The sequence below is a fragment of the Schistocerca piceifrons genome, chromosome 6 (genome assembly GCF_021461385.2).
Source record: "Schistocerca piceifrons isolate TAMUIC-IGC-003096 chromosome 6, iqSchPice1.1, whole genome shotgun sequence".
NCBI classification, from domain to species: domain Eukaryota; kingdom Metazoa; phylum Arthropoda; class Insecta; order Orthoptera; family Acrididae; genus Schistocerca; species Schistocerca piceifrons.
Window position 1 is genome coordinate 363,660,800 of NC_060143.1, and position 135,616 is coordinate 363,796,415.

Consider the following 135,616-nt stretch of genomic DNA (forward strand, 5'->3'; position numbering starts at 1 on the left):
GAGCAGAGGAGTAGACTATGCTTCCATAATCCAATTGCGAGCGCACTAAGGCGCGATAGAGGCGGAGAAGGACCACTCGGTCCGCTCCCCAGGAGGTACCATTGAGGACACGGAGGGCGTTAAGGGATCGCAGACAGCGAGCTGAAAGATAAGAAACGTGGGAGGACCAGCACAGTTTTCTGTCAAACGTAAGACCCAGGAATTTAGCGACGTCTGAAAACGGAAGGTTGACAGGACCTAGATGTAAGGAGGGCGGAAGAAACTCCTTATGTCGCCAAAAATTAACACAAACGGTCTTACTGGGTGAGAAACGGAAGCCGGTTTCGATGCTACACGAGTGGAGGCGATCGAGACATCCTTGAAGACGTCTTTCAAGAAGGCTGGTCCGTTGAGAGCTGTAGTAGATCGCAAAATCGTCCACAAAGAGGGAGCCCGAGCCATCAGGAAGGAGACAATCCACAATTGGATTTATGGCGATGGCAAACAGTACAACACTCAGCACGGAGCCCTGGGGTACCCCGTTTTCTTGGGAGAAAGTACGGGAAAGAGTAGTGTTCACCCGCACTCTAAATGTGCGCTCTGCCATAAATTCGTGAAGAAAAAGGGGCAGCCGGCCTCGAAAGCCCCAAGAGAACAGTGTGCGGAGGATGCCTGTCCTCCAACAGGTATCGTATGCTCTCTCCAGATCAAAAAATATTGCTACCGTTTGGCGTTTCCGGAGAAAATTGTTCATGATATAAGTGGAGAGAGCAACAAGATGGTCAACGGCAGAACGATGTTGTCGGAATCCGCATTGGGCTGGTGTTAGAAGACTGCGGGATTCCAGCCACCAAGCTAAACGGTAATTCACCATACGCTCCAAAACCTTACAGACACTACTCGTGAGAGAAATGGGGCGATAGCTAGAGGGGAGATGTTTGTCCTTTCCAGGTTTCGGAACGGGAACGACAATAGCTTCCCGCCATCGTCGGGGAAAGGTACTGTCGGTCCAAATTCGATTATAAAGGCGAAGGAGGTAACGCAGACTATGGGTTGATAAATGCAGCAACATTTGGACATGGATACCATCCGGTCCTGGGGCGGAGGAGCGAGAAGAAGAGAGGGCATGTTGGAGTTCCCGCATGGAGGAAACAGTATTGTAGCTTTCGCGATTTTGAGAGGAGAAAGCAAGATGTCGCACTTCCGCTGCACGTTTCTTCGGGAGAAACGCTGGCGGGTAATTTGAAGAGCTCGAAATCTCAGCAAAGTGCTGACCCACTGAGTTAGAAATTGCGACGGGGTCCACTAAGGTATCATGCGCGACAGTGAGCCCAGAGACCGGGGAGAAACTAGGCGCGCCTGAGAACCGTCGAAGCCGACTCCAAACTTCTGAGGAGGGAGTGAAGGTGTTAAATGAGCTAATAAAGAATTTCCAGCTTGCCTTCTTGCTATCGCGGATGACTCGACGGCATCGCGCACGGAGCTGCTTATATCGGATACAGTTGGCCAAAGTTGGATGGTGACGGAAAATGCGAAGAGCACGTTGCCGCTCACGTATTGCGTCACGGCATGCCTCGTTCCACCAAGGAACTGGGGGGCGCCGGGGCAATTCGGAGGTGCGTGGTATTGAACGTTTCGCAGCTGTAAGAATAACGTCGTTAATGTGTGTGACCTCATCGTCGACGCTGGGAAAGCGACGGTCATCGAATGTCGCTAAAGACGAAAAAAGTGTCCAATCGGCTTGGGCAAACTTCCAGCGTCGCGAGCGCATATATGGCAGTGGAGGCTGCAGTCTAAGGACACATGGAAAGTGGTCACTCGAGTGTGTATCATCAAGGGCGAACCATTCGAAGCGCCGAGCTAGCGGAACAGTACCGACCGCAAGGTCCAAATGAGATAAATTTGTCGTGGAGGCAGACAAAAATGTGGGGACCCCAGTGTTGAGTCAAACTAGATCCGCTTGGTGGAAGACGTCTAGCAATAGTGAGCCACGTGGACAAGGATGTGGAGATCCCCAAAGCGGGTGGTGGGCATTTAAGTCCCCAACCAGCAAATAGGGGGGTGGAAGCTGACCAAGAAGATGAAGGAGATCAGCTCGTGCCATTGGTGTGGACGATGGAATGTATACCGTACAAAGAGAGAACGTGTATCCAGAAAGGGAAAGACGGACGGCAACAGCTTGGAAGGAACTGTTTAAGGGGATTGGGTGATAATGGAGAGTATCATAGAGAAGAATCATGAGTCCTCCATGGGCTGGAGTGCCTTCAACAGAGGGGAGGTCACATCGGACGGACTGAAAATGAGGGAGAACAAAGCTGTCATGGGGACGAAGCTTTGTTTCCTGAAGACAGAAGATGACCGGCGAGTAGGATCGTAAGAGGATCGACAATTCATCCCGATTGGCTCGAATGCCGCGGATATTCCAGTGGATAATGGACATAGGGTGAACAGAAAATGGAGGAATGTGTCCAAGGGTGCTGTCAACTCAACGACTGCTCAGAGCTTGCGACCGACAGCATGGAATGGCATTCAGCCGAAGGCAGAAGATCCTGATCCATAGTTTGGTCAGGAGCAGCTCCTGCCACCAGCGATCGGCCGGTTGACCGGCCACCAGCAGTGCGCCTCGGCGACACAGAAGACGGCCGAGGGCGATTTCCGCCAGGTGGTGCTGTAGATGGGACACGCCTTGGCGGAGAAGGAGAGGAACTGTGTTTCTTTGTAGCCTTCTTGGAAGTATGATGTTTAGATGAAGGAGGAACCGATGCTTGTGAAGTTGCGGTATGTAAAAACTCTTCACGAGTATGTTCTTTTTTCGAAGACTTGGCGTCTGACTTTTGGGCTCGAGATTTAGCAGAACCCGACGAAGGGCGAGCCATAGAGTGGGAAGGCGAAAGTGGTGAGGTTGAACGGGCGATCTTTGCGCTGGCCGATCTGACGACCATGGTACTAAAGGTGAGGTCGCAAGTCTGCGTGGCCGCCTCCTTTGTTGGCCGAGGAGAAGCAAGGACAGTGCTGTAGTTTCCTGTCTGAGGCACGGTGGGCTGTCGACTGGCGAATAATTTTCGAGAAGCACTCTTATTTCCTGGATGAGCTTTTCGTCCTTAAAAACAGGGCAATCTCGAGAGGAAGCAGCGTGGTCACCCATACAGTTGATGCAGCGAGGGGATGGAGGTGGACAAGCACCCTCATGGGCATCCTTGCCACACGCAACACATTTGGCCAGATTGGAACAGGACTGGCTGGTGTGATTGAACCGTTGACATCGACAGCAACGCGTAGGGTTTGGGACGTAAGGGCTGACGGAAATTATCTCATAGCCTGCTTTGATTTTCGATGGGAGTTGAACTTTGTCAAATGTCAAGAAGACAGTGCGGGTTGGAATGATGTTCGTGTCAACCCTTTTCATAACTATGAACAGCCGTTACGCCCTGGTCAGACAAGTAGTGCTGAATTTCTTCGTCAGACAATCCATCGAGGGAGCGTGTATCAACGACTCCACGCGAGGAATTTAAGGTACGGTGCGGTTCCACCCGGACAGGGAAGGTGTGGAGCAGAGAAGTACGCAGCAATTTTTGTGCCTGGAGGGCACTGTGTGTTTCTAACAACAGGGTGCCATTCCGTAATCTGGTTGGTTGGTTGGTTTGGGGAAGGAGACCAGACAGCGAGGTCATCGGTCTCATCGGATTAGGGAAGGATGGGGAAGGAAGTCGGCCGTGCCCTTTGAAAGGAACCATCCCGGTATTTGCCTGGAGCGATTTAGGGAAATCACAGAAAACCTAAATCGGGATGGCCGGACGCGGGATTGAACCGTCGTCCTCCCGATTGCGAGTCCAGTGTCTAACCACTGCGCCACCTCGCTCGGTTTCCGTAATCTGGAACAACACTTTACAGGACCTGCAATTGCGTCGACACCTTTCTGAATAATGAAGGTGTTGACTGTGGAGAAGTCGTGACCTTCGTCAGACCGAGAAACAACAAGGAACTGTGGCAACGATGGAAGAACCGTCTGTGGCTGAGACTCAGTGAACTTACGTTTGTGAGCAGACATAGTGGAAGGTGAGGAAACCATTGCGGAAGAATCCCCCATGATTACCGGCGTCTCCGATGGCGCGCTCCTCCTTTGTGGGGGCCCTCACTGAGGGCACACCCGCCTTAGGTGATTGTTCACACCTCAGGTCACACCTCCCGACAAACGGATGGAGGGACCAATCGGCACTTTCGGAAGGTATCAGCTCGGGTAATCACCCCTCCCTGGGCCTGGCCGTTACCAGGGGGTACATACGTGTCCTACCTGTCTACCCGGGGCGGGGAATTACGCGTTACCCCGTCACCGGCTACGCATGGAAGTGCGTGGGTCGGCCTTCAGACACGCACAGGGAGGAAAAAAGAGAAAGGGAAAGGAAAGAAGAGGGGGTCTCAAACGCCGCAGCGGAGAAAAGGGCCAAGAGAAGAGGGAAGGAAAAGAGAAGGACAGAGGAAGGACGAGGACTTGCAAGTGTAGAAAGCAAGGAATTTGGAAGAGTTTCGAGCGTCCGTCTCTGGACGTAGGCACAAACCATACTCCCAGAGGGGGAGAAAGGGAAGGAAAGAGCCAGAGGTGAGGGGGGGGGCGAAGATGGGGGATGGGGAAGGATGCGGAAAGGGAAGGGAAGGTATGCAGCCCGGAAAGGAAGGAGGGCCACATTAGCTTGGGGTCCCGTGCTCGCTACGCACGTGTCCACAAAAGAGTTGTGGACCCCCCTGGGGGGGTCCCTTTTGGAGTGGAAGGGATTACGTTAGCGCATCCATCAGCGCATTGGACTGCTGCCTACAAGGGGTGCTCATTATATCTGTGGCCCAAATGCCAACTGTAGGGCTGGGGGCCCTGTAGAAATAGTCGTGAGGCGTTGCAGCATGTCCTCCAGAGGTGCCCACTGACGCATTTTTCACTTGTGGAGCGTCACGATGGCGCCAATATGTCCATCAAAAATGTGCTGGTTGATAAGGGTCATAGGGTTGTGGATGGGCCTACCTTGACCCTGGCCAATTCAGAGAGAAATGTCCCAGGTATTCTTGTCATCCACGACGCCGATGGGGCACCAGGAGTCGGCAGCTGCTCCCTGATAGAAACTACAGTCGCCTACGAATACCAGGGTAGTCTTCATAGAGCCCATGAGCTGAAGTTGGCCAAATACAACAGAGAGGATCTGTTCCTGGCTGTTAGGAGGAAATACCAGCTTAATAGTTCACCAGAGGTTCTTCCTCTTGTGGTAGGTGCACGTGGAACCTGGAGTGGGGACAACCAGAGAATATGGGAGAAATTTCATCTCCGAGAATTCCTTCAGCGGGAAATGATCTGCAACACCATCCTAGCACGTATAAAGATTCACCGTCAATTTATGAGAATCATTTGGAGGAAGACTAAATTCACCCGCAGATAAGGAACAATCCATCTGGTCCGCCGAGGACTGCCAGCTACTCCTTGGATGTGCTAGCCTTACTGGTGGCATCATAACCCGGTCAAAATAGCCGAGAGGCTGTTCATTTACCTAGCCAAATACACATGAACAACTGGTGGCAGTAACTAAGACTCTCTTAAGTCGCACTTGTTTATTGCCTAAAAAGCGCGACTGAAGATATCTCTCTAACTGGAGACCAATTACAATATAATCTATGTTGGAGTGGCTATTGAATAAAATTTTGGCCTTTAGTATTTAGAATTCTGTAGTCATCCACCAAGCTCAAAGAGGTTTTCGTGCTGTTGACGGCAGCATGGCGAATACTCCTTGTCTGGATACTATCGTAAGAGAGCATAGAAGACAAGGCAAACCCATGCATGTGGTAGCTGGTTGGTTTGTGGTATTGAAGGGACCAGACTACTAGGGCCATTGGTTCCTTTTCCCATGAAAGTGAAACACCGACAAAGAATAAAAACCAACAATGGAGATGACAAGAGACGACACAGGACAAGAAAGAGACAGAGACCAGACAAAAGGAATTAACATCACTCCCAGTGTGACAGTGGTTGGCTGACCATAGAAACAAAAACGGAAAAGCCAACCACCAAGAAACGCACTAGAACTCCAGTCTAAAATAGTGGGTCAAAGGTCAGACTCAATACAAAAAAGGACAAACACTTAGATCAAGCGATAAAAACCCCCTGCACGAATAAAACTCAAAACTAAGTCTGCCATTGCAACGTCATCTGATAAAAGTGCAGGAAGCATATCAGGCAGCGCAAACATCTGACTGAGCGGAGTTAAAAGTGGTCAGTCCAACAAGATGTGGACCACCATCAAAGCTGACCCACAGCGACAAAGGTGGGTCCTCGTGGCCCAAGTGTCAGCCAGGTGTGGCCAATGCGTAGCCAACAAAGTACAAAGGAGACCTTGTGAGAGGCTTGCAAGGACGAGCGCCACACACTGGTGGTCCCCTTGACGATCCAACGTTTGTTGGGTGAAGGCAGGGTGCACCATTCATCATTCCAGGTACCAAGGACCTTCTGGCAAAAAACTGACTGGAGATCACACTGCAAAAGGCCAATCTCCAGGGCCAGTGCACGGACAGACTGTTTGGTCAGAGTGTCAAGTTCATTTCCCGGGATGCCGACATGACCCAGAGTCCACACAAAGACCATGGAGCGACTTCAATGGGCAAGAGTATGGATGGACTCCTGGATAGGCATCATCAGATGAGAGTGAGGAAAACACTGGTCGATAGCTCAGAAACAGCTCAGGGAGTCATTACAGATGACAAAGAACTCACCTGAGTGGGAGCGGATACATTCTAGGGTGCGAGAGATGGCTACCATCATTGTAGTGAAAACACTGGCCAGCCGTCAATGAGCATTGTTTGTAATGATTCCCAAGAGTAGCAGCTTAACCAGCTCGACCAGATTCCATCGAACCGTCGGTATAGACCACGTCAGAGTCGTGAAACGCGGCAAGAAAGGAAAGAAAGCAGCTTACAAAGGGCCTCAGAGTCCTTGAGACCCTGCACCAAATCCAGCCAAAGGCATAGGCGGGCACTCATCACGGGGTATACGTAAAATAGGCCCAGAAAAAGAGGTGAGAGACAGAAAAACTAAAGCCCAGAAAGAATAGCCAGGACGCGAACCAAGGTCATACACCCTGACCAGGACTGCCTTTTCGTGAAGATGGACGATCGAGTTGGGGAACAGGAGGCGGTAATTTTAATGCCTGGGCAACCTACAAACATGTGCAGCATAAGAGGCCAGTAGTCGTTGGTGCTGGATCCGCAATGGAGGGAAACCAGCCTCCACAAGTATGCTGTTTACAGGGCTTGTACGGAAAGCTCCAGTTGCGAGTCAGATATTGCAGTGAAGTATGGGGTGAAACAACAGCAATGCGAAAGGCGATGCTGAACCGTAAGTCGGACTCCCATAATCGAGATGGGACTGAATCAACTTCTGATACAGTCGGAGAAGGGTAGACCGATCGGCACCCCAGCTGACATGACTCAAAAAACTAAGAGCGTTAAGATAGCGCCAGCACGTTTGTTTAAGCTGCCAGTCATCAAAAAGCCAGCCCAAAAACCGATGTGTCTCCACCACAGCAAGAGGTTCACCATCAAGAGAAAGCCATGGCTCAGAGTGAACAGTGTGATGCCGGCAGAAATGCATGACGCATATCTTGGCAGCCGAGAACTGGAAGCCATGCGTGACGGCCCAAGACTGCGACCTGTGGATAGCGCCCAGTAGCTGCCGTTCAGCAACTGCAATACCAGGGAAGCTGTAGTACAGGCAAAACTCATCAGCATACAAAGACGCCCATGGACGTTCCCACAGCTGCAGCTAGCCCATTGATAGCAACTAAAAACAGGCAGACACACAAGAGAGAGACTTGCAGGACCCCATTCTCCTGGACTCGGGAGTAACTATGGGAGGAACCAATTTGCACGTGGAAGGAATGAAGCGACAGAAAATTTTGAATAAAAATCGGGAGTGGGCCTCTAAGTCTCCATCCATGAAGTGTGGTGAGGATGTGATGCCACCATGTTGTATCGTACATCTTCCACATGTCAAAAAAGATGGCAACCAGATGCTGATGGCAGGCAAAAGCTTTTTTTTTTTTTTTTTTTGTGGTTTTAGGGCGCAAAACTTCTATGGTCATTAGCGCCCAGCCCGTGACGTAGAAAACAGGAAAAAAACGAAATTTAAAATCAGCAGCAATGGAAACATAGTCAGAAAATTGGAGAAACTAAAGGCAGAAGGAATGCTTAAAAGTCCACTATAGAAAGGGGTTGGTTGTCCACAAAAAAAAGCTTCAAATGACTGACGTCATTTCACTGTCACTAATAAACTGTAGAACGCGGTCAGCTGAGCGCGTGTCATCTGCTAAAATCGACGATAGATCAGGCGATAGCTGTAGACGGGAGCGTAACGGATTAAAATAGGGGCATTCAATTAAAAGGTGTCTGACCGTCCACAGCTGAGAGCAGTGGGGACAGAGTGGGGGAGGATCACCGCTTAAAAGATGTCGATGACTAAAAAGACAGTGCCCTATCCGGAGTCGAGCTAAAATTACCTCCTCCCGACGACGCGTTCGGGAGGAAGAGGTCCAAGCGCAAGGAACGGCTTTCAGTTCCCGCAATTTATTGTGGGGAAGTGTTGACCAATGCGCATGCCATAAATGAGTAACTTGGCGACATAAACCGCTCCGTAGATCGGTAAACGGAAGAGACTGAAGAGCTGGCCGAGGAAGAGAGACTGCAGCCTTGGCCGCTATATCGGCCGCCTCATTTCCACAGATACCAGCGTGTCCCGGGAGCCAGAGGAACGCCACTGAGACGCCCCCCAGGTGGAGCAAGCGCAGACAGTCCTGAATCCGGTGGACCAGAGGGTGCACAGGGTAAAGAGCTTGGAGACTTAGGAGAGAGCTGAGAGAATCTGAGCAGATTACGTACTGTATCCGCTGATGGCGGCGGATGTAGTGGACAGCCTGGAGAACAGCGTAAAGCTCTGCAGTATAAACCGAACACTGGTCGGGAAGCCGAAAGTGATTTGGGGTGTCGCCAACAATATAGGAACTCCCTACACCTAACGATGTTTTCGAGCCATCGGTGTAAATAAATGTGGCTTCCGTCATTTGTGCACATAGAGCAGCAAATGCCCGACGGTAAACAAGTGTAGGGGTACCATCTTTGGGAAATTGACATAGGTCTCTGAGCAAGTCGATCCGGGGACGGTGCCAAGGCGGTGCTGTACCCCAAGTTGTCAAGAAGGTTTTAGGAAAGCGGAAGGAAAGAGAATGGAGCAGTTGACGGAAGCGGACTCCCGGGGGTAGTAGGGAGGAGGAGCGGCCTGCATACCCGACATCAAAGGAGGCGTCGAAAAAAAGGTTATGGGCTGGATTAGCAGGCATGGAAGACAGATGGCTAGCATAACGACTCAGAAGGACTGCCCGCCGATTGGACAGCGGAGGTTCAGCAGTCTCAGCATAAAGGCTTTCCACAGGGCTGGTGTAAAAAGCTCCAGACACTAAACGTAATCCACGGTGGTGGATAGAGTCGAGACGCCGAAGAATAGACGGCCGAGCAGAGGAGTAGACTATGCTTCCATAATCCAATTTCGAGCGCACTAAGGCGCGATAGAGGCGGAGAAGGACCACCCGGTCCGCTCCCCAAGAGGTACCATTCAGGACACGGAGGGTGTTAAGGGAACGCAGACAGCGAGCCGAAAGATAGGAAACGTGGGAGGACCAGCACAGTTTTCTGTCAAACATAAGACCCAAGAATTTAGCGACGTCGGAAAACGGAAGGTTGACAGGACCTAGATGTAAGGAGGGCGGAAGAAACTCCTTACGTCGCCAAAAATTAACACAAACGGTCTTACTGGGTGAGAAACGGAAGCCGGTTTCGATGCTCCACGAGTAGAGGCGATCGAGACATCCTTGAAGACGTCTTTCAAGAAGGCTGGTCCTTTGAGAACTGTAGTAGATCGCAAAATCGTCCACAAAGAGGGAGCCCGAGACATCAGGAAGGAGACAATCCATAATTGGATTAATGGCGATGGCAAACAGTACAACACTCAGCACGGAGCCCTGGGGTACCCCGTTTTCTTGGGAGAAAGTACGGGAGAGAGTAGTGTTCACCCGCACCCTAAATGTGCGCTCTGCCATAAATTCGCGAAGAAAAAGGGGCAGCCGGCCTCGAAAGCCCCAAGAGAACAGTGTGCGGAGGATGCCTGTCCTCCAACAGGTATCGTACGCTCTCTCCAGATCAAAAAATATTGCTACCGTTTGGCGTTTCCGGAGAAAATTGTTCATGATATAAGTGGAGAGAGCAACAAGATGGTCAACAGCAGAACGATGCTTTCGGAATCCGCATTGGGCTGGTGTTAAAAGACTGCGGGACTCCAGCCACCAAGCTAAACGGTAATTCACCATACGCTCCAAAACCTTACAGACACTACTCGTGAGAGAAATGGGGCGATAGCTAGAGGGGAAATGTTTGTCCTTTCCAGGTTTCGGAACGGGAACGACAATAGCTTCCCGCCATCGCCTGGGAAAGGTACTGTCGGTCCAAATTCGATTATAAAGGCGAAGGAGGTGACGCAGGCTATGGGTTGATAAATGCAGCAACATTTGGACATGGATACCATCCGGTCCTGGGGCGGAGGAGCGAGAAGTAGAGAGTGCATGTTGGAGTTCGCGCAGGGAGAAAACAGTATTGTAGCTTTCGCGATTTTGAGAGGAGAAAGCAAGATGCCGCACTTCTGCTGCACGTTTCTTCGGGAGAAACGCTGGGGGGTAATTTGAAGAGCTCGAAATCTCAGCAAAGTGCTGACCCACTGAGTTAGAAATTGCGACGGGGTCCACTAAGGTATCATGCGCGACAGTGAGCCCAGAGACCGGGGAGAAACTAGGCGCGCCTGAGAACCGTCGAAGCCGACTCCAAACTTCTGAGGACGGAGTGAAGTTGTTAAATGAGCTAGTAAAGAATTTCCAGCTTGCCTTCTTGCTATCGCGGATGACGCGACGGCATCGCGCACGGAGCTGCTTATATCGGATACAGTTGGCCAAGGTTGGATGGTGACGGAAAATGCGAAGAGCACGTCGCCGCTCACGTATTGCGTCACGGCAGGCCTCGTTCCACCAAGGAACTGGAGGGCGCCGGGGCAATTCGGAGGTGCGTGGTATTGAACGTTCCGCAGCTGTGAGAATAACGTCGGTAAAATTTGTGACCTCATCGTCGACGCTGGGAAAGCGACGGTCATCGAATGTCGCTAGAGACGAAAAAAGTGTCCAATCGGCTTGGGCAAACTTCCAGCGTCGCGAGCGCATATATGGCAGTTGAGGCTGCAGTCGAAGAACACATGGAAAGTGGTCACTCGAGTGTGTATCATCAAGGGCGAACCATTCGAAGCGCCGAGCTAGCGGAACAGTACCGACCGCAAGGTCCAAATGGGATAAATTTGCCGTGGAGGCAGACAAAAATGTAGGGACCCCAGTGTTGAGGCAGACTAGATCCGCTTGGTGGAAGACGTCTAGCAATAGTGAGCCACGTGGACAAGGATGTGGAGATCCCCAAAGCGGGTGGTGGGCATTGAAGTCCCCAACCAGCAAATAGGGGGGTGGAAGCTGATCAAGAAGATGAAGGAGATCAGCTCGTGCCATTGGTGTAGACGATGGAATGTATACCGTACAAAGAGAGAACGTGTATCCAGAAAGGGAAAGACGGACGGCGACAGCTTGGAAGGAAGTGTTTAAGGGGATTGGGTGATAATGGAGAGTATCATGGAGCAGAATCATGAGTCCTCCATGGGCTGGAGTGCCTTCAACTGAGGGGAGGTCATATCGGACGGACTGAAAATGAGGGAGAACAAAGCGGTCATGGGGACGCAGCTTTGTTTCCTGAAGACAGAAGATGACCGGCGAGTAGGATCGTAAGAGGATCGACAATTCCTCCCGATTGGCGCGAATGCCGCGGATATTCCAGTGGATAATGGACATAGGGTGAACAGAAAATGGAGGAACGGCACCAAGGGTGCTGTCAACTCAACGACTGCTCAGAGCTTGCGACCGACAGCATGGAATGGCATTCAGTCGAAGGCAGAAGATCCTGATCCATAGGTTGGTCAGGAGCAGCTCCTGCCACCAACGATCGGCCAGTTGACCGGCCACCAACAGTGCGCCTCGGCGACACAGAAGATGGCCGAGGGCGATTTCCGCCAGGTGGTGCTGTGGATGGGACACGCCTTGGCGGAGAAGGAGAGGAACTGTGTTTCTTCGTAGCCTTCTTGGAGGTATGTTTAGATGAAGGAGGAACCGATGGTTGTGAAGTTGCAGTACGTAAAAACTCTTCACGAGAATGCTCTTTTTTTGTAGACTTGGCGTCTGACTTTTGGGCTCGAGATTTAGCAGAACCCGACGAAGGGTGAGCCATAGAGTGGGCAGGCGAAAGAGGTGAGGTTGAACGGGCGATCTTTGCGCTGGCCGATCTGACGACCGTGGTACTAAATGTGAGGTCGCAAGTCTGCGTGGCCGCCTCCTTTGTTGGCCGAGAAGAAGCAAGGACAGCGCTGTATTTTCCTTTCTGAGGCACGGTGGGCTGTCGACTGGCGAGTAACTTTCGAGCAGCAAAGGTCGACACCTTTTCCTTCACTCTTATTTCCTGGATCAGCTTTTCGTCCTTAAAAACAGGGCAATCTCGAGAGGAAGCAGCGTGGTCACCCATACAGTTGATGCAGCGAGGGGATGGAGGTGGACAAGCACCCTCATGGGCATCCCTGCCACACGTAACACATTTGGCCGGATTGGAACAGGACTGGCTGGTGTGATTAAACCGCTGACATCGATAGCAACGCGTAGGGTTTGGGACATAAGGGCGAACGGAAATTATCTCATAGCCTGCTTTGATTTTTGATGGGAGTTGAACTTTGTCAAAAGTCAAGAAGACAGTGCGGGTTGGAATGATGTTCGAGTCAACCCTTTTCATAACCCGATGAACAGCGGTGACGCCCTGGTCAGACAGGTAGTGCTGAATTTCTTCGTCAGACAATCCATCGAGGGAGCGTGTATAAACGACTCCACGCGAGGAATTTAAGGTACGGTGCGGTTCCACCCGGACAGGGAAGGTGTGGAGCAGAGAAGTACGCAGCAATTTTTGAGCCTGGAGGGCACTGTGTGTTTCTAACAACAGGGTACCATTCCGTAATCTGGAACAAGACTTTACAGGACCCGCAATTGCGTCGACACCTTTCTGAATAATGAAAGGGTTGATCGTGGAAAAGTCGTGACCTTCGTCAGACCGAGAAACAACAAGGAACTGTGGCAACGATGGAAGAACCGTCTGTGGCTGAGACTCAGTGAACTTACGTTTGTGAGCAGACATAGTGGAAGGTGAGGAAACCATTGCGGAAGAATCCCCCATGATTACCGGCGTCTCCGATGGCGCGCTCCTCCCTTGTGGGGGCCCTCACCGAGGGCACACCCGCCTTAGGTGATTGTTCACACCTCAGGTCACACCTCCCGACATACGGACGGAGGGACCAATCGGCACTTTCGGAAGGTATCAGCTCGGGTAATCACCCCTCCCTGGGCCTGGCCTTTACCAGGGGGTACGTACGTGTCCTACCTGTCTACCCGGGGCGGGGAATTACGCGTTACCCCGTCACCGGCTACGCATGGAAGTGCGTGGGTCGGCCTTCAGACACGCACAGGGAGGAAGAAAGAGAAAGGGAAAGGAAAGAAGAGGGGGTCTCAAACGCCGCAGCGGAGAAAAGGGTAAAGAGAAGAGGTAAGGAAAGGAGATGGACAAAGGAAGGAAGAAGAAGAATGCGGTACATTTACAAGCGTCCGTCTCCGGACGTAGGCGCAAACCATACTCCCAGAGGGGGAGAAAGTGAAGGAAAGAGCAAGAGGTGAGGGGGGGGGGGGGGTGAAGACGGGGGATGGGGAAGGATGCGGAAAGGGAAGGTATGCAGCCCGGAAAGGAAGGAAGGCCACATTAGCTCGGGGCCCCGTGCTCGCTACGCACGTATCCACAAAAGAGTTGTGGATCCCCTGGGGGGCAGGCAAAAGCTGTGTGGCCGGCAGACTCCAGGCACACCAGATTGTCGGTAGCAGAGCGTCCCTTACAGAACCCACCCTGTGATGGAGCCAGAGGCCCCAAGACTCAAGTTACCAACTCAACCTCTGGCTCACCATGCATACAAGCAACTTGCATGGAACGCTGGTGAGACGAATGGGGTAGAAGCTGACCACCTCCAGTGGCTTCTTGCCCGGTTTCAACACAGGGGATGAAGATGCTTTCCCGCCATTGAGACGGGAACTCACCCTCAACACAGATACGGTTGAAAAGGTCGTGGAGGTGACCCTGGCAGTCCACCAAGAGGTGTTTGAACATCTGATAGTGGATGCAATCTGGCCCTGGAGCCTTATCAGGACAAGCAGATAGGGCACTTTGTAATTCCCACTCACTGAATGGAGCATTGTACGATTCGGGTTGGAGCATATGGAATGGAAGTCTCCCGTGTTCCAATCGCATTTTCAGGGAGAGGAAGGCCAGCAGTTAATTCGTAGAAGCAGAACTCTGAGCATAATGCTCTGCTAAGAGGTCCGCAATCGATTCGGAGTCAGTACAGACTGCTCTATTCAGGGATAGCCCAGGAACGCTGATAGGGCTCTGATAGCCATATAGTCGCTTAATCTTGGTCCATACCTGCGATGGAAAGGTACAGATGCCAAAGGTGGAGACCTACCATTCCTAGCGCTACTGCTTCCGTCGACGAATAAAGCATGGGCTCGGGCACAAAGCCACTAAAAGGTAATAAGGTGTTCCAGTGACGGGTGCCAATTATGACGTTGGCGGGTCCTCCTGTGATCTCTGATCCCCTCAGCGATCTCCAGTGACCACTAAGGCACAGTCCTCCACTGAGGGGACCCAGAGGAACAGGGAATTGCAGATTCCACTGCAGAAACGATGCTGGTGGTGATAGTGTGAACCACCACATCAATGGTGTCAGGAGAAAGAGGCTCAATAGTGACAATGGAGGCGAACGAGTTCCAGTCAGCCTTATTCAAAGACCATCTGGGATAGGCGTCCAGGAGAGTGACACTGTGGCAGTGACAGATCGGAAAGTGGTCACTACTGCACAAGTCGTCAATTACACTCCATTGGACAAATGGTAGAAGGCCATGGCTGCAGACAGAGAGGTCTGCAGCCACACTGAATTGTGTGGAGGCAACATTATTTAAGATAGAAAGGTCGAGCTGTGCCACACTTGCACAATGATAGTGCCACAGGCCGTTGCGCCCAATCCAACCCCATGGGTTTTGGGTGTTGAAATTGCCCATTAACAGAAAAGGCGATGGCAGTTGGGCTATCAGCGTAGCCAGTACATGCTGTGGGACATCACCATCTGGTGGAAGAGATGTGTGGTTTGGGATCTTATGGGCCCCCAACGGTGAGGTTATCAGCACCCTGACATTGATTAAAGCAAACGAATGTGGATAAGAACGAAAATTGTCGTACACACATGCACACGAAACGACCACACAATGACTATCACACAGGCACTCTCACATGCACTAAAACCAATGAGGAGCAAGATAGCTAATCAAGAAATTAAAACAGAGGGGAAAACAAAACACATCAGAGCTGAAGGAAATGTGACAGGCTGACCACTTACCTTAAAAAATTGGGTGAGCCAGCCACCCTGTTGACACATTAAAAACATCTTCCCAAAATCTTGTTAAAAACGTGGGACAATTCACAAAACTTTAAAACGCGAACCACAGTCATTTGATCATTGCATAAAATAGACTTCAGATCCGCTGGCAAATCCGCTGCAGTCTGCTGGTCACCAAATCAAATGCAGCCCAATAAAATGTGGTGCACCGTGATCTGCACGCCAGAAGCACCACACATCGGAGGATCCTCTCGCCAGAGTAAAAAGCCATGCGTCATAGGGCTGTGGCCGATGCGAAGACGAGTGAGGAGGACCTCGTCCGGTCGACGTGGCTAGAAGGAAGTACGCAACGGCCGAGTTGTGGGCTTGACGACATGGAGCTTGTTGTCGGTCCCTGCTAGCCACTCATGTTCCCAGCGACACAGGACTTTATACCTCAACAGCGAGGTGAGGGCATGCAGGGGGATAGCACACTGAAAGATCTGACGGTCACGACCCGCCTCCTTGGCTGCTCAATCAGCCCTTTCATTCCCCAGAATTCCCGCGTGCCCTGGTACCCAGCAGAAAGACATCTCTTTCCCCAGTTTCTGTAATTGGAGGAGGGCATCGTGGATTGTCTGGGTTCTTTTATCTGATGTGAACTAACGCTGGAGAGAGTACAGGGTGCTCAAAGAATCTGAACAGACGAGAAATCTAACACTGGGAGAAAGTCTCATCTGCTCCAGTGCCCGCAAGATTGCATATAATTCTGCGTCAAAGATGGTAAATTCGGGAGGCAGTCTGACCTTGAAGGCACGATCCGGGAAGACAACAGAGCAACCAACGGAGTCCCCCTGCTTAGACCCATCCGTAAAAACAGCTACATGGTCGTGGTGCTCAGATAAAACGGCAGAGACCGCATTAAAAACGGAAACAGGAGTGCTCTCTCTCCTGTACCGCACCAAATCTAAAATCATTCGGGGCCGCTCGAGTAACCAGGGTGGCAGACGGTTCAAACCCTGGTCGCACTGGCGCTACACCGAGTGACTCCAGCACATGTTGTACACGGATCCCAAATGGCATCGTGGCTTGTGGACGGTTAGAAAAAAGGCTCCATATGTGGTTGGTTGGATGTTCTAAAGGCAGGAGAAGGGACCCTTGTCCCTAATAAAACAATGCCACAAGTGAGAGAACAAAACGCCAGCTTGTGTGGCCGAGCGGCTCTACGCGCTTCAGTCTGTAAATGAGCGACCGCTACGGTCGCAGGTTCGAATCCTGCCTCGGGCATGGATGTGTTTGATGTCCTTAGGTTAGTTAGGTTTAAGAAGTTCTAAGTTCTAGGGGACTGATAACCTCAGAAGTTAAGTCCCATAGTGCTCACAGCCATTTGAACCATTTTAGGGAGAAATACGCTGGGGAAAGGATATTTACTCCTAAATAACTGATTTCAATAAAAATTCCTTTACGTGCCTTAGTTTATAACTAATCCTACAAATATCTAATAGAGGTGTTAAACTCTCCGGTCGGATACGGTCATGAAGGCGGGCTGTTAGTGACTGGGGGGGGGGGGGGGGGGGGGGGGCGGAGACGTGTTAAAACGGTGCGACGGATAAATAAGGCAGAAGCCTTAACTCGAATGTCAGGGAGGCCCATACCTCCCAGCAGACAGGGGTGCGCCATTACCCCATAACGCACGCGAAATATAGAGTTGGTCAAGTTAAACTTTGCAACTTGCGGTACATCATCGCAGGAAGTAGAAAGATGTGTGCAATAAAAGAAGCCTTACTGAACACATAAGTTTCCATTGCCCGGACCTTATGAAGAAGTGAGAGAGAGCAACGTTCGTGTTCAATGATTGCTCGTTGAATCTTATCCGCGACAGACTTCCAGTTTATCGTATCCATCTTCAGCGGACGACTGTCAATTAGAACACCTAATGATCGGTATCAGGTGACCTTTAAAGCCCATGGAATTTCAACAGCGTCAAATCCTCGAAAACTGAGTGTTTTATCTGCGACCAGGACGGTCGCGGGGTTGAAATGACGGAAAGCGCGGTGGGACCCGCGGAGAGGCCCACGAACAACAACACAACGAGAGAGGACGGACAAGACTTCGAAGGAGAAGACGGACAACAACAAGATCGAACAACCGAGTCACAAGGAAACCTAACAATCACGAACACTCGTACACAGGACAAGAAAGAAAGTAAGCTGTCTCACGCGAGACAATGTGTCCAGAGACATACGCGAGATTAGACTGGCTGGCTGAGCGAGAGGCAGGCGTTTAAGTACTCTATCAGGGGTGCCGCTATTGGCCGCTGGGACCACGTGTTCCGCTGTGGCGCCCTCACACTAAAAGCGGGCCAGGAGGCGCGCGCCGGCACAGCTTACGGCGTGATGGTGCAGAGTCCTCTAGGGGTCTTCGACGTCCATGACGTCTGGCGCGGATTCAAACTCTGCCGCGCGCGGTACCAGACTGGCCAGGGGAACCTCCCCATCGCACCCCCCTCAGATTTAGTTATAGGTTGGCACAGTGGATATGCCTTGAAAAACTGAACACAGATCAATCGAGAAAACAGGAAGAAGTTGTGTGGAACTATGAAAAAAATAAGCAAAATATACAAACTGAGTAGTCCATGCCCAAGATAGGCAACATCAGGGATAGCGTGAGCTCAAGAGCGCCGTGGTCCCGTGGTTAGCGTGAGCAGCTGCGGAACGAGAGGTCCTTGGTTCAAGTCTTCTCTCAAGTGAAAAGTTTACTTATTTTATTTTCGCAAAGTTATGATCTCTCCATTCGTTCATTGACGTCTCGGTTCACTGTAATAAGTTTAGTGTCTGTTTTGCGACCGCACCGCAAAACCGTGCGATTAGTATACGAAAGGACGTGCCTCTCCAATGGGAACCGAAAACATTTGATCTCAAGGTCGTAGGTCAACCTATTCCTCCACAGGAAAACACGTCTGATATATTCCATACGACGCTGGTGGCGTCATGTGCGTCACGTGACAGGGATATGTTGTCTACCCACCTAACTTGTACACTTGGCGAATGGGTAAAAAGATTCTTGTACCTTGCCCGATTTAGGTTTTCTTGTGGATGTGATAATCACTCCCAAAAATGTGATGAAAACATAAGAGTTTGTCACATTAACTGCAACAAATGAATGCAACAGTTTTTCACAGTCGCACAGTTTTTCCTGTGCTCTGTCAAAACATGTTTTTAACGTTGTCAAATTTTTCCGTTTAGGTGTAGCGTCCCCATACTACGGCGCAGTTACTTCGCATCGGACGGACGGACGGACGGACGGACGGATAATAATTATCTGAAAATAAAAAAGTAAACTTTTCACTCGAGGGAAGACTTGAACCAAGGACCTCTCGTTCCGCAGCTGCTCACGCTAACCACGGGACCACGGCGCTCCTGAGGTCACGTAGTCCTTGATGTTGCCTATCTTGCGCATGGACTACTCAGTTTGTATATTTTGCTTATTATTTTCATAGTTCCACACAACTTCTTCCTGTTTTCTCGATTGATCTGTGTTCAGTTTTTCAAGGCCTATCCACTGTGCCAACTTATAACTAAATAAGAGGGGGGTGCGATGGGGATGTTCGCTTGTGAGTAAGCGACATTTCTGGTCATTAACCCGCGCTCCCATAAGACGACCAAAAGTATCCAAAACTTCCTACAGCAGTGGTATAGCATCAGGGGTACGGAGAAGAGCCATAACGTCATCAGCATATGCCCGAACGGTAAACCTCTCTCCCAACAGCGACCAGCCACCCAAACGAACAGCTATAGATCGCAATAAGGGTTCCAGAAACAGAACGTAGAGTGACATAGATAATGGACTCCCTTGAAGGACACCCTGACATACCGCGATGGGGAAAGTAAGATAGACATTTACATCAATGGACGACCAAATACCAGTAATTAGAGAGCTAAACAGCCGTCGTGCAGCATTGTTAAAACCAACAGTCGTCAATAATCGCATGAGAAATCCGTGATTAACGCGGTCGAACACTTGAAGAAAATCAATGAAAAGCAAAGCACATGGCATAGGAATGGTGGAAGCAATCGAAATTAAATCACGACATTCAGCAATGAGAGTCAGGAGAATACGACCCAGAAGACAACTTCGATGGATCGCGATGATGGTAGCCAACAACACGGATAGTCTGCTATTCATAGCTCGCACCACTATTTTATAATCATAGTTGAAGAGGGTTATCGGGCGGACCTGTTCCAAGGGCAAACGTCCCAGCTTCTTGGGGATCAGGAAAAATTTAGCAACCTTGAAGTTGGGCGTGATAAGGCCTCCGTGGAATTCTTCATTCACCATAGAAGTTATCGTATCTCCTATCAGGGGGCAAAATCGAATATGAAATTCTTTGGAAAGGCCATCGAAGCGAGGCGACTTGTGGGAGGGAGAACGAGCCACAGTATCATGTCTATCATCGCTATGGAATACAGATAAAAACTCTTCCTGCAGAGCTGGTGTAACAACACTATCAAGGAGGGAGGTAAAATCAACAGACGGTAAACCGTTTGAATCCACTTCAGAATAAAGTTCGGAAAAGTACTGGTAAAGTACACGCCTGATATTAGATTGGGAGGACCACTCACGCCTATCTAGAGAACGAATGGTAGTAAGACACGTAATTTGAGATCGTTTGTGAAGCCGAAGAAGATGATGGAGAGAGGCCAACTCATCCTCTACGATTGAACGAGGCTGGGAACGCAATTGGACACCATCCATTTGCCTACGTTTGAGTTGAAGTTTTGCCTTCACACGGCGGACGTCTACGACTCTCAAGGGGGCATTACGAGCATTATCGTAAAGGTCGCGAAGAACAGCATAATAAAATTCCCTAGTTCGCCTTATTTCGGCCGCTTTTTGAGCGCTAAAATGCTTGAGTGTATTTCGAATCCGAGGTTTAGCAAAGGTAACCCACCATTCTAGAATTGAGGGAAAATGCGCCTGGGACTGGATTGTCCACCGCCACACGTCGGCGATGATGCCTTCCAGAGAGAGGTCCGTGAGATGTAGAGTGTTTAGCTTCCATAAAGGGCGCGAAAGATGGACCTGCTGTGGGATGTTGTTAAAAGTCATTGAAATAGCACAGTGATCAGAGAAACTGGCAGGAATTACATCAATCGATAGTAGCTAACTACAGATGGGGGCAGATAAATAAAAGCGGTCCAATCGCCTGCTTGAAGTAGCTGGTTGGTTGGTTTGTGGTATTGAAGGGGCCAGACTGCTAGGGCCTTCGGTCCCTTTTTCCAAGATCTTCAAACACCCACAAAGAATAAAAACGAACAATGGAGATTACAAGAGAAGACAGGACAAGAAAGACTCAGACAGAGACCAGACAAAAGGAATTAAAATCACAGAGTGTGGCAGTGGTTGGCCGACCAGAGATGCAAAAAAGGAAAAGCCAACCACCAAGAAACACACTAAAAAACCCAGTCTAAAATCGTAGGCTAAAGGCCAGACTCAACACAAAAAAATGACAAACACTTAGATCAAGTGATAAAAGCCCCCTGCCCGAATAAAACGCAAAACTAAGCCTGCCATGGCAGTGTCATCTGTTGAAAGGGCAGGTACGTATCAGGCAGCGCAAACGTATGCCTGAGCGCAGTTAAAAGGAGACAGGCCAACAAAATGTGTTGAAGTAGCTGTAAAAAACTTAAACCGCACCAAAAATGTAGGATATCTGCAAACCCAAGCATCTTGGAGATGCAAAGACGTCACCATATCATTAAGTTCACGACGATATGTATAATTGGAGGTCTGATCTACAGAACGTAAGACGCAGTTAAAATCGCCCCCAGCAAAACCTTGCGCGGGTTCCGTCGGAGTAAATAAACAACTTCTTTCTTATAAAAGCGCGCGCGTTCGGATGAACGACCGGATCCAGACGGAGTGTAAAGAAAAATTAAGGTGAGGTCATAAAAACTACAGCCTATACCGCGATCTAGGTTATCGAAGTCAGTCAGGGGGATTCCATCTCAAAGCAAAGCCATACTGGTAGAATTCTCAAGCCCAACATTGAAAAACAGTATCCAGGAAGACAAAACACATCAAACAACACCTCTTGCAAACACACGATATCAGCTTGGGAATCGTAAATAAACTGCCGTAACGCAGCAAGCCGTAATTGGGAACATATCTAGAAATGTATATGCCTGCATCCGTTAGCAGATGTAAGGTCAAAGAAACAAAACTAAGGAAAATGCAGTCATCACGCCCCTCTCTCCTCAACGTCCGGAGGCGGTGGAAGGAAGATATAATTCTAATCCTCCCCAGCGGAAGCCGAGGAATCTTCGTTTTTCTTTTTACGATGCGCCGCTACACGTGCAGGTTTAAAACGCTGTTTCACACCATTCCGTGAAAACACTTTTGATGTCGAAGGGTTGGAGGCACATCAAGCTCTGATTTGATAGAGGAGCCGTCTCCACTGCACTCTTCGGAAATCGGGGAGCACAACTCAAGAGGACTTACAGCAACATCAGGTACAGAAGAGACAGGTAATGCAGTGCCGGTGTCGGATTGCATCACCTGATCATCAGAATGAGAACCCGTAGAATCCTATTGTCCCACCGTCTCTGCGTGGAGGAGGGATGGTTTTCACTGGAACACTGTAAAGACTGGCTAACAAGCAACCTCTCTGCGGGAACATCTGAACTCACGGAAACAGTCGTGTCTACAGGTGAAGTGGGGAACACAGATACAACACATTTCAACATCAACAGAAGCAGCTACCTCATCTCTGGTAATACTGGAATCACAATTAACGTCATTATCGCCAGAAGGTGCACACTCTGTCAACGCCGTATCAGAAGAACGAGACTGGAGAGGGACGCTCTCGAAATCTGTACCGTCCTCAGTCCGCCGGCGTTTGACTTGCGCTGCAGGAACCGTCGGCCCCTCATGGACAAGGGCCGCACTGGAACGCGCCGGTAACTGTGGAAATTCGCGAGGAGAAGGGAGTAATGTTGCTCCAACATCGCTTAAGGCTGGAGAAAGACACTATGTCTGCTAATGTTAAAGGAAGACGTTTTTGATAAGACGACGTCAAAACAGTAGTACGGTGCGGGTAATCGGATCTGAGATGACCGTTTTACATCTACAAACATACTCCGCAATCCACCATACGGTGCGTGGCGGAGGGTACCTCGTACCACAACTAGCATCTTCTCTCCCTGTTCCACTCCCAAACAGAACAAGGGAAAAAATGACTGCCTATATGCCTCTGTACGAGCCCTAATCTCTCTTATCTTCGTGGTCTTTCCTGGAAATGTAAGTTGGCGGCAGTAAAATTGTACTGCAGTCAGCATCAAATGCTGGTTCTCTAAATTTCCTCGTAGCGATTCACGAAAAGAACGCTTCCTTTCCTCCAGAGACTCCCACCCGAGTTCCTGAAGCATTTCCGTAACACTCGCGTGATGACCAAACCTACCAGTAACAAATCTAGCAGCTCGCCTCTGGATTGCTTCTATGTCCTCCCTTAATCCGACCTGCTAGGGATCCCAAACGCTCGAGCAGTACTCAAGGATAGGTCGTATTAGCGTTTTATAAGCGGTCCCCTTTACAGATGAACCACATCTTCCCAAAATTCTACCACTGAACCGAAGACGACTATCCGCCTTCCCCACAACTGCCATTACATGCTTCTCCCACTTCATATCGCTCTGCAATGTTACGCCCAAATATTTAATCGACGTGACTGTGTCAAGCACTACACTACTAATGGAGTATTCAAACATTACTGAATTCTTTTTCCTATTCATCTGCATTTACATTTATCTATATTTAGAGTTAGCTGCCATTCTTTACACCAAACACAAATCCTGTCCAAGTCATCTTCAGGTTCCTTCTTGCCCTGCATACGTAACATGGATCTGGTAACCACAAATAGTTAAGTGGAAAGGAATATTCTTTTTAACACACATGTCCACAGTTCGGATAACATTATAACACTGGAAGCGATGTCGTGCTGACCAGCGTTCCCATCAGATATGCTGTATTACTCCAAACAGAAGCAACGCCATTTTAAGAAATGAATCGTCCACTTTAGGAAGAAGGTTATAAACTCTAACCGAAGTATACTCGAGTGCCGCATTTTCAAGGAGGACTTGACTAACGGAACCATCTCGATGTGTAAACTTCACAAAGAATGCATACAAGTCAGAATCAAAGTAAGCAGTATCTACCTGATCAGGTGTGTGTAACACGGATAAAATCAGCCAACCAATCGTGAATTTCTAAAGAGCCGGGCTGAACACGACGCGTACTCCTGTCAAAACTGAAACGAACAGTAGCTTGACGAGGAACAGACTTAGGAGACTCGATACACACCATGGTGCGGCCAGGAAACACTGCCGCCGAGAGAAAAACGACAACAAACTCCGCTACGCAACTACGGTGTGACTCCGGCCGGTACACCAACAAGACTGAGTAGCTTCGACACAAGTGGCGCTGCGGCATAGGCGGAAGTTAACTACGATCTGCTCGCTCCACGCGCAAGACGACACTGCATTAGACCGCACGGCTAAGCGGCCGGGCAGACGTTATATCTTTATCATTGGAGCATATGATTTCTTATTGCTGATTGATGAAGTACTTGTTGACATCATCTTACCTTCCATTGCGTTTTAATGCATCATGGCTTTCTGGCGTCGGGTTTTATTTTGCAGAGTTTTCCCCCCGCAGGTTTCTTTCTTGATATCATCGTCAATCTTGACGCAAGCAGCGTTATACGACCACCTGATTATTAGGTGATAGTTGTTCCAGTCTTCTTAAAGTCTTGGTTTCTAACTGCTTGTGATTTCGCTCAACAAGATACTGGTACAGCATCTTGAATCTCGTTTCGTATAGAAGTTCTCTGCTGCGTCATAACGTGCTCTCGTCCAATCAGAGATTTCAGGTAGCGACAACACGTCATCTCGATCACCAGATAGTTATGGTAGCCTCAGCATGTTATCTCGCCCCGTAAGATGCAGGCAGCGTCGGTGTGTATTCTCGCCCCATCAGTAGGTTGTGCAGCGTCTTCACATTCCACAGAGCTGACTCTCGAAGGTAGTGGTTCAGCACAACTCATTCTCGTGGATAATGTGGATACGGAACATAAAATTTGTGCATATATATGGTAGCAACAATTGCATCGCTTCAAGACAAAACAATGATAATTAGTCATACTTAAAGTACTTATCTCCTTAAGTGTTCGTGAGCCTCACGAAATGGACTTAATCATAGTCATTTTTCACCAAATCACTCACGACACTGCCTTTAACACAGATTCTACATCGTCACGTATTAAATACATAACAACATCGGGTTCCTTTTATAGTAACATTCACATCAATTACATTTAATAATTGTGCAACTAGTTACGTGAACAGATTCCGTCCTTTTAGTTCTACCCACGTACAGTCACAATACATGATCATTCAACTTTCCCCATCACGAGCTCAGATTCTGTCCTTTCAGTTCCAAACACAAAATGACACGACGTTTAATTAACCACTTCGCGCGCGTCACGAGCCCAGATTCTGTCTTTTATTCAGTTCCGAACAAGTAACCCGCATGATACGACTGACCAAGTTTCTGTCTCATACGTTATTATTCAGTTACGGTACGTTTATCTTCAAACACGCAGTCACACATCATCAAATCGGTACGTATAGTACCAAGACTCAAACCTCAAGCCAGTGCTTGATACCAGGTCAGTCACAGCCGATGGTCATATATTGCAAAAACTCACACAGTGTGTTCCATTGAATTAGGATCAAACCCCATTAAATAGGAAATAATTGACTGTTAACCTTTAGGACAATTGTCCTCGCGCTACGTACTGTATTACTGCCTCAGTACTCATCGCGCTTTTACATACATGGGCCTCATGAAACTGACTTTGCATCCGATGCAATTGTTCAACATAATAATAGAAAGTAAATTCATAAACAATGCAAGTAACTATACGTAAAACATACACAAAGATACAGTAGTTCCCTTACATTTACATGAAATCACACAAAGAATATAAGTTATCCCAAAGACAATAACTAAACTCTTCTTCTCCGTTCTCTTCTCATTAACAATATTTCTTCAGGTCCTTATGAGGGGACAACCCTTTGGCGAGCCGCCCCATTATGGATATCTCCCAATACCTAACTAGCCCAGATGTCGAATCTTGATTCTCTTATACGGTCCGATATATCGAAGTTGCCATTTCTTATTCGTCTTCTTCACCGCAGACGACTTGGCGTGTTTCCGTAATAGTACTTTATCATTCAAATTATATGTATTAACTTTAATTACTTTCCTATCATACTTTCGTTTCTTTGACATCGTAGCCTTGTGCAAGACTAGCTGAACTTTACTAATAAGTACATTTCTGTATATAATGGGATCAGCTATTCTCGGTAAGTTCTTAATCCATTCCTAGGATGCTTCCTTGTGGCAGATCGTTTCTACAGGACTACACTGGGTGTTCAGACATTTCGTTACAGACCTTTTCAAAGATACCTACGTATTCTATCTATCTATAATGGTTTCTGTCTATATATGTTCTAACAAAAATATTGAAGTCCCGGAATGCGCACTCCACAAGCGATGCCTCGACCTGGTAACGAGATACAAAGATATGTCATATTTAAATTATCCATACATTCATGCCAGGCTTTACTAGCATAATACGAAGCATTATCAGTCAATATAGCCGTGGGTTTGCCTACATTTGGATTTTAGTCATTTACCAGTTTGGTTTGGCTTTAGTAGATCGTAACGGATACATTAGCAGAAACTTCGAAAAACATCATAAAATGCTATTACATTTTTCAATCTTCCTTTCGCCGTTCGTAATGGTCCTATGATGTCACGTGACACAAGATCAAGAGTTTTTGACGGTACTACGGGCTGTAACCATAGTCCATTACAATAGTTTATAGGTTTAACCTTTTGACATAGTTTACACTTACGTAAGATTTCAAATACTTTCTTCTTCATGTTGAGAACAAAACAGCATTATTCCAGTTTCTCCGAACACTTATTAGCATTAAAGTGCCCGACGAATACCGGAGAACTGTGGAAACATTTCCGTTGGAATACACATTCTCCATCTTTCTTCCCCACCCATAATCTTGGGAAATAGTACAGGGTGATCACAAAGTCTTGCCCTGATTATAAAAATTTATTACAGAATAGCCGTTTGACACATTTGATGCAGTTACATAGGTTAGTGTTCCTAGTTTTTTTTTTTTTTTTTTAAGATCACTCTCCTTAGTAAAGCTCAACGTGTGCTTCCTCGGTAGCTCGGAGACGTCGAAGCGATATTCCAATTCCCGCCAGGTGTTTCGTAACATGTGTTCTTTCACAGTACCCACAGCAGCTTTTATCCTGACATAGCCTCAGAAAAAAAGTCAAGGGGCTTAATGTCTGGAGAGCGGGGTGGCCAGGGTGTTGGACCGTTCCTTCTAATCCACCGATCCGGACATTACTCCCCTGGTGGGAACTGGAATACCGCCTCAACCTTCACCTAGCACACGTTGAGCTTTACTAACGTAAGTGGTCTTAAAGAAACTAATAACACTAACCTATGTAACGGCATCAAATGTAAATTATTATGTTAAACGGTTAGTCTGTAATAGATTGTTATAATCAGAGCAAGACTTTGTGCACACCCTGTATATTTAGATGTAACTTATACTTCAGCATATGTGCATTACTAATGTTATTCTGTAGATTACAGATAATCTTATTCCAGTATGGGTCCCGTTTCTGTAACTTGGACGTATTTTTACATAAATATTCTACCTCGTTCTTAAAAGGTACGTTTTGTATAACCATTATTTTAAAATTCTGATTCGGTTCGGTTAACTGACTCTCATCACCACTGCCTTGAGGTAATCGAGATAAAGCGTCAGCTACAATATTGTCTTTACATTTAATATATTTTATTTCTATTTGGTATTCTAGTAATAGTAAAGTCCATCTCATTAACCTTGAGTGAAGAACTTTACACGTCAGAAGAAAGGTCAAAGCCTTGTGATCACAACATACTGCTACCTTTTTTGCGTATATAATATATTTAAACTTCCTGAGAGCCCACGCCACAGCTAATATCTCCCACTCGGTCGTAATGATGCTCTCTCGCAGTTAGAAAGTGTGTTTCTTACAAATTATCAGGCTCCTTGACTTGGAATAACATGGCACGTATTCCCGTTGCTGACGCGTCCGTCATAGTACAAAATTCTTTATTCTGATGACACAAGAAATTTGCCTTTAACAAAGCTTCGCGTATATCGTCTAAAGCTATGCTACACTCGTCATTTCATTTCCAAGGCGCATTCTTTCGTTATTTCATTTCCAAGGCGCATTCTTTTGTAATAGTCCCAAAAGGACATCATTGTTTAGTAATCGATTGGGTGCAAACTTTCTGAAAGAAGACGCCATACCTAGAAAAGATTTTAATTGTCTCTTTGTTTGAGGATATGGACGATTTCTAATCGCACCCAGTTTCTTCGGATTAGGTACTATCTCATCCGGCGAAATAATAAGCCCGAGAAATTTGATTTTATCTCGGCAGAATTTAGATTTTTCTAGGTTCACTGTTACACCGTATTCACTGAACTTATCTAGCACCCTATTCACCATATCAACGTGCTCTTCCCAAGCAGCAGTGGATAGTACCTAATCATCGACGTAAGTGTTACTTTCTCTCGTAAATCGTAACCCAACACCGTGCCGAGCGCGATGATAAAAACGCATACACTTACGTTTAAACCGAAGACCATCACTCTAAATTGATAGCTCCTACCGGCAAATATAAAGTAGTGTATTTTCTAGAATTTTGCCGGCCGCGGTGGTCTAGCGGTTCTAGGCGCTCAGTCCGGAGCCGCGCGACTGATACGGTCGCAGGTTCGAATCCTGCCTCGGGCATGGATGTGTGTCATGTCCTTAGGTTAGTTAGGTTTAAGTAGTTCTAAGTTCTAGGGGACTGATGACCATAGATGTTAAGTCCCATAGTGCTCAGAGCCATTTGAACCATTTTTTTTCTAGAATTTTTAGCTTGTTTAGTTTGCCAGTGAGATGATCGGAGGTCAAGAGAAGTTAAATAGTTTACCCCGTGAAAACTCTGCACTAATTCTTCTAAGTTTTCCGGTCTGGTACGTACAGGTTTGATGATTTTGTTAATATCTCTGGCGTCCAGAACCAAAGGCAAACTACCGTCCGATTTCCCCACAGCTGCCAGGGGATTGCTGTACGGAGAAGTGGAAGGCTCAATAATGCCCCATTCAAACCTACTTCTAATATACTTCTCCACCTTTTCCTTTTTTGCCTTAGGTACTGAGTATGATGCTTTACGGAACGTCTGATGAGGGTATACATCCATCTCGTACTCATAATCCTTTGTAACACAAAGTTTTTATGTCAAATGATTCCGATACACATCAGCTAGTTCGTACCTTTGCTCATTAGTTAGATATTCGGATTCCAGCATTTTAACTTTTATAAGTTCATTGACGTTTGACACTCCTTGATCAGTTAACGAATATATGAGATCCTTATTGTTGAAGTAGACTATTTTAGCTTTATTACTTCTTATTCTAATTTGATTACATATTTTGTTTTGAAATTCCAGTTTCCGTACTAAGGGTAGCTCAACAACCCATACCACATTGGTTAAGGAACGCACTGCCTTCGCAGTGTCGAGCATTACTTCTTGTTCCCCATAAAATCCTATCCCCAAATACATGGATAAATTAAATTAGGAGCCAACAAGAAGATGCTAGTAAGTCGTTACCCTTGCACTAGTATTTCTACCTGTACTTAGGCCCTTATGGGCACAGAATGTGTTCCTAATGCTCCAGACAAAGTACAGTTGGCTACCGGTACTACTGGCAACTTCTGTTTGCCACTCAAATATTTCTAACGTCCCATATTCGTCACACTAGAAGTTGCGCCAGTGTCCAACAAGATGCTAATATCTTCATCTAAGATTTTAACTTTAACCATGGCTTGCACCACTTCGATAGGGCTATTATCTAATTTTCCTGGATTATCTAAGAGTTCTTCTCTAATATCCGTACCATCATCATACCTCAATACAAACGCCTTTAAGATTTTATTGACTCCCGTCTCTTTGCCAGCTACAAAAAATGGTTCAAATGGCTCTGAGCACTATGGGACTCAACTGCTGAGGTCATTAGTCCCCTAGAACTTAGAACTAGTTAAACCTAACTAACCTAAGGACATCACAAACATCCATGCCCGAGGCAGGATTCGAACCTGCGACCGTAGCGGTCTTGCGGTTCCAGACTGCAGCGCCTTTAACCGCACGGCCACTTCGGCCGGCTGCCAGCTACACTGCAAAGGCTCGGGGCAGCTGGTTTTACACTACTGGCCATTAAAATTGCTACACCACGAAGATGACGTGCTACAGACGCGAAATTTAACCGTTAGGAAGAAAATGCTGTGATATTCAAATGATTAGCTTTTCAGAGCATTCACACAAGGTTGGAGCCGGTGGCGACACCTACAACGTGCTGACATAAGGAAAGTTTCCAACCGATTTCTCATACACAAAACAGCAGTTGACCGGCGTTGCCGGGTGAAACATTGTTGTGATGCCTCGGGTGAGGAGGAGAAATGCATACCATCACGTTTCTGACTTTGATAAAGGTCGGGTTGTAGCCTATCGCGATTGCGGGTTATCGTATCGGGACATTGCTGCTCGCGTTGGTCGAGATCCAATGACTGTTACCAGAATATGGAATCGGTGGGTTCAGGAGGGTAATACGGAACGCCGTGCTGGATCCCAACGGCCTCGCATCACTAGCAAGTCGAGATGACAGGCATCTTATCCGCGTGGCTGTAACGGATCGTGCAGCCACGTCTCGATCCCTGAGTCAACAGATGGGAACGTTTGCAATACAACAACCATCTGCACGAACAGTTCGACGACGTTTGCAGCAGCATGGACTATCAGCTCGGAGACCACGGCTGGCTGCGGTTACCCTTGACGCTGCATCACAGACAGAAGTGCCTGCGATGGTGTACTCAACGACGAACCTGGGTGGATGAGTGGCAAAACGTCATTTTTTCAGATGAATCCAAGTTCTGTTTACAGCATCATGATGGTCGCATTCGTGTTTGGCGACATCGCGGTGAACGCACATTGGAAGCGTGTATTCGTCATCGCCATACTGGCGTATCACCTGGCGTGATGGTATGGGGTGCCATTGGTTACACGTCTCGGTCACCTCTTGTTCGCATTGACGGCACTTTTAACAGTGGACGTTACATTTCAGATGTGTTACGACCCGTGGCTCTGCCCTACATTCGATGCCTGCGAAACCCTACATTTCAGCAGGATAATGCACGACCGCTTGTTGCAGGTCCTGTACGGGCCTTTCTGGATACAGAAAAGGTTCGACTGCTGCCCTGGCCAGCACGTTCTCCAGATCTCTCACCAATTGAAAACGTCTGGTCAATGGTGGCCAAGCAACTGGCTCGTCACAATACGTCAGTCACTACTCTTGATGAACTGTGGTATCGTGTTGAAGCTGCATGGGCAGCTGTACCTGTACACGCCATCCAAGGTCTGTTTGACTCAATGCCCAAGCGTATCAAGGCCGTTATTACGGCCAGAGGTGGTTGTTCTGGGTACTGATTTCTCAGGATCTATGCACCCAAATTGCGTGAAAATGTAATCACATGTCAGTTCTACTATAATATATTTGTCCAATGAATACCCGTTTATCATCTGCATTTCTTCTTGGTGTAGCAATTTTAATGGCCTGAAGTGTAGTTTGTTGCATCTGCCTTGTGGTTCCCACTGTAAGGTGGCAGAATAAACGGAGGCCAATTTCGCACCTTACATATACATCGTTTTATACATCATAATGGGAAAGTGAATATGACACCTAACTTACTTTGGCGGTAATGGTCAGATTTGCCTATAAGTATGTAATGCAAAAGAGATGACAGTCAATCGACAGTATTAACACACCACTCCTATATAATTCATGCCAGTGAGCAGAAGGTGAAAGAAGCAGCGAGAGGAAACGTTTTGTGTGGAAGCCTGCACAGGCAGACGCAGAGGCCGCACCACGGGAGGCACTACAGAACGCTCTAAAGGGGGAGGGGGGGGGGGGGGGTAGGACGTCAAACGGGCCGACTTGGAGCAGGAGAGGCACCACAGGATATTTTACTTTCCACTGTCTATACTTTTACAAGTAAATTCATAAAACTTTGTCAGCATGACCAGGAAGGATTCAGCATTCACACTCTTAGCAGCGGAAGTTCAAAAACACGACAAAATAATTTTTTTTACATGTGAAATTTCATCATTTTTTCACTTACTATTGGCTGCATTTGTTGCTGTAGGTACACTTTTCTTCATAAGTAAGAGAGACTGCTCGATGAATTTTGCACAGGATACAAACCATACTTACGGGTGTCTGAAACTCTAGAACCTATTTAATTTACGAAAAAATGAATGAGCTGTTACGTTTTAAACTTCATGTTTAGAAAAAAAAATCAAATTTTGTAGTTAATTATCTCAATTTTTATAACAGTCATTAATATATTTGGAAAATTCTAGAGTTTCATACACCTGTAAGTATGTTTTGTATGCTGTGCAAAATTCATCAAAGAATCTCTCTTACTTGTGAAGAAAAATGTACCTATAGCAACAAATGCAGCCAACAGTAAGTGAAAAAATGATGAAATTTCATATCTAAAAAAAATTTATTTTTTTATGTTTTTGCTCTTCCACTGCTATGAGTGTGAATCCTGAATCCTTCCTGGTCATGCTGACAAAGTTATATGAATTTATTTGTAAAAGTATAGACAGTAGAAAATAAAATGTCCTATGGTGCCTCTCCTGCTCCAAGTCGGCCCGTTTGACGACCCACCCCCCTTAAGGGGCTCCGGAAAGGCTCAAAATCATGAAAAGTTCAATTTTTACTTTTTTGCGTTTTCTGAATCTGCAGACTATTACCTTTTAATAGATATATAATTTATTCAATTCCGAAGACTACAACTATTTTTAAATTTTTTTTGAAATGTGTTCTACATGGGCGTGACCCACTGTGGCGCTGTTAAACTGCTGTCAAATGGTGTTATTATTAACGTCCATGTTCATCAGGTACATTTTAGTGATGTGAGATAAAGTATGTGTTGTGGCTAACCTGTGATGGTTTAATATATATCGCTGGTGTGATTGTCGATTGTTTCATGTTTATTTACTCCGTCGTTATCTCGAAAATATTCGTAATTAATTCTGTTTCTTGAGTCTCTGTTTTGTTGAAGTATAATAATGAGTAAAAGTAAAGTTATTAGAAATCCTCTGAAGGCTTTTAAGAAAAGGAGAAATGTTGGAAAGCCAAAGGTATGTGTTATTACTGTAAACAATAAAGACGATAACAAAGTGAGTGAACCTAACCTCTCAAGTACACCTGCCAATAGCAGTCAAAGTGGGAAAGAAAATACTTCACAGAAGAAGCTTGGTTCAATGAGTGAAAACTATGAATGTTTTATGGGCGAATCGGATGTGAATGAAATATTTGATATGTCGGTTCTCAAAGGAATTTTTTGAAACTGTGTAAGATGTATTCATTGTAGTAAAGTTGGTCTGGAACTCTCCATAATAAAGCACGTAGGACTTGCTAGTGAAATACAACTGAAATGTGATAAGTGTTCATACATGACCACCTTTTGGAACAGTGTTGCAGTAACTGCAACTGAAGAAAATGGTAGCAAAATCTACGAACACAACAACGAGCGATGCTTGCTTTAGACAAGGAACGCCTTCGGGCTGCAGACAGGGCTGTAAAGAGTCTAGAAATACAAGCAAGAGTAAACAGGAGTAGGAACAAGAGGAAGCTGGAGGAGGAGTTTGCAGAGGATGAAGATAATCCATCCTATGGACCTGGAATACACTAAAAAGTTAATCCAATCTTTTTCGCTCGATTCCCAAAACTTTTATTTTCTCATACTAATTACATGTTTTCTAAGGATCTTCCAAACATATTTGTTTCAAACTTTCAGTAAATGTTACACAGTACCTTCTGCATAATTTAACACAGCCTTTTTCCAAAAAACTGTATATTTTTGAATATATAAATAAAAAATTGCAAAAAAATGTTGTGAATTTTCATTACAATTGAAAAAAAATCATCTTTAATAACTGAACTAAAATTTTGTAAAATCCCTGTGTTAAGTTGTAGCCCATATTCCAATAAATAATCTGTAAAAAGTTCAACTTCCTACCTCAAATACTTTGTGAGGAAAGATGTAATTTATAAGCGTTATTTTAACATTGCAAGTATACAGGTAGGGCGTTCCGGAGCCCCTTAAGGGGGCGCGTCCCGCAGCGAGAGCCAGCGACCGGACAGGTGACGCATACAGCAGGGAGAGTAACGGGGCCACCAGAAGTAGGACAGAAAGAAGCTTTAGTTTCAGAATGCCAAAGGCATACGAACAAAACCATTGATGCATTCGAACACGTGAACTGCAAGTGGTACACGCGTGATAAAAACATGTAGCTTTTTAGGCATCTGGAGCAGGCATAAAACGTCCGATTGGCGGAAACGCACCAGGAAGGAGTAAAGTGCCGAGATATCGACGCAGTTCAATGGTAGGACCCTTGCAATTGGTAGAGAGTGTTTCCACAATATAAGAGGAAAGCTCCTATTGGTCGAAAAAAGCCGTGACGTGGAGAACGAAAGGACCCAGGTGGGGAGAGAGTTCGGTAACGAGATAGACGAGAGGGAAATTTTCGGGGACTCTTCTCTAAGCTGACGTCAAGTGCAGAATGGAGCGCATAATGCTCTGTACGACGCAGAGGAGGAATTTGTGTGAACACTGTGTTCACAGTGGCTGACCTCCAGTTGTAGCATCGTTGAGCTCCAACTGTGGAGAGACGAACCAGCCAATTAGTTAATTGTTCTTGCGAGAACTGAGAGGGCATTATAATATGCATGCTGCTCCAGCCATGCGCGTGTATATCGCCATAGTCTGAGACTGGGGATGAGTTCATCTTTTCTCGCATATCGAGAAACATAGGGAGAGTTTCTTCTGGAAAATTCAGCAAAGGTTTAATTGGATTTTATAGGAATTTCAGAAGGCGAGAGCAGCCAGGCAGACGACAACTCATCGCAGCTAAGGTAAATACCGCGTGCAGAGGCGTAAACTTATCGGTTGACTGTTACTCGAGCGCCCTTGGGTAATCTTTTGCTCGACTTGTCACAAAACTCACATCCTCCATAGACTTGATTGTCATCCTAAAAACAGTACCGAACTTTGAACCGGAGTCGGATGATTTATCGTAGTACTGGCCAAAATCATGATGTAATTGCAAGAATAATTTTGTAAAGAAACTTCTAGTTAAAATTTAATATTGTTGTGTTTAGAATTACTTAACTTTCTGAGAGTTAAAATTTAACATTGCTGTGCTTAGGATTAGTTCACTTTGAGAGGCCGAGATGCGTCATTCTGCCAACTGTCTTAACATTGTCACATTTTAAACTGTGTAAAAGCGTGTATTTCCGTGACAAAATTGCAGTATTAAATGATGTCATTTCAGCTTACACAGTTGTGTTCAGTCATAGAATAAGAAATCACCTAACCATAACCTTACACCGTTTCATAGAGCACCACCATCCGAACCCACAGAATTCTGACCATTCCGTCCATTGTTACTGTTAGTAGAGATATTTTCAGGCCTAGACATTACGGGCGATGGTACAAATTATCTGTTAGCTGTAATAACATTTGTGGGAGCCCCCCACTGAATATTCGGTCCATTACGCCACTGAACACGCCTGTCTTCCATCTGAATTGTGTCCATTCTGTTTCTGCTTAATTCTATTGCTATAATCAGCATTATTACTACGATTTTGTCCACTACTCCCGTAATTGTTATTAGAATTATTTTGTTTATAAGTTTTATCTACAGACTGTTAATCATTATCCTGATTGTTATACTCACTATTCTGATTTCGCTTAACCTGGCGACTCTTCCCGTTGTCTTTCGTTTTACTATTACTGTTATTGTCACTACAACAATTATTTTGGTTCAAATGCCTCTGCGCACTACGGGACTTAACTTCTGAGGTTATCAGTCCCCTAGAACTTAGAAATACTTAAACCTAACTAACCTAAGGACATCACACACATCTATGCCCGAGACAGGATTCGAACCTGCGACCGTAGCGGTCGCGCGGTTCCAGGCTGTAGCGCCTAGAACCGCTCGGCCAAACCGGCCGGCAACAATTATTTTGTTGAGAGTGATTACAATTAGTACAATGAAATTGATTCCCAATGTTCTTAGCTCCTTCCTGAGCTATGTCCAGGGAATCAATATCTGACGAAAATTGGTCAACATCGTCATCTGGTACGTTTATTAATTTCTCACGTAAAGAAATAGGTAATTTTCCCTTGAGAATTCCAATAACCTCTTTGTGACTAATGGGATTTTCATAAAACTTCCTGACAGATTAAAAACTGTGTGCCGGACCGAGACTCGAACTCGGGACCTTTGCCTTTCGCGGGCAAGTGCTCTAGCAACTGGCCAACCCAAGCACGACTCACGACCCGTCCTCACAGGTTCAATTCTGCCAATACCTCGTCTCCTACCTTCCAAACTTCACAGAAGCTCTTCTGCGAATCTTGCAGGACTAGCACTTCTGGAAGAAAGGATATTGCGGAGACATGGCTTAGCCACAGCCTAGGGGATGTTTCCAGAATGAGATTTTCAGTCTGCAGCGGAGTGTGCGCTGATGTGAAACTTCCTGACAGATTTAAACTGTGTGCCAGACCGAGACTCGAACTCGGGACCTTTGCCTTTCGCGGGCAAGTGCTCTAGCAACTGGGCAACCCAAGCACGACTCACGACCCGTCCTCACAGGTTCAATTCCGCCAATACCTCGTCTCCTACCTTCCAAACTTCACAGAAGCTCTTCTGCGAACCTTGCAGGACTAGCACTTCTGGAAGAAAGGATATTGCGGAGACATGGCTTAGCCACAGCCTAGGGGATGTTTCCAGAATGAGATTTTCAGTCTGCAGCGGAGTGTGCGCTGATGTGAAACTTCCTGACAGATTAAAACTGTGTGCCAGACCGAGACTCGAACTCGGAACCTTTGCCTTTCGCGGGCAAGTGCTCTATTTTCGCAAAGTCACTTTTTTTAGGATTATAAAATTCCGGACTATATCATCATCATCAGTTTCTGCTATATTAGCAGGTCCTTTGCCTCTCCATTTTCTGCGATCCGGTCTATAAATTTCATTCTTAAATCGATTTTGCTTGCTTTGCGACCAATATTTCGCGAAGAATAATTTTTCAAAATCTCTACAGATTCTGCAGCTTTAAGCTGCTTTTGATACCCACAATGAAACTTCTCCACTGGTCTTTGATGCTATAAACTGTATTTTATCTTGCTGCTTCCAAGATAGGGGAAATACATTTCTGAAACTTTTTATAAACACCATTGGGTGTCTGAATTTTTGTTGTTCGAAAATATTTGAAACTGTCTAGCTTTGAAAATACTGTGTTCATCCTGCGTGTTAACTTCTCTCGCCTTTGCTTCTAACCATTCTGATAAATCCTCCTCCATCTTAGTCGTCTGTTTACTATGATAGTCGTCTATAAACTCCAGCACTGTTATTTTTTAAATCTTCTACTTGTTTAGTTATTTTATCGATCTGTTCAGCTATTTCAGTCTGTTCTTCATTTATTTCCTCTGCATTTCCCTCTAATTTGGAGACCAAAGTCTGCAACGTTTCATTCATTTCAGTAGGAAGATTTTACACTTAATGTTAATTTATCTATCTCGGCAGATAGCTATTCATCCCTTTTCTTACTACGTGATTCTAGGTCATAAACAATCTTTAATACCTCTTTCTTTAATTCTTGGTCTTGATAATCTCGCTGTTTCGGTAATTCCAACATCTCCTCCCGAAAAGCTTTTTCCACAAGTTCGCGTCGTTTCTCTTGTTCCCTTTTTCTAAGTTCGCGTTGTTTGTTTCGCTCTAAAATTTCCTTTCTAAGGGTTTGCTCTCTGAGATGACGTTGTTTATTTAGCTCTATTTGTTCCGATTTGATTTCACTAGAAATGCAAACAGCTTATTGATACTGATATCTCCAGATGGAATATTGACCACACTGGTAGGATTACTACAGTTTCAAACTAGTCACTTACGTATGGTCATTACTACTTACCAAAACAGTTCTATTCATATTTGACATTTCAGGTTCCAACAGATCCTCTATTCTATTAACATCTAAATTTTCCACACGATTTTCGTCCTCGCTCGTATCTTCTCTCCGGAAAGTCACTAGACTTGTATCTATATTGGAACTTAAATGGTGTCCCTGTTTCATTGTTATCAATATATAATCTCAGAATAACACCAAAAGAATAATACATAATAAATAAAATATAACTCTAACCACTTATACAGTTTCTTAATCACAGGCTTGCCTCATTTATCCACGCAGTTACAATTAGAAGGAAGCACAGTGCGGTACAATGAGGTACTGTTTAGGCAGTAATAAAATGTCTTTACACATGCAAGTCCGAGCCGCAGTAACACACGTCAATTATTTGTCGTCGTTGTCGGCCGCACTCGCATATGCGCTCTTACGTCCGCAATCAGCTCGTGTCGTTGCGTGTGCATCGTGGGTTGTCGTAGTGGAGAACATGAAACATACAGAGAAGGTTCACATGACAAGCGCTTAAGTATAATGTTCACTTGCTGCTCATTTGCCAGGCGTTGAACGCGCGTTGCCGCCCTGGTTCAGTTTGGGTTCTATATTTGTCGAAGACGGACGTAGAAACAGTTTTAACGGTGATTTTATAACGACGACAAAAACGACGCGACAGAAGACGGAGATATTGGGTCAACCCAATTTTTCATACATGCTGACTGAAAGCCAGTACATAACTTGTATTCTAAAGTAAGGCAATACTGACCCAAATATTTTAACTATTTCAGAATGTGCATCAAAGCATTTGATGATTTACTGGCTCTCATGAACGATGAACTCGTAGCAGATAAAAACGCTGTGTGATATTGTATTTCACCAGAAGAAAAACTTGCAATTACATTGAGGATTTGTGGGGGAAGGTCACTAACTTAGGCTAAAAAAATATTTAATAACCGTTTGACATTAGCACGCCGTTATGTCGAATGTGCTTTTGGCATAATGTGCAATAAATGGCGTATTTTACATAGGCCATTAGATGTTAACACCGGTTTTGCAGAAAAGATCGTAAAATCGATATGTACATTACACAGTTATGTCACAATGATGGATGGCTACAATTATGAAGATACTCTTCATACTCCACCACTGAAAAATCTAATCTCACATTATACCGGGAGTGCTGTGCGACAGGCAGACAACGTTCGAGTACATTTAACAAATTATTTCATCAACGAAGGAAAAGTTGGTTGGCTAGATCGCAATATTTTATTTGTAACACAGACTTATTGAAAATACACACATCAAAAAAGTTTTGCATCACCCCAGTTCCCGGAACTCCTGTAGATAGGCGTTGACTGTGGATATTATATCACAGACACAGTCTCTTTGACTGTTCAGAGATGTCACTAAACCCGCCCAAAGATGTAAACAATTATGCATGAGCAGCGCGTAGACTAAAGGGGTCAGACAGACGATCAGTTCCAGTCATTCCACCAGGAAGGAGGTACACGGCTCGTGTTGTCTGTAGTTCAGCCATGCCTAGACGGTCAATACCGCGGTTCGATCACGTCCGCATTGTTACTTTGTGCCAGGAAGGGATCTCAACAAGGAAAGTATCCAGGCGACAAGGAATGAACAAAAGCGATGTTGTTCGGACATGGAGGAGATACAGAGAGACACGAATTGTCGATGACACGCCTAGCTCAGGCCGCCCAAGGTCTACTACTGCAGAGGATGGCCGCTACCTATAGATTACGGCTCTGAGAAAACCTGACAGCAGCGCCACCATGTTGAATAATGCTTTTCGTGCAGCCACAGAACGTCGTGTTACGACTCAAACTGCGCGCAATAGTCTGCATGATGCGCAACTTCACTCCCGACAACCATGGCGAGGTCCATCTTTGCAACCACGACACCATGCAGCACGGTACAGATGGGCCCAACAACACGCCGAATGGACCGCTCAGAATTGGCATCACGTTCTCTTCACAGATGAGCGTCGCATATGCCTTCAACCAGACAATTGTCGAAAACGTGTTTGGAGGTAACCCGGTCAAGCTCAACGCCTTAGACACACTGTCAAGTGAGTGCAGCAAGGTGGAGATTCCCTGTTGTTTTGAGGTGGCATTATATGGGGCCGACGTACAACGCTGGTGGTCATGGAAGGCGCCGTAACGGCTGTACGATACGTGAATGCCATCCTCCGGCTGATACTGCAACCATATCGGCTGCATACTGGCGAGGCATTCGTCTTCATGGACGACAATTCGCGCCACATCGTGCACATCTTGTGAATGACTTCCTTCAGGATAACGACTTCGCTCAATTAAAGTGGCCTGCATGTTCTCCAGACATGAACCCGATCGAACATGCCTGGGGTAGATTGAAAAGAGCTGTTTATGGACGACGTGACCCATCAACCACTCTGAGGGATTTACGCCGAATCACCGTTGAGTAGTGGGATAATCTGTACCAACAGTAACTCGATGAACTTGTGGATACTATGCCACGACGAATACAGGCATGTAACAATGCAAGAGAACGTGCTACTGGGTATTAGAGGTACCAGTGTATACAGCAATCTGGAGCACCGCTTCTGAAGGTCTCGCTGTATGGTGGTGCAATGTGCAATGTATGGTTTTCATGAACAATAAGAAGAGCGGAAATGATATTTATGTTGATCTCTATTCCAATTTTCTGTACGGGATCCGGGACTCTCGGAACCGAGGTGATCCAAAACTTTTTTTATGTGTGTATAAATATATGTATTCACATAGTAATTTCTTCTTTTCTTCATTGTCATATCCTTCACAGAATACGACAACGAGTTCTTCCCAAGCCCTTCTCCTTAAGTTCTTCTGTGAATAAATGCTACTTGTCATGTTCCACATCGCAGGACTTTTGTCTATTTCATCTATAAATATTTCGGTATTCAAAGCTTCCGTTTACATTTCGGACTATTTCTGGATGAGCTGAGCGAACCCAAAAACACGTCTATCTGTGTCAAAAGCGTGCACTCAACTGAATGGTATCATAGAAAGCCAATGATCTCAAAGCGAGCGGTGACAACAGTCGAGCGCTAGCGCAGCGTTCAAAGCAAGCTGTATTAAAACGCCCGTTAGCATGTGTACGGCCTGAATAAAATGTATGTAGTTGTAGACGTGCGTTAAGTGCTTGTCTTGTGAACCAGCTCATAATCGAAAGTTTTCAGTCACTGTTCATTATGCAGTCACAGCAGTTAAATTTCTCCACTGTTTATTACATAATAATTGTTTTCATACCTTTCTTCGTGCCACGCGCTGGGCGCCAGTTGTAACCGCCCTCCATCGATCTGCTGTCGTCGACTTCTCTGACGGAAGATGTAATGTATTATCTACTCTATATGCTCGGCTTTTAGTTAGATTTATATATCAGATGAGCAGCCACAAAATTCTTCACTGTAACGGCGACTAAATTTCGGATTTTCTTGATAATTAATGTTAACTTTTCACTCAGTCAATCATGCTTCATTTGTTGCCTTACCGGAGACACAATAATAATAACGTCTTTGGATGTTACTTACTAGCTACTAATAGCACATAATTATGGAAATCACTTGTTTTTTTACTAACAACATTCATTAATTATTAAATCATCAAGAATGATTGCATTTTGTGTAGAGGGAAAAGCAGGATAGATTCAGTCACAGGAGTATTGGAGCAAAGCCCCTACCAGCACACTCTGCATGTTGCCAGATGTACCCAGATGGCAGCGATGACGTCATCCAAGATGGCATTGTGTAGACTTGGCAACAGCGTATTACATAATCCAACATGGCGGCCATGACGTCAGCTGATGACGCAAGTATCATCATTCAAGATGGTGGCCTTAAGTGGGAAAGTGCCACACCACCCTCCCCCAGAAAAACGGTGGGAATTTCAAATTCCAACACGATAATGCACCACACCACGGTTATCTCTACTAAGCAAAGAAAATCGCAGGAAGATTGGACACTTGGGCTACCTCCACTAATGTAAGTCTCCCGACCGCCACTTCCTCCTATGAACCAGCGCCAAGTTTGAATTTTTTTGGTAAACAAAAGTCACTTGCGGTTTCGCTACCAACCTAAGAAAATTGCGGGAAAGAAAGCACACTTGTACTAACCTGTCACCCGAACGCCACCTCCCCCAGAAAAATGACACGAAGTTCAAATTCCAACAGGATAATGCATCACACCGCAGTTATCTCTACTAACCTAAGAAAATTGCGGGAAGATAGCTCACTTGGCCTACCTCCACTAACCTGTCACCCGACCGCAACTGCATCCTATGAACTGGCACCAAGTTTGAATTATGGCAGTAAACAAAGCTCAGTTCGCGTATCTCTATTAAGCTAAGAAAATGGAGCGAAAGAAAGGACACTTGTACTAACCTCAGTGACCTAACCACTACCTCCTCCTAAGGATTTGTGGAGAAAGGACTTGGACATAAGTCTTTATTTAACCATTTTAATGCAGTACGGCCTTCCAGTGTGTTCGCCACGAGGCCTAGTACACATCGCCACCAACAGAGGCTGCTCTCATCTGTAACGTAATCCATGATGGCGGAAAACAGTGCGTTCATCAAGAGCTTCCAACTCCAACTGACTTAGTACACAGTACCGGCACCAGAGGGCGCTGTTGTATGTGACGTCATCTGATGACGCGACTACCGTTATTCAAGCTGGCAGCATACATTGCGTTCACCACGAGGTCTAGTACATATTGACATGTTTTGACCAGTCGATGGAAATGCGCGCAATGTGATACATCTCCAAACTATATAAGAGTACTACAGATCCTTGTCCATTCAAATCAATCAGCCCAACATGTTATCATCGTTATTCACTACCCTCAAACAGAGAAAAATTAAAAACTATAAAAGCTCAACCGATTTAGAAGTCACCTAGGCACTGATGCTAACGCAATTACGCAAAGCTGCAGTGGGGATCCAGCGCAGGGAAAGAGATTTCGCAATGCCCCCCAGAATACCGCAGCATTCAGCCATCCAAGCATTCCTAACGGTTTACCAAGTCCCTCGCCGAATTTACACCTCAAACTGCTACTGCTACTGCCGCCTATTAAAGATACAGGCCCTACAGAGGCCACTTTAAAGTTTGACCAGCTACACTCTAGGCGAATAATTGTATCCCGCAGAATACTAAATACCTCTGGTCCTGTTTAGTTGTTTCAAACACTGTCTTCTAACACACTTTTCTATAATGCCAAACTTGTTCTTTTTTTCTGCCATGACTTCGAGGCCTGTGCCAGGTCCTAAACTGACATTAGGAAGTTCTGATCCATGGCCTTTCGAAGGAAATTAGACGTTGCACGTTGTAAATCATATTCTTACGGCAGACAGCATACCACTGGATGATTTCAAATAAAAGACAGTTACAACATAAGCAAACTGGAAGAGTTTTATGGCGTTGGCGTAGGTCTCCAAACTACAGTCCGAAGGTCATTCACAAGCTCTACATTTAGACTCGTCTCTCACACTGACGGAATAGCTGACGACTCTTCGTTCCCTTTCGACTGTTTCCTCATATTGCACTCATATACACGATCACTGTTTCGCTGCTAGCAACCCCCAGAAGTTGCTGTCCATCCACCAAAACTATTTCCCCAACTCATACAAGCCATATCAGTCAATCATTATGTGGTAACCAGTGCACGGATGGTATGGAAAAGACACCCTCGGTGAACTCTAATAATAAACATCACAGTTGATAGCGCGAAGAATTTTACAGTAACTTCAAAACCGACCAATGATGTGACAGCATAGTTTTGTATACAAATCAGTATATTCAGAGCATCAAAATTTCATTTTAGCACGTGAGCGACATAAAACCAGTAGATGTTATTGAAATGAAAGCCTTCATAGGTTTCTTAGCTAGTGTTAACAGAAGTAACACACAATGCTCAGAGGATCTGTGGGGAACTGGTGGTGTGGCATTGACAAAATTTCTCCTTATAATTAACATAAGACGTTGCAAAGTCATTATGTGCTGCCTTAGATTTGACAGTCATGTGATTCGCGATGAAAGGAGACACACAACAGCAATTCTGGAAATATTTTTTATGTTCGTGCTGAACTGCTAGAATTCCTACACCATCGGAAAAATGTTAGTAGATGAGGAACTGGAAGGATTCCATGGAAGGTGCGTTTTTCTCCAACACATACCCAGGAAACCAGGAAGATATATGCGCTTGCAGATTTGCAAGTATTTTACCTGCATAGTTTGGAAATATACATTGGGTTCCAGCCAGAAGGATTATGCCATATAAACAATAAATCGCCAGATATTTCTCTGTGACTGTTTGAACTTACTTTCAGTTCGGTCAAAACGTAACAGCAGACAACTGATAGAAGAGTTAGGAAGGAATTTTTTTCCTTTGTTGGAACGATGAAAAATAAGTGTGAAGTTCCTCTGGAGTGTGCTACCATTACAGGAACGGCTGTCCACAGTTCACTTTTTGGCTTCAAGAAAGACTGCACTCTAGTTTTTTATGTCTACATATACATAGATACTCCTCTAGCCACCGTAAGGTACGTGGTGGAGGGTACCATGTACCACTACTTGTCATTTCCTCTCCTGTTATACTCGCAAATAGAGCAATGGAAAAACGACAGTCCCTACGACTCTGTATGAGCCCTAACTTCTAGTATTTATCTTCTTGGTACTTATGCAGGGTGTATTTGGCGGGAGCAGAATCGTTGGACAGTCAGATTCAAATGCTGGTTCTCTAAGTTTTCTCAATAGTGTTTCTCGAAAAGAATGCCGCCTTCCCTCCAGAGATCCCCATTTGAGTTCTCAAAGCATCTCCATAACACTTAAGTTTTGTTTGAACCTACTGGTAACAAATCTAGCAGCCCTCTTCTGAATTACTTCCATGTCTTCCTTAAATCGTACTAGACCAGTATGCACTAGCATCCTATAGGCGGTCTCCTTTACAGGCGAACCACTCTTTCTTAAAATTCTCCCAATAAACCGAAGTCGACCATTTGCCATCCCCCCACAGTTTTCACATGCTCGTTCCACCTCGTAGCACTTTGCAATGTTACGCCCAGATATTTAAATGACTTGACTGTGTCAAGCTGGACACTAGTAATATTGTATCCGGGCGTTGCAGGTTTGTTTTTCCTACTCATCTGCATTAACTTACATCTTTCCACATTTAGGGCTAGCTGCCATTACTACATCAACAGGAAATTTTGTCTAAGTGGTCTTGTCTCTTCCTACACTCACTCAACTTCGACACGTTACCATACACCACAGCATCACGTCAGCAAATAACTGCAGACTACTGCCCACCCTGTTCGCTCAATATTTGTGTACATGGAGAACAACAGTGGTCCTATCACACTTCCCTGGGGCGCTCCTGACGATGTCTTTGTCTCTAATGTTTCTAAAATGGGAAGGATGTGATTTTGGCATCAAGTTTGCATGAAGATAATTCAATAGATTCTGACACTGTAGATAAACGGAATCTGTCCATTGCAACATTTTACAATAGCGCCAAAGGTGGAGTCGACGCTAACACATAAGTTTACTACTTTGTACAATGTTGCAAGAAATGTGCCCTATTCGCCCATGGTTATTCTTTTTGCAGGGATCAGTACGAGTGCAATTAACGCGCAAGTAATTTCTTGTGGCAACAATGAGAATTGAAGCAAAGAAAAGGATTCCTGAAACAATTGGATCATGCATTACTTCTACCTCACTTAAGCTGGGTTTACACTAACAAATCACTTGCAGAAGTTACTGCTGCAAGTTATTGCTAGCCGTTTGCAGCTGTGTTTACACAGCAGCGCAAGAATTAAGCAAGATTCTTCCGCAAGTTCTTTGGCAAGAAACTTGCGTCAACAACTTGCTGATACTGTTTACATATGCTTTCGGTACCACTACGAGTGTCAGCCGAAGTGTAAAATGACAAGTAGGCGGGTGAGATATGCTGCAGCTCTTGTAATTGTAATGCAAAACGTGAAAAAGAAAAAGAGAAGTATTTTGGTTAGAGAGTAGGTAATGAGAAGATTGCAAAATGGTGCCTGTAATAACCTATTGCAAGAACTTAGTATCGAGAGCATGCATACTTTTGCAGAATGTCCTCAAATGATCCTGAGTATTTGTTGATGTTAATAGCGCCTGTCATATCAAAAAGAGACACAAACTTCGGTACTGCAATTTTAGCAAAGGAACGTTTGCTAGTCACTCTATGATTTATAGCCACCGGTGAGCTACGAAAAAAATAAGCATTTCATTTGTTTATGTGAAACATACAACCAAAAAAAGTTTGAATTTTGAAATCTTTTCTTTGTAGGAGTCTCATACAAGTCCCTAATGTACTTGTTTCATATTCCCATCTGCACGATTTCTCTGATCATACCCGACATATGTAGAGCCTTTTTTAACGTCTTGAAAAGGGAAAATTATTTGAAGGTATGTGAAAACACAACAATGAAATTAAATTTTTATTGAAATAAACTGCATGTTACAGAATGATATGCTTATAAAAATTTTTTTTCTAATGCTCATAAAATGGAAAGTGAAAAGCTAAGTAAATAGAACATGTAATAATTACACATCGTCTTTTTCTAGACTCCTAAACAACAAGCGAGTGGATGCAGGTGGCAAAGGGGTTGTGTCTTTAAGTTATGCTACTTTATATGTACTTCTTTTATAGACGTGTCGAATATCGACGAGATTTCATTTAAAGCGCTCATCTTCTTCACTCTATTCTTAAAGTCTCGGTTATGCACGTTCCGTATTTCGAGGTAGCTCTCCACAGATTCAATAAAATGTTCTGTATCCTGCTTCATACATTCCCGTTTCTCCTCTATTTCTGAAATTTGTTTGCATATAATACGTAAGATGGTTGCATAAAATTAAGTCACCACATTAAGTAAAATGTTAAATATGAATGTTATGCAGACGACATACTTACTATAACTTGCGCTTCCTACTTGCAGGAAATAGAAATAAATCCTAAAAGCTGCAAGTTACTTGCAGATACTTCTTGCGTGGTGTTCACACTGGAAGCGGAAAACGTGCAGCAAGTCACTTCCGCAATAAATTGCTACAGTCGCAAGTCGACTTGGCGATATGTTTACACTCGCAAATCGCGCGGCAAGTTCCTCCGCGCAAGTAAATTTCTGCAATAACTTGCTAGTGTAAACCGAGCATTAGCTCGAAAAAGCTTGGACAACTCAGGAATTCACATGGACTTCCATCTGAGGCTACAATGTTATAGGTCAGAGTGCGAAGAAAAAGCAGAAGACAGAAACAGAAATAGAGAAAAGGAACTGGAATCAAGAGGAAAAGGTGAAATACCTGCACAGTAAGGAAAAGACTGACAAAATATTATTGTAAAATGTATCACAAGCCAATCTGCTTGACGCACATTGAAACTTTCTGTTCTGACTTCGTTAAAATTCCTCTTATGTTACCACAGTCCAAAAGTGATGAAACAAATGAATGAGTAATATTATCATTGTTGTTGTGTTTTGATGTCAACTTTTGCCATTCTGTAAAGACATATGTCACTTATACTGAGTTTAATTAGTGAGATTTATTAAGAAGCTAATGAAAAAGTGACTTGATCACTTATTACCACAGCCTGAAATTAACGATAAGCAAATCGAATGATTAACGTTTCTATTGTTGTTGTGCTCTTTTGTCATCTTTGGCTTCCTTTAAGGATATTTTCCATTTATAAAGTGCTGTGTTAAAGAAATTTAATAAATAATTGTATGAACAAGCGATGTGATCAGTTTGATGCACAGCGCCCATCTCGCAGCGGAAAACACTGTGCCCTATGGGCCAATCTATACGTAAAGGCCCGTCCACACGTTACGATCTGTCTGCGCACGTCACATCTGCGCAGACAGATCGTTGCGCGTGGACAGAAGATTTGCACCAACCTGAGGTGTGTGCAAACCTGGAACTTGGAATTGGAGGTTTGAGCGAAACCTCTCAAATCTGTGGGTTCAAACCACATCTGCGCAGACAAGTTGGAGCGTGTGGACAGGAGATCGCCGCAAATCTGGCGCGAAACAGCTGTTTGCTCAGTCTAGTGTTTGTGTGCACAGGGCATTAAATTGGCTGATACTCGTCAGTATTGTCGAGAGTTTGTAAGTGAATTCATTGAAATATGTAGAAACCACCCATGTTTGTGGAAGATTAAAAGTAAAGAATATAGTGACCAAGACAAAAAGACTGCAGCATACAATGCTCTAATTGAGTTATCCAAAGTTCAGAAATCTAGATCTGGTGTAGGAGTAGATCAAGTATACCAGCCAACGTTATGGTATTTTGATCTGCTTGGCTTTCTTAGTGATTAAGAAACGCCAAGACAAAGCAGGAGTACAATTGAAGACGAAATTGGAGTGTCAATGTTACCGCCAGCCGTTCATGAGGAGAAATTGCCCTTCTCATACAAGTATTTTTTCTCATAATATGAAGGGTTACAAGCTTTAAGAGATAATTATAAGTTTCGACATCCATCCGCAAATAATTTCACCAGTCGTTAGGTTCGTCCTGCAACTCACTCAGTAAATTTACGTGAGAAAACTGCTTTCGCTTTAGCAGCCACTGTCTACACCATTTTGCCCGCTTTCTCTGTTTCCTGCGGTTGGTCTGACTGTTTTTTGCAACACAAGTTGCGAACACAGACCGCAACAGAACTTCCTCCATTTCTATATTTCAAAATAACTGAATTAAATATTTGACGTTTACGGGGAGCGTAGTCGCTTGCCACTGATTTTTCTACACCGACAGATGACAGGCGAGTAGTATATTGGGGTTTGTGTCGTGTGAACACACCACTTTTGCAGCGATCTTTTGCATGTACAGACATCTGCACCGATGTCTGCGCATACAGATCGTTGCGTGTGGACCGGGCTTAACCTTGTATGATTAAAGTTGTGTATATAACTTTTTTATAAAATAATCCATGATACAACGACTAAGAGCTTCCGTTAAATATCTCTCTGTTTTTTAAATAATCATTAATCACTGACATGGGGAATTAAATAGTTCAAACTGGAATATAAGTCACCTGCTACCACCTAACGAAATGTATTACCAACCTTGTAGCAGCAGTTTCCTGTGCAGAAAATCGAAAACCTTGCTGTGACCTGAAATTTGCAAACAAAACGTCTCCGGCAAAATGTACCGGTTGATCAAAAAGTCAGTATAAATTTGAAAACTTAATAAACCACGGAATAATGTAGATAGAGAGGTAAAAATTGACACACATGCTTGGAATGACATGGGGTTTTATTAGAACAAAAAAAAAAAGTTCACAAAATGTTCGACAGATCTCTTGCGCGCGTCATTTGGTGATGATCGTGTTCTCAGTTGCCACTTTCGTCATGCTTGGCCTCCCAGGTCCCTAGTCCTCAGTCCGTGCAATTAGTGGCTTTGGGGTTACCTGAAGTCGCAAGTGTATCGTGATCGACCGACATCTCTAGGGATGCTGAAAGACAACATCCGACGCCAATGCCTCACCATAACTCCGGACATGCTTTACAGTGCTGTTAACAACATTATTCCTCGACTACAGCTATTGTTGAGTAGACTTGGCCACTGTTTCTATGTTTCGATACAGTGTATCGATACGTGGAACTGTTTCAGTGTTTCGGAACGGCTACGGGTCACTGTTTCGAAACAGTGGTGTTTCATTCCACCCCTGTCTCGGATAACTGGGCCACATTCGGTCTCGAGCCAGACACAGAAACTGTATCGTTGTTTCAGAATAAGGCTGTTTCAGTCCACCAGTGCTTGGAACGGACTAATTGTATCGAAACAGTGATGTTTCATCCCCCTCTGTGTCGGACGAGATTCGGGCTCGGCACAGGTACTGAAACACATTTAACATACCACTTCATGAAATATTTTCAAGAATGTCAAAATCTTTGTGACAAACAATAGCATGAAGCTTAAGATATCCGAAAATAAAGCTTCGTTTCTAGCTGACTGCCATATTCCGAAATGGCATAATATCTGCTTTATAAACACTAACCAAGCAATAAAACAACACATACTATTCACATTCAAAATAATAAATATGTGAAAATCATTCAGTTAAATTACACTTTTTGATAACATACGCTTCTCTGTTCAAGTACAGTAATCATATTAAGAAACATAAGTAAGCCTACAACATTTTGAATAAAAAAAGGCGTAGAGTGACAGTTATTAGACATATACATAAATCTGATGTGGGTATAATTGCAAGCAATCTGTTTGACATATCACTGATAGTGTAATGGTGAACGGGAAGGACTAGGAAGCATGGTGAATTTATAGTAACGGTTCGAAACACCTTGAAAGACAAAATTTTTTTCTGTTATATTTTGTTATTTATTCAAATAATTTGGCGTTATTTGTGAGTCTATAGTCACTGTGCCTATTATCCTCAATGATTCCCTTTGTGTGCATGGCAATTAGCAGGATGGGTATATTACCCATACTAACGGAATGTGGGAATTCCAGTAGCATATCCGTTGTTTCTGCAGTTTGCTCCCACCTCCAGTTCCGTTCGTGGTGGCTTTTCTGTCTTCAGCTATGGCTGTCCTCAGCCAATTGAAAAGTATGAAAGTCACACGGCACGAAAGCAGCGCATTTTCTGCAGAAATACGAAACTGCCAAGACGCCTAAGTGATAATTTCATACTTTCTGGGATATGATTAGCGCTCTCGCAACTCATTTGTGTTTATGTGGACATACTTATACAGTAGACATTCAAAATGATAAAATGTGTAGGTTTATTAGATTACAAAACACAAACTGTTTCACTGTTTCGAAACAGCGTATCGAAACATTACATTGTACTGTTTCATTTGTTTCGAAACAGTTGAGTGTTTCAGTTTGCCCATCTCTATTGTTGAGGAATGATGGTGGACATATTGAGCATTTCCTGTAAAGAACATCATCTTTGCTTTGTCTTACTTTGTTGTGCTAATTATTGCTATTCTGATCAGATGAAGGGTCATCTGTCGGACATTTTTTGAACTTTTGTATTTTTTTGGTTATAATAAAAACCCATGTCATGTGCGTCAGTTTGTATCTCTCTGTCTACATTATTCCGTGATTTATTCAGTTTTTAAATTTATACTGACTTTTTGGTCACCCGGTATTTCTGTTTTTTTTTTTTTTTTTTTTTTTTCCCCACAGTCGCCTTTATGTTTTCTTCTTCTGTCACCTTTTCATCATAATAAACGCAGCACCAACTGCCAGGCAAATAAGGGATGCGTAACAGTTTGCTTAAACGATGAGGGAACTTATAGGATTTTCTGTTCTTCGCAGTCCAGTCCACAATTAGAGCCTATCGAAGGGAAAGTCGTTTTTTATTATCTGCGTATTTTGAAATAAGTTTCTGAGATGATAATTTTAGGCTACAAATTGACTTGATTTTTCCTTTGATATCGCAGTGTTCAGATTACTATTAGCACTTACCAATTAATTTCACAGTTCACACATTGTAAGAACGGGCTACAATGGTTGTTTTGTTTGGATAGCAGTTACCATTTCTAACATCGCAAAATGGGTGGGACAACATGTGAGTGACATATCTTTTTTTTTTTTTTTTGTTTTGTTTTCAGAAGGTTGTGTATTTCACGCAGTCGTCACTCGTACTGCAGAGGGTTTTGTTGTTCTGTGCTGCCTTGGCGAAATGTAGAAATATCTTGTGTTTAGTGTTTGCATACAGTTTAGTTATGCGTTACTGCCTTCTTTTAATAAAAGAATGCAATTTATGTGGTAGCGTCCCCTTCAGAACTCGCCACCAAGGCACTTTAAATGCCACTTTTGCCAAACCCGTGTTTCAGAAATTTTTCTGAATAGTGACAGACAACTGAGAATTGAGAAATATTCTGATGTTTTGGTGCACGACTTGTATACACCGCGTACTTTATACTTACGAATGCTCCGATTATTTGTAATAATAAATACGGTACCACTCATATTTAATTATTAATGTGTACATTATATAGTAGTGGTCTTAGTAATAAAGTTACATTGTAATAAAATAGAAAGAATTATGCTGTTGAAATCTCCTTTTGTTTACAACTGAATACTTTTAATACTGAAACTCATAACATCTCACAATGAAAGTACTGCGTTGTTGGATTGTGATTATTATAGAGTAGAATGCTTCTAGCATTAGTAAATAATAAATCCATAATAATGCAGCATCAGATAGCTGTACACAAAATTCTCACGGCAAACTCTTCACTTCTTTACAGGTATAAAAATGCATATTACATACTGACAAACAAACATCAAATGCCCATGCGTCCGAGAGAGAAAGATTTGTTGATTTTTATGCAATTTCATTATGTACAATTTGTATGTCTGCGATACAGGTCAGCTTAACCTAAAATCTTAAAAACATTAGCCTACATATTACAATATGAAACAACATGGCCTACTACACGTAAGGTCTATTTACGTACATCATACTACAATATTTTCAATTGATTACAATACATACATACCAGTAATAATAGCATTCCTCACTTCACACTGTTAAATTCTTCCTCCACTAAATAATTCGTTTACATGATGATGCTGAATTGTGTAGAAGTTTTTTAATATCCTTTTGCTTATGCTGTACTGTAGACTTGAGATGATGCTTTACCAGTCTTAGATTAAAAGTAAAGAATATAGTGACCGAGACAAAAATACTGCAGCATACAATGCTCGAAATGAGTTATCCAAAGTTCAGAAATCTAGATCTGGTGTAGGAGTAGATCAAGTATACCAGCCAACGTTATGGTATTTTGATCTGCTTGGCTTTCTTAGTGATCAAGAAACGCCAAGACCAAGCAGGAGTTCTCAGGTGGCGTTTATATCTTGTGAATGACCATCTGCATTTCTTTCTAGTAATGTACTGCCATTCGTGAATGAAATCATTGTTTCGTGTATGTACATAGATGGAAAAGTCATTTTTAGATTAGAGAATGCAGTCCTACATGAATCATAGATTTGTTGTTTTATTGAAAATGTTTCTAATGGCCTTTTGCCTGCAATACAGAAATTCTTTTTGTGTTATTACTGAAGGAGTTTCCCCGAACAGTAATTCCAAACTGTAAGTGTGGTTCAAATAATGCATGGTACTCTGTACGTAGAAGTTTTTTGTTAGCATAATCTGCTAGTTGTTTCATAATAAGTATTAATGGTGTTAAATTTGCAACAGACATTGTCCATAAGTTATCTCCATTGAAGCTTACTGGTGGATGTAATTCCCAAAAATCTTTTATCGAGTTAACTTCTTCCAGTCTTGTTTCATATATGAGTGTACCTATGTGATCTTCCTTTTCTCAGTGTGTGAGCACCATGAACATTGTCTTTTTTAGATTTATAGTTAAATATTTCTGTATGGGCCACTGTGCTGTATTATTTGCTAGCGTGAAAGCAATTCTTTCTCATGTTTCCAGATTTTCTTCAATATTCACTAGTTTCATGTTAGAAGCATTCAATACTTTTTATATCCTTCTTACCTTGAATATTGTTTACAAATAGGTAAAGAGAGTGGGCGAAGTACAGATCCTTGACGTACACCATACTTAATATGCCTGATTTCAGATCTGCATCAAGATTCTGTTGTCATATCCTGCCTTCTGTTACTGCTGAAACATGATTTTATCCTTTTAAAGTATGTCTGCGAATTACAGATGCCTTAGCTTGCAAGTTTTTAAAATACTTTTGACAGTTCCAGAACCATACAAGAGAGGCGAGTGCCGACACACCTGATGTTTTAAATTCCTTAGTATCTCTAGATGACAGAACAATGAAAACCAATTAAACACAGGCCTAGTTTCATTTCTCACAGAGCACTTTATGGCAGTTCTGCACAGAAGAGGAAAATGTTAGCATGTTATGTGGGATATCACTCCTTGTTTTATATACTAATAGTCTGTACATTAATATATCAGAATTGAATAAGTACTTTATTCACCATCATCAGTGATTACTGTGTGCACCAGTGAATACAAGAGAGCATGCCAATGCCTCTCAGAGAAATATGAAATTCCACTTCAATGACACTAGTGTTGCTCTTTCATATAATTTGTATCTAATAATCAAAACCATAACAGATGAGTTGCCATGTAATTCTCAGTACTCAGTGTATGAATACTGTACATACGAGGTTGCCAGTCATGTATACACAACCTTGTCTAGAATCCACAGTGGGATCTTTATACTGATGCAGAACTCTTGGAACAAGTTGCTAACAGACATAAGGTAGGAAATAAAGCAGCCAAGGAGTCACTTAGAAAACATTAATAGTATGTAGTATCACCCACTTTTATAAATTATTGTTTCATATTCATCCTGACATGGAAAAATATTTTAGGATTCTATTATTTTTCTAATAGCAACTTTGAGATGTAATTGATGATTAAAAGGTATATACAATTGATCATTTAGCATAAAGAGAGAAAAGAAAATTCCTATGTTTAATGTCACACTCTGTGGCTCTGCAGATGAGGATGCTGAGACACAATAGTTGACAACTCTTAACTTGAAGGTAACTGGTCTGAGTTTTGGAGGTAGAAGAAATATTCATCATCAGAAACTGGAGGAGAGGTTATGAATTACATATCCATATTATCAGGCATTGGACCATTGTCCGTATTTAACTCCCAAGGACTTCCACAGTGATTAATGGAGCAGCGAAAAGTGATGGTATTCAGACTGTCAGATGGGGATGTTAGGTATGGTGGCTGCATCCTAAAACTACTTGGGAAGAGTGAGGTGTGCAACAGCAGCGAGCTTTCAATTTCTTCATGCCTTACATTCTATACACATTTGAATCAACACTACATGGCACTAACAATTACTGCGCTAATGCACACAGTATGAAATTGCATTTGGAATTTTGTTAACCAGTTGGAGCAAGAGACGGGCAATATATCTCTCTATGTCCTTGGCAGAAAGCAGGAAAGCAATTTGGTTCTGTCATTTAAACTTAACACTGAGTATGGGACCAACTTTAACTTCGGATTCTTCATAACACTTACCATCATTACTATCAGTTAATAGCTAGCGCGATATACAGAAACATTCTATTAAAACTGCTTCACTACACCAATGTATTTCTTAACTTGTTGCACATGCTTGAAAGTTATTTATACTAGGATCTAGAGAAAATGAGACATCATGAGACAAGTGAGCATTATTCTCCGGTTACGCACACAAAATTATTTAAGTCGCCAAGTATTACACTACCTGATGTTCATTATGCACTTTGAATTTGAGTATGTAATAGCTTCCAGCCACTGTTATCACCCACATTTTCGTTGAGTAACATCTAGTGAATTTGACAGTTTATGTAGCGTAGTGGCAATGTGATGTATTGACAGTGTTTATAATGATAACAAAAGATGATCAACAAACATACAGTTAGTGGATTTAGTGAGTTTGGACATAAATATTCTATGGGGATTTCATATTGTCTGTGCATGTAATTGAGTGATGATGGCTGCAGCATTTCTACAAGATCAGGCAACACTGGCAATTCAGTCACTATTTGCGGCACCTGCTGGTTTGGTGATAACTCCATGAAGTTGCCCTCTGGCCTCGGAGATACACTGCACTACATGGAACAGTGCACCTGGTGACAATCTGCTATGTTGTGAAGGAAAGAGCAGACGAGGTAGTCTGCTGTGAACTGTCAAACAATCTGTGTTGATAGATTTAATTGCCGAATTATTACTACAAAGTGATGTTTCAATATTTTATGATCTGAAACAATATATACCCCCCCCCCCCCCCCCTTAGAAGAGTTGTGTAGGTTATGTAGTAGTTTTTTGGAAACAGATAAGCGTGATTAAATTTTCAGCGCAGACCAAACTGCTAAGGAAATGAAGCCTATCAAGAGAAGAAACAAGATATCGAGAGGGGAGATATACTTCAAGAAAAGCAAGTTAATTTCAGATCATTACAGAGGAGCATCTGAATTTATACACATACTCCCCTTCAAACTTTGAAGAAACGTCTCAGTACCTACCAACATGCATGATGCTAACATCTGTTTCCATCATTCCGAAGGCACATATCTAAAATATAACTGATAAGCACCAAGAGTCAATGACCCTAAGTAACTATGAGAAAATGGTTGAGTCAGAAGATTAGTCTCATCATAAAATATTCGATACACACAAAAAAGAATGAATACCGTAAGCATGTAAAGAGCTCATGTTTTCAGCAGTAAGTTTGTTTTCCAATGTGGTTATCAAAATATTAACTGTTAAAATTTATCAATCCCTTCCAGTAAGTAATCTGTAAAAGTCAAACAATGACAGCATTCTTTATATGTACTTGTAGTTATCAGATAATGAATTTAACAGTTTCAGAATTATAGGTAATTAAATTTTAATTTTGTGACACCCATAGACCTGCAATTATCAGCATACAATATGTTAGACGTAAGGAATCTATTGGTTATGAACTGTAGATTAAAACTGAAGAAACTGCAAAAAGGTGGGAATTTAAGGAGATGGGACCTGGATAAACTGACTAAACCAGAGGTTGTACAGAGTTTCAGGGAGAGCATAAGGGAACAATTGACAGGAATGCGGGAAAGAAATACAGTAGAAGAAGAATGGGTAGCTCTGAGGGATGAAGTAGTGAAGGTAGCAGAGGATCAAGTAGGTAAAAAGACGAGGGCTAGTAGAAATCCTTGGGTAACAGAAGAAATATTGAATTTAATTGATGAAAGGAGAAAATATAAAAACGCAGTAAATGAAGCAGGCAAAAGGGAATACAAAGTCTCAGAAATGAGATCGACAGGAAGTGCAAAATGGTTAAGCAGGGATGGCTAGAGGACAAATGTAAGGATGTAGAGGCTTATCTCACTAGGGGTAAGATAGATACTGCCTACAGGAAAATTAAAGAGACCTTTGGAGAAAAGAGAGCCACCTGTATGAATATCAAGAGCTGAGATGGAAACCCAGTTCTAAGCAAAGAAGGGAAAGCAGAAAGGTGGAAGGAGTATATAGGAGGTCTATACAAAGGTGATGTGCTCGAGGACAATATTATGGAAATGGAAGAGGATGTAGAAGAAGATGAAATGGGAGATACAATACTGCGTGAAGAGTTTGACAGAGCACTGAAAGACCTGAGTCGAAACAAGGCCCCGGGATTAGACAACATTCCATTGGAGCTAGTGACGGCCTTGGGAGAGCCAGTCCTGACGAAACTCTACCATCTGGTGAGCAAGATGTATGAGACACGCGAAACACCCTCAGACTTCAAGAAGAATATAATAATTCCAATCCCAAAGAAAGCAGGTGTTGACAGATGTGAAAATTACCGAACTATCAGTTTAATAAGTCACAGCTGCAAAATACTAATGCATATTCTTTACAGACGAATGGAAAAACTGGTAGAAGCCGACCTTGGCGGAGATTAGTTCGGATTCCGCAGAAATGTTGGAACACATGAGGCAATACTGACCCTACGACTAATCTTAGAAAATAGATTAAGGAAAGGCAAACCTACATTTCTAGCATTTGTAGACTTAGAGAAAGCTTTTGACAATGTTGACTGAAATACTCTCTTTCAAATTCTGAAGGTGGCAGGGGTAAAACACAGGGAGCAAAAGGCTATTTACATTTTGTATAGAAACCAGATGGCAGTTATACAAGTCGTGGGGCACCGAAGGGAAGCAGTTGTTGGGAAGGGAGTGAGACAGGATTGTAGACTATCCTTGATGTTATTCAATCTGTACTTTGAGCAAGCAGTAAAGGAAAAAAAAGAAAAATTTGGAGTAGGAATTAAAATCCATGGATAAGAAAAACTTTGAGGTTTGCTGATGACATTGTAATTCTTCCAGAGACAGCAAAGGACCTGGAAGAGCAGCTGAACGGAATGGACAGTGTCTTGAGAGGAGGATATAAGATGAACATCAACAAAAGCAAAACGAGGAGAATGGAATGTAGTCTAATTAAATCTGGTGATGCAGTGGGAAGAGCATATAAGATTAACATCAACGAAAGCAAAACGAGGAGAATGGAATGTAGTCTAATTAAATCTGGTGATGCAGAGGGGAAATAGATTATAGATTCGTAAATAAGACACTTAAAGTAGTAGATGATGTTTTTCTATTTAGAGAGAAAAGTAACTGAGGATTGTCAAAGTAGGAAGGATACAAAATGTAGAGTGGCAATGACAAGAAAAGTGTTTCTGACGAAGAGAAATTTGTTAACATCGAGTATAGATTTAAGTGTCAGGAAGCCTTTTCTTAAAGTATTTGTATGGAGTGTAGGCACGTATGGATGTGAAACGTGGACAATAAATAGTTTAGAAAAGAAGAGAATAGAAGCTTTCGAAATGTGGTGCTACAGAAGAATGCTGAAGATTAGTTGGGTAGTTCAGGTAGCTAATGAGGAGGTACTGAATAGAATTGGGGAGGAGAATAATTTGTGGCAAATCTTGACTAGAAGAAGGGATCGGTTGGTAGGACATGTTCTGAGGCATCAAGGGATCACAAATTTAGCATTGGAGGGCAGCGTGGAGGGTAAAAATCGTAGAGGGAGACCAGGAGATGAATACACTAAGCTGATTCAGAAGGATGTAGGATGCAGTAAGTACTGGGAGATGAAGAAGCTTGCACAGGATAGAGTAGCATGGAGAGCTGCATCAAACCAGTCTCAGGACTGAAGACAACAACAAACAAAACAAGGACGTTTAAACATATGGTTATGGGAAAGGACAATTTCCTATATTCTAGAGTGCAGTGCCTTCATGCCATATGATGATATAGTAGTTCTATTTCTTTGTGCAGTTGGTGAGGTGTAGATGAGGTAAACTGGCAAAGACACATGAATTTTCATTAAGATGTTTTGTTCGAGTGCATTAAGTTGCTGCAGTTGTATCTATGATTACCAGTATTTTACTTGTATCAAGAGCAATGAGATCTGAGGTAATTTTAACATAGGAGGTGTATGACGAGAACACCAAAATCGAAAGTACTTATACTAATGAACTTTAAGATAATGGTGTTTGAACTGAGTCAGCATCTCAAAACATATATTTTTTTTATTATAGTAAATGAGAAGTACACAGAGTGGATTACTGCTGCTGGATACGGACTCCAAGGCTAAGATCACAATAAAGGCCATTCTGTAAAAACTCAGATGCCAGAAAGAAGTTGCAACATGGAACTCTTCTGGTTGGAAAAGAGTAATATGGTCCAATGCCTCATCCTTTGCATTGTTTTCAGCAAGAAGTTGAATGTATGAACAGTGGACACCCAAACACTTCCGTCTATGGTACTTTGCACTATTCATTGTGTCCGCCTTGATAGCTGAGTGGTCAGCACGGCCGAATGCTACGCAAAGAGGCCAGGGTTCGATTCCTGGCTGGCTCGGAGATTTTGTCCACTCATGGACTGAGTGTTACTCAGTGTTACTTACTCATCATATCATCCCCATTGACACGCAACTCGCTGAAGTGGCGTCAGTCCAAAAGACTTGCACCAGATGACCAGTCTGCCCAATAGGAGGCCCTAGCCAGATGAAATTTCATTGTCACTGTTCATTGTGGATATTGCTCTGTTATGGTACAGATTACAGTTTCATAGTATTATCGTGGTCCTGTAGCTACTTAATGTAATGAAGGAGGGGGAACTAGAGGGATTAACATTTTGTTGAGTCCACAGTTATTAGAAGACGAATATATGTTCAGGTTGGAAAAGAATTTATGAGAATATTCGTCACAATCTTAGTGAGGGAAACATCCAGGCTTGCATTAGAAATGTTTTAGAGATAGCAGATAAAAAATCTTTATTGCTGGATGAAGACTTGAATCCTGCTGTTCATGTGTCTTAATAACTATAATAACTCTCCAAATACTCTTTAAGGACCAACAATAGTCAAGGATTTTCTGGATATTCTAGGTGAATAAGTTCCTTCTATTGCAGAGATGCTGTTCACTAACCAGGAATCCACGTTCATAGATGACACCAACCCAGTTCACACAAGTATTATGTTTAGGCATTAAGGGCACTTCAGAACCACTGATGTGCCCCCTCCTTCGAAGGAGAAAAAATACAGAAAACTACAAAAACTGATTTTAGCAATTATGAAAGTCCCTGCTTATTATTAGAGCAAATAATCCGGTGCAGTTGCTCTTCACCATCATTATTGACCTACAGTGACTAGTTAAATCATTATAACCACTGACTAGCACAAAATTGAATGCCACCTGGTGTTGTCGTCGGCATTTGACACTGTAAGGGAAGTATATAAATGGACCAGAGACAAACAGGGAATAATTATATTGATGATAAGGGCTTCAAATGGGAAACACACTGACATTAGTGATTTTAACAAAAGCAGATTATTATAGCCCAGCGCCAGGGAACGAGCTTGTCAGAAATGGTGAAGTTGTTTGCATGCTACTATCCTGAGCATTTGTAGCAAGTGGTTGAAAGGCACTGAATCCACAAGCAAAGAACAAGGAGTCAGATGTCCTTACTTCATCAGAGAATGTGGCAGTCAGAAGCTCGCCCACTCCGCAAAGCAAGAGAAGTGGCGATCTGTGGCAGATCTGATGACAAGCGTACAGTGCTGGTGCAGGCACTAGTGTTTCAGAGCACATCATGCAGCACACATTGTTGAACATGGGGCTCTGCAGTAGATGACCCCTAAATGTGTCTATGCTAATGCAGTGACATTGTCAATTACAATGCAATGGGCCATAGGACCCGTCGTAGTAAGTGAATGCCAATGACAGCTGTGGATTATGTGAATGTTATTGTAGACCACCTGCTCCCCTTCATGCTTGATGTTTTTTGTGATGGTGATGGCATTTCCTGGCATAACTGTCCACATCACAAGGCTAGAATTGTGCTACAGTGGCTTGAGGAGCACGATAGTGAACTGACATTGATGCCATATACACCATATTTGCCAGATCTGAAATGATAGAACACATCAGGGGTGCTACTGGATGCCAGTTCGGTGCCCACAAAACACTGGCTCATAATTTACAGGAATTGTGCAACCTAATCTGGTGTGACATACTACTGGAAATCTATGAAGGACTTATTGAATCAGTGCCATACAAAATTGATGCTGTACTGCGTTCCATAGATGGACCAACATGCCATTAAGCATGCAGTCATAATGTTTTGCTTCATAAGTGTTGCACTTCATGAAAAATGGTACAATCAACTCAAGAGTTGTACACATAAGTTCAATAAAAAACTGCAGCTGTATGATGAGTTGTAGGTGATAAAATGCCATATTAAATATGCTCATTCAACACTCTTCACACATGCAAAGGATTTTAGTTATGACACATAACAAGCTTATATTTCATAATAAAGGACTGAGAAATGTTATTAAATGTTTGACACCAAGTGATGTATCATATCATCCCACTGTCCACAAAAATAATGAAATAATTGTAACTTCAAACATATTTTTTGTGTAAATATGACGTAACTCAACAGCAATGATGAGCATGACATCCTATGGTATTACATTCCCTGAGTACATGATTGATTGACTTTTGGCGTGTTGAACATACATTTGTTTGTACATCTACATCTTTTGAATCATGTTACTCTGTTACGTCACCAGCCTCTTCGTCCTCATCATTCATGCTTATATTATGAAGTTCATAAAATTTTACATTGCTCCATTTGTTATCTTTTCTTGGAAAGGGTTCACAGTAATATAAAACTTTTTGTAGGGCAATATTTTCACCATAAACCATCACTTAAAATTAAGCAAAGCATTTCTTTCATCTGTCCACCAGCCATTCGTGTGGCTACATTTAATGTCATGGCAGTGTAAGTACATTTTCCAACCCAGCCTATTCCATAATCCATTTTTTTCTTTTGTCTGTACTAATTATTCCCAACAGGAATCTTCCTATTCCTCTCTGAACAGTTCTCACATTTTCAATGATTTTCACATTAAAAGTCCATATTTTACTATCAAAAGTTAAAACATCTAATAAAGAATTATTGTAAACTTTCCTTTTCATAGACATTGGAAACCCAGTTTTCAAGTGAAACATTTTGAGCCTACACACATGCCAAAAAATTTGAGCGTCTTCTGTTATACAAAAACATTCATGCCCTAATCCAATACGGCCCAAGCAACAAAACCCAAGACCACAAGCTTCAGGAAACAAGTGTACTGCTGTTTACACATTCAGGTTATACATGGTTCAGTCACATTAATGTAACCACCTGTCAGAAGTCTGAATAACCAACTTTTGCAGCACGGACATGCAGGAAGAGAGTCAGCGACATTCTGGAAGGTACTGAAAACGATGTTGAGCTGTGCCAACCCCAGTGCTATGGCCAGCTGTGCTAGGTTTCTCCGATGATTATACATGACACGGGCGTTTGGTGTCCAGGCGAGTACAGTAAACTCGTCCTAGTTCTCTTCAGATCATGCTTGTACACTTCAAGCTGTATGACATGTTGCCTGCTGGTACATACCATCATGCCGGAAAAAAAAAAAAAGAAAAAAAAAAAGAAAAAAAAAAAAAAAGAGAAAAACTGATTTAGGTTTGGACATGATCCCTAAGGATAGACGAGTCCTTGTGCTCATCCACTGTCCTTTTCAGAATGATGAGCTCACCCTGAGAATGCCATGCAAACGTACCCCAGTCCATAATGTTCCCTCCTCTGGCCTGGACCCTTCTGATTACTGTTGCAGGGCCGTACAGGCAAACGACCATTTGTCCAATGGAGCATAAAATTTGATTCATGTGAGAAAGCCACTTGACACCACTCAGTGCTGCAGTATTGGTGTGCAAATTCCATCCTTCATTGCTGATGAACAGGAGTCAGCATGGGTGCATGAACCAGGTGCCTGCTGTGGAGGCCCAATCACAGCAACATTCACTGAACATGTGTTGAGGAGACACTGTTGGTGGCCCCTTGGTTCATCTGGCCAGTCAGTTGCTCAACATTTGCATGTCTATTCACCCGTACACATCTCCATAGCCATAGTTCACCCCTGTCATCTATGGCCCATGGCGCACCACAGTTGTCTTGGCAAGTGTTTTGGATAGCGCTAGTTTTCCATGCACAGTATACATCAACTACAGTGGGATGTGAAAGGCTACAAATGTAGCCATGTCAGAAATGCTTCCACCCTTGTTGTGAAAGCCAATGATCTTAACCTTTTAAACATCAAATAAATCACTCTGTTTCCACATTACAAAAGCAGCTGCACTGTTTTTCATGCCCCCCCCCCCCCCCCCCCACACACACACACACTCACACTTTATACATCCTCCACTGCTAGTGCTACGACCTGCCCGCAGTGAGTGTTTACTGCATGTTGATGTCAGATGCAGACAGTGGTCACATTAATGTGACTGGACCCTATAATAAAAACAGCTCCCTCTTTTGAAGTAATTTACATGAAAGATTCCTACCAAAAACACTGGAAATCATTGGGATTCTACGAATGTTGATTTAGTGAGACAACTGCTTCAGTCAATAAGTTGTGCATACCAGGAGCATTTTCTAAATGACCACACTAAATGTGATAATACTGAGGGAGAGATGATCCATGAATCATGCCCATGTGTGAATGTCTCCCTCTCTTTAGTGATTGTCGCAGCTCTGCTTAAACATTTGCCCTTTAAAGGTTCATGTACAATTTACTGTACTACTTGAATAATAATCTGCACACCAGTGCAAGGACTCTGCCTGGTAACCAACTCTACAGCCTAATAGAAGTTGCAATGCAAGCTGCTTCCTGCACCCCAAGAGTTGAAAATAATTTTCTTCTCCAAAATATTCCCCTACCTCATAGGTAGCATAGCTGATCTCTTCACTTGTCTTAGAAACACAAGCTACTTAGTAACTGCACCAGGCTTTGTATTCCCCTTCCATAACTACTTTTTAGCATGTAAAACTTTTTATCCATTCTCCAGGCTTTCCCTCCCTAGCCATAGCTTGCAAATTATGTCCTTTGTCAGTCTGAAATTGTATGATTTTTCCCATGGTCTGTATAAGTGTTGAAACTATTGGAGTTGTCAACACTGAAGCTACCAGTGCCACTATGTTTCCAGAATCTCTTTGCTGATTTTGGACATTGTCTATAATCTAGCTTTCTTATGTGTAGCATAAGACTTTTGTCCCTAATCATTAAGAAACACTGTGATAGAAGAGTGGCATTGTGTTAAATGTATGACAAAAGCCAATCTTAATGACTGATAACTAACATGATGTGTACAGTCACTGTATCAATGCTACTTTGATTCATTGATTTATTTCCTTAGTCAATTGCTCACTGCAGAACCATTGGATATAAACAAATGATTGTAATAGCACACAATATTATGCTGTACATCAAACAGACTTGTTACGATATGACCGCTTATGCAATAAAAAGCGTTCACATTGTATCAAATTACAATTTCTGTTTGCAGCATCTGTAATGAGCCTTGTGGTTGCGGCTATTCTATGGGGCTGCACTAATCCATTCATCAAAAAAGGAAGTTCAGGGGTAGAGGACATTAGTGAAAAATCTTCTACCAAAAAGTTTTTTAAAGAAGTTAAATTCCTATTGAGTAATTGGAAGGTTTGTATACTACTATGGATTGTTTTTCTTTGACATTCATAGTCTTCTACATATTCAGCAACTAGTTTTTTTTTTTTTTTAATACAAGCAATTCATGTTATTCTTGCTTCTGATTTATAAGCTGTAATCATCATGTATAGCTGTCTGTAAATTCAATTTACATCTTTTACAGTACATGACACCTTTCCTTTTAAACCAGAGTGGTTCACTGTTTTACTTTTTGGCTCTTCAAAATACAGGTGACTATATTTTTACCTTATTTACCATATTCTGTGAATAATCTGTGAACTTCATATGACTTAAAACACGTATTATAATCCATGATTTTTGTAAAGAAAATATCATTCTGATGGCGTGCTTTTCGTTGTTCAGCCAAGGCATTGATTGCATTAATTTTCCAGCATGATATATTGATCACTGATGCTGTTTTGCCATGTGTACTCATGCCTGAACTCCAGCCATCCATGAAGTATTGTCAGTGTTGCAATGGTGTTTGTAGATTAGTTCAACTCCCAGCCCCTGGTATGTCCTCTATTGCTTTGATGGCTGAGATGACTGTTGAATTCTCAATATCTCCAGTGCTGGATCTAAGGTCTTGCTTAAACTGAAATCTCCATCTTGGTTTATTATGTTTTTGAACATCTTTATTTTGGTAGACGCATTAACTAGGCTGTCTGAGAAACTTGGTGTTTGCATCTTGTTACTGGTTGCATCATATTTTATGTGAACAATAATCGTGAAATGAAATGTAATGAGAGTAGAGTCGGGGTGCAAATTCCAAGCTTCTGAGACATTGTAACTAAAGATTCTCTTGAAAAAAAGATGAAAAACATAATAAACCAGGATGGAATTTTAAATTCAACCAGGACTCTGGATCCTGCATTTAGTTTATCAAAATCTCACTGTGTGTCTCATCCACCAGACCTAGAAAATACTAAGAGAATGTGTGCTTCACTGAATGTCACTGTAAGCTCTTAAAAAACATGAGCATCAAGGGGGGAAGTGGACACTAAGAGTCAAAATGGACTATAAATAGCAGCTCTGATACGCACACGCACATGCACACACAGGTTTTTGGGAGGTTTCCCTTGGTTATGAGGCAAATACATCAACTGGAAATCCCCTCCCAGATATTCTCGACTGGGAACCCATCTACCCCACTCCCAGCCTACTGGGATAACAGCTCTTATGAGTGGGTGAAGAAAGATTTAAAAAGTCTGACTAAAGTCCAGGCAGTTAGTAACCTCTTTAACACAGCTTGCAGCATCTGAAGAAGACAACTTGTTCAGCTGTTGAATGTCTTGCAGAAAAATGGAATCAACAACTTGGCTGAATATTCTAAAGTACCTTATTAATCAGTCACTGCCAGAAAACCAGTGAGGTCAAATTGTGTGTATTTCATCTGCCTTCAACAACTGATGGGCAGTGTACATTGTAACTGCAAATACAGGATTTTAAAATATATGCCCAAAAAGATACACTGGTCAACATTCAGGGAAGTATGCTTTATAGAATTATCACAGTAAAAAAATTGTATGGGAAAAGTTGATAAGTACATGTGCGACATGCTTATTCTGTACTACTGCCAATATAAGATGAAACGTTTTCAGCTGGTCACTTTTTAATATAAGTTTTTGGAAATGGAAACCATGTATTGAGTCAATAAGAATGAAAATTGAATGGTGCAACTTATCTTTCTCAGCTGCCTCAAAACTCTGAGACATTAAGCACATTGCATGAAGGAGATGTCATTAGGAATCATGCAGTTTTTTTATACCATATTACTTCAGAGCACTTAAAAAAGATTATGTATAGTTTTGGAACATTTGTACATATTAACTGGAGTGACCCAACAAGCTACCAAAAAGTTGGAGAGAGTAAACATTAATATTATGAAAAGGGTTGGTTGCTACTCACCATATGGAGATGTTGAGCCGCAGACAGCCACAACAGAAAGCATACAGTTGAGCTGCCAAAAGGCATTCTTCTAAAATAAATAATTAAATAAATAAAAAGTAAAAAAATAAATAAATACATTGACGCAAGCACAACTCTCTCTCTCTCTCTCTCTCTCTCTCTCTCTCTCTCTCTCTCTCTCTCTCTCTCTCTCTCTTTTCCCCCCCCCCCCCCCCCTCTCTCCCTCACACACACACACACACACACACATATATATATATATATATATATATATATATATATAAAATAGAAGGAAACATTCCACATGGGAAAAATTATATATAAAAACAAAGATGAGGTGACTTACCGAACGAAAGCGCTGGCAGGTCGATAGACACACAAACATACACACAAAATTTAAGCTTTCGCAACCAACTGTTGCCTCATCAGGAAAGAGGGAAGGAGAGGGGAAAACGAAAGGAAGTGGGTTTTAAGGGAGAGGGTAAGGAGTCATTCCAATCCCGGGAGCGGAAAGACTTACCTTGGGGGGAAAAAAGGACAGGTATACACTCGCACACACGCACATATCCATCCACACATACAGACACAAGCAGACATATTTAAAGACAAAGAGCATATATATATATATATATGACCACTACCTCTGACCAATGGGTCTGGTCTCAGTGGTCAGAAACAGCAGTCATGAGTGTTTTCTACATTAGGAGAAGGCCTTTTGGCCAAAAGCTTAAACATACAGCAGTCTTTTGGTTGTGCCTTTCTGCTACTTAACTTCTCCTCTATATGAGGAGTAGCAGTCTATCTGTAGCGGTAGTGGCAAATTATCTTGCTGCAAAGAAGTTTATGAGACGTTATGTAGTCATAGTGTTGTTTACTCTTTTTATTTACTTTTGGTCATCATATGTAACCAGAGATGTATTTTATACATTGTCTCTGTAGTTGTGCTTTGTAAATGTTGACACAAATCTTGTCAAATACCAAACATTTAATGGTGACAACCACATTATCACGCTGCTTAGTGAGTTAAATGACTGTGTCGGCAACAGCATACATGTAAACCTTTTGTACCACAATGTACACATGAGACAACCATGCCAGCCATGCTGTGAAGTTCTCATGCAACTTACAGAGGAGCCTAGACTATACTTGTGTCAGAACTAGCAGCCACAAGTGAGATGCCATTGATCTCAGCAGTCAGCCATGTATCCATGAAACCGTCTCCCTTTTGGTAACAAAGCCCAATACTTTGGCTTGCTCAATTGGAGAGCCAGTTTGTGTTGGCACATGTCACTGCCGATGAGAAGAAGTACAACTACGTCATTGCGGCACTAAATGAAAAGATGGCCAGCAAAGCAAAGGATGTCCTAAGCAGCCAGAATATGAATAGTGCCGGAATATGAACAGGTGATTCCCCTGCCGTGGAATGGTACTCAGCGATTAAAATCACACTAATCAATGACTGTAACAGTCAGAGACCAAGAGACTGGAGAAATTGCTGCACACAGAAGAGCTTGGTGATCCAACACCATCGCAGTTATTATGTCGTCTGTGCACTTTGGCAAATAATGCAGTCACTGGTAACATACGGAGATGGATCTGGATGTCACGCCTGCCCAAGGGCGCACAAAAGATACTTACGGTGTGTGCCAGAGCTTTAGACGCACTCGCGCTGACAGCCAACCGTATAGTCGAAAGGTATCTGTGTGCTAGAAAGGCACTGCTACACCACAACCAGAGAGTCCCGCCACAGCAACATTTACATCGCTACAGGCACATCTGGCAGAGCTCACAGCACTGGTTGTGAATGTGCATTCTAGTACCAACTAATGTCGGCACCATAGCTCAACTTGGAGTCGTAGCTGCTCGCCATCAACCTTGAGGATATGTTGGTACTACAGATGATTTGGTACAGAGACCACGAAATGTGACCTGCCATTTAATGACAAGGGCTCATTGCTGATGGCAATTGACTCAACAGATCTCTGAGCGATACACAAAATAGCGGTTCTTGACAGACGCTGGAGCAGATGTGTCAGTTAACCCGACCAAATGCCTACCTCATGTAGTCGTGATGATTGTCACCTGTTTACCGCCATTGGCTCCACCAGTCAGACATATGAACATTAGCTCTCAATCTTGGTCTCCAATGTTGATTCAAATGGCAATTCATAGTCGCTGACATAGAATATCGGATATTAGGAGCAGACTTTTTTCATACTTTGGACTTCTTCAGACCTCAAACACAACAGTCTTCTGGGCACGACAACCAACCTAAGGAGCCAGAATACGAACAGTGCCGGAATATGAACAGTAACGGGTGATTCACCATATGTTGCACTCCTTCAGCAGTATCTGGAGATTACGCAGTAGTCACCCACACTTGCACCAGTCAACACAGTATGATGCACTACGTGTTAACAACTCCTACACAACACCATCCATGCATGACCACTGTGTTTGAAACTGTATAAGTTTAAACCAGCAAATTAGGACTTTGCATTCTTGCTGGCGCAGGGAATCTGTCAACCATCTAGTAGCAACTGGTCTCTGCCTCTCCACAACCTGCCACAGAAAACTAATGGATGGTGCCCCAGTTGCAATTATCATCAGCTCAACAAACAGACTATTCCTGATTGATACCGCATGCCCCACATTGAGGGCTTCACACACAACATACATGGTAAATGCATCTTCTCTGCTATGGATGTATTGCGAGCTTACTATCAAAAACCAGTCATGCCAGAGGACATCCCCAAAGCAGCTGAGTGTACCCCATTCAGACTTTTTGAATTTACTAGGATGCTATTTGGTCTATGCAACAGTGCCCAAACTTTTCAAGGGTTTATGGACAAAGTGATACATGATCTTAATTTCTGTTTTATCTATATTGATAATGTTTTAGTGATGTCCAGATCAGGGGCAGTGTATTTAGAGCATTTATGCACACTTTTCAACTGTCTTTGTGCACACAGTTTGCTTATAAATCCAGTGAAGTGTGTTTTCGGAGCACCAGTGGTGCACACCATCAACACCCATGAAACACAGCCCCCACAAGAGAGAGTCAAGACGATATTGAATCATCCACAACCAATAACAATACATGAGTTCGTCAGTTTCTAGGTGTCACAAACTTATATAGGCATTTCATTTGTAACTATGCCTTATTGGCGGCACCTTTAAATGAGTACCTAGGAAAATGTGTTAAACTGGGATTCGAACCCGGGATCTCCCATATACTAGGCAATTGCATTAAGCACTGCACCACCCAGACACAGTGTTTATCACAATTTTGTGGACTATCTTTGCACACTTCTTGGCCGACCCACACTTGCACCTAGCATCACCTACCCACAGTCCCTGTCCATGTCCTGAAGACTTGTTTGAAAGAACAGACACAGTGCAGAATCCACAACTTAATTGGAGGGGGGGCGGGGAGGGGGGGGGGAGAAAGGAAAGGAAATTGAAGGGATTATTGATATCAGCTGCATTGGGACTTTATGTAGACTCAGCAGCAATGAATATAAATGTGTGCCAGACCAGGATTTGAACCCATGATCTCCTGATTATTAGGCAGTTGCATTAACCATGTCCGAAAGAAGAGACATCAAGCATTCGTATAATTGATATGCCTTGATGGGCAATGAATCCACCTTCTTCAGTGTGGATGCATGATTATGTCTGACCTCCTGCAGGAATCTCTAACTAGTGAGCATGGAGGACATGGCGTCGGCAGGAACTGTGGATAGGTGGCTCTTGGTGGGAGTTTATGTCGGCCGAGAGGCATACCAAGCTGGTCCACACAATTGCTATAAACACTGTGTCTGGGCGTTACAGTGGTTAACACAACTGCCGATCCGGCAGACATTTTCGCTTGTCACTGCTGATTTTACATTAAGCCCCAATGCAGCTGACATCAATAATCCCTTCCCTTTTCTTGTCATTCCTTTCTCCCCCCTCATGGAAAGGGGGGGGGGGGATGAATGTTGGAAGAAGTACACAATCTTACAAAGAAGAAGTGATGTGGACAAAAGAGAGAGGTAGTTGGAAACGGGTTAACAGAGGTGTCATCCAGGAGGATTGTGAGACCATAGGGTATTCTGGAGAGATAATTCCCAAGTGTGTAGTTCAGAGAAATGTGTGCTAGAAGGAAGAATGCAACAGCCTGTGTAATGAAGCCGATCTTGAAAGTCACTCATATAGGGGTGTGCAGTATGTTGGGCAACTGGATGGTCAAGTTTGCGGCTCACCACAGATTGGCGGTGGCCATTCATATGATTAGACTGTTGGTTACCTATCATATCTACAGAAAATGCTTTGCAGTAATTGTGACATAGCTGACATATAACGGCTGTTTTCTCATGTGGCCCTGTCTTTTACTGGGTAGGAAATGCTTGTTGCTGGGCTGCAGGAGGTGGCAGGTGGCTGCATGGGATAGGCCTTGCATCTGGGTTGACAACAACGAGTGCTGGGTTGGAATATGGATGGACAAGGATAGTCTATAGGTGGATCGGTGAAGGGACACTGCTTTGGTTGATGTGAGTAGATTTCTGGGTAAGTATCATAATCAAAGCACTTGTGAGGAGGTTGTTAAGCTTTTCAAGGTCAAGTTGATACTGGGTATTTGTAGGAGTGTTCATCGATGGGTGGTTAATAGATTTACCGGTCTCAGAGGATGATATGGCAGGGAGATCTGTATACAGCTGAGCTGGTAAGATATTGTCTGTCAATAAAGGTTCTGGTAAGGTTGTCAGTATATTTTGTCAAATCAGGCTTTCCAAGGCAGATGGCTGTCAAAGCTGTAAAGAAGAGGCTTTTCAACATGGAGTGGATGATAGCAGTCAAAGTGGAGGTACTGTATGTGGTTGGTGCACTTGATGTAAAAGGATGTACTCATGGAGCTGTTGTCTAAGAGTGCAGATTGGCATTTAGAAAGATGGCTTATGCAGCTGAGAAGGATCAGGTGGAGCAGGTTTTGGAGTTGGTGCTGAGGATATGAATAAATGTTGTCCTCATCATGAGTCCAAATCATGAAAATGTCATCAGTGCATCTGAACCTGTCAAGGGTTTTAGGTGTTGACTTGATAGGAAGGATTTCTCCAGATGGTCTATAAATAAGTTGACACAGGATGGTGCCATGTGAGTACCCATGACAGTATCACTGATTTGGTTATAGGTTTGGAATTCAAAAGTGAAATAATTGTGGGTCAGGATGTGGTTGGCTATGAGGATTAGGAAAAAAGGGACGGGTTTGGTCTCAGGCAGGCTGTCACTGGAAAATGTAGTGTTCCATGGCTGCAAAGCCATGGGCATGAGGGTTGTTGGTGTATTAGGATGTTGCACCCACAGTAACCTACAAGGAGTTAGGAGTAACGGGACAGAAACTGTGAAAAGGCATGAAGGAAGTGAGCAGTTTCTTGAATGTAGGGTGTGAGGTTACAGACAATAGTTTGGAAGTATTGGTCAACAAAGGTAGAGGTTTGCTGTGGGCAGATTGTACCCAGCCACAATGGGATGACCAGTAGGGAGAACTGAGGATTTGGGTTTGGGGAGTATGTAAAAGGCAGGGGTGCTGAGAGTAAAAGAGGGGGGGGGGGGGGGGGATTGCTGGTGTGAGGAAGGAAATGCATTCACGTGTCAAGTTTTGGGATAGAGACCTAAGGGTTTGAGGAACTGCTGGAGATCATGTTGGACTTCTGGAATGGCATCATGTCTGTAAGGTTTGTATGCAGAGGTGTTGGAAAGTTGATGGAGGCCCTCAGTCACATAGTCACTGTGATTCATGACCATTGTGGTAATGTCTTGGTCTGTGGGGAAGGATGATAAGATCTTGATTGGTTTCCAGATAACAGATAGCGGTATGTTCTATTTGAGTGGTGTTGAACTCACTGGGAAGAGATGTAGGATAGGAAGGTGAAGTCAGGTCAGAAAGGGATGACTGCAAGGAAGGGATGAAAGAGAAGGAAGATCATGGTTGGAGGGAAGTCAGAACTGTTTCATCCCCTTGTGCCATTTAGTTCAAAGAAATCCATGCCCAAACTGTTGGAGATGACAAGTGCTAAACAGGCCAACATGCTGTGCTAGACAGTTGCAATACAAGCTGACTTCTGGATACTTGGTATGTAGATAAATGCTGATTTTTTTCATGCAATACTGTTCTTGTGGACATCAGAACTAATTCAGTTAATGTACCTTTTTTAATATGTATATTATTAATAAAATCTTTCAAACATTACTTCAAAATATAAATATGAATGTATATTGTTATACATAAACAATAATTTAATAGAAATTATAATCCTCTATGGCATCTTCATGTGTTACTTCTGAAGAAGGTATGTTATAACACAATTCCGAAAAACAGATATTGTCAACAAAAAATCTAACTACAAGAAAAAATGCTCCGCTTTAATGAATTTCCAATAGGAAAATACCTACAACTCCAAAAATTAGTACCGTAGTCTTGCGTGTTATGGTAGTTTTGTAAACATCATGGTAGATGTAAAGGTGCTTTACACTCCATCATTCCCAAGTCATTTCACTTCATGCTTTGTGTTTTACGCAAACTTTGCACTTCCTTATTGGGTGTTTTTTTTTTAGTTTTCAGGTTGATATGTTCCCCTTGGGAAATGGGCACAATATTGTACTTTGAATTGAAGAGGTGTTTCACCTAGTGGATGTTTTCCTCATTTTACAAAGTCCAGTAATTGGACATTTTTAAAAATTGCCTCTGCTAGATTTATTTGACAATCAAAATATTTTTCCATTCTTTGACTGTGTACTGTTTTATGGATAATGTACGTATTGGACAGAGCCATGTATGTTATATATACAAAAATGTTTCCTGTATCCTTTGAGGAATTTTCTTATGATTGGGAGACAGGCCAACATTTGAGCTTGATGATTTATTATGCCCATTCCCTTATTGTATTCGAGGATGCATTGGTGCTTCATTTTTTTTCTAAACTGTTTGTCTGTGTGTTCAACCCTCTCTACAGTGTCTTATTTCATTAATATCATTTACACATCAAGCTTGTATTCTGATCTCAGAGCCAACAAATTTTTACAATTTTCTCATAAACATTCTCCTTTCTTAGTTTTTGAATATTCTTTGGCATATTTTGCATACCGTCCTGATAACATTTATGCTTTCGTGGTGTAATTTTAAAAACAGGTTGGGAGAAAAGTCCCAGTTGTCAAGAAACATAGTATATTCCTTATTCACTATGAAAATTGACAAGTTAATGAAAGCATTCTCTGATATACTGCTGTTGCTATCAGTTTTGTCCTGGCCAGGAAATATTTTGAAACCATAACAATAACCAGTACTTGCCTCTGGTAGTTTGCGAATTTCTAATGCAAATCTCACTCTTTTTGAAAGAGTAGATTGTTTGTATGCTAAATGTACTTAATCTTTCATTAAAACCTGTCTATCTGACATTTTCATCTGGTATGTGAATTTCTTTAACCTTTTCAGGCCAAATAATAGATCTTATGTTTCAAAACTGGTTGGTACTGTCAGTAGTTTCATTTTTGCAAAAATATAAGAAACTCCAAATTTGTTTAAATATTTTAAGAGACATTAGTTTTTTAAAAAAATATTCACATTTGTGCTACTGGTCTTAATATGTTTGGATGTTTAGTTTTCTGACTTGAGCCATCAAGATGCACAGTGCATAGTTGGCCTTCATTTTGTCAAAAACAACAGGGTATCAAGTGTCCTCCTCTTTCTGCTTTGTGCCCTTCATGGTCTGTTACCTGACATGTGAAGAGATTTGTTTCTGTGGAATGTATTTCCCACAATTCGTTATCAAGCATAATAAAAAATAATTCTAATAATCCTGGGTGTTCAGTTAAATGATTTGAAATAGAGGCTTTTATGCCATAAGTTTCACAATATTTCCAAATGATTGGTGTGTTTTTCACTTCCTGCCTGATCCATCATACACATGATTGAGGCATTGTATTTTCTCTTACTATCATTATCTGCAATTGAAAGCTTTGCAAACTTTCCCTTTTGTACAAAGATGTCTCTATCTCTGGATTTTTCGTCACTATTTCCGCGTAAACACCCCACTCTTGACATTATGTAAAGGTCTATTAAATTTTTATTCAAAAATGAGGGTACAAAACCACCAGCACGCATAATGTAGATTTAATAAATTGTGACCAATTCTCATAATGGTAAGAACCAAACCACAATTATAACTAACAAGGTTTTGTCTAATGGGATGCAATCATGATGTTTACACTTGTTCAGAACATTTTTTCGTGCGTGTGTGGCTAGATGTTTACATTTGGCCCAACTTCTGTTCTCACATGTGTAACTTGTTATGTTTATGTTTGGCCTGCATTTGTTTTCATGAGTCAGACTCATCAAAGTACAGCAAGGGATTGAACAATGTTTTGTATGGAGATTTGGTTGACTGTTATTAGTGGGGTGCATGGCGAAGAAATGTATCCACTGCAGAGAATGATAAAGGAAAGAAGATCCTTTACGAGCCCAGTATGGTTGAACTTAGGGTTTGGGCTAAAAATGTGGTATATAGAAAGTACTCAAACTTATGCAGGGATCAGAATTTTGGCAGAAAAGTTGATAATAGTGTTAAGGGAGCTTTGTGTTTCATGGAAGGTGTAAGGAAGTTTTTGGGAATGTGGAAGTAAGTCAGCAAGCCACAGCGAGGGAGCTATGAGTGGGGGCGAGATCAGATTGGTAGGATCTTTCTTGGTTGCAGGTAATACCATGCAGGCATAGGAGAGGAGTAGCATGCTGTTCCAACTGTTGAAGGGCAGACGTTTCTATTGCAGCGATGGCACTCCAGAAGTTGCGGTCAAACAGTAAAAGGATTTTGTGAACGGAGTAGAGGCTGTCAAGTATGCTTTGAGCTTGGATTGTATGTTTATGATGGACCAGATGGTGAAGGACAGGTGGAATTGGAAAAGTTGAAGGTTCTTGTGGGAGATGAGATATCCTACCCACATCACCCCAACTAGTGTTCCACAGCCCAGCCAACCTACAGAATATCTGTGTTCATCCCAATTCCAATCTCACTCCCAGTACTGCACCTTGTGGGTCATTCCCTTGTTGTTCGCCCAGATGGAAGACCTGCCCCATAACCCACACACCATCTCCTACTATAGTCCTGTCACAGGCATTTCCTACCCACAAAAGGCAGAGTCACATGTGGAAATAGCCATGTTCTGTGTCAGTTTTGCTGCAGTTACTGTACAGAACTCTATGTGGGCATGACAGGTAGGCCTAGATAGCTGTTTACTTACACGAATGACCACTGCCAAACTTTGACAAACTTTCAGCTTGACCATCCAGTTGTTGAACATGCTGCGCACCACAACACAATTGATTTCAGCACTATGGGGACCATTGGATATTTGCTTCCAGCACAAGTTTCTGTGGACTACACACGTGGGAATTGTCTCTCCAGCATATGCTGACCTCTCACAATTCCCCTGACCTGAACCTCTCCTAACCTATTTCCCCACTGCCTTTCCTTAGCTTTTCCCTTCTCTCTTCTGTTCACACCACCCCTTCCCTGGCCTAATTGTGTACTGCCTCTCTATGTACGTATTTTATGAGGAGGTACCCCAAAAAAATGGAATTAATTTTTAAAAGCTATATATTTTCAAATTGTTTGCTAAACAACCTTATCCCCTTCAAAATACTCTCCACTACAACTAATACATTTGTCCCAATGTGCTTCCACTGTTCAAAACATTTTTTATAGTCATCTTAGCTGACAGCTCCTTCCTTGCTTTTTACTTGACTGCTTCCACAAACTGTGTCCTTTCATGCCTCTTTTCATGTGTAGAAATAAAAAAAGAGTCACATGGTGCCAGGTCAGACGAGTAAAGTGTGTCCTTTCATGCCTCTTTTCACGTGTAGAAATAAAAAAAGAGTCACACGGTGCCAGGTCAGATGTGTAAAGTGTGAGGGGCAGTGGAACCATGCCATTTTTAGCCAAAAACTGTCTAACAGAGATGACTTCTGATGCAGGTGCATTGTCGTGGTGAAAGAATCAGTCTCCCATCTGCCATAAATCAAGTCTTTTTTTTTTTTTTACTGAACCAAGCTCCAAGACAAACCACTAATCTCTGACAATTGATCAGTTGTCTGTTGACAGTCTGTAAGCATGAGCTCTCGATTTTTTCCAATATTTTTGTTGATTCGGGCAGATGATGGACTTACATCCAGAACAAGGTTAATCATTAATTGAGATGTTCCCATTTTTAAATTGAGCAAACCACTCGTACACTTGAGTTTTTCCCATAGTGTTGTCTTGGTACGCTGTTTCAACATTAAAACAGTTTCAACAGGATTTTTATGCAGTAGAAAACAAAATTTCACAGCTGCACATTGTTGACTTAAATTTGCCGTCATAAAAAACAAAACACGAACAAAACAGCACTAGCAAAAACAATCACTGCAGATGAACAGAACAAGCCAGGTCAACAATAGGCAGCACTGAAGTGGCAATGAGTTGTGCTATACTCGTCTACGGGCAGAAATGCATACTACATGAGCTCCACCCATGGCAATGTTATTTTGGATTTTTATGGGGACCCCCCTCATACCTACTCTACCCTCTGAACTCCTTTCTTCTTCTTGTGCAGTTGCTGAGACATATGTTCAAAGACCTGTCTTGCACCATCCTGCTAACCTTCCCCCTCTTGCTCTGACTTGTGCATCCTTACCTAGACCCTCACCACTTCTCTCAGCCCAGGCAACTGCTTCCTCTGTTATGTGTGTCTATGTGCTACACACCAGTCTGCTTATACACTGAAGCACCAAAGAAACTGGTGTAGCCATGTGTATTCAAATACACAGCTATGTAAACAGTCGGAATATGGTGCCGTGGTTGGCAACGCCCGTGTAAGACAAAAAGTGTCTGGTGCAGTTTGTTAGATCAGTTACTGCTGCTACAATGGTAGGTTATCAAGATTTAAGTAAGGTTGAATGTGGCATTATAGTCGGTGCACGAGCCAAGATGGGACAGAGTATCTCTGAGGTAGTGATGAAGAGGGTATTTTCCTATACGACCATTTCATGAGTGTCCCGTGAATATCAGGAATATGGTAAAACATCAAATCTCCAACATCGCTGCAGACAGAAAAAGATCCTGCAAGAATGGGACCAACAACAATTGAAGCGAATCATTCAATGTGACAGAAGTGCAACCCTTCCGCAAATTACTGCAGATTTGAATGCTGGGCCATCAGCAAGTGTCATTGTGTGAACCATTCGACAAAACGTCATTGATATGGGCTTTTGAGCCGAAGGCCCACTCATGTACCCTGCACGACACAAAGCTTTATGCCTCACCTGGGCCCGTCAACACCAGCTTTGGACTGTTGATGACTGGAAACATGTTGACGGTCAAACGAGTCTCGTTTAAAATTGCATCGAGCGGATGGACGTGTAAGGGTATGGAGATAACCTCATGAATCCATGGACCCTGCATGTCAGCAGGAGACTGTTCAAGCTGGTGGAGGCTCTGTAATAGTGTGGGGCGTGTGCAGTTGGAGGAATATGGGACACCTGATTCATCTAAATACAACTCTGATATGTGACACGTACGTAAGCATCCTGTCTGATCACCTGCATCCATTCATGTCTTGTGCATTCCGACAGACTTGGGCAATTCCAGCAGGACAATGTGACACCCCACACATCCTGAATTGCTACAGAGTAGCTCCAGGAACACTCTTCTGAGTTTAAACACTTCTGCTGGCCCCAAACTTCCCAGACATGAACATTATAGGCACATCTGGGATGTCTTGCAATATGCTGTCCAGAAGAGATCTCCACCTCCCCCCCCCCACCCCCCACCCATATTCTTACCGGTTTGATGGACAGCCCTGAAGGATTCATGGCGTAAGTTCCGTCCAGCACTGCTTCAGACATTACTCGAGTCCATGCTTCATCGTGTTGCGGCACTTCTGTGTGCTTGTGGGGGCCCTACATGGTATTTGACAGGTACCAGTTTCTTTGGCTCTTTGGTGTAGATGAGGATTGCCTTCTTCTTGTGCCAAGATAGGTCACTTATCAAGAATATATAAAATTAAGGTATCTGTAGGTATTTGGTTTTGCAACTCTCTTTCTGTCAAGAAGGCTAGACTAGAGGAAATTGACCAAACAGTTGCAAATTGTGGTATATCATGGGTATTAATCAATAATAAAACTGGAATCGCTGTTGTATTAGACTGTGAAAGTGTCTGTTAAAGTTGTTCATCAAGAATAGTTTGAATTTGTTGCTGAAAGAGATGACACTTTATGAAGATAACATGGAGTACTTGATCATTAAAATAAATGCTTTGCACAGCAGTTTTTGAAAGACAGTGGTGTAAAAGCAACTGATAGCGAGTTCTATGAAAGATTCATCTATGGCAGCAACACAGGATGGTGATGACTGATAAAGACCACAAACCTACATTTTCTGTAGCATTAGTCTACTAAGATATTTACAGTGTGGTGGAAGAAAATGACTTCAGACTTGACTGGCACTTTGCTGCTTTTAAACATGATTTTTTTTGTTATTCAGAAAAGCAATGTGACTATGTTTGCAGACACAAAATTTAACTCCAAACTAACGAACAAGCTGAGAGAAATTTAGAAGCAATAAATGGAAACAACAGAAACTACAGTTTATGTGATCAATGAAACTTGTAGAAGCCATTACTTTACTGGGAAGGTTATACAGGGTGATACAGAATAACGGTAATGTTTGAAATGAGTAGGGGCAGCCATGGGCAGGTGGCAGCACTGCGAATTGTGATAGTTAGCGAGTAAACAGTCCGCCATTTCAGTAATCATGGATCAGTGGAATGGACAATAGCATGTGTTAGCCATAAAAATGTTTTATAAAAACAATGATAGTTTGGTAGCGGTGCAGAGGGAGTTTCGACGTTTTTATAATTTAGGACGTCATGATGCTGTTCCATCAAAACACATGATAAAATGTTGGATTAATAACTTTGAAGGGACTGGATCTGCCCTCAAGAAGAAACCAACACAATGACAAATTAAGTGTGCATTCTCCAGTGAACATTGGTGTTGTACGCAAGTCTGTCTTACAGAGCCAACGGCATTCAATTCATAAGCAAGCAGCAGTGGTTGGAATGTCTCGGGAGAGTACTTGCAGCATTCTTCATCTTGATTTAAAATGTCATCCATACAAACTACAGATGGTGCAACAATTGAAGGACAATGATTACTGGTTACGATTAGGATTGTGTCAATAAGTAATAACAAAAATAAACAATGACAATGAATTTCTAAACAAGTAGTGCATATCGGGTGAGGCACTTTTTCATCTCACAGATTATTTGAATAAACCAAACTACTGTTACTGGGCAAACACAAATCCCAATGATATTCATGAGCGCCCTTTACACACTAGTAAAGTGACAGTATGGTGTCATGTTTCATCACATGGAATTATCGGACCGTATTTTTTTACAAATGAAGAGGGAAACACAATAACTGTCAATGCCAATCGTTACATGGAGATGTTATGACCTTTTGTTAAACCTGCATTGAACAACTTTCCAAGCATTCAAGAAGCCTGGTTTCAGCAGGACGAAGCAACATCACACACTGCATGGCAATCAGTGGCATATGGGCAAGAATTGTTTGGTAACCATGTGATCTCACGATTCAGTAATATTCCATGGGGCCCCCTAGATTGCCAGATTTATCTGTTTGTGATTTTTTCTTGTGGGGCTACCTCAAGAGCAAAGTCTACACGACTCAACCAAGAACCCTGGATGAGTTAAAACAGAGATTTAGGGGCAGTCAGAGAGGACTCTCAACAGCCGATTTCACGAATGTATTCGTACAGGAAGATGCCATCTAAAGGATATAGTTTTAAAAAAATGACAAATGCCATCAATGTTTCATAAATGTTAAAGTTGTAAAGTTTCAATTATTATGAGAGCATTTTCTCTCCTTCATCGCTTCTAGTTTTATTGGATTGTGGAAATATTCCTGTTTTTCTGTGTCACCCTGAAAGTCTACTGTACAGTGCACGGCAGAGGGTACCTTGTGTCACTACTAGTCATTTCCTTTCCTGTTCCAATCACAAACAGAGCAAGGGAGAACTACTGGCTATAAGCCTCCGTACAAGCCCTAATTTCTCCCATCTGATACTCATGGTCCTTATGCAAAATATATGTTGCCAGCAGTAGAAATGATTTTATATGTGAACAAAATTTTCTCAGGTTCTTGGCAAGAGCTTTTGCTAAGGTATGACGGTGTAAGTTGCTGTTTGCTTCATGCATTGATCTTCTTACAAACACACGGATTGCCATGAACTTCTGCTTTTTGATATTTGTGTGTTCTTTTTTTAACCAATAATGCAACAATCTCCACTACCTCAGCATTTTCCAAACTTTATTATTGAATCACAGAGGGTCTTTTCCATCCTTCATCCACGTCTCCAGAGAGCAATTAAAGTCAGTTTCACCTTTGCCTGTAATTCCTTTGTGTCTATCATATTGGAATAAAATTATGTCCATTCATTGTCTAAGTAGCATGCTATCAACTGCTTATCATCATTTTCTAGCATAAATACTCTCTTTACCTTCATGATGGAGTTATCAACTTTACTAACCATTATCACTATTATGGCATCATCATCATCACTAACCTCCGTCTCTATACACGCACTAAGGTCAGGCCTGTTCATAGCTACAAGGTCTAAAATATTTCCAGTGTGTGTGGGTTGTCTAACTACTTGTTCAAGGCAGTTTTCGAAAAAAGTGTTCAGAGGTGTTTCACAAGACTGTCTGCCAATGTCACCTGCAGTAAATTCATAAATGTCCGAGACTATACTTGGTAGATTAAAGTTGCCTCCAAGTAATACTGCATGATCTGGGTATTCGTGCTCTGCTGACATAGAACAGGGTGGCTGGTAAAAACATCCAATAATTAACTTGAGTTCACCTATAGATCTGCTACTTGGATCCAGATGACTTAGTTTTGCAATCAATAGTCAAAATATTTTTGTCAACAGCCATGAACCCTCTCCCTCATATGGTGTATAATCTGTCTTTTTCATGTGTGTCCCATGCCTAGCGAAATATTTTGGAGCCTACTATTTCAGTTCGTCCAGCTCTTGGTTCAGAGAATAATCTGAATGCCACAAGTTCTCTGCAGTGCAGTAAGTTCAGGAACTTTGTTACATATACTTCGACAATTTTCCATTAAACTTTTGACAGTCGAAGTGTCCTTACTTTGTATGCGATCTGATTTCTCTTCCTGCTTATCAACTGGCAAGCATCCATCAGAGAACCTCAAACTACTGCCTAGCCTAAAAATATCTCGTGTGCACTCCACAAGTATTCTGCTATCTGAGTAGTTACTTCTTTTGTGTGGTGCACTGCTGACCGATCAAGGGAGTCGTACAACTTTCCAGCCCATAATGCAGATCCAGAAATCTGCACCCATGAATGTCATGGAATCAACAGAGCCTTTGCTTGAAACATTGCACTATACTCCAAACCAAAGGGCCCCGATCAACTCTGGGCATGATGATGCAAATTGTGAACTCTGATTGCACCTTGTGAGTGAGACCAGCAGTCTTCCTCACTTCGCCAGCCACCTGTAAAAACTGAGGATGACCTCAGACCCAAACGGCAGGCCTCATTGGTGCTGATTGTAGTAACAGCTTGCAGACTACTGCATCCTGCATTGTCAGTAGCCACAGGTAGGGCCTCTTCCAAGTCTTGGATGAGGCCACCAAGGCAGACACACCAAGTGCGCATTGGATTTCTTTCCAGCCCTCATTGCTCTTTCCCTAAGGGGCTTCATAATGCACCTAACATTGGAGTTCCCAATAACTAGTAAACCCCCCACCCATGTGCCTGCTCGGACCCTGCTGAAGTGTCAGCTACCTGTCAAATTACAGAGTGAATGGGCAAAGCCAGACAGCCAGCCTCCATGTTGACACTCTGGCTCAAGTGATGCAGTTACGTAAAAACCCACCACTCAGTCTACAGTGAGTGTGGATCCCCCACATCAGGTATGCTGGAAGGTGCCTCGATAGCAGAGCCCATGGGTGAAACAACTGACATCAGTTACTCCATTTCCGCCACACCCCGAGGCAACAGCCTGCAGACAGCTGACCATGGCAATGTGTGTCTTCAGCTGTTTGCAAACTGTGGCCAGCTCCTCCTGCATCTGCACACAGCACACATGCACCCTATCCATTGTACTACTACTAACTTAAGAATTAAATTATGAAAACAAACGGGAAAGCTAAATAAGTGACTTGCTAATCTCCTTACCAACAGAGGCTGATGGCTGACAGAGATTTAGCTCACCAAACAAGAATGATGCCCTTACATGATATACCACAGAATTATAAAAAAAGCAGTTTATGTATTGTGATGCATATTCCATATTACATAATAGCATCTGGACTGGAATGAGTGAATACTTGTAATTCATTATTGTGTTCACATCATTAACAATTACATACAGAGGTTAACAAGAAACATTAACAATCACACCCTCAGGTTTGAAATATAAATTTCAGATATGATCCAAGAAAGTGCAAGGACCGTTTTCATAACTTACAGAACACAAAGTGTTTTATAAGGTGTAATTAAAGCAACAAGAGACATTAAAATGGGAAAACACCTAAATATATGAGAAATAGTCTCATCTGTCCCTGTTGCAGAATACATATAGAGCATATAAATGTTTTTAAGCAAAAATTCCTTTAACTTACATTTAAATAATCAGTCAGTACCTCCTATGGGCTTAATACTACTTGGAATTGTGTTCTCCTTATGGGACAGCTGCAAGTGTACAAGTCCATTTGGAAAAATGAAGAACTGCAGGACAGTTGATTAATCCACAATCTTTTATTGTATTCATGACCGGTTTTGGAACACTCACAGTTCCATCTGGTGTAAAAAAATAAAATAACTTAATCATCTGAAGTCTTTCTCATGCCAATGTTGTCGTGGAACCAGAGGTTCCGTGTCAAAAGGGTAAAAGTGACAAAAATCCCATAACAACTATTCCCCCTGTGCTGTGTCACCAGGATCACAAACAGATCACGCAGCACAGGAGGAGTAGTGGTTACGGAATTTTTGTCCCTTTCACACTTTTGACCCAGAACCTTTGGTTCCATGACAACACTGGGATGAGGATGACCTCACATGATAAAGTGATTTTAGTTTTTACAGCAGATGATGGAACTGTAAGTGTTCCAAAACCCTTGTGTACACAATAAAAGATTGTGGGTCAAGCAACAGTCCTGTGGTTTCTTCATTTTTCAAAATAAACTTCAAACAGAGTTGAAGATTTTTGTGCTAGCGTGTTTTACTGCTTTTTGCACTAGCCAGATTCTTTGGATCACATTATATGGCACATTTCCTTCTTGTGTTGTGATGGTGATGTTATTCATTTTGAGAGTTTGTGAAGCATGAATGTCATGATTGAAAAGAGATATTGTGATATAGTTATCAACATCCCTACTTGGTAAAAAGATTAAATGAGTTCCTGCAGGAATTCCAGATACAACTCTGACAACATTTTTCTCTGAATGATAAATACTTCTTTCAATAGTGGTGAATTACCCCAGAAGATGAGCCCATAGTACATCATCAGTGAATGGAAGTAACTGAAATAGGAAGATTTTGAGACACTGATGTCTCTGATTTTGGGGGTATCTGGATAGCAAATATTGCTGAGCTAATCTTTCACAAGATTCAGAGGTTATAGTGCTCTCATTATTCTTGCTCATCCTCTTCTGCTTCCAAGAGGTTGCCATGAAAGTACTCTCTTGGGCCATCTGTTTTCATTCATTCTTTTGACATTCCCAAACCATCGTAACTTGTTCTTCTATTCTATCCATAATACTATAATCAGTCTGCATCCTTTCTCTAATTTCCTCATTTCTTAGGTCAAGTGGTTCATTTCTGAATCTCTAAGTCTTTACTTTCTGTGAGTTCCCAGCACTCAGTCCCATAGCTTCTTATTGGTTCCACAGTGGATTTATATAAATCCTTTAAACTCATTTCTGAGAGACCAAGGTATAGGACTTAAATTTTGGATAGCTGCCTTTCCATGCCTGGTCCGTTGGCTGTCTGTATCACGTCTTCCATGTACATCTACACTCTGCAATCCACTGTGAAGTATATGGCAGAGGGTATGTCTCGGCGTCCCCTTATTATGGTTTCTTCTCATTCTATTCTCATATAGAGCAAGGGAAAAATGGTTGTTTAAATGCCTTTTTGCATGCTGTAATTAATTTAAACATGTCCTCCTGATTCCAATGTGAACAGTACATAGGGGATTGTATTATATTCATAGAGTCATCATTTAAAGCCAGTTCCTGAAACTTTGTGAGTAGACTTTCTCAGGACAGTTTACATCTATCTTCAAGAGTCTGCCAGTTCAGTTTGTTCAGTATCTCTGTAACACTCTCCTACAGATCAAGCAAAACTGTAATCATCCATGCTTTCTTTCTCTGTACAGGTTCAATATCCCCTGTTAGTTCTATTTGCTACGTGTACAAACTCTTGACCAGTATTCTAGAATTGATCGCATGACTGATTTGTAAGCAATTTCCTGTGTAGACTGATTGCATTTTCTCAGTATTCTACCAAAATTGAAGTGTATCACCTGCTTTACCCACAGCTGAGCCTTTGTGATCATTCCATTTCATATCCCTACAAAGTGTTACACCAATGTATATTGCATGAGTTGCCCAATTGATATTATAGGATACTACATTTATTTTGCTTTGTGAAGTGCACTATTTTACATTTTTGAACATTTTGAATGAGATGCCAATCTTTGAAAACTTATCGAGATCTGATATGCAGCTTCTTTCAGACAGTACTTCATTATAGATACCTCTGTCATCTGCAAGAAGTCTGAGATTACTATCAATATTGTCAGCAAGGTCAGTAATATACATCACGATAGAATGCTACCCAGTTACTTAAACGCTTAACATACTTAATGAGGTGTCCGCCAATGTACAAGTTACTTCCCTCTTCTCCACAACATACATACTCCATCTTCTCAAAATTAATTTTCGAACCTCACTTTTTGTACTCTCCCAAAAACTTCCTCCCCTTCATCATTTGCTTCAATGACCTGATCATCAGTGCAGGAAAGTATTACATACAGTGGTTCCCTATTTCAGTTCACATGCCCATGCACTTTCTACACCATAGATCCACTATCTTCTGCACATGCATCTCAAAGAATGTGAGAGCATCCTTGCTTCAACCCTTAGGTATTCTGAAGACCTATCCACAGATTTCTTTTCCCCACTTTAATAACACATTCTGCTGACTTATAGAGGTTTATGACATTTCTTACAAAAATTTTTGCTAATTCCTCTGACCACAGCACCTCAAACTACAGCTTTAGTGGCACTGTGTCATATGCTTTCTCAATATCCATGGAGACCAAATGACTGCTTCAATTCCTTTCCAGTCTCTTCGCCATGATTTGCCTTAGAGTAAGAATGTTATCTACACTGACCTGCCTCTTCTAAAGCCAATTTGTTCTTCCACTTGATTTACAAATGTTCTGCATTTTTTATTTGAAAATCCTCACCTACAGCCTGGCTGATTGAACTTGTGATACTGCTGCCATGGTAATTGCTACACACTTTCTTACTTGCCCCCCCCCCCTTTTTTTACGTGTGGGGCTTAGATGTGTTAAATTCCACTCCGCTGGAAATCCTTCCCTGTACCTCATACATTTATTAAATAACATGCTTAGGTACTCATACAGAATACTTAGGCCACACGAAATTCTACTGGTACATTTCCAGGCCCTGGTGATTTCCCAATTTCCATTTGTGTAGCCACCTCCTTGTACCTCTTTCATAGTTATTTTCCCTACCTCTTTGCTGTCCTGCTTCTCCCACTTCGACTAGAAATGATATTTTAATTAAAGATGAATTAAATTTTTTGATAGGTAGTTGTCAGTACAAGATTATAGTATTATAAAGGGAACATTTCCCACTGTTCTGCAAAATTATATTTATTCAGTAATGTCAGGTGACACCTGAAGGCTGCTTAAGAAGGCAAAAGCTGGTTTGTGACCGAGTAAATATAATTTTGCAAAACATTTGGAGGTATTTCCTTTTCAATACAATACTTTATATATTATTTGGTCAGCTCCCAGTACTACTTCCATCATATTTAATATTCCATATTTTATCAGCAGTATACGTAGTATGGTAAAAGTAGTTAAGTCTTTATGATGCAAAATACCTTATTGAAAGCAAACTTAAAGTAGCAATATTCAGTTATAGAAGTATGTCAGATATTTTGAACGCATTGCCTAACTGCTGTTAGTCCACAGTTTTCATCCAAGCCTGGACATCACATGTTACACTAGGAATTTAATGAGATACTTGATCAGTATTACATTGTAGGAGGAAGACCTCTATTCCTGGAATGCTCTTTCCAGTGAACATAGGAAGAGGGGGGGGGGGGGGGGGGGGTGGAGAGAGAATTATTTACAACATTACATTCCAGTAAAATTGATGGATATTTATTTTATATGAACAGTTGTACTTTTTATTGAATATTTCATTTGTCTAATCCATTGTTTCAGAAATGTCTTTGGCAGTTCCAGTAGCAAATTCCCTCACATTTGTGTTCACTGCAGCTACAGGTTGGATCTTGGGAGAAAGCTTACCCAATGCCAGTGAGTACAGCTTCAGAAGTGTTTAATTCATTATACCACAAAGTAAAGTATGCCTCAAAATAATGACACACAAAAACTGTAGAATATCAACATTAAGCACACATATATAGTTTCTGAAGATTTTTATAACCAAATATAACAAAAATGTCGCATGAAAACAGAAGCCTGCTCAATGTATTTGAACTTCCCACAAGTCCTGTCCAACCAGAGCAAGTCAGAGACTTTGAGAATGTGAAATCTCTGGCTTAGTTAAATGCGCTCCATGATCAGCACTAATCAAAAGCATGGATTCCAAAAACATAAATCATGTGAAACACAACTCATACTTTTCTCACATGACGTAGTGAAAGTTTTGGATCAAGGCAGTCAGATAGAGTCCATATTTCCTGACTTCTGTAAAGCATTTGGCTCAGTACCACACCTATACTTATTGTAAAGAGTCATATGGGTATCAAGTAAAATTTGTGACTGAAATGAGGACTTTTTGGTAGGTAGGACACAGTACATTATCTTGCATGGAGAGTCATCATCACATGTAGAAGTAACTTTGGGTATGCCTCAGGGAAATGTGTTAGGACCATTGCTGTTCATTTTGTATATTAAAGACCTTGCGACAAAAATAAGGGGAACCTCAAACTTTTTGCAGATGATGCAGTTGTCTACAAAGATGCTGTATAAATATTCACTCAGATCTGGAAAAGATTCCAAACTGGTGAAAAGATTGGTAACTTGCTGTAAACGTTCAGAAATGTAAAATTGTGCACTTCACAAAATGAAAAAATAGTAGTATCTATGACTATAATATCAATGAGTCACAGTTGGCATTGGCCAACTCATACAAATACCTTGGTGTAACACTTTGTAGGGACATGGAATGGAATGATCACATAGACCCAGTCAAACTTCGGGGTATTGGGAGAATACTGGGGAAGTGCAATCAATCTACAAAGGAGATTGCTTACAAATCACTCATGTGACCCATTTTAGAATATTGCTGAAGTGTGTAGAACCTGTGCCAAATAGGACTAACTTGGGTTATTGAACATATAGAGAAAGGGGCAGCATGAATGGTCATAGGTTTGCCTGACCTGCGGGGCAGACACTCCAAGATAGACGTAAATCATCCCGAGATAGCGTATTGCCGAAGTTTCAAGAACCGCCTGTAAATGATGACTCTACAAATATACTACAATCTCTATGTACTGCTCAAGCAGGGATTGTGAGGACAACATTAGAATAATTACAACACACAGAGAGAGAGCCAAACACAATCATTCTTAATTCCTTAGACTTTCCTGGCGATTTTGTGAAATCTCATTGAATTGGGTGTACTGCCGGTGGTCTGTGTTTTTCTAACACAATATTTCGACACCATACCTTGGCGTCTTCATCACGTGCTGAAAGTTCAGTCACAGGAAGCACCTGATGAAGACGCCGAGGTTGTGTTGCAGAAAAACGCAGGCCACCGGCAATACACCCGATTCAATGAGATGTCACAATCATTCTTCCCACAATGCATACCATTCTTCCTGCAATCCATACTTGAACAGAATGTCAATCCCTGACAACTGGTACAATGTGCACCTACACAGCGCTGATGGACCAGTGTGTGTGTGTGTGTGTGTGTGTGTGTGTGTGTGTGTGTGTGTGTGGGTGGGGGGGGCGTGGGCGCGCGCGTGCCCACTCTTGTAGTGTGTAGAATATCATTAAGAAGTTCATATCTCTCTCTCTCTCTCTCACACACACACACACTCTGACACACACACACACACACACACACACACACACACACACACCTCTTTCACGTGTGGTTTGTTTCTGAAGTTTTCCTTTCCGTATTTACTATTTTCTTGTGTTGCTTTGAACAAAAGCTCACCTAATCAAATGCCTACACAAAGGCAACTTTGGTTGGTACCAACTGGGGGGGGGGGGGGGGGGGAGAGATGAACTTATGAAGGTCAATAACTTAAGTTCTGTTAATTCCACACAGAAAAGAGTAATAAAATATCCAAATAGAGATGGTACACTATCTAGCTTTTAGAGTGGAAGTAGCAGCAGTTCTGCAGTCACATTAAAAAACTACAAAGATAAATTATGTCAATATGAGATACCTGGGCTCTCACAGATTGGAATAAATCCACATTTTTAAGTATGTTTTTATACTGTTAGTATATTATCCTATATTTATTCTGTTGAAACTGCATGTCTGATTCCACACAGTGTTACTTGAAGAAGAATTTGATAGTAATACAAATGATATTTATAGCTTTAAAATTATACTTGTTCACATTGCTTGCTAATTTACTGCTAATCAATATTGAACTTATTTCTACAGAGACCGTGTGTGGCATTACATTGATAGTGTGTGGAATATCACTTTGCTGTGTGGACAAATTCCTCATGCAAAATGGAGGAGGTGGTGCTGGATGAAGCTATGGTATCATTTTTGTATTTGTTTCATAAATGAGACGGTATAAAATAAAAGATTTCTTTACTGCGTATTAACCTAATATTCTGGAGTTTGTCATCTCCTTACTCTCTCCTGATGTGTGTGTGTGTGTGTGTGTGTGTGTGTGTGTGTGTAGGGGGGGGGGCACTATGCATATTGTACAGCTACACATTTTTCTTGGCTTTGTCTGGACATTCTGGCTTTTCCTCAGTGAGGGTGGACTATGTCCCCTCACTGTCAACCCTAGGAATCAAACACTTTTGTGTGAAGAAGCACTGTAGTAGCTTTTCTGAATGCTGTACTACATTCTTCCATGCTTTGATTAAGCTGCTGGTGTTAGAAAGGTGGTAAATCATTTTCAGGTACTATGGCAGCATTACCTATGACTTCTCTGAAAAGGAAAATCATTTCTAGCAGTGAGTATAAATGTTTTGTATGCAACACAAGCAAAAGTTCAGAGCTGCAGTGTGGGAAGGGCATTGAGCCTGTTACTCCCATTTCCTGCAGCCTCCATTGACCTCAACCAAGAAAAAAGTGTATGCTTTGTAAAGGCTGCTCTTTCATTGAGAATATTGCTGTTCTATTCCAAAACAACCACTTACCAGAGAGTGTAGTTTCAAGGTTGACGAATCTAAAGTCTACTGAAGGACACGTCACATAAGAAGCAAAACTATGTAATACACAAGCAAATTCAGAAGAGTAATAAATGAGAAATTATATAGCACACAGTTAAATATTTGCTTTTAACAATATTTGTTAACCCTCGACTGATATTTCATCATCTACTTACAATCAACTTTCTGCACCAGGTAAAGAGCTATGTTGCCATACATGTGGCAACAACCAGGCTACTAAGATGATACTCCTGTTGCATCATTTGATAAAGTGATGCTGCATTTGGTATTGGACAACTGCAGTGCAGATGCACCAGAAATGATGTAGCATGTCTACAAGTTCGACTTTGCTTACCATTCCATTCCACTGTTTTTCCAATCATTTTAATGAAAAATCACATTTCTGCTGCTTCGTTGACAAATAATGGAAGAGCATACAACAACACAGGAACTTCTGTTGTGGGAAATATGCCTCTGAAAGTACTTCTCTACTCAGATTTATTGTTTTAGCAAACATTTAGCTTTTTTGTTAGATATTTTTCTTGTCAGTAACATTAAACTACAAGCACTTTTTCTTATGGCTGACTGCAGATTGTATTGCCCAGAATATAAAGCAGATCAAGTGATTTAACTTTCATCAAAATGATTAATTCCTAATATGAGAAGTAGGGAAGAGCACAAAACAAGAACATCCGTCATACTAGAGGAGCAGCTCTTTTAACTGAGAAATGTAAATGGTGGACTTGTGAAAACTAGTGTAGAAAACTGGAAGATCTCATTTCAGTCATCTTATGGCTCAATCTCTCCAAACAGATGTGAAATTAATTTCTCTCGTAAACGCACTGGTAGGCAAAGTGAGAGAAATTAATACTGTAACAAAATGTTTTGCAAACTGTAGTACACAGATGAAGGTAAACTTTTACTAACTGTACTGTATAAATTACATGGTTATGATGTAGTGTCATATGCAGGAATGTAACTTTGTCTGCATTACACATTTTAAAAAGTTTACAGCTACCACACTTCCACTATACCAACACAAAATCTAAGGTACTGCACTCTTAACTCGTTGAGAATCATCTGGAAGTCAATATGCATGCTGGGCTTCAACATCTGTTCATCAACAATGGTTTATGATCATGCATTAGTTTGAGTGACATCTTACTATTTAAAGCTTAAGAATACAGTGACTATTCAACAAATGCACAGCTCAGTAGCTGGTACTCCTAAGAATGTATATGGTAACATGATATTTATTTTATTAGTAAAAATGCTAACAGAATACAGAAATACACATAAATCATTTTCCATTATTTTGCAAAATCAGCATATGGCAATAAATAAGGAGTAAAGCTTGCAAAAATGTTAAGTATCATGTTGCAGCAAATGCAACAAGAATATATTCCAGTAAATTATTTGTGAGTGAAGTTCTGCAACAGATTAAAACTGTGTTCACGATCACTGATGAACACACGCTGTGCCAGATTACACCACTTTGGCCTGCAGTTCATTCTGTTGGATTCTGCACTACTATAAGAATGAATTCCTTGTCTGGAAAAAAAAAAAGAAAATGAAAGAGTAACATTTCAAAACAGTAACTACTCAACAATTTATTCAAAATTTATATCATTGCAGTGTAAAACAAATCGTGTTTAAATTTGGTTTCTCACCTGGCGCTACCAATATTTCGTGTTTTTTGGACCGTATCCGAAGAAAAGTAAGATCATTGGTAGGATCTAAATCTCTAACAACACTGCGAGCTCTGTCTGTCAACTGGCTTATCAGCCCCGCATACTGAACAGTAGTTGTGTTGTCCATTGTCGTCTTAATAGGAATTCCTGGAAATAAGAACAAACTAATTTTGTAATGACGGCTCTTCCCTCTGTCAGTTTAGTAACACATTCTGACATTTCAACATACACAGGTAGCAGAAATATGACAAAGATTGAAAGAAACCGAGGGGGGGGGGGGGGGGCGGCATAAAAACCATTTCCCACCCACTGAATTCCAAACAAATTGTGTTGAGCAAGGATGACAATCATCATATACATGGTGCTGCTGGTAAATGTGGTCTGCATATTTTATTTTTGTATCTATAGGCATACACACCATTTCTGCATACTTACGACACCCAACACTGATGTGTTCCGACAGCTCCTTTTATTTTAATATTTATTTAGGGTATACACTAATGGCACTTCCTAATGCTACATCACACCAAAAACTCATTTCTGGAAATAAAGTGTGTACCAATACAAAGGCACATTTTTTAACTAAACACATTATTTATTTGAAAAGCTGAAACATTTCTTTTTTGAACTCAGCATTACACAATGTCGTTGCATGTGGAAGTAATATTGGAGAAATGTTCACCAAAACGGTATTGAACTCTTACCCTAGGGGCCAAAGACAAAAGGAAAAGCAGTCATAACTTTGCTCGAGGAACCATAAAAATTGCTCAATACAACAAACACAAATCATGGAAAACCTAAATAAAGGTGACTAAATGGAGACTGGAATCAGTCTTTACAAAATTAATATGAATTCACCATCTGCCAATTGCATTATATCACCATAACAGGTAAATCATGTGTTAACTGAACTAACAGAATCACACTGAAATTAAATCAATGTTATTATTAACCCAGATAGTCCTGAATTATTTGTTTTTCAAAATTGATTTATATCTTATCTACATTCATTCACAAGGTTGTAAGGAAGAAAGTAAAAACAATTTTGAGTATTTATTTTTATTTAGTATTTCCAAAAATGGGCGTCCTTCCAGAAGGACATCAGGACAATAAGGGAACTTGTTTTTAAAGTATATGACACTGCACAATTAACTTGTTTTGGTTTTTATACTTTCAAATAAACATAAATAAATTTGAAGTATGGGCTAAAACAGCTAATAAATACAAAAAACAAAGAAAATAACCTATACACATATTTTATGCACTAGTATGACTAGACAAAAAGCAACAAATATGAAGTGGTTCGTCACATTTTACGCACATAGGGCTAGTAGTAGTTTTTTTTGTGGCAAGTTCGACATTTCAGCTGCTGCTTCTTTTTTGTCATCCCGTCCATTGGTAATTCAGCAACATAATGTTCTCTTCCATCAAATCTGGAATCTAGTTTTGCCCTCTTACTAGGACGTCCTCTGCTGGTAGTGACTCTTTTGTTACTTTCAAGAAATGCAGTGACAATTCAACGACGAAATGTCAGATGATCTATGGGTTATTCGTTGTGCTTGTAAAGATCCCAGGCATTTTGCTCTGCAATGTCTATAAAATGTGCAATGATCGGGAAATGCCACTTTTTCCCTCTTATAGAGCATCTATATAGGGATTCATTTTGGTCAGTTCGATCTATGCCTCCCATATGAGTATTGTAGGAGCGTAATAAGTTAGGTTGAAGCACGCTAATCCATTTCTTTTGTTCCCTGGAAAATCTTGCTACAGAGCGTAGTGGTTGCACTCTGTCAAAGTTAGTGGCTACAGTGACAACATTGTTGTCATTCCAACGTACAATGGAAATCCCGGATGCTGAGTCAGAACAAATTTCATATGATCCTCTATTTTCTCTTATCATTTTATCTACAAATGATAGAGTACAATTCTTAACTCTGTTTCCTCTTATTGTTCCTGTTGCTTCCACACCCCTCTCTTTTAGGTCATGTAGTGCATTAGCATTGAGCTGACTTGCTGGTAATTTATCTACACTTGGGTTTTCTTCAGCACCCGATTCTTCATCTGTTACGTCATCAGTTGAATTTAGAGGAGGATGTAATGTTACATTCACACCAGTATTAGGTATTTCCTCATCTTTTGATTCTAACATGTCCAAAAGTTCCATAAGTGTACATCGTTTCCTGTGAATACAAAATGACAACATATTACCCTGACGTCCTTCTGGGAGGACGGTTGAAAACATTATTGTATTACAAATGACGAAAACTTTCAATCGTAATATGAGCCCATAAATAATATAGGTTAATTCTTGAAGATATTATATGACAAGTTTCAGAATTATTGACGCGATATGAAAGAAAATATATATACCCATCGATGACAAGGTCAGTCAGTTCGTCCACGGTAAAATCTGCCCTATTTTCAAGACACAGGTTCTCACTCACTATGAACGACAGCGTCAAACTGGCTGTCGCAGCGCACAACTGAGTCTGCCTATGTCATATAACAATGCGTCACAGTCCGTTGCAACAATGCGTTATTCGCAAAAATAAATAATTTCAAGAGTGAGTTACGTCGTCCTTCCAGAAGGACGTCAGGGTTATCTGGGTTAACTAACAACTACCATGCTGTTGAAAAATTACTAATACTACTTGCTGAGGAATTGCACATTCAAATTACAGCAGGTAGGCATGAACAGTGCTGGTAACTATTCGAGTGCAAAAGTGATAAGTGATACAGAGAGATGATTGAAGCATTAGTCTTAGTTTTATGTTCACAGTCTCTAAGGATGGCCTTTTTTTGGGGCTCAAAAATATTTCAAGCCCACAATGGAGACAGGATCTTGGTATTTGTTCAAAGGCAGGCACAGAGGCATTTAAACAATCATAGTTCCTGCACTCCTTATGGGCATGGAATGGGAACAAACCCTAATAACTGGTACATTGGGACACATTCTCCACCATGCACTGCAGAGTGTTTTGCAGAGTACAGATGTAGATGTAGAAGGCAATGGTAGTGGTACAATGCTGGTCAACAACATGGTCATTAAGGCCTTGCTGAATCTGTGTGAATTAGGCAATTCCACAGCATTACCTTGCATCACAGGTAAATGATGGTGGCAGGGAAGTGATGTTAATGAGTGATCATGCACAGTTAAGTTCAGCTGTCTTCCCACATAGAAGAGGCACTGAGTCATTGAGAGGCACATAAACAAGACTAGAAACTTACTAGCTTTCGTATGAATCCTTTCTCGACATAGAGCATGTGCATGCACACCCAGGCCCATGTGTATACATGCTAGGAAGAGGGTTTGTGTTGGGTCAAGTTTGAGAAGGGAGACTGGAGAGCCAGAGGGTAGGAGGGTGGCTGACAGGTCTGAGGGAGGCAGCATGTGTGTGGGACATGAATGTGAACGGAAGAGGCAGCAGGTGCATGATGTAGGAATGCAACATACGGGCACCACTGAATTCATGCAGTAGACAATGACTACGACATGGAGGAGTGGACTGGGAGGGGGTTACAGAACACACAAAGGCAAGACTTTGGGGAAGAGGATGTGGGTGAAAGCTGGATGCAGTTACAATCCTGAGCCAAGGAGGAGGTTGATGTGGGCAGTGCGCTACTGGAGACCAGACCAGGAGCATTGCAGGGATGAAGGTGTGTTGCAAGGACAATTCCCATCTATGTAGTTCAGAAAAGCTGGTATTGAGGAGAAAAAGCCTGATGCTACAACACAGCAGAGAAACTTATAAAAGCAATCATGCTATATACCATTTTTACTGCAGTCTCTGCACAGCTTTCTGCATGGGCATGACAAGTAACCAGCAATTCAACTGAATGAATGGCCACTGCCAAACTGTGCCAAAAGTAGAGTTGGCCACCCAGTAGCACACGCTGCTGATCACAACATGCTGAATTTCAATGGCTCATTCACAAACCCTCCCTTTTGGATCTGTCTCCCAAACACTAGTTCACTTCCTTTGTATAGACCTTCTATATACCCTTTGCACCTTTCCCTTCTTTCCTCAGTAACTGTTTTCTATTTGAGCTCTTGATATTCATGCAGTAGCTTCTCTTTTCCCCGCAAGTGCATGTAATTTTCCTATAGGTAGTATCTATTTTTCCCCTAGCTAACTATGCCATGGGCCCCCACGCGTCACTTGTTGCAATCAGCCAATGTTTGCAGCAAGTGCTATGGTCTAACTGCTGATGGCAGTCTCCTAGACTGCAATTTTGACTTTGTTGTTGCCTACTATCAATGTTATGCAGATAGGTGCAGTCTTTGATCACCATTCAATACTCAGTTGTGTTTTCAGTGAACGAACCAACGGCATACGGGTGTGCAACGAACATGGTTCATATTTAAGTGCTTCCCAATTGAACCACCAACAGTCTTCCCCTACACTAACATGCGAGTTATTCAAGAAACTTTCAGAGGGCAAGAGGTATCATACAAGTTTTTGTTGTGTGTATTTCCACACCTTTGAAGTATACCTTCTGTGATTCATTTGTAATTAATTTTTGCTTCATGAAATTCATGTTGTTGAAGAAACAACTTACAAAAAATGGTGGCGAAGATTTTTTTTGGAATTGAAATCAATCCTGTGCTGGAATAGGACTTGTCCAGTTATTTTGCTGAGTATTTCAAACCCTATAGACAAGCAGTTATTCATGCTCTGGAAAACAATAACTTGTGCAGTAGCTTGAAATTGTACAGGAGCTGATGGATCCGGCAAGTATACAATCGCTTCTTGCAATCATAGTTTTCCAGTCATTCAATGATTCTCAAGAGGACTGGGAAGGGTAGCAAATGTGTTTTGCACTTCGTTTTCAGGACTGTCCCCTGAGCAACAGAGAGCCTTTCTATTATCTACAAACCCAAAGATCTATTATCTTACGCAAAAAGTGGCCAGTGCTGCCCCTCACCACTATTCAGTCATTTTTAAGTGAATATTTTGCTACAAAAATGCATGTGTCAGTTGCTTTTTGAGAGTTCCTTTGATATCATAAGGCAACACAGACAGTTATGCATCATGAATCAAAGAACTACCAAGCTAATGAATAACATGCAAGTTTACATAATCTTGTGGAACGTCAAACTCACAATTATTACTCCATGACAAAGTGATTAGATTAGGACCAGACAGTGAAGTTTCTGCTCAAACGTGGCTGCAATTATATCTCTCTCTATCTGAAGTTTGTTATCTGTATTGCTAAGGCTTTGAAGAGTTCCCAAGCAATTCAAGCTTCAATTTCCATGGACTGTGAGAGATCAGTATTGTCAACTAAAAGGAAATTCAGCTGACCTAACCTGTCTAATGACAAAATTGTAAAAGTATCACACAGTCCAGGTGCAGAAATCAAACTGAACACCGAAGCTGCCACCTGGTCCTGGTGGCCACAAGTTGGGATATCCTTCACTGGTAATGGTACCACGCCAGCTACAGTTACGCCATCTGGGGCAAACTCAGTCATCGATCCGAGGTCCTGTTCCAGGACAAAATTCAGGTAGTAGGTGCCTAGAATTCCTGGTTCTCGAGTCATCATCCACTGTCCATCAACCCTATCTATGGATCTGGACCCAGGCACATCAGTCTCCCCCCTCCCCGCCGACTCTGCACTGGCATTCGAAGCCACGCCCCAACCTTTGCAACAGGTCATGCCCGCCCTATCCTCCCCAAACTGTCCACAATGGTTCTGGTCCCACTCACAGATTCAACAAAAATATTGATGGGTTAATCGCTATAGTTATGCATACATCCAGTGATGTCGCTAGGCACAGTGTGGAAGAGTATATCCATGTTTGTCATGTGGCAAAATGCTTGTGGCAGAGTTGGCGGCTGCCACCTACTGACAATAACCATGCACTGCACGGTTCTCTGTAGGGCTGCTATTTTGGCTTTGTTATTACCTACCATCAATGTTTGTCTAATGCAGTCTTTGCTCGCCTTTCAGCTAACTGTTGTGGTCTCGGTACACAAACTGACAGAATACTTGCACAGAATACATGGTTTGCATTCAGGTGCTACCCAGTAGAACCCACAGTGTTCCCGCATGAAAGTGTGAGTATGCAACAAAACATCCAGAAAACTGTACTGGCCAAGAAGTATCCCCCTCCAGAAGTTTTTCCAGAAGTGTCAAAAATTTTCTGTATTTATTTTTTTTCAAAATATGTATTTAGTAAAGTCTTTACTGTTGAAGAAGCAGACTTACAACTCACACTAAAGGTACCTGTACAGCCTGCGAATAAGACAATAAAGAATGAACATTTTATTCTATATAACTTGATAACAGATTACTGGAACGTTTATTTAAAAAGCAGTCATTTGGAATTTAAAAGGTTCTTTAAAAAAATAATAGCTATCATCTTTTTCTTTCAAAAAGGAATAAAAATCCACACTGTAAATGGTTATTTCAGGGTGCAAAGGAATACTATATTCTTTTTCATTTTTTAATTTCAAGGCAAACAAACTCAACATGTACTAAAAATGATGCAACTAATTAAGTGTCAAAACTATATTCTGATCATAGGTACAGACAGCAATGCATGACTATTGGTTTCAATGCAAACACACTACATAGGTTTAGTTTCTAATATAGTTAACTTTGCACCATATTGACCTGCAGATGAAACCAGAAGCACATTTTTGAAAAGCTTTAATTAATGGGTTTAGAAACAATTGGTTTGAGCAGTATTTAACAAAAAGAATGCAGTAAGTGGTGCCGAATAAACCAAATTACACTGGAGGGGGGATTTTAGTCATGAGAGACTAATCACCAGTGGGAGCCCACAGCACTCAATTTTGGGTATACTCCTATTTGTTTTGTACATGTGCATGACTTTTTGCTTTCAGTACATCAAAAAGAGATGGTAACTTTTCTGGGTGACAAGTGTTACAATTAAACAGACAATGACAGAAGTATTGTCAATATGTTTCAAGGAATTAGTAAGTGATTCCTGTGAAGTAACTCCCTTAACAGCACAAAAACACATGTTATTGTCAGCAGCAACAATTAATGAAAAGCATGAACAGAAGCCTATGAATAGGGCACATTCTTGGATGTACATATTTAAATCTGAACTGTATAAAAGCACAACTATCAGTAACATTAGTTATTACTGCAGCATACAAACTACAAAAAATTGCACCACCTGCATATCTGCACACATGTGTAGGCTTGGATTTATGGGGAGAAGGGAAAAAATAAGTCTTATGAATCTGAAATCAATAACTGTACTGTGGAATAAAAACAAAACAATAGTGCCATCAAAATGAAGAGTCACTTGAGGAAACTATAAAATTATGAGAGAACTGCAGGCCAGTACTTCCCCTCTGCAGGAAAAATTTTCAGTACTGCCTATAGAGATGCAGACGTACAAGGCTAATAGTTCCAAAAGCTGGGAAGATTAAAAAGGAAAGGCAGTTCGCCTGGTCCTCAGGAAGAGAGGGAGGCACTTGTGAGGATGAGGGGAGACAAAGATGGAGGAGGAGCTGTCAGAGCCTCCCCCTTCATCTATTGTCTCTCTTCATCTTAACGATAGATTCTCTCTTTCATCCTGGGGTCTGACTTATCTTTCCTCCTGTTTTAACCTTCCCTACCTTAAACAAGCCAATATAAAAGCAATATTTTTAAAATTGCACATCTGTAAAATCAAAATCTGCAGCTCTTTAACATTCAACACTGTGCTGTTTCACACTGTGCATCATAGTGTGCTTGAATCCTTCCCAGTATGCTACTAACAAAGGGGACAAGACATCACTCTTCAAGCCTGTACAATGCTTTGCAAGGGCTCTCCTTAGGTCATAAAGTGTGGGAAGAAGATTCTTGTGATGATACATTGCAGGTTATAAGTGGTCCCAATTATGTTCAACAGGCCTTATTCAGCAATTACTGCAGGCCGTTCAATTCGGTTGATCCCTGTATCCTGGAGGAAGGTGTTCATGAGGTGAGCACAGTATGCACATCTGCATTATCAACTTTCAAGAAGAATCCACCACCAAAATGTGGACTGCAGGTTTGGACAATAGGTTGGAGGACCCATTCCTGACACTGAAAAGCTCTTATATTACCCTTGACAATGAGGGATCCAGCATCCATATAAGCTACTGGCCCCATATACTACCTATGGGACACAATTCCTGAGAATTTATTGTTACCAGGCCATTTCCACATTCTCTCTACAAAAATCGCCATGTGTTTGACAAATCTTGCACACAATGCTGAAGAGAACTCATTCTATGCTCCTTGCATCCAAATGACACTGCAGTGATGTGTACCAGTTCAGTGACTAACTTCCCATGCTGATTACTCTTCTTGTTTGTAGATTGTAGATTGTATTTTATTGGTCCTGTTGTCTACATAGCAGCTTATGCATAAGACATTGGACAAGTCAAGTTATAAATATACAGGCTGAAAGTAATTTCAAGGCATACATATTTAAGCTTACAATAATACACTTTACACACAAGTATTTATATAACACATTTCATAAATTTAAATATTCTTCAATGGAATAAAAGCAGTGATGCTGTAAATATGACTTTAGAGATTTTCCAAATGTATTGACCTCAGTGATAGCTTTTATGTTTTCAGGAAGTTTGTTATAAAGCTTAACTCCCATGTGAAAAGTACCTTTTTGGCACAGTGCTGTGCTGATTTGAGTCATATGTAAGTTCCTGTTTTGTCTGGTAAAGTGCTCATGTATATCACAGTTTTTTTGTAGCCTCTGGTCCTTGCCTATTACATTTAATTTAAAGAACAAAAGGGTTTCCATAATGTATACACACGGTAATGGGGGAATACCAGATTTCTTAAACAGGGGTTTACAAGAGTCTCTAGGCTTGCACCCAAACAAGATTCTAATGGCCCTTTTTTGTAGTTTAAAAGTGCTATTAGCTATTTTAGAGTTTCCCCAGAAGGTGACCCCATATCTAAGACGAGAATGAAAGTACGCATGATATGCATTCAATACTGTTTTCTCACTACAGCATGATTTTAATGAACAAAGAAGATAACATGTTTTGCTCAGTTCTGCATTGAGACATTCAATATGCTTATTCCATCTGATGTTACTCTGCAGCCAAAGTCCTAAGAATTTGGTTTCAGTACTGTTACCAACTGGTTCGTCATTGATAGAGACTGATGGGATAAACATGTCCTTGTTAGGAACATTGTGGAATTTTAGAGCAACGATTTTCTTACTGTTTATTACAAGCTGATTACTCTGTGCCCAGCAGCTAAGTTGTTTCGTGACCGTGTTTACTGTCTGCTGTAACTGTTCGTCGTCGTCTCCTTTTAGTAGAATCGTGGTGTCATCTGCAAATATGATTGATTTGTGTGCATCAATATTTAAGCTTAGATCATTTATGCACAGAAGAAACAGAAGGGGTCCCAATACGGATCCTTGGGGTACACCACATTTTATTTGTTTATAGTCAGATAAGTGATTAGGTACAGTTTTTAGTTCAATATTTGTGTGCTTGACGCACACTGCCTGCATACGATTTGTCAGGAAGGAACTGATCCACTTGTTGGACAGACCTCGAATACCATATCTTTCTAGCTTTGATAGCAGAATTTTGTGGCCCACCATGTCAAAAGCTTATGACAAGTCAATAAAGACTCCTATTGTTTCCTGTTTTTTGTCCATCAGGTTTAGGATGGAATTGATGCACTCATAGACAGCAGTTGTCGTTGACCTCTTATTTCTGAATCCATGTTGTTCATTACATAAGATGCTGTTTTTATTTATTGCTGCTTTGATTCAAGTGCAAAGTAAGCCACCCGCGTTCCGTAACCCGCAAAAATCTTGCTGCAACATGACAAGTGTGCAGTGTCTACATTTCAAATGATCCTTCTAGACACATCGACAGACTGAACTGAGCCCCCAGGGTGCATTATACGAGGCATGATTTTTAAGTACCATTTTACAATAAAAATAAAACAAGTAGACTTAGCAATTTTACTTTTATATGAAAGCTTGTGCTTTAACCTACTTTTCTACACAATTCCCACTGACACTGAGGCACTTATTGCATCATAGAACCAGTTTTTGAATACCGTCCTTGTAGAGATATGTCCAATTAGATAACCAATGGAACAGGGTCATTCCGATATTTTCATCATCATCATGGCACTTATCACCCAGTTGGTGTTTAAATGTAGAAACAAACAATAGTCACTGAGCGCTAGATAGGGGCTGTACAGAGGGTGAACAGGTTATTCCCAGCAAAATGATTCAATCAGCTCTTGAGTTTGATTGGCCACATGTCCTCAGACACTGTCATGAAGTAATGTGATCCCCTTACTCAGTATGTCACACCTTACATTTTGGATTTAACAGTGTGGTTTTTTTAAGTTCTCACATTAAGCCTTAGATTTTATGAAGTTACCATGAGGCAAAAAATCCACAAGTGATATTCCCTTATTGTCTCAAAAAATAGTACATACAATTTCCCAGCTTAAATTGTTTGCTAGAACTTCACTTTTTTGGGCGATGTTGAATGCCACACTTCTGCGCATTGCTGCTTTGATTCAAGTGCAAAGTAAGCCACCCACGTTCCGTAACCCGCAAAAATCTGGCTTAAAAACTTATCACCTTCCCCTCTGTACCACTCCAGGCAAGTCAAAGAACTGGCTAAATGTCTGCTTTTGTGAACCTCAGTCAGCATTTTTGGTATCCATCATGAGCGTAACTTTCGATAATTTAAAAGTTCTGTAAAATCGTAAAGTTTTTGTTCTCTTTCATTTTTTCACCAGCTTTCAGTGCCAAACTGACGGTAATCAATGAAGGTCGCCCACTTAGTTCCTAGTCATGCACATTTGTATGGCCATCTTCCAAAGCTCCCACCCATTTCCATATCATCCCATCACTCATAATGTTTTCTCAATAAAATTCACTGATCTGACAATGAATTTCAGCCACTTTCATGCCATTATCACTGAGGAAACGAATCACAGCCTATATTTCACAGCTGGAATTTGAAATATTCACAAACAAATTTAAACACACCAAATGATGCTCTATTAAACAGCACTGACAACAAAGATCTGCTTTTACCTCCACTACCTGGCCATGTGGCTGTATGCAGAACTCTCCTGTAGTTAAAAGGGTACTGATAAAGATGTTTGCAGATCCAAACCATAAGGGAATTTTTCTTTTAAATCGTCTGCACCAAGTGTATCTTCTGTAGATCTCCCTGCATCTAGATACAATTTTCTGGCGTGGTGACTTCCTTATCTACAACAGCATCAACCACGAAAACCTTTGTGGTACATACAACAGTATTCGCTAGTTCATTTATAGACACTGTGAAAAGTACTGGTTCTGTAACACTCCCTTGGGACAGGTCTGAAGTTTTGTTTACGTTTGAAGACTTCTCTCCACTGAAAGTGACATGCTGTGTTCTGTTTGCTATAAACTCTTAAATCCAGTCACACAGCTGTTCATTAGATGGCAGTGCGGAACTGTAAGGAAAGTCTTCCAGAAGTCAAGAAACACATCAGCTACATGGGTTGCACATTATCATTGTATTCATAAGCCATCTTGATTCCTACAGAGAACATTTTCAGTTCTAAAAATGTGATGACAGCTGATTCTGGTCCATTGTCCACCTATATAAAAATCTTTCTCAGTAAATTTAGCTCTGCAGTGTGATCATCTTCTGTGTACATTCGGTATCAAGAATAGTGCATAGTGACTTTCATAAGGAAGGTGGTTTGTTCATTGTGTGTCCCTACTTTTCCTACTGGAATATACAGAGTGTATCAAAAAGAATCCTCCAATCTGGCACGTCGATATCTCTGAAACTAATAAAAATATGCACTTAATTTGTTTTCCTTTTTTTGATGAACAGGATACCCAAAAAGATTTTTTATACCTTTTCATAGGTGTTCAATATGCCCCCCAGAGATGCACAGCACGTCAATTCGGTACTCAAATTGTTCTCACACTAGATCGAGCAAGTCTTGAGTTACAGCTTCCATAGTCACTGTTATGCAGTGTCTCAGTTCATTCATTGTTGTTGGCAACAGAGGCACATAAATGGAGTCTTTTATAAGCCCCCCCCCCCCCCCCACACACACAAAAGAAATAATCACGTACAGTGAGGTATGGTGACCTTGGAGGCTAGTAATGTAAGGCTGAATCATTTGGTCCAGTGCGACTGATCTGTCATTCAGTAATCCTTTGACTTAAAAGGTGCCAGCGTGGCGGTGCCTCATCCTGTTGGTAAATGAAGTTATTTGAATCAGTCTCCAACTGTGGGAAAAAAAAGTTCTCAAGCATATTGAGATATGCGATTCGAACTGCACAAAACACATTAAATTTTGGACATCTGTCTCATGTTATACAACTTCATGTAGTTGTTCTGTTCCCCATATTCTCGCATAATTCACCTTTACATTTAAATGGAAAGTTGCCTCATCACTCAACACTGAGCGTGGAATAAAACTGTCATCCTCCTTTTTGCAGAAACAAAATTACAGAGCTCCACAAGTTGTTGTCACCTTCATGAAGTGCTTGCAGTAGCTGAATTTTGTATGGCTTCACGTGTTAACATCGATGCAACACAAGCTAGGAGGATCAAGGGCATTTTGGGCTGCCAACTGCACAGTGAACGGATTTCTCTGGAGTCCTTGTGAAACTATGATGGACGCATTCAACATCTGTGTCAGACACTCGGAGACGGCCCGGCGATTTGCCTTTACACTAACAACCTGTTTCTCAGAGTTGTTCATACTACTATCGAATGCTCTGTGCTGTAGGAGGATCCATACCATACATCTACAGATATACTCTGCCAGCAAGCGGTGTGTGGCGGAGAGCACTATTCACGCCGAAGTCATATCACCCCCCCTCTGCTCCACTTTTGCAGATCGCGCGAGGGAAAAACAACTGTCTGAACGCCTCAGTACGAGCTCTAATTTCCCTTATATTTGAATGGTGATCATTGCGTGATTTAAAAGCTGGTGGTAATAATATGCTCTACATCCTCGGCGAAGATCGGATTTCGGAATTTAGTGAGCAGCCCCTTCCATTTAGCGCGTCATCTATCTGCAAGTGTGTCCCACTTCAAACTTTCTATGAGATTTGTAACGCTCTCGTGATGGCTAAATGTATCAGTCAAGAATCTTGCTGCTCTTCTCTGGACCTTCTCAATCTCTCGAATCAGACCCAACTGGTAAGGGTCACACAGACAAGCAATACTCTAAGACTGGACAAACTTAAGTATTGTAAGCAATTTCCTTTGTTGAAGGACTGCATCGCTTCAGGAGTCTATCAATAAACCGCAATCTATAGTTTGCCTTATCCATTATTTGTATGATTTGATCATTCCATTTGAGATCATTTCAAACAGTCGCAACCAGATACTTGACGGATGTTACCACTTCCAAAAGACTGGGCATTTATTTTGTGCTCTTACGTTAAAGGGGATTTTTGCTTTGTTATGCGCAGTAGGTTACACTTACTAATATTGAGAGATAACTCCCAGTCATTACACCATGCATTTATTTTCTGCAAATCCTCATTGATTTGTTCACAACTTTCATATGATACTACTTTCCTGCAGACTACAGCAGCATTGGCAAACAGTCTAATGCTGCTGTCAACACCATCAACCAGATCATTTCTGTTAATCGTAAAAAGCAGTGGACCTATTATGCTGCCCTGGGGCACACCTGATCGTACAGCTGTTTCTGTTGAAGCCTCTCCATTCAGGACGACATACTGTTCTCCATCGGTTAGAAAACTTTCTATTCAACCACATATGCCGACAGATAGACCATAAGCATGCACTTTTTGGAGCAAGTGACAGTGTGGAACTGAGTCTAACACCTTTTGAAAGTCGAGGAATATGGCATCAACCTGGGAGCCAGTATCTAGAACCTGTAATAAAATCATGCACAAAGAGGGCCAGTTGTGTCTCGTATGACCGCTGTTTCCTAAAACTGCGCTGGTTTCTGCAGATGAGCTTCTCAGAGTCTAGAAAGGTCATTATGTCTGAACACAAAATATGTCCCATGATTCTACAACAAATCGATGTCAGTGAAATTGGCCAGTAATTATTTGCATCCGATTTTCTACCCTTTTATACATTGCTATGACCTGGGCCTTCTTCCAGTCCCATGGAACTTTCCGCTGTTCCAATGATCTCTGATCGATGATGGATATGAATGGTGCTATATTTGTAGATAGTCAACATAAAATCTTATGGGGCTACCGTCTGGGCCAGATGCCTTCCTGGCAGGATCTTAACTGTTTCACAATCCCAGATACACTAAACACTACGTCAGCCATCCTTGCGTTTGTTCGATAACTGAAAGGGGGAATGGTGCTGCAGTCCTCCACCATAAACGAGCTTTTGAAAGCTATGTTTAGAATTTCGGCCTTTTTTTTTTTGTTTTTGTGGTTTTAGGCCGCACAACTACAATGGTCATTGGCGCCCAGACTACGTTAGGAATGCACCACGAGGCACAAGTTTAAAACAGCAACTAAAAGTGAAAACACAATAAAAGACAGATTGACAGGCATAGGATTAAAAAAGCAGCATAATCAAATGTCCTTAGACAGGTTTGTCAAGTTGACAAAACGAAGAACGCGAGCAGCTGCTCCTGGGTCATAGGCCAAGATCAAGACGCAGTGTATTAAAATCCGGACAGGACGTTAAAATGTGGCGGACCGTCAGCAATTGCCCACATGGGCAGAACGGCGCCGGCGCAGCCGTCAGCAGATGGCGATGGCTGAACCGGCAGTGTCCAATGCGTAACCGGGCCAAAACGACCTCCTCCCGCCGAGAAGGGCGGGAGGAGGACGTCCAAGCCGCAGGAAGAGGTTTCAAGGCCCGAAGCTTGTTGTCTGTAAGTGCAGCCCAATCGGCATGCCACAGCGATACAATGCGCCGACAAATGACCCTGCTACAGTCTGATGAAGGGACACAACAAGAAGCTGTCCGAGGCTGGAGGACCGCAGCCTTGGCCGCGGCATCTGCAGCTTCGTTCCCAGGGATACCGACATGGCCAGGGACCCACATAAAGCTAACTGGAGAACCGACGTCCACCAACTGCTGAAGAGAGCGTTGGATCCGGTGCACGAAAGGGTGAACCGGATACGGATCACTGAGGCTCTGGATGGCGCTCAGGGAATCGGAGCAGATGACATAAGCAGAATGTCGGTGGCGGCAGATGTAAAGAACAGCCTGGTAGAGGGCAAAGAGCTCAGATGTGAAGACCGAACAATGGCCATGGAGCTGGTATTTGAAACGTTGTGCCCCGACAATAAAAGAACACCCGACCCCATCATTGGTCTTTGAGCCATCTGTATAAATGAAGGTCATATTGATGAACTTTGAACGAAGTTCCACAAAACGGGAGTGGTAGACCGAACCGGGGGTAACCTCTTTTGGGAGCGAGCTGAGGTCAAGGTGAACGCGGACCTGAGCCTGGAGCCAAGGTGGCGTGTGGCTCTCGCCCACTCGAAAGGTTGCAGGGAGTGAAAAATTAAGGTGTTGAAGGAGGCGACGAAAGCGAACTCCAGGGGGTAGCAGGGCAGAGACATACAACCAGTACTGACGGTCGAGAGAGTCGTCAAAAAAGGAACGATAAGACGGGTGGTTGGGCATTGACAGTAGCCGACAGGCATACTGACAAAGTAGTGTATCGCACCGGTAGGTGAGTGGCAATTCACCGGCTTCAGCATGAAGACTCTCGACGGGACTAGTATAAAACGCTCCGATCATAAGACGTAAACCCCGATGTTGTATGGAGTTGAGGCGGCGTAAGATGGACGGCTGTGCAGAGGAGTATACGAAGCTCCCATAATCCAGCTTGGAGCAGACGATCGACCGATATAGGCGAAGTAGGACGGTTCAATCCGCTCCCCACGACATACCACTGAGAACATGGAGGACATTTAGAGAATGGGTACAACGGGCAGCCAAATATGGCACATGTGGAGACCAGCTAAGTTTCCTATCAAATGCAAGACCTAAAAATTTTGTTGTCTCCACGAATGGGAGAGCAACGGGACCGAGTCGTAAGGACGGTGGGAGAAACTCTTTGTAGCGCCAGAAGTTAATACTGACCGTCTTCTCGGCAGAAAAACGGAAGCCATTGGTGACACTCCAGGAGTAAAGACGATCAAGACAACGCTGAAGACAGCGCTCCAGGAAACATGTACGCTGCGCGCTGCAATAGATGGTAAAATCGTCCACGAAAAGGGAGCCTGATACATCAGCTGGGAGGCAATCCATTATTGGATTGATCGCTATGGCGAAGAGTGCGACGCTCAAAACTGAGCCCTGTGGCACCCCATCTCCTGGCAAAAGGTGTCAGACAGGACAGAACCCACACGTACCCTGAACTGTAGATCCATTAAAAAGGAACAAATATAAAGAGGGAGGCGACCGCGAAGGCCCCATGTATGCATGGTGCGGAGAATGCCCGCCCTCCAACAGGAGTCGTAAGCCTTCTCCAAATCAAAGAACACAGCCGCGGTCGGGCGCTTCCGCAAGAAGTTATTCATAATGAAGGTCGACAAGGTAACCAGATGGTCAACAGCAGAGCGGCGCCTACGAAATCCACATTGTACATTGGTAAGTAGGCGTCGAGATTCGAGCAGCCAAACCAAACGAGAGTTAACCATTCGCTCCATCACCTTACAAACACAGCTGGTAAGCGAGATGGGTCGATAACTGGAAGGCAAGTGCTTGTCCTTCCCCGGCTTAGGAATCGGGACAACAATAGACTCGCGCCAGCATGCGGGAACATGTCCCTCAGTCCAGATGCGGTTGTAAGTACGAAGAAGGAAACCTTTACCCACAGGAGAAAGGTTCTTCAGCATCTGAATATGAATAGAATCAGGCCCTGGAGCGGAGGACCATGACCGGGCAAGTGCATTTTCGAGTTCCCACATGGTGAATGGGGCGTTATAACTTTCAAGATTCGAGGAGAGGAAGTTAGGTGGCCTAGCCCCCTCTGCCTGCTTTCGGGGGAGGAAGGCAGGGTGGTAATGAGCGGAGCTCGAAACCTCTGCGAAAAAGTGGCCGAAGGCATTGGAGACATCCTCAGGGGCCACAAGGACGTCATTCGCGACCGTCAAGCCAGAAACTGGTGAGTGGACCTTAGTGCTAGATAGCCAGCGCAGGCTACCCCAGACAACAGAAGAAGGAGTAAAACTGTTGAAGGTGCTTGTGAAAGCAGCCCAGCTGGCTTTCTTTAATAATAAGACGACACTGCGCACGTAGTCGTTTATAATTGATACAATTCGCCACTGTAGGGCGGCGTTTAAAGGTGCGTAAAGCACGTCGACGAGCACGTAAAACGTCTCTACATGCTGCGGTCCACCAGGGGACCGGTACTCGACGTGGAGAAGAAGTAGTGTGAGGGATGGAATATTCATCAGCAGCAGCGAGAATGACTTCCGTGAGGTGTGTGACCTGACTATCGCAGCTTGTGAAGGTTTGATCCTGAAAGGTCGCCCTGGAAGAGAAGAGCCCCCAGTCTGCTTTGGAGATGTTTCAACTAGTTGAGCACGGAGAGGGGGTACGATGCAGGAGATGGATAATACACGGGAAGTGGTCGCTCGAATATGTATCAGAAAGTGTATACCACTCAAACCGGCGTGCAAGTTGGGTAGTACATATAGAGAGGTCTAAATGGGAATAGGTGTGAGATGTGTCCGAAAGAAAAGTAGGGGCACGAGTATTGAGGCAGACAAGATTGAGCTGGTTGAAAAGGTCTGCTAACAGGGAGCCCCTCGGGCAGGATGCTGGACAGTCCCAAAGGGGATGGTGGGCATTGAAGTCTCCAGTTAACAAAAATGGTGCAGGTAGCTGAGCAATAATTTGCATCATGTCTGCCCTGGTAACGGCAGACGACGATGCAGTGTAAACGGTACAAATGGAAAATGTAAAAGTGGGGAGAGTAATTCGGACGGCAACTGCCTGCAGGCCGGTGTGCAATGTGATGGGATCGTAGTAAATATCATCCCGGACCAGCAACATAACCCCTCCATGAGCCGGAATACCTGCCACAGGGGGTAGGTCAAAACACATAGAGGTGTAGTGTGCCAAGGCAATTTGATCGCATGGGCATAGCTTCGTTTACTGGAGGGCTACGACGAGCGGACGGCGCAAGCGGAGCAGCAACTTCAAGTCCTCTCAGTTGGAGCAAATGCTGTGAATATTCCAGTGAATAAGTGCCATCGTGAGAAGAAAAAGAAAAAGAAGATGCAAGAAGGGGTCACCTCGAAGGCCGCTGAGGGCCTGGCTTCGAGCGAGCACTGCCGCCGCTATCAGTAGACGGACAGTCATCGTCCATTGGTTCTATAGGTTCATCGGCCATCTTGTTAAGATGGCCGGGAGGGGGAGCTTCCTCCGCCGGTGAACGGCCAAATGTTTGGCTACCAGCGGTGCGGCCAGGCGAAACGAATGACGGCCTGGGGCGGCAACCGCTGGGTGGCACAGCAGAAGAAATACGCCGTGGCGGAGAAGGAGAACTGCGCTTCCTATGAGCCTTCTTGGAAGGCCGTTTAGGGGAAGTACTGGTCGATGGCTGGGAGTTCGAGGTACGTAGGAAGTCTGCACGGGACGGTTCCTTCTTGAAGGTCCGTGAGTCTGACTTCTGGGTCTTCGTCTTGGCAGAAGCTGATGAAGGTGCTTGTGGCTGAGGAGTGACAGGAGGAAAAGGAGACGTCGACCGGGCGATCTTAGCACTGGCCGAACGGACGACCGTAGTGCTGAAGGTCAGATCGCATGTCTGCGTCGCCACCTCCCTGGTAGTCCGAGGAGAGGCGAGGACAGTACTGTATTTCCCCGCTGGCAGCAGCGTGGGCTTCCTACTAGCAAATAACTTGCGAGCAGCCGAGGTGGACACCTTCTCTTTGACCCGAATTTCCTGTATACAGCTTTCTTCCTTGTAGATGGGACAGTCGCGGGAGGACGCTGCATGGTCACCCTGACAGTTCACACAACGAGGAGACGGAGGTGGACAGTCACCCTCATGGGCATCCCTGCCACAAGTGACACATTTAGCCGCATTGGAACAAGACTGGCGAGTGTGATTAAAACGCTGACACTGGTAGCAGTGCGTAGGTGTCGGGACATAGGGGTTAACAGAAATAACCTCATAGCCCGCTTTGATGCGAGACGGCAGCTGAACACTATCAAAGGTCAAGAAAAGTGTCCGGGTCAGTACAAGGTCATTGTTGACCTTTTTCATGACCCTATGGACAGCCGTCACGCCCTGCTCAGCGAGGAAAGACTGAATCTCCTCATCAGTCAATCCGTTGAGTGATCTAGTATATACCACACCACGAGACGAATTCAAAGTGCGGTGAGCCTCCACTCGGACAGGGAATGTGTACAGTAGTGTGGCCCGAAGCAGTTTTTGTGCCTGAAAGGCGCTCTCAGTTTCTAGTAACAAGGTACCGTTACGCAACCTGGTACAAGACTTGACAGATCCGGCTATGGCATCTACGCCCTTCTGGATAACGAAAGGGTTGACAGAGGAAAAATCCTTTCCGTCCTCAGATCAAGAAACTACGAGGAACTTTGGGGCAAGCGGTAGTACTTTTGTCACTGGTGGCTGGTCAAGTTTCCGTTTTTGGGCAGAAGTCGAGAGAGGAGAAGAAGAAGAGAAATCCATTACGGAGGAATCCCCCATGATTGCCAGCGTCTCCGATGGCGCGCTCCTTCCTTGTGGGGACCCTCTCAGAGGGCACTCCTGCCTTAGGTGAATGTTTACACCTCAGGTCACACCTCCTGAAAAACGGACGGAGGGACCAATCGGCCTGGCCTTTACCAGGGGGTACGTGCGTGCCTTACTTGTCTACCCAGGGCGGGGAGTTACGCGTTACCCCGTCACCGGCTATGCGTGCGAACGCGTGGGTCGGCCTTCAGGCACGCACAGGGAGGAAGGAAGAAGAGGGGAGAGAGGGAGAGAAAGGACAGACTGTCTCAAACGCCGAGGCGGAGACCAGAGAAGGCAAGGAGAAGAAGGCAAGGGAAAGAGTAAGTAAGACAGTGAGATGGAGAAGAACAAAGAAAGGAACCAACCAAAGGAAGGAAGAAACCAGAAGAAGTGAAAAACCAAAATAATCGCAAATATAGGTCGTGGAACCGTCCGTCTCGGGACGCAGGCGCTAACTACCCCCTCGAGGGGGAGGGACTCCGTTTAGTCGCCTCTTACGACAGGCAGGAATACCTCGGGCCTATTCTAGCCCCCGGACCCGCAGGGGGGGGTGGGGGTGCGCTTCTGTTTATCATCATCCATTACAGTACGTGTACTGTCAGCAAGAGAAGGTATTGCATTATTTGTAGCGTCATACTTAGTACGATAGTCATGCTGAACAGTTACCACTCGCCCACACTCGCAAAACATAAAATACAAAATGCTTTGTGTTGTCCCGACACCATTTTTACTAGAAATAAGGTGGGCGTACACTATTGCTACCTAGCAGGAACCATATAAAACTCTACAGTTTGCTCTTTCCAACAGTACTTTGCTCATGCACATATTTCAAATAACATAATAGTCATCATTTTTTAAAAATCTGATGATTACCTTTGATAAACCCTTTATATACAGGGTGAATACAGTTTACCCCTCCCCCCCCCCCCCCCAAAAAAAAAAAAAAAAAAACTGGCCAAGAAAGAGAGTATACATGGCATAAATGGGAAAATATGCAACAGACTGATACATATGACAATTCTTGCTTCTGAAGACCAGTGTCTTCCTTCAGAATCAAGTGCATTGTGAATGTGCGCAAATTTCACTTGCAGGTTTTTTACTGGTACTGATAGCATTTTGTACTAATTCAACACATGCTGGATGAGGATGTACCAACAAAGGTGAAGTATGATAGAAGTCCAATGTGGTTTAGCAATATGATCAGCAAGCTGTCCAAAGAAGTGTCCCACAGGCTTCATGAGACTGTGGATACTTTAATGGGATAGGGGGGGGAATGCTATCTGGGATGGCTCTCACAAGTTTAAAGGCACAATGCATCAAAGAGCTATCATACATGCCCCACAACTTTGATCAGGTAAGTCAGCAGCATTTTGAAACATTCTGCCCAGTTATTTATTAACTTCATGTGCACCGATGATGAGACAGCAAAACAAAAATGAAATTGTGAATCAAGTTTATCTGATTTCTAAAATCATATGCATGTGGAAGTTATAAAGATAATCTACAGATGTTGAGACTTACAAATGGTCTGTTATACTGTACTCTGAATATTTAGGAAAATTAGCAGCACTTATAACTGGTATCTACTGCAAACATGTGAATCTACACAATGTGTCCCAGGAGCAATGGTCAAATATTCAGGAATATGACAGGAACTATCATTCAATGGAAAAAGGCTAGTAAACATGAGCTCTAAAATGCGTACCTTAAGAGCTACAACCACTTCTACATGAAACTGGATTGAAGATTTCCCACTGGTAAAAGGCAGTATGTAGCTCTGGATGAAGAGTCATCACTAGAAACTAATGGAGGGATGAACAGCATTACTGCTATTCTCAACATATACAAATAATTTGTGAATGGCAAAACCAGTTATCAGATCTGTTGTTTTCTTCTCTGCTTAGTTTGGTGGATAGCAGCCATCTCTCAATGGTAATTAATGTAATGAGCGTGTGTTGTGGTGACAGTCTCCTGCATCATTACCAGTAAGTCACTAGAGCCAATGCCAATATTTCAATGCTAGTGCAAAGCTGTATGGAGTCATGAACAGTGGGGCAACCAAGTCAGTCATGCAGTGGTAGGGGGTTTTGGATTGTGTAGCTTAGATACCCCCCCATGAACCATGGACCTTGCCGTTGGTGGGGAGGCTTGCGTGCCTCAGCGATACAGATAGCCGCACCGTAGGTACAACCACAACAGAGGGGTATCTGTTGAGAGGCCAGACAAACGTGTGGTTCCTGAAGAGGGGCAGCAGCCTTTTCAGTAGTTGCAAGGGCAACAGTCTGGATGATTGACTGATCTGGCCTTGTAACAATAACCAAAACGGCTTTGCTGTGCTGGTACTGTGAACGGCTGAAAGCATGGGGAAACTAAGGCCGTAATTTTTCCCGAGGGCATGCAGCTTTACTGTATGATTAAATGATGATGGCGTCCTCTTGGGTAAAATATTCCGGAGGTAAAATAGTCCCCCATTCGGATCTCCAGGCGGGGACTACTCAAGAGGATGTCGTTATCAGGAGAAAGAAAACTGGCGTTCTACGGATCGGAGCGTGGAATGTCAGATCCCTTAATCGGGCAGGTAGGTTAGAAAATTTAAAAAGGGAAATGGATAGGTTAAAGTTAGATATATTGGGAATTAGTGAAGTTCGGTGGCAGGAGGAACAAGACTTCTGGTCAGGTGACTACACGGTTATAAACACAAAGTCCAATAGGGATAATGCAGGAGTAGGTTTAATAATGAATAGGAAAATAGGAATGCGGGTAAGCTACTACAAACAGCATAGTGAACGCATTATTGTGGCCAAGATAGATACGAAGCCCACACCTACTACAGTAGTACAAGTTTATATGCCAACTAGCTCTGCAGATGACGAAGAAATTGAAGAAATGTATGATGAAATAAAAGAAATTATTCAGATAGTGAAGGGAGATGAAAATTTAATAGTCATGGGTGACTGGAATTCGAGTGTAGGAAAAGGGAGAGAAGGAAACGTAGTAGGTGAATATGGATTGGGGCTAAGAAATGAAAGAGGAAGCCGCCTGATAGAATTTTGCACAGAGCACAACTTAATCATAGCTAACACTTGGTTTAAGGGGATACGGAATCACCTATCCCCGCAATGTTAATATATGCCTACTATAGGGAACATTTTCTCACAAACTACTGGAGACAGAGAGGTAAAAATTTTACTGTATGTGCATTCATATGTTACAACAATACTGAAACAACAGTTTATTGTCAAAGTATTTTCTTACAGAGATATTGTACATTTATTTTTAAGTAAATTTTTTCCATCGCTTTTTACTAGACTATCACCCCTAAGTCTTTTGTAAATCAAGTAATTAAAAAATCGTTGTTTCAGTATGTAATAGGGACCTATGTCACTACGTCATAAAAATTTCAGACTTCTAGGTTGACCAGTACCTGAGATAATGTTCCTAGATGAAGTAAAAAGTAAACTTACGGGAAACGGAGAAAGAAGATTAAAACATTCCTGATCCGTAGCTAATACCCCCTTCACAGTCTTCATAATCATCTTCAAGTCTTCTTTTGGCACCCCTCTGCACCTGTCTTGCTTTTTTCACTAATGTCTTGATTATATTATCAGCATGCCTTAGTCTGTGCTGATCTAAAAAGAACATAGCACGTACCGTACGGGAACCAACACACATACCCAACTTTTGAAGGACCTGGCATTTAGTTATATTTCCAAGATTGAAGGTTGCCACAGCATCATACACACCAAAATGTAGTGTATTAATTCCGACAAACACTGTTTTTGGGAGACGATGCCATATCACACTATTCAAGCACTCGTTGGGGTTCTGCGTTTTTCCGTGAAGACATTTCATCAGAAGACTTCTGTCAGCCAGATCTCTGAAAATGGGCTTTATTTCTGCCATGATGGCTGATGGTAGACTGTGGTGGTGAATGTATTTCTCTCCTGTTGTTAGTCCCCTATTGTATTTACACCAGCTGTTTTCACCTTTGGGGCACAAACCATGTTGTGGATGCTCATCCGTGGATGCGGTGTGGAAATATAAAGCCCATATAGCTCTCCTCATTTCTTCAAGATTGCCTGTATTTTGCCTGATTGCAAGGCCATAGCAGTTCTGAATGTGGTCTATTATGGAATCAGTCAATCTTCCTCTGCCATCCAAGGTTTTCCCATCATCTAGTTTTTTCCCTTTCATAACTGATTTTAACCTTCTCAGCCTGGCACCCATTCTCTTCTGCACATGTCCTATACATTCAAGTTTGCTTATATTTACACTGTTCCCATATGGTTTGCTTTCCAAAACTTCTTTGAATGCTTTAGAGTCACCATCTCCCAGATATTTGACATAGCGAACATTATACCACTGTGAAGAGCGATGAAAAATTTTCTTCACCCCAGCAACCTCCATGCCACCACTACTACCATAATAATTAGCAATACAGTCATCACTGTGTTCATTTTTCAGCCTGCCTGTGCACCTACAGTATTTAGACATTATTGCAACATCAATAACCTTGCCAGTATCAACACTAGTTGCTGTTACAACACCATTGTTGGAGGTGTGGCCCCTTTTCTGCCACGTGCCATCAAACGCCACTGTGAGGTCACGACTGCCGTCATTTTCTTCCACTGCTTCTTCCACAGCAACCTGCATTGACTTCTGTGCTACATCTTCAACTGCAGATCCTAGTACATAATTGTAAGCTTCAAACTTTGAAGGTGCACTTGGAAGATTTAGAACACCACATAGCATATCACCAGCTGCTTTGCCCTTACCAATTGCTCGCAATCCATAAACTAACCTAATATTTACACTATAAAGTTCAGTTTTCTTGTATCCATTATTTACAGTTACTGAAACCGAACTTGGAAACTTACAGCTGTATTTACAAACACTGCATATTAAATTAAACTGGGCAGCCAGGCCAACATGGGATTCTACTTTCAGAGAAACGTTTCCATGACATTTTTTGCAGCACAAACTGTTTTCAAGAGCTTCACACAATATATTCGTATCAATGAGTTCAAAAACTTCATTCCCTCTATCAAGTAAATTATATTTCTCTTCCAAATCTCTTAGTTTTTTATGAGAAGCACTGTTTTCATTTGGTGTAAGTTCGTTCGGCAAATCAGTAATAAGTGGATTCACATTTTCCAACAGTGATGATGATGAACTGCTTTGCTTTGCTAATGAATCATTATTTCTTTTCTTTTGCCAGTTCACACGCTTTTTAAATACTTTTGCTTTAGCTCTAGGCATTTTCACTGCGAAAAATGAAGCACTAAATACGAAATAACTCAACAACAACTACTTTCTTATATCACACTGTTTACAAAACAGTCCCGCCACAAAGTCAAAGAGTAACTTGAGGAAACCAGAGAGAAACATTTTCGGGCAACTAGTGTATAAATAGTCGCTGGAAACCGGGATATTTGAATTCATGTCACTTTAAAGGTACTGCCAAAAAGTTCATGGTCAGCCACGAGAGACGTGTATAACTAAAGCGCAATACCCGATCTCACAAATATATAAAAATAAAATAGTTATAATTGTAGTAGAGCTATGTATGATACGTCATTTTAAAGAGGAAACATGGCAGAATATAATACGCCAATAAAAAAAAATCGATTTTTTAACCCAAAATCCGATTCCGTATCCCCTTAAGAATCATGATAGAAGGTTGTATACATGGAAGAACCCTGGAGATACTAAAAGGTATCAGATAGATTATATAATGGTAAGACAGAGATTTAGGAACCAGGTTTTAAATTGTAAGACGTTTCCAGGGGCAGATGTGGACTCTGACCACAATCTATTGGTTATGACCTGTAGATTAAAACTGAATAAAACTGCAAAAAGGTGGGAATTTAAGGAGATGGGACCTGGATAAACTGAAAGAACCAGAGGTTGTACAGAGTTTCAGGGAGAGCATAAGGGAACAATTGATAGGAATAGGGGAAAGAAATACAGTAGAAGAAGAATGGGTAGCTCTGAGGGATGAAGTAGTGAAGGCAGCAGACGATCAAGTAGGTAAAAAGAAGAGGGTTAGTAGAAATCCTTGGGTAACAGAAGAAATATTGAATTTAATTGATGAAAGGAGAAAATATGAAAATGCAGTAAATGAAGCAGGCAAAAAGGAATACAAACGTCTCAAAAATGAGATCGACAGGAAGTGCAAAATGGCTAAGCAGGGATGGCTAGAGGACAAATGTAAGGATGTAGAGGCTTATCTCACTAGGGGTAAGATAGATACTGCCTACAGGAAAATTAAAGAGACCTTTGGAGATAAGAGAGCCACCTGTATGAACATCAAGAGGTCAGATGGAAACCCAGTTCTAAGCAAAGAAGGGAAAGCAGAAAGGTGGAAAGAGTATATAGAGGGTCTATACAAGGGCGATGCACTTGAGGACAATATTATGGAAATGGAAGAGGATGTAGATGAAGATGAAATGGGAGATACGATACTGCGTGAAGAGTTTGACAGAGCACTGAAGGACCTGAGTCGAAACAAGGCCCCCGGAGTAGACAACATTCCATTGGAACTACTGACGGCCTTGGGAGAGCCAGTCATGACAAAACTCTACCATCTGGTGAGCAAGATGTATGAAACAGGGGAAATACCCTCAGACTTCAAGAAGAATATAATAATTCCAATCCCAAAGAAAGCAAGTGTTGACAGATGTGAAAATTACCGAACAATCAGTTTAATAAGCCACAGCTGCAAAGTACTAACACGAATTCTTTACAGACGAATGGAAAAACTAGTAGAAGCCGACCTCGGGGAAGATCAGTTTGGATTCCGTAGAAATACTGGAACACGTGAGGCAATACTGACCTTACGACTTATCTTAGAAGAAAGATTAAGGAAAGGCAAACCTACGTTTCTAGCATTTGTAGACTTATAGAAAGCTTTTGACAATGTTGACTGGAATACTCTCTTTCAAATTCTAAAGGTGGCAGGGGTAAAATACAGGGAGCGAAAGGCTATTTACAACTTGTACAGAAACCAGATGGCAGTTATAAGAGTTGAGGGACATGAAAGGGAAGCAGTGGTTGGGAAGGGAGTAAGACAGGGTTGTAGCCTCTCCCCAATGTTATTCAATCTCTATATTGAGGAAGCAGTAAAGGAAACAAAAGAAAAATTTGGAGTAGGTATTAAAATCCATGGAGAAGAAATAAAAACTTTGAGGTTCGCCGATGACATTGTAATTCTGTCAGAGACAGCAAAGGACTTGGAAGAGCAGTTGAACGGAATGGATGGTGTCTTGAAGGGAGGATATAAGATGAACATCAACAAAAGCAAAACAAGGATAATGGAATGTAGTCGAGTTAAGTCGGGTGATGCTGAGGGTATTAGATTAGGAAATGAGACACTTAAAGTAGTAAAGGAGTTTTGCTATTTGGGGAGCAAAATAACTGATGATGGACGAAGTAGAGAGGATATAAAATGTAGACTGGCAATGGCAAGGAAAGCGTTTCTGAAGAAGAGAAATTTGTTAACATCGAGTATAGATTTAAGTGTCAGGAAGTTATTTCTGAAAGTATTTGTATGGAGTGTAGCCATGTATGGAAGTGAAACATGGACAGTAAATAGTTTGGACAAGACGAGAATAGAAGCTTTTGAAATGTGGTGCTACAGAAGAATGCTGAAGATTAGATGGGTAGATCACATAACTAATGAGGAAGTATTGAATAAGATTGGGGAGAAGAGAAGTTTGTGGCACAACTTGACCAGAAGAAGGGATCGGTTGGTAGGACATGTTCTGAGGCATCAAGGGATCACCAATTTAGTATTGGACGGCAGTGTGGAGGGTAAAAATCATAGGGGGAGACCAAGAGATGAATACACTAAGCAGATTCAGAAGGATGTAGGTTGCAGTAGGTACTGGGAGATGAAGAAGCTTGCACAGGATAGAGTAGCATGGAGAGCTGCATCAAACCAGTCTTAGGACTGAAGACCACAACAACAACAACAACAACAACAACAACAACAGCTTAGATACAGAGAAAGTAACTTATCGGAACCTCATGTAAGCCATTCTTGAAAATTACTTCTCCAGAGAAGAAGTACAAGTAACCACTTACCATACAACTCGGGTGCGGAGCAGCTGACAAGCACATGAGCAAAACTGCCACTGCCATTAAGCTTTCTGACAATGCATTTTCTATGGCTTTTTTCATTCAAGCTCAGCAGATCTTATTGCTGAAGAAACACCAGTAGGAAGAAAATGGGGCTGCATGATTTATGTGTATGTCTTGTGCTTCCACAGGTCTATGGCAAAAATCAATGGGCCACACCAACAAAGATATCTGGCAGTATATGGAAGACTGTTCAACATTTTCAGAGTACATCTTTTCGCAATATTGTAAGAACACAAACTGCCCCTTAAATATGGTTCACACCAAGTCAGTACGATAAAATCAAAACTATTAAGGCATGTGCAGGGCATAGCAGACCTGAAACATAGCTTCACACTTTTAATGTGGGATACTGAGAGCAGAGGAATCACTAAAAACACTGCTTTGCACTCTTCATGCTGGATGCTGGGAGCTAGATATCAGAGGAAATCTGTCAATGTTGGTTTCATTTGGGTGTCAACCTTATTTAGTAAATGCGTCTATACTTTGTAATCACAAAACCTTAGTTTTTATTATACAAAATTACTTAAACAATATTTACCTTTGCATGTCACCTCTTTTTCATAAAAACAGTGATGCATTTTTGCTCTAAATGCTGTCCATCCTACAAGAGTAGGTTTCAAAGGGAGCAAGTATTACTCTCCAGCACCATCTGTGGGAAGTTATACTGTCCATACGATTCAGACAGCACAAATGTCAGACAGAAACCATTAAGACACATTTACAGCACTGCAAATGCTAATAGTAATAGTGCCGTATGACTGAAAGGCCTGGTGCCAGCCTTCCTCTGGATTACACTTCAGCAACAAGCATATTCCTGAGCCAATGACACCAGATGTTCCTAACTGGTCACACCTCCAAGTAATGACACAGCCCAATGATGCTTCACATTGGTGTCTGGGTGAGAACTGGTGTATTCAACATGGCAAGGATGTTGTACTGTAAATGCTTAGTGTGGTTGATCAAAACTAATATGGACTCTACAATAGTTATGTGGATGTGACAGTATTTCCATTACATCATAAGACTTTCTCCAGTTGTAGCAGACTGCACATCAGATCTAAATTTTTTCTTTCTCAAATCATACATTACATTGTCTGTAATTGCGTGAATGGTAAATGTGGGGCACAGAGCTTATGCACATTCCTATTACAGTGATAGCACAATCCTTCTCCTTACATAAGAGAACCACGAACAAGTATAAACATTTCGAACCGTTGTATGTTGAACAACATCAAGTAACTTTACTTCACGAAAAGCTTCAATGCAGTAAACCACCCCGCGCATTCTGATGTTACATGCATATACCTAGCACGTATGTTGAATGATACTTTAAAAGAAAAGACATTCCTATTTGGAAATTACTTACAGAATCCAACACTCTGAAAGAAAACGACAACACATCACTGGGAAAGATTTTCACGAAATAATGAAAACATTTTTATTCTCTGCTTCATTTTAAGGTTAAAGAGTCTGACGCTGAGAAAATGAAGAAAGTAAATAACATGATTATTAACCGTCGTATCAAGCGGCAACCAACAGTGCTTTTTCGGTATATGATTCATACGCTGATGAACAGTTCTGCCAGTCAAACAAAACAATGTATTACAATATTAACAATCACTTACCTTCAGCGTTCACTACAATCGTCCCAACTACCCCTTTATGGGACTGAATCCTTTTAAGGGTATCTTCAACTTCACTGGCCTGAAAGAATAATACACAATAATTGTTACACATAAATGACACCAATATATGGCCCAAGAAGATAAGAAATATAAGGGTACCATTGTAATAAATGTACAGGACTTCACACCACTACGATTATTTTACAGCACTGACACTGACATTAGCACATACTTCCAGTACTTGACAACAAATCAACAATGCAAGGAGTTTTAAAGTTATCGACTATCCTCTTCACTCCGATAAACGTCCTGTGCGATATATATCGAAGAATCCTCACTGAGACCAGCTCATGTGTAATTTGTAGCCTCGTAGCCTCCTACGAGTTGAAGGAGACCGTACCAGTTCATATACCTGTCAAATGCTATATTTATTATGATACTACAAGAACCAAAGAGAACTGCAATAAAGAATATAACAGAATACACTTCGACCCTTATTTGTTAGACGTTTGGCAGAGTGAAAACAAGACTCCTTAGAAATTATTTATTTGTCCACATAAATCTCCTTTTCAGTACATATATCGTACACAGCATATTGGACACAAAACCTTTTTATGTATTGATTTTTCAAACATCAAAATACACTATGTAAATTTTTATAACAGATTGGATCCATACGGTTAATAATTACATTTTTTAAAATATTGTATATTTATAACTTATTTCTACAGATAAAGATACAAATTACATTTGTTGTTACATAAGGTACTGTGACATTGAATAGTAGCAGTTTTTCAGATAGTAGGCTGTGACAGACTTTTTAAACATCTGTAGTTCTGTAAGACATTTTATATGTCTTGGTAAGCTGTTGTATAGATTTGTTCCTGCATGATATACATCTTTTTGGCATAATGTGGTGTGACAATGATTAACATGCATTTCACTGTCTGACCTGGTGCTGTAGTCACGGACACTTTTGTTTTGAGACAAGAGATATCCTCAGTGTACTTTTTTTGACAGGCATGACTACTTACAGTATATAAATGCAGGGAAGGGGTAAGATCTGTAGTTATTTATAGAAAGGTCTACATGCTTTTGTGCTGTTCACTTGTTTCATTAATCTTATAATTGCCGTTTGTTTCCTGAAAAGCTTGCAGGTATGGTTAGTAATTGCGAAGAGGTGGTCACTATAGCCAGTATCAAAGTTTTCTGATGTACACTTGTCCATGTTTACACCTAGCTGATCAAGGAGAGTGACACTAGTTTTTGCTACATGTGTTTGTCCGAATGTTCATAGCCAAATGTAGAGTGGAAAATGAGTTACCTAACTGACCAGGGTGAAATCAAATTTTTCAAAAAGTGATTTGTTAACTTCAAAATAATCTGAATAATTATCTAAAAGTTAATTACACCACTGTTGGTGATATGAATGCTATCAAAACTGTTTAGTTTGAGTACTTTCACTTTGTTATGGGGTGTGGTATAATGTTTTTGGGTAATTGGCCTTTAACCCAAAAATCTTTATTGCACAAAAGAGACTAATTAGAACCATGAGAGGCAATCATCAAAGATATTATTGCTGAAATCTCTTCTGCAAGCTCCAAATACTAGCCACTACATCTCAATAACACTTGCTCTTTTTATGGTCTTGTCTCGAATAACTATTCTCATTTTTACATATAATAGGGGATTATAGAGGTGGGCAAACGATACTAGTGTTCGAGCAGGATCAAGATTTTCCAATTCACCACAGTGCTCCATACAATATCGAGATTATTTGAACAATCATGTTACATTTGATCCGAGTGGCCTGAGTACAAGGTATACGAAAGAAACTATGAACTAGCCACAATAATAAGCTACGGCTCTGCATCAATTACACAATTTCTTGAAACAGTTGTAGAAACAGCATTAAATCGTACCACTGGACAAACTCCTATTGCATTTGAACAAATTTACAATATGCGTTCTCATACAGTATGTATGTATATATGTATGGATATAAGAAACTTTTATGTCGATTTTTAAGTAAAGGTAACAAAGGTGAAAATGTTGTCTTCCAAAAAATATTGCTTGATGAAGCCAATACAACATTTTATTTGATTATGAGAGGCAGTAATGGTTTACCAAGTAGGTTTGCAAATGAGCAATTCCACCCCTGTTCACATAGTTGTACAACAGATAAAAACATTACCACAATTAATCAGTCTGAAAACAAGAAAGCACCATTTAGATGAAACAGTCAAGAAAACTAATCAAGAATTAAATGCCGAACAAACGAACTGTATCATAATAAAGTGACTGTAAATTTTTATCATGAGAATAAATTACAGCTAAATGACCTGCCTTGGAGATAGTGCCATCAGACATCATTAGATTATGGGCCGATCGAAAGCTCGAGAACTACACAAAATCATGATTGCAATCTTTTATTTGTTTATGACACTGGAGAGCCAAAGAAACTGGTACACCTTCCAAATATTGTGTAGGGCCCCCGCAAGCACACATAATTGCTGCAACACGACGAGTCATGGACTCAACTAATGTCTGAAGTAATGCTGGAGAGAAGTGACACCAGTAATCCTGCATGGCTGTCCATAAATCCGTAAGAATATGAGGGGATGGAGATCTCTTCTGAACAGCACGTTGTGAGGCACCTCAGATGTGCTCAATAATGTTCATGTCTGCGGAGTTTGGTGGTCAGCGTAAGTGTTTAAACTCAGAAGAGTGTTCCTGGAGCCACTCTGTAGCAATTCTGGACGTGTGGGGTGTCACATTGTCCTGCTGGAATTGCCCAAGTCAGTAGGAATGCACAATGGATACGAATGGATGCAGGTGATCACACAGGATGCTTAGATATGTCACCTGTCAGAGTCGTACCTAGACATACCAGGGTACCCTTGAGCCTTCGTGGCCTGTTTGGGCGGAGTTTTAGTCATCAAGGGTACACAAGTGGACCTTTGGCTCTGAAAGCCCATATGAATCATGTTTCGTTGAATGGTTTGCACACTGACGCTTGTTGATAGCCCAGCATTGAAATCTGCAGCAATTTGTGGAAGTGTTGCACTTCTGTCACGTTGAATGATTCTCGTCACTCGTCATTGGTCCCATTCTTGCAGGATCTTTTTCCGGTCACAACGATGTTGGAGATTTGATGTTTTACTAGATTCCTGATACTCACAATACACTCATGAAATGGTTGCAGAGGAAAAATCCCCACTTCATTGCTACCTCGGAGATGCTATGTTCCATCGCTCGTGCGCCGACTATAACACCAAGTTCAAACACAATTAAGTCTTGATGACCTGCCATTGTAGCGGCAGTAACCGATCTAACAATGGCGCCAGACGCTTCTTGTCTTTTGTAGGTGTTGCCGACTGCAGTGCCGTTTTCTACTTTTTACATATCTGTGTATTTGAACATGCATACCTGTACTAGTTTCTTTGGCGTTTCAGTGTAGTTTCCGTTGTTTTGTATGATCTCCACCTTAGATGGAATTTCAGTGCGTGTTTCACAGTTATTGTCGAAATTCATAGTGCATTAAAACGCTATTATAGATAATCATGATAGCACCAACAGGTCACTAGAATGCAGGTTGATCAAAGGATCGAACAGAAGCCGAGATTTCCCGAACTGTGACATAAACTGTTCCAACAGTGTCTATCATGTTCTCAGTACAAGGTCAAAAATGATTTATATAGGGATCTAAAACATTCAATCCTTCAATAGATTCCGATTGCTTTTTAGTCTCCAGCATTTGTTCATGCAATAGACTTTGTCAGTATATTTGCTTATTAATGTTAGATACATACACTATTTACATTTTCGAATGTGATATTTCTAAAAATTCTTCTAAAGAGGAAAGTGGGTTAGCTAGCAAGCAGCCATGCAATTTTTCCTTAAGTAAATGGTTTGACTGGGATGTTCGTGACATTTTTACACAGTTTGTTATATATTTTGATTGCCATGTGTGTATGACTATTGTTTATTTTTGCTAGTCTATTTTGTGGTAAGAGCAGAGTGGTACTGGTTCTTGTATTATAACCATGCCTTTAATTTCTTACACTTAAATTTGGTAGTTCAATCAGTATGTAACTAACACTTTCTACATACATAAATTAATTAGAGTTAAAGTCTTAGTGAACAAAGGCTTGCAATGAGTTCTGCTATTTATTCTTACCATTACTCTAATTGTCTTCTGAATTACAAGAATTTCATTTCTGTTTTGCTATTTCCCCAGAGTATTAATTATTATATTTTAAAATAGATCAAAATCCACCATAGCTGGTCCCAAGCCTGGTTGCGAAAGGAGGAGGAGGAGGAATAATGCCTCGATAAAAGACCTTGGTTCACCTGGCCCAGGAGGTAGTGCCCCGTGAGGGCTCCTGCCAGGGATACAGTGAAGACCTCAATGGCAATGAAGGTGGAGAAGATGGACTTCAGTATGGTGGAGCTGGTGGAAGAGGCACCTTCTCTCTCTTTGGGTACAAAAAGAGTACACGTAGCGACTGTACCCCAGAGGGGCGGCTATAGACAGCATCTGACTCATAGTGAGTGGCTGATTTTAGGCTGGGGATCCTACTGCCTATGTAGAAAGTAATGGGAAACTACCACATTACATTCCCAAGCAGTACATGGTGTGTCTCTCCATGTGGAAGATTCCGGAGTTAAAACTTCCCTTCATTTGGATCTTTGGGAGAGGAACACATAAAGAGTAGACATATTTGAAAGGAAGAAAGGGACAGTGAAGGAAGGAAAGATAAGAATTGGAACATGGAATGAAAAGACACTATAGCAAGCAGGAAAGCTAGAGAATCCAAAACAGGAGATGAAAAGGAACAGATTCGATGCCCTCAGTTTGTGTGAAATGAGATGGGGAGAGAATGGGAAGATAGAAAATGGAGATTATAAGCTGTTTTACTCAGAGAAAATCAAAAGTGGTGAAATCGGAGTAGGAATGTTGTTAGGGGAAAAGCGGAAAAATAAGGTAATGAAGTTACAATATATTGATGGTACAACTAAGTATAGTTCAAAAGATTTGGTGTTAATACAGGTTTATATGCCAACCAGCCAGCATAGAGATGAGGAAGTGGATGAATATATGAAGAGACTTAAGAAAGCAAAAAGAGGTACAGGAAACTGAATAATGAAAGAAAATAGAAATGCCTGCGTTATCATCATGGGGGACTGGAATGCAGTGGTGGGTGAAGGAAGAGCTGGAGATACAGTAGGAAAATTTGGATTAGGAATAAGAAATGAGAGAGGTGAATGAGCAATTAGTTTCTGTAAAGAAAATTCATTAGCAGTTGGTAACACATTATTTGAACACCACAAAAGGAGATGTTATATATGGACATCAAATTTGAATAGGGAAAGTTATTAGTTGGCCTACATCCTGACACAAAAAAGGTTTAGGAAGTGTTTGAAGAATCCCAAAAGTTATCCAGGAGCGGATATGAATTCAGACCACAACCTAGTAGAGGGAGAAATACAAGTGAGGTTGAAAAAAGTCTGGAGAGGTAAAGCAAAGGGAAGACTAAATATAGAAAGACTAAAAGATGTAGGAAAGGTATCAGATTTGGAGAACAGATTCATGGAAAAATGGGAAAGTGGTAGTGCTAATGAAAGTGTTAATGACAAATGGATAAAAATGAGGGAAGGACTCATGTATTCTGCCAAACAAGTCCTAGGAATTAGAGTATCCCAAAGTAGCAGGAAATAATGGATAACAGAAAACGAGCTGAAGAAGATGGAAGAGTGGAGAAAGTGGAAAAATGTAGAAAATTAAGAAGGCAAAAAGAGGTAGAGGAAACTGAATAATGAATTAAGAAGAGAAACTGAAGAAGCAAGGGAAAAATGGAAGAAACAGAAATGCCACGAAACAGAGAAAATTGAGAAAGAGGGAAAGCGTGAAATGATGAATACACTGGCTAGTGAGATAGTTTTTGAATGTAAAAGAAAGAGGAATAACATGGAAATAGAAAGAGCGGATGGTACTATAGCAGAAGAACCACAGGAGGTTTTGAACAGATGGCAAGAATAATTTGAATTTCTTTATAAGGGGGATGAAATACAAAGCGAAATTAAGGTTGAAGAGGAGCATTACGTGCTGGAAGATGGAAAGGTATTCACCATCTTGGAAACAAAAATAGAAAAGGTGCTGAAGGAGATGAAGAATAGGAAGGCATGTGGAATTTATGATATGCCAGCAGATCTGTTGAAGAGTCTGAGAAACACGGCAAGAAACGAAATAGTGTACCTCTGTAACGAGATAGATGAGAAAGTGGAATGGCCTGTGGACTTCCTTGCAACAATTATGATACCAATAGAGAAAAAGAGAAACAATAAAAAATGTGAAGAACATAGGACCATAAGTCTAATTTCTCATGCAGCTAAAGTCTTGCTGAGAGTGTTGAATAGAAGGATATATGGCAAGCTAGATAGAGGGATTGCAGAGGAGCAGTTCGGATTTAGAAGAGAAAAGGAACAAGAGATGCTACTGGCCTTTTAAGAACTATAGGGGAAAGATATATGGAAAAAGGTAGAGAAATCTTTGTTGTTTTTATAGATTTAGAAAAGGCTTTTGACAGAGTTCTGTGGAACAAGCTGATGGACGTTTTGAAGAGGAAAGGAGTAGATTGGAAAGAGAGCCGAATGATACAGAATCTATATTTACACCAGAAAGTAAGGATAAGGATTGGAAATGAGATGTCAGAAGGAAGCAACATTGGACGAGGTGTCAGACAAGGTTGTTGTCTTTCCTCTCTGTTGTTTAATGCATACCTTGAAGAGATTATTGCGAAAGGCTTAGATGGGAAAAGAGGAATATATATATTGGTGGAAAAACAAAGAACGTATAAGATTTGCTGATGACATGGTATTAGTAGCAGAAAGCAAGTGGACAGTGAATAACATGCTGACAGATCTGAAAGAAGCTTGTGTGGAATATGGGATGCAAATGAACACAGCAAAAACAAAGAGTATGGTCATCAGTACAAGACGCAGACTGTCCAATATTAAAATAGGACAATCTACCATTAGCCAAGTAAGTACATTTAAACATCTTGGAAGCACAATAACTGAAGACTTTAGATGTCACCAGGAGGTGAAATCTCGAATTGACATGGCGAAGGAGGCATTCACTGAGACGAGAAGATGAAAAAAGGTTAGAAGCATTTGAGATGTGGATGTGGAGGAGAATGGAGAGAATAAGCTGAATGGAAAGAATGGGTAATGAAAGAGTACTGGAAAGGTTTGGTGAGAGAAGATGTCTGCTGAAGGTTGTAAGAGAAAGGGAAAGGAACTGGTTGGGACATTCATTGAGAAGGGAGTGCTTGCTAGCAGGTGCTTTGGAAGGATTGGTTTGTGGGAGAAGAATGAGAGGAAGAAGAAGATACGAGATGACAGATGACATAAAGGGAAGAGGAATTTATGCAGACCTGAAGAGGATGGCAGAAGGCTGGACACTGTAACTCTTTGCACTGGTTGTATGCCGCCGTGTAAGGCGGGTGACCTTGAGCGGGTCTTTGCCGCTGGACGAGGCAGCCGGGCAACACGGGACCTAGAATTACTAGGCCCGTGTTGCTGGAAAATCAAGATTGCGCAACACTGATAAGGTGCGCTGGCGCTGTGCGCGCGAGTGGGGGCAGGAAATTCTGACGTCATGTGCTTGATAACTGTGTCCTGAGGCAGCAGCAGGCTCATTCGACTCGAGGCAGCCGCACGCTATGTATCGCCATGCCGTACCGCCGTAGAAGATACATGAGGAGGAGCAGACTTCCAGTGTACAAGACAGTGGATACTTTTTCAATTACACCAAATGAGACTGGTCAACAGGAGTTACTACAAGGACCTATTGCTTTTGTTGGTTGCAAGATTCAATTTTCTTGTACTACAACAGAAGTAGTTAGTGGCAATGCACGGTTAACAATTGCTATTTTGAGAGGTACTGAACAACCTCTTGCTGGATTGGAAGCCTACAATGAGAGGGACATTATTTCTTATCGCACTTTTGGCAGAACACTGATGATATGATGAATGAAAATTGAAAGGGTACAGTACCGCACGACATTGAAAATGGGTACAACATACTTCATTATTTTTGTCAGAAGAACACATTTTTTTTGGTAAAATAACTCAATTTCAATTAATACAGTGAAGCCGGATACCAGTGTGGGAAAGAATGACAATTTATTTATTTAATTGATCACATGTGCACTCCCACAAAGTAAATCCCTACATCCAGTTTGGTGAGATCTGTGAAATGAATGAATGTATGGTCGTCTGCTAACCGCAGATAGTGAATGTGAATATATGATCATCTTTTAGTCGATCCTTTGGCCACCTTTGGTGGGACCAAAGAGATGAAATTTGCCTGAGCTTTGAGCGCCTGAAATGTGGCTGACCAATGCGGTAGAAAGGTGCTCCCCCCACTTCAGCAGAGGTGGAGAGGACCTCGAGAACGGCCATGTTTCAGCACTCTGCCGCTGGATCTTGTGCTGTTAAGACTTGTTTTAGTTGTGCTCCGTAATGACGAAAGAGTGGAGACATGGTATGCATGTGGAATATTTAAGGGTAGTTTGAAATATTAATTTCTCTATTTCAGGAACTTTTGTGGGGAGAATTAAATGTCAGGCAGGTAATATTAATGGGATTGTAGGAATCTTCGGAAGTGACCAATGGTCACAATGAAACCACGTGTAGCATTAAGTTGAAATACTTCCGTGTGCTTAAGTTAAGCTGAATTACTAGCGTGTGTACAATAAGTTGAAATATTTAAGAAATAGCGTGTGTACCATAAGTTGAAATATTTAAGAAATGGCGTGTGCAGGACTTGAAATTAGAGACGAGTACTTCCACGTGGTGAGTACTGTGTGAGTCTCAAACTGTGTATGAGACAAAAGATAAAGAGAAGTACTCGTCCATGGTATCAGTTGAGGACTCGCGTGTGTGATGAATACGTTCTTAATATTACTTTGCGTGATATGATTCCGTGTGACGCTAGATTCAAACTCTGAGAGAGAAGCAAGGTGAGTCGGCCGTCTATCCAGCAACGCCACTTGGCTTGCATTGCACAGGAAGACATGGAAATATCTCCAGAGTTCGTAGTAGGAAAGTAGAATTATGAAGTGGGGCAGTGTCGTGTGAAACTGGGATAAATATTAATTGAAGTGGGAAAGCTGAAAGTGATAATGTTGTGACTATTCTCTGTGTAGTATTTCATGTTGTAGTGTGGTGTATGTCATGTAATTTGGGTATGTGTGGTTTGCATGGGAGAGTAGCGAGGTAGTTTCAAAAGATTAGTGGGTTATGCTTGTTCCTTCAGTACCGCTCGGTCTGGAGGAAAGTTTAGTGATGATGATTGTGAGAGTCGAAGTGTGAGGTATAATAAAAGATCCACCATCCTATCCAGAAAGTGCACTGTAGCGTTAAATAATTACGAGACCATAATATAGAGATTCACCAATGTAAAGCCATGCCCACTGGGCGGAATTTCTCATGTGTTATTGTTGTAGGTTATAGAATTTGTGTGTTTAGGTTAGAGAATTTATTGGAATAAATAAGATAGTGAAAAGAAAAAGATTGGTGGACTTTTCCTTCGAATTGTATGTTGTCATAATGTCCCGAATTTATAATGTGTGCGCCATTCATATTCAGTGCGGTGGCCACGTGTTGACAAAAGCCGTTAAATAAAATAAGAAAGAAAATGTGGTATTGCCAGTGCGTAGTGAACAGTCAGAGTTCTGTAAATCACTGATAGTCAGATGTGCGTTTCCGTTGCGTATTAATCATATAGGAGGATAACTTGTAACTTAAGTGTGAGTACTAGAGTTCATGTTACTCGGTAAATAAGAATGAATCCACTCGCTTGGCAGACCACTCATCTTGCAGGCCTGACTGCTTGATGCCACAGTATGAGCAAGGCATGTGGGTGCCTCTCAAAATAGATCGAAAAAAAATAAAGTACGCTGTCCTTACACATTCAAAGATGACACATGACTCAGTCTCTTCATCAAGTGTATTACTCTTGATAACATAACTGATATTACTTGTTCTACATTGGTGTTCTATGTAAGTTTATTGTCATGTGTAATGCCTAAAAATTTCACATTTTGTTTTTCTATTTTATCAGTCTTTGATAGGCTGAACCACATATTCTGCGTTTTATTTACGTTTAATAGTAAACCATTTCCATTGAACGACGATACTTCACTTCTTCTCGCCAAATTCATTATTTTGACAAGGTCTCCAACTACATTGTTTACAGCCCACTCAGTTAGCCGTGCGGTCTAACGCACGTTTTTCCAGATTGGGAAGGAGTGCCTGATCCCCAACACGAATCCGCCGGCGGACTTATGTTGATGTCCGGTGAGTCGGGCAGTCTGTGGATGATTATTATTCCACCTCAGCTGCACTATGTCGGCGATTGCTGCACAAACAAGTTCTCCACTTACGCATACACCACTATTACTCTACCACACAAACATAGGGGTTACACTCATCTGGTGTGAGACGTTCCACTGGGGGGTCCACCGAGGGCCAAACTACACAATAACGCTGAAAGAGTGATTTGGTGTGTGGAGGCGGAGGGGTGAAGTGGACTGCGGTAGTCGTCGTGGGGTTGTGGACCACTGCAGCTGTGGTGGGGACCGAGCCTCTCCATCGGTTCTAGGCCCCCGGTTAACATACAATACAATACAATACATTGTTTACAACCGAAAAATTGTGGCCACTTACCTACTGCTGGTATAAATCCATGCAGGCAATAGCAGCGCCACCTGCCGAGGAATGACTGCTACTCAGATGCATGTAAAGTGCATGTAGTATCAATGAGTATGACGTCCGTGTACAGAATAGGGAAGGCGTATATTCTATCTTAGTTTGACAGATGGCATATTGTGATGGCCTGGAGGCTGGGCACAAGCATTTTGGAAACTGTATGACTTGCCAGATGTTCGTGAAGTGCTGTTGTGGTGAGTGTCTTCAACAACTTGCGAAACCAAGGTAAAACCACATCCAAATGTCGTGGGGTTGACTGGCCAACCCCTCTTCCCCCACTGCAGATGTCACACGTCATGGGCTGGGCAGACTAGTAAGACAGCGACTGTGGCGAAACTAACATCAGACTTTGACGCTGGGCAGAGTACACACAGTGCACCAAACACTTGTAGTCTCTGCAGCCGATGACCCATGCATGTGCTAATATTAACACCACGACATCAGCAGCTATGACTGAAATGGGCATGTGACCATCAGCATTGGATGTTGGAGCAGTCGCAGAGCATTTCGTGGTCTGATGAATCCTGGTACCTTCTTCATCACGCTGATGAGAGGGTGCGACTCTGTCGTCTTCTGGGAGAACAGCTACTTGGCACCTGTACTACAGGACAGAAAGAAGCTGGCAGCAGTTCCATTGCGCTCTGGGTAACATTCACATGGGTATTCACGGGTCCAGTGGAACACATGCAAGGCACCATGATGGCCAAGGTCTGTCGTAGACTGGTTGCAGATCACATACACCCTTTCATGACGATCATGATACCTAGGGACTATGGTATTTTTCAACAATATAATGAGCCATGTCACAAGGGCATGTTTGTGGTGGAATGGTTTGAGGAACACAGTGGTGAGTTACAATCGATGTGCTGGCTCCCCAACTTGCCAGATATGAATCTGACCGAACACATCTGGGATGTGATTGAATGTGGTGTCAGAGCTCATCGTCCCCCTCCCCAGAATTTACGGAATTAGGTAACTTGTGTGTATAGACCTACCAAGGCTTTATTGCTTCCATGTCAAGATGTGTCACCCCTGTTATTCGTGTCGAAGGTGGACATACTGGCTATCAAATATGTTGTCGTAATGTTCTGGATGATCAGAGTTTATGTCTTTACATCTGTATTACCTGGTAAATCATTTATTTGTACTAGGAATAGAAGTTGTCCTAATTTTGATTTTGTGGCACTCCATTTTCAACATCAAGTGTGTTTGATAACTGACCTGAACTCACCACCTGCTTTCTTTAACTGAGGTGTGACTTCAACAGTTTTAGACTTTTTGCCACAATTTCTATAGTCTTCTAATCTGGAGAGGAAAACGTGGTGGTCAACACAGTCGAAGGCCTTATTCAGATCACAGAAGGTTACATGATCTTTGAATGCTGATAACATGTCTCTAACTGAGAGTTCTAGAAAAAGATGTTCACCATTCTGCCGCAATAGTTTTCAATTCTCTTCTATCAGATATCAAACTCTAAATTAATGATCTGTCTACATTTAAATCTAAATTGAGAAAATACCTTATGAATAAGTCGTTCTATTCTCTTGATGAGTACATGCAGATTAATCAACAACTGTTTTTTTTGTAAATTTGTATTGGCAATTGTATTTAAGTTTTAAGACTATTTGTTTATAACAGGGCTTCACAACATATGTGCTCGCGGAGCAAGCTGTGAGCAGCAAGGCGCGAGCACGGAGCAGCGCGAGCACGCTACCCCCACTACCGGACCAGAGTGGAGAGTGGGGAGAGTCACGTGGGGCACACAACAGCTGCCGCCAGTCAATGTAAATCCGCGGTCACCTGCAGGGATATCACTCACGAATTATTACTGCGACAAATGAAACAAATAAAGGAGAATGTACACATGCCACATAATTTTATTAGCTTAGTGTATGCCTCTACATTCGTATTAATTTGTGAACTGTTACACAATAAAAGGTGTCACTGAACTGTGGGATTCTCGGTTATCTTGTACTTTTTGCCCTTTACAATTGCGTCTATGTTCGGAGTAATTGTTCTTGTGCATTGTAGGCGCAGCGTGCAGTTTAAATTTCGATCAGACAATGCGTTTCTCTGGCGCGTCTTGTTACATTTCATTGCAGAGAACAGTTGTTCACAAACATACGTGGAACCGAACATTGATATTATTGTAGCCGCCAGTTTGTGCAAACGAGGAAATCTATCCTGAGGGAAGTGTCTGTAGAAATCCAAAATGTTTTTCTTGTTCTGAAATTTGTCTCTGTATTCTCTGTCACACTGCAGGTCAATAATTTCTAGTTGCAGCTCAGGACGAATCTTTTCAATATTCGCTGAATATGGAGAGGAGAACAGATCAAAACCACTGTCTTGTGCTGTCAGATCTTGAAAGCGTGGATCAAAGTCTTCCTTAAGGGCAACTAAACTATGTGAATAACGTTCACAGTCTTTGTGAACATCTTGCGTGGATGATAATTTAGGAAAATGAGCAAGATTTCCTGTTTCCAGCTGACTCACCCAAAGTGTCAATTTCATTTTAAAAGCTCGTATTCGATCTATGAAATGAGTAATTAGCAGATCTTTACCTTGTCGTGAAACGTTCAAAGCATTCAGATGGCTAGTTAAATCTGCTAAGAACGCGAGATCACATTGCCATGAAGGCTCTTTCAATTCAGGAACACACATTTTATTTATTTCCATGAACATATTTATCTCATCTAATAGGCAAAAAAATCGATTTAATAATTCGCCACGACTAAGCCAGCGGACCTCGCTGTAATAAGGCAGGCTACCACACTGGCTTTCTACATCCCCAAGAAAGCTTTTAAATTGCCTGTGTTGTAGCCCATGCTTCCTTATATAATTGGTTGTACGAACAACAACACTCATCACGTTTTTTAGAGTGATACTCTTTGCACATAAGTTTTCCTGGTGGATCACACAATGAACGCCCCTTATTTCATTCGGCACGGGCAGTTTTTGCATTTTCTCCTTCAACAGCGCAACGAAACCTGATTTTTCCTTGTCATCGCTGGTGCACCGTCTGTAGACACTGAAACTAAAGAATTCCACGGCAATCCTATATTTTCAACACTTTCTTCAACACTACTTAAAATATCATCGCCGATTGTAGTGTTCTTCATAGCTACTACACCAAGGAGTTCTTTCCTCACCTGAAGATCTCTGTTAACACCTCTAATAAATATGGGAAGCTGCGCTGTTGCAGTGATATCAACACTTTCGTCCAGAGCTAGAGAATACGCTATAAAATCTTTACAGATATTTGCAAGCTGGCTCTGGACGTCGTCTGCCATGTCCTGTATGCGACGCATAATGGTCATGTTAGATAATGGCACAATCCGAGACTGTTCAACTTGAGATGGACGCAAATGTTCCGCTGCAACTACCAAACATTCTTTTATTAACTCTCCATCAGTGAAGGGGCGTAGGGATTTTGCTAAAAGCAAAGCAATTTTGTAACTCACTCTGAGAGCTGCTCCAGTTGATTTTTCTTCGTCGTCCAGATCTTCTTCGGATAGCTTCCTTTTAAGTTTAATAACTTCCTGTGCACGATCTGGTCCATCACATTTTCCATTTCCGTAGTCTTTCGCGTGGTACGACATATAATGTCGCTGTGTG

General features: G+C 42.2%; 2 protein-coding genes across 2 annotated transcripts; one reads left to right on the top strand and one right to left on the bottom strand.

Moving 5' to 3' along the window:
• The first annotated feature begins 51,175 nt into the window (after positions 1-51,175).
• Positions 51,176-89,519, top strand: LOC124803002 (transmembrane protein 234 homolog). Its single transcript, XM_047264109.1, has 5 exons — positions 51,176-51,382; positions 64,240-64,391; positions 64,564-64,630; positions 86,917-87,009; positions 89,345-89,519. Exons 1-5 carry the CDS (start codon positions 51,367-51,369, stop codon positions 89,437-89,439), a joined length of 423 nt encoding a protein of 140 aa, XP_047120065.1. The 5' UTR covers positions 51,176-51,366; the 3' UTR covers positions 89,440-89,519.
• Positions 89,520-91,309: 1,790 nt separating this feature from the next.
• On the bottom strand, positions 91,310-121,540 carry LOC124802906 (dynein light chain roadblock-type 2). The gene is made up of 4 exons (XM_047263972.1): positions 121,382-121,540; positions 121,223-121,301; positions 91,743-91,910; positions 91,310-91,623 (listed from the first exon to the last, which is right to left on the bottom strand). Exons 1-4 carry the CDS (start codon positions 121,382-121,384, stop codon positions 91,580-91,582), a joined length of 294 nt encoding a protein of 97 aa, XP_047119928.1. The 5' UTR covers positions 121,385-121,540; the 3' UTR covers positions 91,310-91,579.
• Positions 121,541-135,616: the final 14,076 nt, after the last annotated feature.

What these genes read in the sequence shown, in the direction of transcription:
- LOC124802906 (XM_047263972.1), bottom strand. An exon ending in GATTGTAGTGAACGCTGAAG is followed by an intron (nt 91,911 to 121,222) that starts GTAAGTGATTGT and finishes TCTTATTTCCAG; the next exon opens with GAATTCCTATTAAGACGACA. An exon ending in CGAAATATTGGTAGCGCCAG is followed by an intron (nt 91,624 to 91,742) that starts GTGAGAAACCAA and finishes TTTTTTTTCCAG; the next exon opens with ACAAGGAATTCATTCTTATA.
- LOC124803002 (XM_047264109.1), top strand. An exon ending in TCCTATTGAGTAATTGGAAG is followed by an intron (nt 64,392 to 64,563) that starts GTTTGTATACTA and finishes CATCTTTTACAG; the next exon opens with TACATGACACCTTTCCTTTT. An exon ending in AGAAAGCTTACCCAATGCCA is followed by an intron (nt 87,010 to 89,344) that starts GTGAGTACAGCT and finishes TTATTTCTACAG; the next exon opens with AGACCGTGTGTGGCATTACA.